General features: G+C 41.4%; 6 protein-coding genes across 6 annotated transcripts in view; 2 read left to right on the top strand and 4 right to left on the bottom strand.

Moving 5' to 3' along the window:
* Positions 1 to 1,931: 1,931 nt before the first annotated feature.
* LOC306968948 (uncharacterized protein) lies at positions 1,932 to 26,057 on the bottom strand. The gene is made up of 20 exons (XM_079564538.1): positions 25,945 to 26,057; positions 21,031 to 21,078; positions 20,925 to 20,957; positions 20,772 to 20,837; positions 20,520 to 20,642; positions 18,950 to 19,036; positions 18,768 to 18,872; positions 17,367 to 17,414; positions 14,232 to 14,294; positions 13,500 to 13,547; positions 12,063 to 12,119; positions 11,943 to 11,969; positions 11,831 to 11,866; positions 11,663 to 11,701; positions 10,056 to 10,103; positions 8,378 to 8,419; positions 6,632 to 6,688; positions 6,242 to 6,313; positions 2,160 to 2,216; positions 1,932 to 2,083 (listed from the first exon to the last, which is right to left on the bottom strand). The coding sequence occupies exons 1-20, from the start codon at positions 26,012 to 26,014 to the stop codon at positions 2,079 to 2,081; spliced, it is 1,131 nt and encodes a 376-aa protein (XP_079420664.1). The 5' UTR covers positions 26,015 to 26,057; the 3' UTR covers positions 1,932 to 2,078.
* Positions 26,058 to 38,352: 12,295 nt separating this feature from the next.
* Positions 38,353 to 49,135, bottom strand: rundc1 (RUN domain containing 1). The gene is made up of 5 exons (XM_079564460.1): positions 48,606 to 49,135; positions 41,953 to 42,111; positions 41,606 to 41,804; positions 41,397 to 41,492; positions 38,353 to 39,432 (listed from the first exon to the last, which is right to left on the bottom strand). Exons 1-5 carry the CDS (start codon positions 48,993 to 48,995, stop codon positions 38,570 to 38,572), a joined length of 1,707 nt encoding a protein of 568 aa, XP_079420586.1. The 5' UTR covers positions 48,996 to 49,135; the 3' UTR covers positions 38,353 to 38,569.
* A 1,885-nt stretch (positions 49,136 to 51,020) lies between these two features.
* On the bottom strand, positions 51,021 to 66,835 carry LOC306969118 (uncharacterized protein). The gene is made up of 21 exons (XM_079564719.1): positions 66,763 to 66,835; positions 66,142 to 66,288; positions 65,585 to 65,722; positions 64,272 to 64,400; positions 63,943 to 64,024; positions 62,455 to 62,561; positions 62,138 to 62,291; positions 61,979 to 62,059; positions 60,928 to 61,052; positions 59,948 to 60,137; positions 59,069 to 59,193; positions 58,619 to 58,766; positions 58,039 to 58,163; positions 56,706 to 57,041; positions 56,389 to 56,533; positions 56,108 to 56,304; positions 54,704 to 54,845; positions 54,334 to 54,575; positions 52,983 to 53,219; positions 52,633 to 52,857; positions 51,021 to 51,258 (listed from the first exon to the last, which is right to left on the bottom strand). Exons 2-21 carry the CDS (start codon positions 66,286 to 66,288, stop codon positions 51,115 to 51,117), a joined length of 3,219 nt encoding a protein of 1,072 aa, XP_079420845.1. The 5' UTR covers positions 66,763 to 66,835; the 3' UTR covers positions 51,021 to 51,114.
* Positions 66,836 to 69,453: 2,618 nt separating this feature from the next.
* Positions 69,454 to 80,367, top strand: slc25a39 (solute carrier family 25 member 39). Its single transcript, XM_079564555.1, has 12 exons — positions 69,454 to 69,671; positions 71,391 to 71,557; positions 71,771 to 71,830; positions 73,004 to 73,048; positions 74,339 to 74,448; positions 74,525 to 74,592; positions 75,627 to 75,751; positions 75,946 to 76,119; positions 77,915 to 78,024; positions 78,223 to 78,304; positions 78,396 to 78,476; positions 80,125 to 80,367. Exons 2-12 carry the CDS (start codon positions 71,455 to 71,457, stop codon positions 80,241 to 80,243), a joined length of 1,077 nt encoding a protein of 358 aa, XP_079420681.1. The 5' UTR covers positions 69,454 to 69,671; positions 71,391 to 71,454; the 3' UTR covers positions 80,244 to 80,367.
* Positions 80,368 to 82,084: 1,717 nt separating this feature from the next.
* rpl3 (ribosomal protein L3) lies at positions 82,085 to 86,061 on the top strand. The gene is made up of 10 exons (XM_079565128.1): positions 82,085 to 82,219; positions 82,674 to 82,866; positions 83,184 to 83,352; positions 83,662 to 83,797; positions 84,139 to 84,325; positions 84,556 to 84,716; positions 84,970 to 85,071; positions 85,149 to 85,244; positions 85,350 to 85,469; positions 85,935 to 86,061. Exons 1-10 carry the CDS (start codon positions 82,121 to 82,123, stop codon positions 85,977 to 85,979), a joined length of 1,308 nt encoding a protein of 435 aa, XP_079421254.1. The 5' UTR covers positions 82,085 to 82,120; the 3' UTR covers positions 85,980 to 86,061.
* A 20,293-nt stretch (positions 86,062 to 106,354) lies between these two features.
* cacng2a (calcium channel, voltage-dependent, gamma subunit 2a) overlaps positions 106,355 to 144,179 on the bottom strand; it is a 138,921-nt gene continuing 101,096 nt past the window's right edge. Inside the window, exons 3-5 of the mRNA XM_079564567.1 lie at positions 115,510 to 115,650; positions 110,571 to 110,835; positions 106,355 to 108,200 (exon numbers count right to left, since the gene is read on the bottom strand). Of these exons, the coding sequence (XP_079420693.1) occupies positions 107,927 to 108,200; positions 110,571 to 110,835; positions 115,510 to 115,650 (680 nt within the window). The 3' untranslated portion in view covers positions 106,355 to 107,926. The remainder of the gene's footprint in view (positions 108,201 to 110,570; positions 110,836 to 115,509; positions 115,651 to 144,179) is intronic.

Consider the following 144,179-nt stretch of genomic DNA (forward strand, 5'->3'; position numbering starts at 1 on the left):
TGTTGATTGGCGGCTAAGGCCGGGCCGAATCACGACCGTCACAGAGAAATGAGAAGGTTACGTCACTCGCTGCACCTCTATGTTTTTAGTTCAATTAACGTTAACATCAGCCAAAACTAATCATTGGATGAAGTAGTAAAGGATTTTGCCTCGCGTTCTCCGCGTGAGTTTATATTCACTTCATATTTGTTTAATTGGACACAGCTGTCGTCACGTCCGCTAATCGCTAATTGGTTTATTTCACTGACAATCTGTGCGCGTTAGGCCCGCCCGTTCAAACTGCTCCAATTGCTCCGTGACCAGACTAACTCCCTGCATGGAATGGACAGGGAGGAGTATGGCAGAGCCAGGCAATTCATTTCCAGCATCAGTGTGCACAGTAAGTCAGTGTTTCCCCACCAGGACTACGGAGACCCCTGGAGGTAGTTGAGGACCTAGCATGGGGTACTTGGGTCTATTTCAAATTGGGAAAAAAAGGGGGAAATGAACATTATTTTGATAGGAAAAGCTATATTTCTTGGAGTAAAATGTATAGTTTTAGGTTTATTTTAAATGCAACATTCTCTGTCTACTTACAAATAGTGCTTTTAAAGAAGAACTAAGTCACTTGTTAACCTTAATAAATCCTTTCCGTAGTTCCTCTGGGGGTTATACAAGTGTTCATCTCCGGGTCAGAGCCCCCAATACACACTCAAGAAATCACAAAGAAGCTAACAGGCTAATGAGCAAAGCTAACTGCGGGCTAGCGCCACTTAAGCTGTATTTACAGCCAAGTTTGAGAGGAAAAAAAATATCTCCATTGTGTAATTGGATGTACAATATCCCTCTCTCCCTTTGTCCTTTCTGTCAGCGTAGTAATTACTCTCAGGGACAATTAATGAGTAAAACACGGCAACATGCTACGACACCTGCAGAGGCGCTCATGGCCTCTAGGGGCATGAGTTACTTTGTTCTGTTTTAATTGATTGCTTTCTAAAGAAACTGCAACACCCTTGAGGAAAGGGGGTATACTGACCACTGACTACAGAGATAAAAACGGTTGGGAACCACTGGAGTAAGTGACTAATGTTGAGTTGCCCAGCAATTCTGAAAGTCAGGTGCATCGTCGCCACCTCATTGATCCAACATTCTCACAGGGCCCACCCAATAATGATAATAATACATTATTGTTTTGCAGATATAATGTAGCAAACACTGTAAGCTAAATACTGATCTAAAGCAGTACAATTTAGCAAAACCTTTCATATACTTGTTTTGTAGACAGGTTTCGGGGGCCACTCTGGACCCCACTTTGGGAACGACTGGTAAAGCCTTTCTTTTGTTTGTTATGTTCTTACTTACTACTCGCTCTAAATGAAATGAAACAAAATGAAGCAGAGCTGTTTTAAAGTCTATTCTCTGAGCCAGTGCAAAGACTTGAGCACTGAACTAATACGGACAAAATAATTAACCTTTGGAATACTGAGTCCTCCCTTAACAATTGCTGCACTCGCCCATTTTTAATGACAGTGACAACTCGTTGATACAGGACGTCCTGAATCGTCCCACACAGGCCATAAGGGCAAACATCATCTGATTTTCAACCATGTTATATTACATCACGAAAGCAGCATATCACCCTTTCTCCCCAAAACTTCCTCAAACCTTAATTAATAATAATGAACTTCAGCTCGATTGTTGTTTCATGTAGTGTTATTATATACATACTGGCACGCAAAACCAACCAGCAGTCTATACTTTCGCCACATCTTAAAGTCTTCCTCTTTTGTTCTGAATTGCACGAAAGGGAAGTGGTTCAAACATCCTGTGCACGGATGAGGTTTCGTGTGAAGTATGAAGCTAACTATAACAACAGGGCACTGCCAGCATTCAGTCCAGCGTCACATAATTTATTGAATCAAAACTTCAAATATCATTGACAGAATAGGTATATTGTAGACAGACGCGCAGACAAACACAGGCTTATAATATAAAACAATTACGTCTCAACCGTAGACCGAAGCGGACAACTTGCAAACATGTAGAAATCTTTAGACACACATTACATTGGAGATCCATCGCTTGAAGGGGTCGAGCGTTTAGCCTGGTGGAAGATAAAACGGGAAACAAGTTTGTGGATGTTTTATCAAAGGATCTGTGACTGCAGGATTAAACTTGACCTTTGTAGCCGTTGACCAGAGGAGCAGCCCCGCCGGCGAGCTTTGCAAGTTGGTCTCCTACAAATAAAAAAAGATAGAATAAGATTTTTGTAGCCTGATTTCAACCTGTATAAAACCCAAACAGAGACAAAAGCAGTGATTAGAAAGATTTGACATAGATATTTTTCGAAATCACACCGCGGCAGTAGACATTGATTATAGTATGGATGGATGGGTTGGTTAGTGGGATGTCTTCTTCACAGACCGGTGAAGGATGTAGCAGGGTGAAGCCATGGATAGAAAAGGTAGTAAAGGTGGAGGTGGGTCGCAGCACCGCTGGGAAGTGGACGTGCCATGAACGCCGGAGCTTAAAAGCAGGACCGAGGGCGGTGATTGGCTACAACGAAAATGTGGCTCTGCGCTGATAGGCTGAGGTGGATAGGTGTGACCATAGGCATAACATTAATTGTATATTTGTCTGTTTTAAATCATTTAAAAAAATAATAATTGTAATCCCTAAAACCGGAGCAAGAAACAACGTTCGTAAATAAGGACGTTTTTGGAAAGACTTCCTGCCACTTGTTGCTGCGACGTATCGAGCCTTGCTCTGATTGGTTGATGCCATCTGTCGATCATGCCCACCAGGAAATAGTTGAGATCATGCTTGCTCCCAGGCTATATGTCTTTGAAATATCTATGAAAAAGCATGTAGTTTAGCTGGCCAGGCAACCCATTTACCATAATAACCACATTCGAGGGGGAAATCATGGTGGATTTACAGACTCCTCCTACCCAGCTCGGATGTAGCATGTTCCTAATAAAGGCATATGGGCGGGATCTTCACTGTAGACTCGGCAATCGCATATCGTGTAGTTCGGTCATAGCCACGCCCAGGTCACTAGCTCTAATGCTAATGGCCTGTCAATCAAAGTCCGGCCCTCATTAGTATATGACGTTGTGCCTAACCCAGCGTTATCACAGGAGGAGTATCTAGCTGTAGAAAGTTTAGGAAAATTAAGCACCAGGCTTTACAGTTGTTTTTAACGTGTCTAAAGTGCAATGGTAGCTTATGGAAGACTAGCTTGTTCTGCCGCCCCTTTATGTAGGTACTACAGTAATGTTTGCCCCTAGTGTCGTGGTGTTTAATGTACAATGAGAAATTACATAAGTAGCTCGTAGGAGAAAACTGATGGCAACCAGGTTTAGAGACAGTGGCCATGAGGGAAGGACAGGAGCAGACAAGGATTTCAAGGATAGAATTAGGAATGAGTCCATCAAAGGGACGGCTCAAGTTTGGAGACGTTTTGGAGACAGGATTTCCACATTGAGACGGTTTGGACCTGTGCAGATGAGAGATTGTGAGTGAACAGTGGGCCAAAATAGAATTTTGCACAGACATAATGAAAGAGGACACTGATTTAGTTTGTAGGAACAGAGAATGCAGAGGAGATTAGTCAACCTTCACTGCGGTTACCCCCCGTTTGCAGAAACCTTGTTCTTTTTCAGTCTTGCACAGCCTTATACCACAAATGACACCACACGCGAACCCTGAAGATTGTATCTATAAAGTTAGTCATTGTGCACTTACTCAGCAGCTTGATGTAGAGTTCATATGATGAAATCGGGTGTGAGGAGTTTGTGGAAGTGTGTTTAAGATAAGGAACCGTAAAGCCTCGTGATAACAACATTGGCTAAATATAAACAGACCTATGGCATACACAGCATTATACTCGAAACACAAGTACAGCCACACCTCGAAGTAATAAGTTTCATTACAGCGCGAAAGGTTCATATTATCATTTTGCGCCACTTTTATTTAGTTATAACCAAAAGAAGAACTCAGCTTATTCTACTTCCTGATTGGTTGACTGTCTATCTCGTTGTGAAGCAGTTTATTATGTGCCTATAGTACCACACCCCAAAACAGGACGGGGCGTGTCACAAAGTCAAGCACCACTTTACACACACAGTACAAGCGTCATAACATTATAGAGACAGCGGGTTCGCCCTCCACACAGGAACTGACCAGTTTTCATCATTTCTGGAGGTTAGATCGCTATCGTGTGCATATTATTTGTGATTTGTGGCCCCCTGCCCTGCCCTAAGAGCTACATTATTGTAAACAAATCCATTATACTTCATGTGTGCCATTAAACTGGCCCAGTTGACCACTTTTTTATTATTAGTGGCTCACATTTCCCAACATTATATGCGATAACACTTTACCATTTCAATTTAATGTTAATGTTTATGATACATCTGCATGAAACTACTGCACTGCAACAAAATTATATCTTGATGAGTTTATATTACAGAAAGGCAGGACATTTTAACTTAGTAATTTGAGTTATTTTGTCTGAAATCTGCCTGTGGAATAAATGTTTGGCTCTTAAAAGAGTGAAATGAGAAGGATTTGTCTTAATTTAAGTGCAAAAAATACTTGCTCCACAGGCAGCAACCACTCGAGACCCCCTTCTTTAAAATGTAATAAGCATTTACAATAATTTATGGCGTAAAACATTTATAATTTGGTTTAATGATATTAGTTTGGATACTGTATTTTGATATTTGGCTTAACATCACTAAAATATACCTCAGGGGATCCCGACCAGAGGTGGGTGGAGTAGGCAAAATATTTACTCAAGTAAGAGTACGTTAATTTGAAATAATTTGACTCAAGTACAAGTAAAAAGTACCGAACTATTAATCTAGTAAAAGTTAAAAAATGTTACTTGAGTTCTGGGATGAAAATGGAGAAAAATGAAATGACTGTAAAGAACAAGGTGCACAAGACGATCTACATCTATTTTAAGCGTCGGAATTATCCATTTGCCGCTGAAATATTTACTCACAGTGGAAAAAGCAACAATTATTTTTACTCAAGTATTACTATTACTATTATTTGGTTTATTTGATGTGGACATAACCACTGCACTGGACGAACCAGATACATTGTTTTTTGTGTTATAGCAAAACTGCTAATTTGCAACATAGTAAGAGAGTAACAGATACTTAATTATAATTTTACTCAAGTAGAAGTAAAAAGTACTGTATGATAAAAGTACTCTACGAAGTACATTTTTTTCAAAAAGTTACTCAAGTTCCCTGTTAGAGGATAACATTAAATCGCTATTTATCATACTGCCTCGTACTATCTCTGTCATAGCCTTGACTGTGGTGCTCAGGCGCCCACTCTCAGCCACTCAGCCACTGAATGTTTGCCTGCGTATCAGTATAGTAGAGGGTATTTATCCCTTTTCTGTGGAAGCATAGACAGACTTGAATGGTAGGACTCGCGCAATGTCTCAAGTTCATGTAATAACAATAAACTTCTCCTGTATAAGACATCCAGACTGCTGCCTATTTTTCATCTATCCTCTCGAACACCATTGTTAATTCTCTAACATTCCCCACTTTCATCCCCCAATCACCTCAATACAACTACAGCTGGTAATGCAGTCACTTTTACACGACAGCTACTATCACTACCGCAAAACTATAGCTATTGCAAGTAATAATAATAATGCCTTACACTTTAAATGCGTTTCTCAAAGCGCTACACTGTCGTCATTATTCAGTCATACCATACTCAGTGGTGGCTAGACTGACGGAAGTGAGGCTACCACTCTGTGCCCTCGGGCCCTCCGACAACCTTCAACCTCACACACTAAATTCAATCCGGCCTATTGTACATGTTTTTAGTGGTAAGGGAAACCGGAGTACCCAGAGTAAACCTACGCAGACACGGGGAGAACAAACTCCACACAGAAAGGCCACCGCCGGCCGGGGATTAGACCCGGGGCCTTCAAGCTGTGAAGCATGAGCGCGAACTGCTGCGCGACTGTGCCTCCCATTATTAATCATATCATCACTATTAATCATCAAACACCTAAAAAATGCTACTGAAATGATTACTACCATAGACATTTCCAGAGAGTTAAATTATGCTTCTGCAGAAGAGCAAAAGTGTCATCGCCACTTGCATAAAGCACTAGCGCTATTGCTACTATTAATATTACAACTGCAAATCTATGAGCAGAAAGAGTAGAATTGGCAAAAGTGCATCATATTGCCCCGTTTCACACTTACAGAAAGATACTAACCATAACTTTTTGCAGATTTAGCGCCTTCTGCCTCCAGACCGAGAGGCTGCGAGTACGGGTAGCCCCCTTCACCTAAAACACCAGAGCAACAAGAGGAGGTGTGAAGGTGTTGCAAATATCGACACGTTTTTATTTATGTGTGAAGGGTTTGGAGCTATGTTAATAAATCGACTTAAATGAGAGAAAAGCTTAAAACAACATGTTGAAATTAAGAGAAAATATGTTGATTTGTGGATTTGAGTAGTAGATTTGATCTGAACAAGATGGAACAATTATCTTTCACATTTTTTGTTCAAACTTTTTAATCTTAATTTAAGAGCGGTCATGACTTATCGTTCTCTACATTTTACCACAGTTGAATTTATAAATGACATTATTATTCGGCTTTACCTTCCAGTCCTGCAGGGATCACAGGTGCTCCTCCATACGGAAGCTGAGCTGCTCCTCCTGAAACCAAAACACACAATATTTTTAATGCAGCTTGTCATGATGTTTATTGAGTGATAGCGGGTCCCGATGCTGTTCTCAATGGGGGTGGGTACCTAACGATACGATACATGATACATGGCTTACGACAACGATTATCTCACGATACGCCGATACAATCGATATAATGCACAAAAATAACCTACGATACATCACGATAAAAAAAAAAAATACTTTTAACCTTTTTTTTTAACATACTACATATTATTCATCATTTACATTTATGTTCATGTGCTTTGTGCCCCTTTTATAAATGATTCCTGACTTACACAATGAAAATGGATCTACAGATCTCTCAGTAACTTCATTTACATTTAATTAAACCATGGTCTGGGTGAATACTCGATTCTGATTGGCTGGAAGGTGTCCGTTAAAAAGTGATAATGTACAACAGTGCAACAGTTAAATAACAGTTAAATCACGTTCTGTATCACTCCACTGCACCTCGTCGTGCCATATCCCATTACATAAACAACAAACCATAGTCCTATTCAAATTTTCAAATATTAATAAATATAAAAACTATTATTAAAAGTAATTTATCTGTGTGACAGTGTTTGGTCCAGGTGCTGCCCCCTGCTGTCCTGACTGAATTCTTGATCATTGTTCCTCTATTGACTGAAAACAGTGGAGCACTGCTGCCTCATTATTATGCATGACGGTGCTGATTAGTGATGCGCGGGTCAGGGTTTTTTTCAACCCGCGGGTCCCGCATTTGGAGCAGGTTCTAACCCGACCCGGCCCGCCCCGCAACGTTGTTCTATTTTTACAGCCCGCCCCGCCCCGCCCCGCACCCGCAACCATTAAAAATTACGCGTTACAACTATGATCCGTATGAACAGCACCGGCGTGTCAGCCCCTCGCGCGCGCGCGCGCGCTCTCTCTCTCTCCCTCCGAGGAGCGCTGGGCCAGAGGGAGAGAGGAACAGAGCAGAGATCAGCCTAACGCGAAGTCACACAGTCGCACATACGGTGGAAAACAGGAAACATGAGCTCCACAAAAGCGTTCTCTGGATCACAAGCTGCAAAACGCTGCTTGTTTTATGAAAATCCGACGTATATTTACGCTAAAAACCTGCTGTAAAGACGACGGAATAAGTTGTGAATGAATTCAATGAATGCACGTACGGAGGCATAGAGTGCCCGCGACCGGCATTTTTTGACCCGCCCCAACCCGCCCCGCGATCGAAGGAGAATTTCACGACCCGACCCGACCCGAACCGCGGGCAGACCGCGGGGCCCGCGGTGGAACCCGCAACCCGCGCATCACTAGTGCTGATTAATATGCATGACGTCATCAAAAGTATCAATATTGGAATAAAAAGTATCGGTATCGTATCATCATAATCGGAAAATTTATATATTGTCACACTCCTAGTTCTCAAGCTGCGGTACTTCTGCGGTATTCCTTTTCAATACAGATAATTTAATGTATGGTGGAGCAATGCATTTAAGTTGTTTTCTGGGTTAGACATACAGTAGTTTACACACAATTTAGCCTGGTTTAGCTCTACATTAGAGTCTCTTCAGGTCCTGTTCAGCTCTGATCTGATCTTGAGCTACACCTGGAGGCGACTGAAGGTCAAATATTACATGAGGCGGTACTTGGTGCTGCTCCAGACTGATACGTGCGCATGGAGGATGTGCTCACCGTATTTTCCATTAACCGATTCCAGTCCTGCACCGAGTCCTCCTGGAAACACATTACAGAAATCACTTACAATGTCGTAAAGTTACAGTATTTTTTCATATATTGCAAAACGGTGCCATTATGATATTTGCTATTTTAATAATTAGTAGTAATATACAGTGAATAAGGATATGTTTCTGTAAGTAAAAGTTAGATGTTTAAATGGCCACCACAGTGCAGAGCTTGAGTACCTTGACCAGCAAAGTTTAAAGCTTAAAGTGTGACCCGCCAAGGGACTACAGACAGTTTGCTATAATCTGGCATATTTAAACTGTAACTACAGATTAGGGCTGTGCAATTAATCGAAATTCGATTACGATTTCGATTACAACAGTAAACGATTACAAAAATAGCATAATCGCAAAAAAAATCAATTCAATTTTTTTTTTCTTTTTCTTCAAATGCTTTTTTTTTTTTTTTTTTTTTTTTCACATTTTTTTTTCTAATTTTTAATTTTTGGATTTTTGTCACTATTTTTGCTGGATTTTTGTCTTTTTTCTGCTGGATTTTTGTAATTTTTTTGATGGATTTTTGTCACTTTTTTGATGGATTTTTGTCTTTTTTCTGCTGGATTTTTGTCTTTTTTTATGGATTTTTGTCACTATTTTTGCTGGATTTTTGTCTTTTTTTGCTGGATTTTTGTCATTTTTTTAATGGATTTTTGTCACTTTTTTGCTGGATTTTTGTCACTTTTTTGATGGATTTTTTTAAAGGCAACAAATAATCGTTTGAATAATCGTGATTTCAATTATGACAAAAATAATCGTGATTATTATTTTTTCAATAATCGAGCAGCCCTACTACAGATGTTCATTAATGTGCACTGTCCTTATTAAAATAAATAATAATAATGATAATAATATTTTTTTTAAAAAGTGTATGGCTGTCCAGGGACCCTTTTCCAGCCCCTGAAGTGGAATCCCTTGCCAAGCTGGAAGATTACCCTCCTGCTATTTCTATGTTGGCTGATGGGGCAAGAAGAGTACCAAGAGGAATCAAGGACCCCCACCCAAACAAAGGGAGAACATGCAGCTTTCCCCACACAATTTAGCAATCGACCTGAGCCATTCTTGTTGGGGGGTTGAATCTTTGCCATGCCATGATGATGCTTTCTTATAATCCAAAACTACTGAACTACATCCATTTAGTTTTGTATATAGTTGTTTAGATGGAGGTACAACCCACAATGCTTTCCACTGCCCTATGTCCACCTCAAGCAGAAGTGAAAGTGGGACAGGTGGTAGAACGTGGGGGGACAGAAACTCAGACTTACATGAAGATCAGCATAGAAACATTTCCTTTGCTATTTTGGCCCCAAATCACCCGCACCGAAAGAAACAGGTCACAAAATATTCAAATCTTACGCAAAAGTGTGCATTTATAATTTTTAAAATAATATGGAAATATTGGATTCAGCGGGAATGGATACAATTTTGGATATTCGACAAATTGGGCAACATAATTGTGTGAAACGGACAACCTTACTTTTGCCACACCTTTAAAGACAACTCGGAAACACTGGTGGCTCTAACTTTACTGAAAAGGTGGGACATTATCTAAATAGGTGCAACCAAAACAGGGACAGGTGGTCATCCCTAGCCCCAGTTCCTGAATGAAAACCGTTTGTTCTGTATTTTACCATATCCAGCCCCTGGTAGCTGCCCGGGGAAGGCTCCTGTACCTAGAGCTGGAAAAAAATAAAAATAAAATAATAATAATTAGTATCATTTTAAGCTTTTCAACTCACTTTTTTACATATTAGGGGCGTCTACTGTAGCAGCACCATGAAGCGAGTCAACTTCATGTACGAGGGACTGCACTGCCATCTAGTGGATCCATGCAGCATGTTCATTTCAGAACATGGCGTCTTCAATTTTTGGTTAGTTTCAGAATCTGAACGTTCGAGTTGATTAATGATGATGTTTTGCAAAGACGCAGTGTAACTTGAAGATAATTGTCTGAACGCTGCGAGTTGGAGAAGCAGACAGGAGCTACAACGCAAACTCTAGATAAACGGACTGGTTTTATATATATATTAAAAAAAAAATACGCGTGAGTGACATTCGGCAACGGTTAAATCACGTTCCTTCCATATCACTCCACCGCAGCTGTTTCCATAGTAACGACAAACAACTGAGCTGGGACTAGTTTACAGCTTAAAAAGTGAAATATAACTAATATAAATCGATGAACCTCTTAACCCCCACCTGAACAGAGCACATTTTCTCCAATTTGGCTTTACCCAAATCTGAAAGCTTGAAAAAAAGCATCATATAAGTATCATATAACGCAACAAAAGAGCGACATGGCGAAAACACGGCAAAAAAGCAATTACAAAATGACTAAAAAACAACAAAAAAATCTGCAAAACATGACATAAACAAAAACGCAACAAAAAAGTGACTAAACATGGCAAAAATATGACATAAAAGCAATGAAGCAGCAACGAAAACATGACAAAAACGCTTCAAAAATGTGACAAAAATGCGGCGACAATGTGATAAAAAAAAGGTTACTATCACTTTTGTCGGTCTTAGCTTTCAGATGAGGCATTACACTGTTGCTCTCTGGTTGAGAAGCTTTTAGATTTGGGTGAAACCGAAGTAGAGAAAATTCGCTCGGTTTAGACCTCTTAACTCCCGCCTGAACCGAGAGCATTTTCTCCAGTTCAGCTTTACCCAAATCCTGTAGGCCAGTGTAACACCTCATTTGAAAGCTAAGACCTACAAAACTAAATTGATCTTTTCCCTCACATCATCATCATCATTTTGTTTCACTTTTTCGTCAAATTATTCAATTTTTTTTTTGTCAAATTCTTATCACTTTGTTGTCCATTTTTTTGTCACTTTTTCGTCAATTTTTTCTCAATTTTTCGTCAATTTTTTATCACTTTTTTTGTCAAATTTTGTCATTTTTTGTAAATTTTTTGTCACTTTTTCATCAATTTTTTCTCGCTTTTTTCACATTTTCATCCTTGTTTTCGTCTCAGTTTTTTTGCATTTTCACACCTTTTTTCCAGAAGCTTTTGGATTGGGGGTAAAGCTGGAGAAAATGTGCTCAGTTCAGGTGGGAGTTAAAGGGGTTAATACTTAGCCGACTTATTGAAGTAGTTTCTGGAGTTGAAGTACAGTAAAGAATTGCTCTTTCATTGCACCTGTCTGCCTTTCCAAACCACAGAGTGTCCCAATTATCTGTGTGGAAAGTTAGCTTCCTCATAGACAAATCATCAAGTTTCTCAATTGTTACCTTTACTTTTGTCTGTTTTGTCTGGCACACCTGTTAACTCTGCAGGAAAGTCAACGCTTAGAACATACACCGCTGAACACTGCAACATTTGTGACTACAGCCTTTTCAGGACTATGAATTAAACCATTTTTCTACATTTATTTTAACATAACTCTGGACGACACTTACCAGCCCCGTAGCCATCGCCGTAACCATTTGCATAACCTGACAAACGAGAGAGCATAGTCAAATGAAATGATATGTTAAGCTCATAAACACATAAGTTGAATGGGGAAAATACCTGGAGTCAAACCTCTGACATCTCCACCTGTTCAGGGATTAAAGAAGGAAACCCAAGGACAAAGAGGCATTTAGTGACAGCACGTATAGGCTATTTATATATTCTTAAAGGATAAGTCACCGTAACCATTTGCTCCCATAGCCCCGAGGTATCCGGTCATCCCGTCTCCGTAACCAGCTGCAAAACAAAACACAAACTTAGGAACACACAACAAATACTGTATGCCAAACATGAGAAACCGCTTAAATTACTTTCTACTCTGGAGCCTTTATAGAAATGTACTGGAGTAGAAAGCATTGTATTTATCTTTCAAGTCTAAAGGGGTAAACGAAAAGGAAAGAACATAAGTACTTAATGGACTTTGTTTTTAAATGGACTTTGTTACTGACCACTTCAGGTTGCAACCAGTCAGTCACGATAACAAAATCTAAAGTTCGATGTATTTAGGCAGGAAGCTATCGCGATACACAATATTACTGAAGACCTTATAATATAATGCAACTGAAGCTATCTCTAAAGCTTAAAAATGACAGTTAAAGGGATATTTCAGGATTTTTCCTAGTTATCCAGAGTGTCCTTATATTTGATCAGTATTAGCTTCCAGGTTATAAGCTACACAGCGGCGGAGTGATCTGCCAGGTTGCCGGCTCTACTGTAGTTTGTTTACCTGCAGCCGGCAGTACAACATGTGGAATTCACAAAAGGCGCTTTCTACAAATCAGATATGGCAACGTTTGGAAGACTACCCCATGATTTTGAAGATGTTTTTAATGCAGGCTACTAGTTATCATAGACATGCACTAGCCTAGCACTAGCCTAGCACTGCTAAAGTCTTCAAATGTAAGGACTTTGTGAATTATATATATATATATATATATATATATATATATATATATATATATATATATATATATATATAATAAATAAACTCTTCCTCACCCTCCGCGGGCGGTCTCTCTTTTTCCTCCTGCTCGGGTCCTCTACCAGAGGCCTGGGAGCTTGAGGGTTCTGCGCAGTATCTTTGCTGTTCCTAGAACTGCACTTTTCTGGACCGAGATGTCTGATGTATTTCCTGGGATCTGCTGGAGCCACTCCTCCAGTTTGGGGGTCACTGCCCCGAGTGCCCCAACGACCACGGGCACCACAGATGCCTTCACCCTCCAGGTTTTCTCCAGCTCTTCTCTGAGCCCCTGGTATTTCTCTAGTTTCTCATGTTCCTTTTTCCTGATGTTGAAGTCGCTTGGTATTGCTATGTCGATCACAACGGCTTTCCTCTGCTCTTTGTCCACCACCACAATGTCCGGTTGGTTCGCCATTACCATTTTGTCCGTCTGTATCTGGAAGTCCCACAGGATCTTGGCTCGGTCATTCTCGACCACCTTTGGAGGTGTATATATATATATATATATATATATATATATATATATATATATATATATATATATCTCTCCAGAAATAAACAACACTATGGATAACTAGGAACACAGTTTTTTTTTTATGGTACTACAAGATATAAAGATTTTGTTTAGCTTATAATGTTACATTTTAGACACTTACCGGCATGTTTACCTGCAGCTCCTCCTAAGTATCCACCTTGGCCCACACCTAAAAGAACCAATAATATATTTACCCATCAAATGTGTTCAGACCTCTGTACCCCCACCTTAACTGAGCACATTTTCTCCATGTTCGGCATTACCCAAATTTAAAAGGTTCTTAGACAAAAAAGTGTCGAAAAGAGCAATAAATAAATGATGAAAAGGTGATGAAAATTTAGACGAAAACGCAAACAAAAAACAAGAAAAGAGCAAAAAAAAATTGCTTAAAATGTGATGGAAAAGTGACAAAATATAGATGGAAAAAGTGACAAAAATGTGATGAAAAAGTGACAAAAAAATTAATAAAAAAGTGACCAAAATTGACCAAATCGAAACAATTAAAAATGACAAAAAAGCTATGAAAAAAAAGTGATGAAAAAGTGACGACAACAAGGCAACAATGCAAGGAAATGCAAGATCAGTTTTGTAGGTCTTAGCTTTCAAATGAGGCATGACACTAGGCCTATAGGCTGTAAGCCCCAGTTGAGAAACTTTTTGATCTGGGTAATGCCGAATTGGAGAAAAGGTGGTTCCATTCTGTGCCCCAGGCCTCTCTTAGTTTGTAAAAAAAAGTCTGGCTCAAGGGCGCAGAGGCCACAAATTTTCTAATAGAGCGATCACCAACAAAGTCACTCACTGCCAAACAACACCATTCATTAAAAGTTTTCCAAAGTGGTTGCTTTTTGTTTACCTGGCCCGTAGCCACCAGCTCCCAAACTGGCTCCCAAATAGTTCCCCTGTCCTCCATGGTAACCTAAGGCATTAAAAAAGAGACCAAAATTAAACCAAATGCTTTACGTAAGACCCGACATGCGTGTTAGTGGAAAAGTTTAAACAGTTTGGTAATAGTCTATGGAGGGAAAGACTTATATTTAGACATAGGTTTCTATATTTAGTCTAACTGTGGGAGATTTTAGCACAAGTACAACAACTTTCCAGGTGCAAACCCGAGAAAACCACAGCAGATGTCGTCAAAGCTGAAAGAAAGACCTCACTCGGAGTGGGAGAATGCAAGACTAAACTGAGGATGATGCATTTAGGGAAAAGACCAAATAATATAACCTTTTTCTATCGATGTTTTGTTAATAAAGACAGATGTCAACACACCAAAGTGGACCTCAGCTATGAGCTAATTTCCACCGTTATCCTGCACTCACGCTCAGAAACACACTCTTCCCCTATTGTACATGTTTTTGTGGTGGGGGAAACTGGAGCACCCGCAGGCACTGGAACAACATGCAAACCGTGTCAGACCCCATCGCAACAGTGGCCTCAGATTGGCCAGATGTGAAGGGACCCATAGACTGTAGAGTAGTACGGAACAAAGTCAGAGTGGCTTCCCCATAGCGTTTAGTGCGGGCTAACTGAAGCTCATTCATGCTAGCAATTTGGCTGGGATTTTGGTGCCAACTTGTATAGTTACAATAGTACGATTTTGTTTGTGTTAAGACAAACATGGAGGCAAAAATGACAAGCCAGTGTTCAATAATGACTTAAAGGAGCAGAAAACTATTACAGTAAGGAACTTCCGGAGCCTGCCCCCATTTCCTGTCAGGCCTCCTGCAGCTAACAGCATTGCTTTGTCCATGTATTTTACAGTCTATGATTGGAGCCTTTTTGGTTGTGGAACAGTTCAGTTTAGGCTGTGGGAACACCCGCGAACGGCTCCGTCCCGCTACATACCACGACTATGGAAAGATGCCTGTAGATCATAGGTATCATAGGAAATGAATGGTATATACCACAGTCGTTTTACCAATAGAAAATGAGTATAGGTTTTTGTACTCATAACAAAAAAGAAATAATTTAAAGGGTTCTGAATCCTGTATGTTGTGGGATTGTCTATAACCACAACACTATGAAGTAGATAGTGTTAGTCTCTTACTTGGTCCCTGCGTATTGTCCACTGTGCTTCCGGGCAGTGCTTTGGGCTCTCTGACGTCTCTCCCTTCATGAAACAGGTGCTTCCCTTCTTTACTGATCGACTTCTGCTCTTCGCCCAGTCCCAGTTCTAGATGCGCGCTGGCGCCGCCCACAGTCCCTGCCCCGCCCACCACACCAGGCACCGCGCCCTGCCTATTCCCCTCCACTCCTTGTATGTGCAGATTAGCTGCTCCATGACTGCGCTCAATCCCTATCGAGATGCGGGTTTGAGGCGGCTGTAGCTTGTCCGTGCTTTTTCCGACCAATCCCAGTTCCCTGATGGATTCTCCTGGCAGATTTTGCCCCTGGGGCATTGAAAAAACACCGGCTCTGACCTCGTCTGGTAGTGGGAAAGGTTGTTGCTGAAAATGTGGTGAGTTTTCTCCTTGGGTTTGCAGCGCAGCATGTCCGTGATACTTCAAGCTCTTGTCGATGGGGAACTGCGACCCCAAAGTTTGTGATCCCAAACCTTGCGATCCCAAACCTTGTGATCCCAAACCTTGCGATCTGAGCATTTCACTTTGCTGGATAATTCCCAGTTGGTCATTCAAGCCTTTGTTGCAGTTTTTCCCTGGCCTCTGATTTGGGAAAATTGGAATATCTCTTGCATTTTGTTGCAGTGGCAGATGACTAATATCTTTTTCCAATCCAGGATTCGTTAGATGGTGTCCAGTTGTCAATCCTTGTTCCACAGACATTCCTCTTTGCGCTATAGGAAGGTAATCCTCTCTCCTCTGTCCCGCAAGACCCAAACCTTTGCCCGGTTTGTCGATGGCAGCACCGATGTTGGTACTCCGGGTAATTTCTAAACCGCGCATATCGCCCACTACGGGCCGCATGCCGGGATCGGTCTGTATTTCCAAAGTGGAAGGGTATTGGACGTTGCTCCGTACAGGATTGAGGGCAAAGGGATTTTGGTGTCTGCCCTTTGGCCCTTTGACGGCGCCGTGGACTCCATGAATGCCCAGATCTGGAGAACCAACGGGACCTGGCGGACACAAAGGAGCAGGCTTTACCTTGGGGTATTTTGAAGGTCCACAGAGAATCCATACTGAAAGGGAAGGTTCTTCGAGAGCAGACAGAGACGGGACGGCATCCATTATGGCGCGAATCAAGCAGCGCCATAATTCGGGACATAAACGGCAGATAGAGAAGACTTTTTAACGTGCTGAGGTGACGTTAAATGAGAGAACAAAGATGGCGACCACACGGATACAGGAGGAGGACGACACAAACGCAGCGTGCATTTAGGCCTACACAAACAACATTTTGTGTAACCGAAGACAAGCAGTGACGTGGAAACGAGGAATTGTTAATCGACAAGTTTGACTCTGACGCTCATGCTTCGTATCATGGCATTGTCAGTGCATTCCTGTCATTTTGAGTAACCCGTGTACTCAAAATAAAGTACGTTACAACAGAGGCAAAACAATTGACAATGACACACACAGTGCAAGTGAAGGTAGAGTTTATCTTCACCGGAAAAACACCAAACAGGAGATTCAGGCGACAGATGATTTTGATAAATGGGTTAATAAAGAAAAGACAAGGCAAAGTTTCAGTAAAAAAAAACATCAACAACCCCCTGCAACTTTATGGATTCAACACACATTTTGCACAACATGCAACATTCTCCACAAATGTCAAAACCTGCTCTCATTCTCAAGGCTCCATGGGTTTCGAATGACGTCACTGTCTGGCATCTTGTCGACCATTGTGTGATAACAAACCATTTCAACGATAGCACTAATATTTGAAAAGGTTTGTTGCACAAGCCCATGAAATGCGAATATGAAAAAGAAATCCATGAATCCATTAACTTTCATCCAAACTTGTTTAACTTAGCAAAAATGGTCACACTCTGGGAATGAGAGCAGGTTGTTTACCGTTGGGTTTGTCTTACCCTGTCTGGCTCCAGGGACCCCCATTCCTCCCAGAGCTCCATATCCTCCTGCCAACAAAAGACACTTGTGTGATCCTTCAATTTGGCACACTTCAATTTGGCACCCTTTCAAGACTCTAATGTAAAAAAAAAAAAAAAGTACTCTCCAAAAAAGAGCCTTAAAATCACCATAAAATAAGTTTCTTTTTACAAAAATCTTTGCAACACACAACACAAGGGTTATCAAGCAGTCTTTAAGATATACTTTATCATGTTTGTCAGAAAGTGTCCCCTGTATTTGTATACTTATAACGTGCTTTTCCACCTACATTAGGCACTCAAAGCGCTTTACAGCAAGGAACCCATTCACTCTCTCATTCATACGCCTATGTACGCAGAGGCAAGGAAGGTGAAGTGTCTTGCCCAAGGACACAATCACAGTGGGCATCTTCAGAAGGCTGGATTCGAACCCCCAACCTTCCGATTATTAGACAACCCGCTCTACCACTGGCACAGATGGTAGTGTGGGATGTCTCAATCACCATACCAGAGATTGTTGGTCGACCAAAGTGGAAATCTATTAACATATTGAACAGTGTTTTCTCGTTGTCTTGAGAGCTGATTTAAAGGAACTATACAGAGTTTGAAAATGTTGAAATTCTGTATTTTCCTCCCCCTACATGTTGCAACAATGTCCTAAGGTGTAGAATGAGCCCATACCTATTCACCACAACTGCCTCCAAAATCCTGCACTGTCACTCAAAAAGGCGTTAATTCGGGTCTGAATTGCCGTAATGCACGAGCTTAATATAGAGACTGCAGTTACACGAATGGCCTGAGGTGACAGTAGTGAGTAAAAAATGGCTAACTTGCATCTAGCCCCTTTAACACGTGAATTTCTCCATTGTGAGATCAAAAAAGGATTATCTTTTCTTTGTCTACTAGTCTGTCGCAACATTAAACGTACTGACTATAAAGTGGTTCTATAATGTTGATGAATTGTTAATGTGGTATTGTCTGATCGTGATGGACTGTGACTGTAAGTGAGATTAAACGCTGAGGGAAGTTTCATTTAGAGCATTGTTAGTGATCAGATTGAATGTGAGCTGTTAATTTCTTTTCTACGGACGGTTATAAACTAGTTCTTTAGGTATAATCAGCAGCAGTGCCTCTCTGTGTCTGTGAGTTTAATATCTGTACTTTATCCCTGAAACAAAAATGAAAGAAACCCTGAATGATCGTGATTCAATGAACAAATTAATCAAAGTTTAAGCTCCTTACAAATCAGGACACCATCTTGTCAGTGCCGCACATTGGTCACCACTCAACTATATTGAGACAGCAGGTTTTGGGGTTGGGAGCACGAAGCTGAAGTCTAGACTAATCAGGTCAAATTAAGAAGGGACCAGAGAGATCTTTTACCTGGAAGAGCGCCAAGACCTGCCCCTAGACCAGTCCCATGTCCGGCCCCGAGCGCAGCACCGAGTCCTCCTGCTCCCAAACCCGTCCCAAGACCAGCTCCATAAACTGCAAAATCACAGAAACATTACATCAACTCATGCGTTTAAGATCCTTTGATAAACACCTGAATGGTTACGTCTTACCACGTCTTCCTGCTTGGCCCAAACCGAGTCCGTGTCCGTGTCCATTACTGAGTCCGGGGCTCAGCATCCCGGCGCCCAGACTGGCTCCTGCAAACAACAACAGAGAAGGTGACTTATTCATATGATATCAGCTATTATATATATTAAAAAGAATATTCTAGTAGTAGTGGCTTCATCTTACGTTTGAAGTATGTTCTAATTAAAGTAGTTGTTGCAGCACAGTAATAGCATAGGATGGTACTAGCATGGTAATTAAAGGTGTAATAACATTGTAGTTACCCTAATCCACATGGCTAGTGCAGGACTCAGCTACATTTTTCCAAGTACATGTATTTGAGTACGTTTGTGCAATTCAGAGTACTTTTATCACACACATTATCGCACACTACTTGAGTAAAATAGTTTTGAAGCAACACCATGCTACACCATGAGTTAAAAGAACTATAGGGTTAAAATCAAATTATGTAGTTCTTTTTAACGGTGCATTTTTTACTGTAATTACTTTATTTTTATGTCAGTGTTTTATGGATTGTATGTCGATGTTTAATTAATTTGAAACCTAAATACATTTTCTTTTAACTTAAGAAGCATTAGTTTTGGTTCATTTTAAAGCAGTACTAAGCAACTTGTTTCCCTTGAGGCCATAAGCGCCAATGCAGGTGTCCCAGCATGTTGCGCTTTTTTACTTATTAATTGTCCGTGAGAGTAAATACTACGTTGACAGAAAAAACAAATGGACACAGAGGGATATTGTACATCCAATTACACAATGGAGATCATTTTCACTCAAACTTGGCTGTAAATACTGTTTTAGTGGCGCTAGCCCATAGTTAGCTTTGCCCGTTAGCCTGATAGCTTCTTCTTCGTGATTCTATTAGTGTGTATTGGTGACTCCAACCCGGTGGCAGAAAAGTTGCAAGCATGGTTTTCTGGCCAGAGACACCAGGGGGAGATGAAAGACCCCCCAATCATCCCATTAACACTTGTATTACCCCCAGAGGGACTACAGAAAGGATTTATTAAGGTAAACAAGTTACTTAGTACTGCTTTATTCTTTGTTTTACATTTTGTATGTCAAATAACAACAGTAAAACATTAATAAGAATTCAATGGCCAAAGAAAAGCACTGTATAAAACCAATGCAATATTGTTTTTAATGGTAAATGGTCGCTTTTCTACTGTCATTAGTCCCTCTTACTTTCATAAATATTTTGGCTACTCTACCCTCCTCTACTGCACACAGGAAAAAAAAGGTCACACGCTCTAATATTTCATTGCATTGCCTGTGTTGCATAAATCTTTCACCAAGATCTTGTATTGATGATGGGAGAGTGTGACCACTGCGCAAAGCCTTCTCCAGCACATCCCAAAGATTCTCAGTGGGGTCAAGATCTGGACTCTGTGGCGGCCGACCCTTGTGTGAAAATGAGGATCTTGGAATATGCCTGTGCCATTATGGTGTATTACGGAAACCCAGCACAATCCCTCCCACTTACCATGCTATCATTATTCTATTATCGTGTTATTACTGTTTTGTTAAGTTCAGTGTTACCAGGAAATGTTACAATACCGTATCCTCCCCCCTGTCCATATCCGGGTTTGAGTCCGGCTCTTCCTCCCAAACCGAGAGACCTGTATCCGGCTGCAGAAGCAACATGGGATGGATGAAGCTGTGCCCCTGGGTATCGGCCAACTGAGCGGAAGAAGAGAAAGAGTTTTGAGTTAAAAGATCATATATAAAGTTGTTAATGTCCTCCTTTGATGTAGATCGACATTAAATTAGCAATAAATATGAGTAAAGGTAAGTGGTGATGCAACTTACGTCCGTTTTTCATTGCTTTGGTGTTGTATCTGTTCGCGACTGCACCCAGGGCCCCAACCCCACCCACTGAGGGGAACAAAATCACAATGAAAAATTAGTTTTTTGTTTTGTATCGATATTTAACGTAAAATTTTAACATGTGCTTTCACGGACCTCCAGGTTTAACCCCGACTCCGAGACCAGCACCTGAAGAGAACACGAGACACAAAACATTGATTGAAATAAACCTTAAACCTTTTATCAAAATCTTGGCACTAACCTCTGTTGGGCAGCATCCTCCCATACGCCACAGTCTGAGGCCTCAAACCTACATAACAATAAACATTTTTTTAGTCCACACATCAACACTGTGTTGCTAAACATGTTGGTCGTAAAGTCGTTTTGCAAAAAAAGAGGGATGTTGATAGATGACAAGAATGTGATAACGCAACTTTTTTTTATTGTAACTTCAAATCAACCTTTATATTTGGGCCACAGCTTGATATTATAAGTGTAATGTGGCCTAAGATGGGTCAGGGGGAAAAGGGGCAGTGAGAAGTTGATTTGAGTGAACATTAATGCCACATGCAGAGCCTCAGTGTTGAATAATCAAATGAGATATGCAGCATTGTATTGTTTTTGCTCTTCAACTGACTTTTTCTATTGAATTCAAAGCCAAGTCTCTCTGAAATGGTGGCCTTTTGTTTAGAGCTGCTCATTGTTTCAAACTCAGCGTTACGGGTTCAAGTCCCGGTTCTGAACCTTGGCTAAATGTCTCTCCCCGCTCTTCATCCTTGTTCCCCCTGCGCTGTCTAATAAAGCTTGTGGGTCAAAAAACCTCAAAAATATAATGGAATAAAAAACAGTGCACTTATAAAACACATAATTAATTTAAAAGTGTACTTTAAGGGCTGGGTACATTTACATTTTATGAACCAGAAAACAGAACAATAATGTTAATATAGTCCATAACAGACTATTCTTTTAAATTAGCATCATTTATTTGAGCTGAAACAACCAAGTAACTACCTTTTAATGTTGTCCTTGGACCAACAGGCATCAAAACTTTACTGCTTTTGATATTTTTATTTCGATATCATTGTTTTTAGATACCATACTGGCATCGTTCAACGCAGAGGTGTCCACACTTTTTTCATCAAGGGCCGTATACTGAAGCGTTCATAGTGTGGAGGGCCACAGATCAGTGGTCCACGCTGTAAAAAGGTAAAGGTTTTCCAGTTCAGCAGCTCTTTCTCGCATTTTTCCGGTTATAATCATGTAGAATTGTGAAAAAAGTACCATCTTTGACAAAGTGTGCCAATTCACCAAGGGCCACCAAAACTTGGTCTGAGGGCAGCATTTGGCCCCGTGCCACACTTAGGGCCCAAACTTTAACCATATACAATTTCTTTTTCAAAAGTTACCAAAATATATACTGTATGCTCATTTCGCACAGAGGGTCTGGATCTTCACAATTGAGCTCCGTTTTTGGGAAGAGGGGTGAACTCCTTTTAAAGCAGTACTAAGTAACTCCCGCCCCTAGAGGCCATAAGCGCAACTGCAGGTGTCTTAGCAAGTTGCGATTTTTTTAACTTATTAATTGTCTTGGAGAGTAAATACTACGCTGACAGAAAAGGCGAAGGGAGAGAGGGATATTGTACATCCAATTATACAATGGAAATCTTTTTTTTCATCTCAAACTTGGCTGGATTCTATTAGTGTGTATTGGTGGCTCCGGCCCGGTGGCAGTCAAGTTGCAAACATGGTTTTCTGGCCAGAGACACCAGGAGGAGATGAAAGACCCTCCAATCATCCCATAAACACTTGCATTACCCCCAGAGGGACTACGAAAAGGATTTATTAAGGTAGACATGTTACTTAGTACTGCTTTAAAGTTTGAAACGACTGGATCTGATTTTACCCAATCACCAAACTACAACCAGCAAATGCTTGACATCACCTACAACACCCGCCTCCCCCGCTCACTGAATGGTCGGTTGAAATTCAACCGATGTAACGCGGCCACTGAGATGGCCACGGACGGCCAAGGCCAGGCCACATCTTTCTGTATCATGAACGATATGGGCCTACACTTTTGTGGATGTCCAAAAACAGCACAGCTATGACTGAAAGCGATAAAATTAAGTAAAATGTTTGTTTCTCTTTTACTCAGTTTTTTACATTGTTGTAGAATAGGAATAGAAAAATCAGATTGCTGCCTAGAAATCATTTAAAATTGTAATCCAAATGAAGACTTCGCACAATCTCCCACCAGTTGAGAACCACACAGTAGATCATGAGTAGACATGACCTCATGCACCGCCCCGAGCATCAGGCTGTTCTGGACACCGTGATGTGAATGCGGTTTAGCGACTTATCACAGTCGTCTTGATCTGAAACCCCACAGATACAGAAACCCATTGATTCAAATGGAGCGCCCCCGAGTCTGAGCTAGCGACTTCTTGACACATTTTTCCTCCCGCTGCCACTTTCCTCCTTTGATTTGAAGATTTGAAGAATTGGCCGGAGAAGAGTTGCCTGGTGGGCACATCCTGCCCACGCTGTCTCGCTCACGTGAGATTTAACGCCTGAGTGAGAATGGACAGGCGTAAATCAAGGCTTTTATTGTGAAAGAGCCAGGTATTGTCTGAATGTGATGAGCAGATAAACCACGACGTGACAACCACTAGTGTAATTTGGGAATTTTTTTCGCCTGCTAAAACAGTTTGTCCCAAACTGTTTTCTCTCATTCTCAGAGGCTTTGTGAAGTTTTAGAGACTCCATTTTGAGGATCCCAACCCAAGGTTGGGAATCACACCAACAAATTAACTAAACAATAACACAGTTGGAAAGTACGGTCTTTCAAAATACATTCTATCATAGTGTTTTCTATTTGATCAGTTTTTTGTACAGCTTTGTATTTTCTATAATAATGATAATATAAAAAAAAATCTAAAATACCATACAGATAAAAATGCAAGATTTAAACATAACTTTTTGGTGTATACCCAAGTAGGTATCACTTTGTTTTACACTATCTTGATACATTGTACCTAACGTACCTAATGTGCTCTGTAACAATCTGTAATAACTTGTACCTATGTAGTACGCACACAATGGAATAACTTGTATGTAGGTTGTAGGTACATAATGTAATAGGACACGAGGTCCTTATGGTCAGGGCTTAAGGTTAGGTTTAGGGCTAGTGTTATGTCTTATTACATTGTGTACCTACAAACTACAAATACATATTATTCCATTGAGCATCTAACCCATAGGCACAACTTATTACACATAGTTACAGAGCACATTACATTGTACTAAATTTAGCTAGGTACAATGTATCAAGGGTAGTGTAAAATAAAGTGCTACCTAATCAGGTAGGGCCTTTAACGGACAGAATATAAAAAAAATGTTAAAATTATGTTTTTCCCCTACATGCTCCAGCAATGTCCTAATGTGTAAAATGAGCTCAGACCTGCTCACCACAGCTGCCGCTAGAATTTCTCCAAAAGCTGACCAAAAGCTGACCAACTCTCTCCAATGTCATGCAAGAGCTTAACACAGTGACTGCAGTTACACATAAGACCTGAGGTGGCAGTAGCGAGTAAAAAAATTGACAACTTCCATCTGGTCACACTTCCTCCCACTCCTTTTCTAGTTTAAATTATGTACAGCATTATTAGAAGTAAACGTGAGAATGTACGTTAAAGGGACAATAAGGAGTTTAAAAATGTTAAAATTAAATATTTTCCTACCCCTACATGTTCCAGCCATGTCCTAATGTGTAGAATCAGCCCAGACATATTCACCACAACTGCCTCTAAAATCCTGCACTGTCACTCAAAAAGTTGTTACTTTTGGTAGTCAATGCCACCATGCACAAGCTCAATATAGAAGGTGCAGCTATACATATGACCTGAGGTGGCAGTAGTGAGCATAAAATGGCCAACTTGCATCTAGCCTGACCTATGCTTTTAGGGGAAACTGCACGTAATAATGCGAAGAAAAAGTTGAGCTCCGCCCATATCCCCATTGGGAAATTTGTTCTTTTTGATCCTTTCGGCAACTTATACACAATAAGGAAACCTTCTCCAGCTTGTACCACAGAGGGATGGTCAACTGCACATGTCTTAGGGGAAACCAGAGCACCTGGACCCCCACACAGACACGGGGAGAACAGGCAGATCCTCCAGAAACGCCCGACATACTGGGAACAGGTTTTGAGATGAGGCGAGGGCTTTATGTTTTCTTAGTTAATGTCATGACCTCAAGTCGCTAATGTAACAAATACAATAAAGCTACATCAGTTAGCAGTTATAGTTTGCTGCATTGATTCACTACGCATCAGAAGTATCAAAGGAAGTTTTAGATACAGGACGTGAAACAAACAAAACTGCACCTCAGAGCGTCAGTGCTGCCTGTGCCAAACATTACTTCACTGCTGCTGTCAGAGAGCCCAGTGTCACAGAGATTAAAGCCACAGTCAAATTCAAAATGACATCACACAAAGATAAAATAGTCTTCAATTCACCCAAGTGTAATGTACTGTGTGATTGTGAGTCATTTGCATTTCTGTGAATGAAAATGTTGAAATTGTAATTACGTTTTTCACCAAAGAAACCGATCTCTTTTAACTTTAACCAAGCACATTAACATCTCTAGTTTGGCTTTACCCAAATCTCTTGAGCCTATAGGCCAGAGTAATGCCTCATTTGAAAGCTTAGACCCACAAATTTGATCTAAGATTCTTCCTCACGTTTTTGTTGCTCTTTGATGCTTTTTTGTGCATTTTCATCCTCATTTACGTCTTGTCTTTGTTGCTATTTTGATGCATTTTTTCAAGAAGCTTCAAGATTTGGGTAGAGTCGAACTGGAGTTAATGTGCTCAGTAAAGGCAGGGGTTAAGAGATTAAAGATGTAGCGAAAAATCAGCTAAAATCTGGCATTTTTATATCATTTTATATCATTTGTTTATCTAAATCTACACTTCACATCCCAGAGTTTAATCTTTCTAATACGTTATCCTAATGTAAGAAGTCTGCAAATAGTTCTTCTCCTATGAAAATAATGCATGTGAAAAGGCATTGGTATTATAATGTTTAAAACGTTCTGAAACCAGCCTTAAACATCTTACAAAAAAATGTATCTGAAAACAGCCTCCTCCTCATCTGTTGTGCACTTGCGTCCTCACCTCCCTGCAGCGTCTGTTGAGCCATCCACAGCAGCAGCGACGTCTGCAGCAGAGCTCGAGCCAACATCATGATCCGGAGTCAAACCTTCAACTGTAAAAGACTGAAGACACGCAGGGCACCCAGAGGAGACGGACGGAGCAGCACCCAGAGGAGAGAGAGATACACCACAGCCCGGGCAGGACCTGGTCTGGACTCTTATATGGACCGGTCTGATCCACCCCCACAGACCTCCTCCATGGACCTGTTCCATCTCTGCAGAGGACAGCGTGAGCGTTCAGGCTGATTTAGGGCAAGATATTTGACAATAAACATAAAAGAAGCAGATATGAAATTAGGCCATATATGTGTAAAAAAAATATATGTGCGCATTATTATAATCATCCACGGATATATCTACATAATGACTGAGCTAATGTTGTTATTCTGTGAATCTTTTCTCTTCTTTTGTATCTTCTGTTTTTAGCAAATGATAATGAGACTGCCAGTTAAATAAAACAAAACTGAGGTTAAGGTTAAGGTTTTGCGTCGTGGAGGGCCGATTTTCATCATTGCCAAAACACCCAAGGGCCGAAACCTCAACATTGTAGCCTAAAGCAAAGAACTATTTTCTGCAAATTCCAAAGTTTTATATTAGTGGTTCCCAAGTGGCAGGACTTTAGGATCCACCATTACCCTCGGATGACCAGCCGAGGACCCAAATAAAACTATAATTTGTCATATATTGTATAAAATATTGTATTTTCCATGCAAGTTTTTGTTGAATAAGCAGTAGATCAATCAATCAATCAATCAAACTTTATTTATAAGGCGCTTTTCATACCGAAAGTGCTTTATTGATTACAACATTTAAAACAATGCGCCTGGGACAACCTCCCATATACAGTGGGGAAAAAAAGTATTTGGTCAGTTTCACATAGACATTCTATTGGATTTTGGCCAAATACTTTTTTTCCCCACTGTATATACATTTTGTATATTAGGATTAAATAAATAGATTAGTCAGTTAAAGGCTAAGCTAAAAAGGTGGGTCTTGAGCCTGCTCTTAAAAACATGAACGTTCTTTGCAGCGGATAGATATCCCAATAAGACTGAAATTATGATCAAAACAACCCAGTAACATTCATTTTAACAGACAGTTAGTGTTAGCAGTTTACGATGGAAAATACTGAATAAAAGTTCCCTATAGACTCGCAACCCACTGAAAATGGTTCCGTGACCCACTTTTGGGTCCCGACCCACCAGTAGACAATCACTGTTTAACAATATACATGACCAAGATGGATGTTCTGACAGGACATTTTGAAAATACTGACACTATTTCTCGCATTTTAAGAGTACTTTAACATGTATTTGATCTCTTATTTGCATATTAATATTTCTCAAAATCATCTTGGGGGCCAGAGGTTCTGTGCAGGAGGGCTGGATTTGGCCCCCGGGCCTGACGTTGCCTACCTCTGCCTATACCAATGAATGAAGAAGCTACTAAATAAATTTTTTAGCTGAGTTAAAAAAATCCCTAACTTTGTAGCATCCCAATTCTTCACAAGGACAAGTTTCACAATTTACACAAAAAATGCAAAACTAGCCGAGCAAGTTCAAAAAATGTATACAAATGCTTTATAATTAGATGCACAGTGTTTTCCACCGAAAATGTCTGAGTTTAAAATATACTAAAGCAGGACAGAACACATTTCGTTCCACTTCCCATGAATCAGGTAGTCTATAGTTTTCAGTGGCCCAATGGCGCCTTTAATCCACTTTCCATGATGCTTCAGGATCAATTTTATTTCAGTTTTTTAGGATTTCTGGTAGGTTTTTGAAATGTAATGTATACGTAACCATGGATACGGGAGTTCTAACAGCAGTGAAAATCTAAAAAACTATTGATCCTGGAGCATCCTACAGGGCATCAGGATGGTAAGTAAAAGTGCTATGTTAGCCACTCAAGCAGCCTATGTGTCACTGAAAGGTTAATACGCACTAATGTCAACTTTGTTTTTCCATAAAAAGTTGCATAGTGCAGCTTTAAGGTTAAGGTGTGGAGCCAGGCTAATGGTCAGAATACTTGGCTGAAAGATTCCCCTATTATGCATGTTTTTGGTTGATGGGGGAAACTCATCTAGACACGGGGGGAGAGAAACATGCAAACTCCAGATAGTGTACATCAGTCTACACACCTCCGCCATCTCTTACGGCTTTAAACTTTAAATGTCCAGTGTTTCTGCTGACTCGGCGTGCTCCTATGGCGTGGGAGGTCTCTGCAACATCTGCATTAATGCAAACATCTGACGCGCAGCCCGCAGATCTTCACCGCGACTCACTGATGTATAGAGTCCCATTGTCTTTCCTCACACGTGCGGACCACCGCGCTCCTGTCCTGCCGGTACCTTCAGACAATAACAAACTCTGACCCCACATCACCTCCAGCCCCGGCGAGTTTACCTACAAGAACATGTACTGTATCGACTCTTCCCAGCTGTGATGGTGTCCGCTTCATTTAGACTGGAGTTTGTGGAGAAACACATGGGCAGCAGTCGCTAGAATGAAGTTTATACAAAAAAAATGCACCAAATGCTGTATGCGCTATCCTTCTGTTTCATAGTAAGTAGGTAGTAGGCTCAATAAAGCTCATTTATCTACATTTACAGACTGGAGAAGTCACAAAGTGCTTCACAAAATAACAATAAAATACAAATGAATTATACAAAGTACAGTTACAGTCATGAAACGTGATGGTCATAATACAATCGTTAAAGGGTTAGCCATTTTATACTCACTGCTGCCACCTCAGGTCATACGTGTAACTGCAGCTTCTATATTAAGCTCGTGCATCACGGCACTTCGGACCCGAATTAACACCTTTTTTCGTGACAGTGCAGGATTTTAGAGGCAGTTGTGATGTCTGGGCTCACTCTACACCTTTGGACATTGTTGGAACATGTAGGGGGAGGAAAATACATAATTTTGACATTTTTTGACATTTCATTTGTATAGTCCCTTTGATCCACTCTAAAAAATAAATAAATCCTAAGCAAAAAGCCTTGGCGCGACAGCCCGGCAGGAACAATCTCCTCTGGTCCCGAAATGAGTACGAGGGACCATAAGAAGGTTCTGATCCAAAGACCTCCGCCTCCAAGAGGAGGTATAGGGACATAAAAAGTCTCTAATGTAGGAGGGAGCCCGAACATGTTTCCTGTAAGAATGAAGAACACAGAGCATAAAGCACGATATAAATATATGTAACTTTGAGTCTTTAGGCACAACCCTGGACATGGTGTTCGCTGAAGTGTCTTGGGCAGGACACTTCACCCGCCTGTGTAAATGTGGTCTGTGTGTGTGAGTGGTTGGTGGTGGTTTATGGCACAGACTGGTGGCCTCACTTCCATCAGTCTACCCCAAGGCAGCTGGAGCTACAATAGTGTCTTACCACCACCGAGTGTACAGTGAATGAATAATGACTGTTTTTTTCCTCATGTGAAAAAAAAAGAAATATATTAAGACCCTGCACCCAACTTGACTTATGTCTAATATGAAAACAGGTGACTAGTCAAGTTAAAATTGCAATAATTGTGGTTCAGACGTATTCCTAACTTTAGTAATGCAGTCCAAACATATACTTACATACAATACTCACAGTGCTCATAATACGCAGCAATATCCTTAAAAAACAAAACAAAAAAACAAGCCAGGTATAGCCCCTTTAATGGCTTTATTGCTGATATTTTTACAAACTGTCTTGACTCCTGAGTGTTTCACCGTATTAGCTCAAAACCACTGAGCAGTTATCCAATTATTTTCTATATGTATAATCCGCTCACGGTCGGAAAAACAGCAGGGCCGCGATATCACATTATCACATTGTTAGACGGCAGTTTTCAGGCCTCACAGCTGGAGATGCAGGTTTTGCGCTTCAGTGCAGCTGCTCGGGCCCCGTCCACACGACTCAATATTAGTGCAGCGCTCTGTGAACTGGATCTAAGCTGTGGAGACAAGAGCACACGCTGTACTAGAATACATCACCACGTAAATACAACTAAATGTCACTTCACTTAAACTCGAATGAATAGTCAAACGCAAGCACCGTCCAGACCTTATATTCAAACAAAAACAGTCTGGATAAACAACTTTTTTTTTTTTACCTGTCCCATGGATTGATGGTCCGTGTTGAAATGACAGCACACAAAAAAACAAAGCTGGCTCCCTGGAAATAAAAATGCACAAAGTCAGTCTAGGGTTGGTCAATGAAGTGATGTTCGACGGCCTGCACCTGTATATGAAGTGGCACAGCAGGACAGAGGTGAAACTGTTTGTGGCTGACTTATTTAAGGTTTATGGCAGTACATTATATACATCCCATTACTGTATATAGGTTTGATTGCATAATTGATGAAGGTCAGAGACACTCTTGGTAGGGAACTTCAGTCACACTTCCATCAGTCTGTACCAGCTAGACCTCAAATTCAACTTGAACTTCTACAGGAAAGTAGGTTGAGGTTAAGTAAACAGGTTGTGGACATGAGGAAGAACATTATTGAGTGACAGTTCTGTGTCACATCAAAAGTAGGAATAATTCAAATCACTTTCCTGGACTATGGATTTGCATACCAGAGCATGTGTTGGTAGAACTCAATGCTGAATCCCCCTCTATGACATCTTTTTGAGGCTTATAGGAATTGAGTAGAAGCTTGTTTGGACAGCGCTTTTCACACTGCAAACACTATTTGTTGTCTTCAACCTGTGAGACGTTTCTGTGACGTTCCTGCAATGTCTTCGAGACCTGTCGGAGACCAAGGAGATCTTAAAGACAACTACATTGTGTTGTCTTTAAGAGCCGCTGCGACAGAGCACGCCACCACTATGGGCCAACCTGACCCGCATGTTTTTGGAGAAGGAGAAACCATTGCACCTGGAGGAAACCCGTCTGGCGGCCTTCAGTCTCCTCTGATCCTCTGTGACGGTGCTGCGCCTCCTGGGTTTGTCCCTGTTTCAGAGCATGGTATCCTGCACTGGTCAGCTCCTCCACCTCATCCTTCCTCCTCTTCCTGCAGCTCCCTCCACAACAGTCTTTCACCATCTTCTGGGAAGATCTTAGCAGTTAATCGGTTTTATTCTCCAGTGAAGGCTTGTGTGGCTTGTGTGTCTTGCACGGATACCTCCTTGTTTGTCCCTTTTTTGTTTCCTGTGGCGCCTCTTGTAACGCCTCCTCTGTGCTGCAGGTGTGGGGGTCTCTTGGTGCCTCTTCACTGTTTCAGAATTTCTAGGTCTCAAATGTCTAAGAGTCGTCTGGAGTCTCTTTGAGATCTCCTTGGTATCCAACCGAGGTCTCGGAGACATTGCAGGGACGTCACAGAAACGTTTCACCGGTTGAAGACAACAAATAGTATTTGCAACACAATTGCTTGAGACCGTTTGGACCTTTCTTAGACCTCTTGGAGATCATGAGGAGACTTTTTTCAAGGCTCCATGCAGTCTCCACTGAAAGAGACCAATTTCAGCGGTACCAGCGGTAACTCAAGTCTCCAACTAGTCTCCAGGCCGGTGAGATAGGCCCTTTAGGATGAAGAGAGAAGAGGAGTCACAGCAGCACACGAAGAACACGCAGACTCTTAACACCTAATAGACATTTGTGAAGTGGATTTAATGAATGAGGCCCATTGCGTTAAACGTCTAACCAGGTCTAGTCTAGCTCTCACTCTGCCCTCAATCTTTGTATTGGCCTCGGAGCCAGCCCACAGTCTGCTCCAGTCCACACAGAGTCCAGACCTGAGCCTGACGCAGCAGCAGCTCACGCTCATTTCAGGATGAGTCACGAGAACGCACCTTTTCCCTCACATTTAGTAAAGTGGCGTTTACAGCGGCGGGACACAGGCAGGGCTTTGTACGGCTCTTTCCACTCCTGTGTTTGTACATCGCTCTGAAGCCCGGCATGTCCCGAACACGGAGATCTGTTGAGACTGTGGTTTTTGCATCTGCTTCACATGTGACAAAGGAGAGAACGGCCTGGAAATTATAGAACATGTTTGAAGCAATAAATTGTTTGTTTATATCAGGGAAGCAGCTTGCACTGGATTTTTAAAGAAATGTCTGAATAATTTATATTAGGGCTGCACAATCAAACTGAATTTTTGTCGAGTAAATTTTGCAATTAGATTTGCAATTTACATTTACAAATCAAGATGGAATTGTAGTTCAAAGGATATAGAACAACTAATCAAGTATGGAGGACTTAAAAAACCTTTTCAACTCAACTATTTATTTGGAACCAGTGAAAGTACTTGCACACAATAATATGATGCGTGGAAATTTGTTGTACGATATATTTATCATACATGAATTTGGGCTGAGTACCAATAAATGAAACCACAGTGCTTTCAAAAAGTTCCATTAATTTTTCATCAAGATCTTGTATTGATGATGGGAGAGTGTGACCACTGTGGATATAGAACATCCCAAAGATTCTCAAAGGTGCAAAGATCTGGACTCTCTGGTGGCCAAATCTTGTGTGAAAATAATGTCTCCTGCTCCCTGAACCATTCTTTCACAGCCCGATTAATCCTGGCATTGTCATCTTGGAATATGCCCGTGCCATCAGGGAAGAAGAAGTCCACTGATGGAGTGACCTGGTCCTTCAGGATGTTCAGCTGATCTCACTCTTTGGGCTCATAGTGTTGCTGAACCTAGACCGGACCAACTGCAGCGACCTCACATCAAAACAGTTATTAAATACAAGTGGCGACTGTACTTTCTTCAAGCAGTAGGGCTGGGTACTGCCAAAAACTTCACGATACGATGTTGTACATACCCCGATACAAAGTTCACGATACGATATGTATCACGATTGAAGTGTATCACGATGGATTGTCCATAATACAAGATATATTATGAATTTTAAAGGAACAGGCCACCGTTTTTACATACTGAGATATGTTCTTACCAGAGCTTAGACGAGTTGATGTGTACCTGTCTGGTCTTTGTGTGTGCGCTCAGTCACGCACAATGACCAAAGATGTTTTGACCTCTCCCAGTATATTCCTATAGCTCCAAACGGGGGGAAATTCAAAGCTACCACGCTCTTCCACGGGCACACACAAAGACCAGACAGGTACGTAATCAACTCGTCTAAGCTCAGGGAAGAACATATTTCAGTATGGAAAAACGGTGGCCTGTTCCTTTAAGAAAAAAGGATCTTATGGGGCACAAAATGAAGGTTTTCCTTATTATGCTTTTTATTGTGCTGAATAAGCTCAACGTGCAATTTAAGTCTTTTATTGGAGTAGTTTGAGTGCATGTCGGGATACGTTCTGAATAAAGACTATGATAACAGCCCTATCAAGTCCATGTGAACACAATACCAGTCAGTATATTGCGTGATTAATAGGGCTGGAACAAAATATCGGATCGGACTTGGATCGCAATACTTTGTGCTGCAATACCAAGTATCGACACCTTGTCAAGTATCGCAATATTTTCAATATTTCTATTTATCATACGCTCCTTTATTCTAGTAACAGTTACACAGCACATTGTTATATTTTGTGTTAATGCGCTTTTCAATCGAAACACTTCAGTAAATGTGAGTTCCATTTTGTTTATACACTTTTTCCACATTACTTTTTCCACATTTTAAAGGTAAACATGTCACTTACTTACCATATCGCAATACGGATCGGCCCCTGGGTATCGTGATATGTATCTGATTGTGACAAAAGCGGATCATCCCAGCCCTAGTGAATGACCCATCAACATATATGGGCTGTGTTTAATCTCAAAAGAGCTAAAGAAAACCCAAAATCACAGGACTGAACTTAAAACTTTATTCTCTTTGCTTGGCATAAAACTTTACTTAACTTAAAAATGTGCAATAATCAAGATAAATTGAGAAAAAAAAAGAATAATTGGCTACTTAAAAGTTAACGTGCTCTGGCAGAACCAGTGTCAAGCTACATTTGAGAGAACAAGTAAATATTTGACAGAAAATATATTGTTTAATTTCACTCAATCATTTACAAAACTTTGTTACAGGTCACAATCTATAGCACTTGAGTTTATACATTCTGACACGAAACAATGCGTGCAATTTTAAGCATTACCGTGAAATGACATTATAGCGGCGGGTCAGAGAGTGCAATGTTTTACACTGTGGGAATGGCCGCAATTTCGCACCAAATTAAAAAGCCAAGAGTGGGTAGTTGGTCGTATTCCCGAAGGATTTTCCCATAGATGATATACATGTTAGCGTTAGCATGTGAAACCCATGAGAGCTAAAAATAAACTTCAAGCATCTGGGTAACAGCAGCCGTGGTTTTTAGCACAAATGGTCCAATACATGGGTACAGGGATTGGCATAGAAGGGCTGGGTTATAGTTAAAGTGCATATATTAGATGAACTAAATAAGCCAGAACATTATGACCACGTAAATCTACACATATGGGGGTCTGGGAGCCTCTGGGAGCTACTTGTGCTTTGAGGACACTTGATTAAGTACGGGTTTTTGGTACACCACGCACAAGTCAAGGTGATACACTGCCGGGCCACACACCCACACAGAAAAGGGAAGGTCACACACACTTAAATGTTTCGTTGGACCACCTTTAGCTTTGATTACTGTGATGCATTCATTTTGCACCAAGCTCTTGCACTGTTAACGGGACAGTGTGACCGCTGTGCAAAGCCTGAACCACTCTTTCAAAATGCGAGGCCGATGAATCCTGGCATTGTCATCTGGGAATATGCCTGTGCCATCAGGGAAGAAATACATTAATGGAATAACCTCGTGATGTGAGTAGGAGTGGTAGGAGAAGTAGTAGTAGGAATAGTAGGAATAGTAGTAGTAGTAGTAGGAGTAGTAGTAGGAGTAGGAGTGGTAGTGGCAGTGGCAGAAGTAGTAGTAGGAATAGTAAGAATAGTAGTAGTAGGAATAGTAGGAGTAGTAGGAGTAGTAGTAGTAGGAAGAGTAGTAGTAGGAATAGTAGGAGTAGTAGGAATAGTAATAGTAGTAGTAGGAATAGTAGGAGTAGTAGGAATAGTAGTAGTAGTAATAGGTGGAATAGTAGTACCAAGGTTCGACCGATATGGGTTTTTCTAAGGCCAAGATCGATGCCAATTTTTGTGGATTTTGATTGGCTGATGCCCATATGCACTGCCAATATTCCTTGCAGGTTTTTAAAAATGTCTTTTCTATAATTCTGTGTATGATGCTGCTGGATTTTGATCAGAGGCGTAGGGCTGATATATTCCTACCTTTTGCTACAAGCTGGATTGTCGTGAGATCTGAATTTTCAGTCAACTCCAGTTCTACACACAACAATCTGGCTTCTGCCGGGTTGGATTTATTCAGGACATTCATGTTTAGTAGATGCTTCAGAGGGAGCTCATTTGACAGACAAAAATCAGCAGATTCCAAGACAAAAATGGTAAGTCTCTTTCTCTTATGGTTCCAAAATTATGAGCAAAAGTCTGCAACATAAAATATATAAAAAAAACCTGTGCAAACCTGTGACCTACTTTCACCGCACTGTTTCTCAGCTTCTCTGAGGCCTAGGAAGTTATCGGAGAGCTCATATAAGAGAGCTCATTTAAGGCCCTATCACTTTCGATTTAGCGGCATGATATCGTCCAATAGTCGATATTGTAAAATACCCAAATATCGGCTGACCGATATATATTAGCACAGTTATCAGTGGAACAGCAAGCCGTAGTCACAGTAGTGGTAGAAGCAGGGGTTGACTGTAATGTGAAAGTAGAAGATGTTTCTATTTCAAGTACAAAGTCTTCTAATTTGAGCTTTACAACTCTGTTACTAAATGCTGTGTTACATTAGGTCATTACTGTGTACACCAAACAATATACACATTGTGTACTTTAACTCAGACACTGACAAACAGGTCTTTGTGTAATTACAGTCAGGCATCAAAACAAATGAAGCCTCAAAACATGACCACTTTTTGAAAACCTTTGCTACCATTAGGAAGTGTTTTGAAAGCTATGCTGCCTATAATTAATAAAATATAGTGCATGACGGAAGATTTTCTTCTGAGCTTATAAGACACTTTAACTGTAGTGACTTTTATGACCTTACAGGATTTTGCTGTTGATATAGTGAGACGACTAAATCAAATAATACTTTGGATTGGTGCCTAGAAAACGTTGTCATGTAACTAGCTACTCACTCCAAGGCAACTTATCCAAGGCCCACTATTTAGACGGAATAATGAACTCTTTTAAAAATGAATACAAATGTTATGTTTATCAATATAGTGAATTCTGGATTGTAATTTGCAGCACAATGGAATAAATGGATCCATTATTAAGGCATATCCAGCGCAGACATGATCAACTTTCACATGTTAGAAAGAAATAGTAGAAATTCACCGGAACAGTCCATGCACTGTACACTCATGCAGCAATCGTCACCGGCCATAAACTCAGGGTCAAGCAGCAGAGGTTGGACTGTACTACAGCTGCAGTAACTCTCACAGAGGTAGAAAGTAATCCCATACTTTCACTCAAGAAATGTAAGTTTGTTTCCCGTCAATGTACATTCTGGATACATTTTGGAAACCACACTTCAGTGTTTTTAAAAAATGACTAACAACCAGAGATTCATAAGCCCAATCCTCCAATACTTTTAGCAAAAAAATACCTTGTTATTTCAATCAGAGTCAAGGCAAAGACAGTATTGTGCCAGTCCCAAGCTCATACAGGGGCGAGGAAGGGATAAAATAATATCCTCCTCCTCTGAATCTCTTTAAGATTAAAATTTCTCTGGCAATTGTTATCGTCATTCTCAGTATAAAAGTGCAACCCAATATTTCAACATGTTTAAAGCCACACTGCGGAACATTCCAGGTCACACGTCGCTACACCACCAGGCAAATAAACTGTGAAACTCAAAACATGGCAGCGATGTTTAGCTTGTGATAGAAAATGCTGTTTCTTTGCAGTGGATTATCAAAATGAAGCGGTTGGAAGAGGAAAATAGCAGCAACATCTTCACGGAGATGAATTGGCGAGGTCCCGCTCCCAGCAAAGCTACGAGTCAGGTCTGAGGAGAGGCCAGCCCACTTGCAGTAACGTTTTTTGAGGTATTTTTTTCCCCACACACACATTTGTAATGAAAGCAGTATTGTATCCATTTAAGGGTGAAATGCTACGCAGAATGGCTTTAAGCTTTACTGACCTTGCCCACACACTTGCTAATAGGCTGTGTGCACGGAACTTTGCTTAGAAACTTGAAGGGTAAAGACCATTTCCTGTCTCTGTTTAATCAAGAGATGCACGATCCAGCTATTTTGCTTCCGATACCGATACGAATAATGGTTGTTTGAGTGAATGGGCCTCTCTTCTCAATTTAAAGATCAATAAAGTCTTACCTTTTCTAGTCACAGTGTTACAGATCAATTATATTTATTTATAAACTCATGGAAAAACATTTAACAAGGATCACTGGTTTGTGAACACTATCCTTGGGACAGGCTATATTACATTAATATAAACAGCTCACATTAAGTCTCATTAAGATCTGATCATTACATCTTGTGCATTACACATATGTTAAATCAGTTAGTCTTTAAAGGGACTATACAAGTTTTAAAAATGTTAAAATTATGTATTTTCCTCCCCTACATGTTCCTCAATGAGGAGCTACAATGAGCCCAGACCTGTTCACCACAACTGCCTCTAAAGTCCTGCACTGTCACTCAAAAAGGTGTTAATTTGGGTCCGAAAAAAAGCGTGGTGCGCACTGAATGGGTGCTGCTGCCGGATGCTCTCTCATCGAATGCAATTTCTCCATCTGTGAGATCAATAAAGTACCATCTTATCTTATCTTAATTGCCGTCATGCACGAGCTTAATTTAGAAGGTGCAGTTACACGTATGACCTGAAGTGGCAGTAGTGAGTATAAAATGGTGAACTTGCATCTAGCCCCTTTAACAGCATTTCATAAACTAAAATACAAACACTTGGCCTCTCCCACTTTAGGTATTTCGATCTTGGTTTCTGTCCCAGACTTGATCAGTTGCCATTAGCATTAGCATGCTCTCGCTAGCTTTAGCATGCTGTTGCTAGCCGCTGCATTTTGCATGTCAATGATAAATACATTGCGGAGGTTAAAACTAACTTGGCGATGTTGGAGCTGGTGAAAGTTGTGTTTTTAAAGGTGCTGACAGCCAAAACTGGCATAGGTTCAGTATCGGATATTTGGATATTTTTCAGTATCGACAATGCATTCCTAGTTAGCCGTGTCTCGCTGAAATTAACAGCACATGGAAGAAAACGCGCAGCTGTGGGATAACTACTTACATGTTTATAATTTACTCAGGATGGAAATACCTCACTGGAGGAGACTTCTGTATTTAGAACTGTAGCTGTTTTAGCCTTGAAGCTAAAGGCTAAAGCTAATTTATTGTTTAAGCACCACCTTCAGTACTCATTTTTATGAAGCACACTTGGCTCGATATTTATTTAAGATGTCTTCTGTTTATTAAATGTTTATCTCTTTTTAATTCATGTTAAAATGTGGACAAGAAGTAGTCTTTACCCTTCACTGACCAACAGGAAGTGAGCCAAAAGCTTTCCGTGCCACATAAGGATACAGCAAAACCAAACTCCTTATATATATTTCAGAAAGCATCCTTGATATTCTTGAGTTGCCGCACTGCCAAGTCCACGGGAAGGTTGAATTTAAGATGGCTGATCCGTCCCAAGATGCGCAGCGCTCCTTCGAACCCCGTCTGGGCCATGTAGCTCCAGGGCTGGTAATGCGGGTGAATGAGCGTGCCCGATTTACACAGCAAGTTCAGCCAGGAAACTAGTCTCTGCTCATTCAACGCCATGCAAACCAACGCCTTGAACTCCGTCTCCGGGCCCCTTTTGAATCTATCGTGCTCGTTCAGGACGGTGTGGATCGCCCAGAGGAGAGACTGCTTCGGCGTTACCGTGACTGGCCCGCCCCCTACTGGCAGGCTAAAGGATTGCGATAGCTGTCGGGCGGGGGACTCCACGAACGCCTTCCCGTTTTTGGAGTGGTAGTATTTGACAAAAAGCTCCCAAGGGTGGATTTCCCTCGGGGCGGTTCGGTACGGAAGCAGGCACGAAATGGGCGCCAAAACCAGGCTCACGGTTTGGGACGGCGAACACAACCCGTGCGCGAGCAAGTCTTTCAAAGCGAAGGCGAGCTCCTTGCGTACGGCCGCGGTCAGCTCGTCTCTAGGTCCTAGCGCCGCGTTGCTGGTGTAGTTAACGACGTGTTCGATGGACGGCTGTCTTCTCGAGCCAAGGATTCTTACTTTGTCCACGGCGGATTCGAGGCGCTGCAGCAGGGGGCCGTAGTCCCGCCCCGCGGCGTCCGGAGACCACATGTTTTGGGGTAAGTGTCCCGCGCCGCAGCCGAACTGACTGGCGGCGAACATCTGGAGAACGGCCAGGGCGCGCTGTATGAGCTGGAGGCCGGACTCTCGAAGCCTTTGTGCCTGCTCTGGGTCCACTGCAGAGAGAAGAGAAGGAAACTATTTACAGTATATGTAAGGATATAATATACACCAACAAACATAAACAACATATCCTCCTCACTATACAGAATATAATAAGGCTGAAGACCCACTACCTGATTTATTTTGTTTACAAATATGAAAGCTTCAAGGAGGGGTATTATGCTACAATGATGACGAAACCTTCTGTTGGTCTGTAAATGCAGTAAATTAAAATAACTGCCTTGTGTAAAATTGCTCTCTCAAAATGGCTGTAGCAAATGTCTTGAAATAGGCCTCTGTCTCTTTAAGAACCTCTGACCCTTTCCGACACGCCCCCTCCACACGCTGTCTGTGGCATCAGTGGGGAGGGGGTTCTGCTGAGGAGCAGTGGTTGGTTACTCGGCTGGTGACGAAAGCTCGGAGGCGTCTCCAGGAGGTGGGGGCGTTCCTAGGAGGACTCAGGCAAACCTATCCCTAAAATGGCTGCCATCAGAGTTTTTACAGATTACTCAAAAATACGTGAATGTGCCAAGGCAACACTTCAGGCATGTTTTTAATGAGGGAATGACATAATAACATGATGTAAAACTTGAAAAAGTAGATTTTGCATAATATCCCCCCCTTAAAACGTTACGTGTCACGGACAAGGATTTATTTTGAAAGTACTTCCTGAACAAACTGTGTCACTTCCTCAAATTGAAATAGGAAGTATTTAAAGTCTGAAATTGGGCTGCTTCCAAATTCCTCTAACAACTATCCCCTTGTCGCGTGATAAGGTCAACTGTTAGATCCCCATGCAGTAAGGAACTAGAGCTTCGTTTGCCTAATCGGACCGTCCGCACCCAGCAGTCAGAAACAACAGGGGAAGTGACATCACCAACACCTGTTTCATAAAAGCAATATACCCCATATACTGCTGGACTACAAAAAACACTTCAACTGCAGACACTGACTTTAAAGACTCAAACATGAACCACGCTAATGATATGAAGCCACACAGGAAACAGACGATGATAAAAAGCTGTTTCAGATCTACCTTCCTTCTCTGGTCTAATATTCCACCAAATCCTGTCCTTTGGTTCATCCTCAGAGACAGATGCCGCATTAACACACAGTGAGGTCTGCTCCTCCGCTGCACAATGTCTGCAAATTAGCCATGTGGCCTAAGTTTCTACTAAATGAAAGCAAAAGCACAAACTGCCCTCATTTAGGCCATTTACTGAGTACAACTCTACTACTACTACTACTACTCTTTATAACAGTGAAATGTTACAGTGCTGCATATTCAAGTCAATCAATCAATCAATCAATCAATGTTTTTTTTATAGCCCAATACCACAAAGGGAGTTTCCTCACAGGGCTGAATGGAGGGCCACAGATCGGGGGTCAGTGCAGTCAGTCAAACATTCCACTGGGTGCATTTAAGAGCGGTTTAAAATGTTCCCCTCGCTTTATTTAGGCTTGGAACCAAAGGCAGCTTTGTCTCACACTAAAATGTTAGTTTGTTAGGTTTTAATGATATTGAACGACTAAACTTGCAGTAAAAAGTACCATCTCTGGTTAACAAGAAGCCTGAGGGCCACCAAAAATTGGTCTGAGGGTTGCATTTGGTCCCTGGGCCACACTTTGGCCATCACTGATCTAATCTACTGTACCTGTATGTTGGCTGTGTTTAAGATTACTTTGGAGCAGAAATGTTTCATGTTTGTCCAAATAGCGCTTACTTCTTTATGGAAAATGAAGAAGAAAATGGAAAAAAAAAACCTCCACCTGTACTCTTCATTTAGTCAGCTGGGACGCTATACTTAGTGTTGGTCCAAAATAATTCCCAACACATTTTTTTTAAGCATGTTTTACAACTTGCAGGGCTGCGGCTCACAATCGATAAAAGAACTTTATGGACAGACTTTGTCACAAACCACTGGACAAAACTAATTTGATTTAACTACTAGGAAAAAAATAGTAATATTAAACTAGCCTTTCTTCTTGACGCCTGCTGCTCTGGTCTTGCTTCCTTCAGTCTGAGGCTGTTGACAATGAGCTCCTCCGGAAAGCAGAGGGTTCCCAACCTCATCTGTAAGAAAAAAGCAAAAGGCCTTGTTCAGTTCTGACCCTGGTAGCAGTTCTGTTGTGGATTGAAACTAGAATCGAGTGCGATTTCAATTCCAAGACTGTTTTATAAAGTACCTTGAATGAAGTCGATGAACATCTCCAGGTCTCGTATCTGCGTTTTGAGCTGCTCCACCAGCTGCTCTTTGACTCTCGCCGGGTTGACGATTTGAGCGATGGCCGAGTCCACCCTCTGCCTCAGCTCCTCTGGGCTCAGGCTCCCGATGTCCTCGTTCAAATTCACATCCAGCTTCTTTATCAGCTCGTCTATGATCACCTGCTCAGACAAGACAAGGCCATACATGTGAGGAAATACTTTCATAAAAAAAACATACATTAGTGTCTGGAAAGGCAAATGTAAATCCTTTTGTCTTGGGCTGATGTTTCAGCTCTTGGTGGAGCTGTAGCGCCCTCTAGTGTCTCACCTTCTGCCGCTCCATGACCACAGACTGAGGCAGGGAGTCGTAGCTGCCCTCCTGATACGCAAACCGCTCCAGATCGTCCAGCTGCGTCTTCAGCTGAAATATCAGGTCCTTCTGTTTCTCCCGCTGAGCCTCCAGGCGCTCCCTCTTCTCCCGCTCCGTCTGTGGAAGAAAAACATACGATCTACTCAACGGGTTTAGAGAGGACATAATGACAGGGGTATAGTATATAAAACAATAATAATAGCAGTAGTCCAGGGGTGGCCAACCAGTCAGACACCAAGAGCCGAAATTTTCAACCTTGATCCTGTGAAGAGCCACAAAGGCACCGACCATTAGCGAGATTCCGGGGCGGTAGTTTATTGTGATTAAATAGAATGTGACCGTTTTATTTAATCACAATAAACTATAACTTTATGCCTTTTTCTTTCTTTTTTTTAATAATTGTGTTAGATTGAATGGTTTTACTCCTCAACAAGATTGAAATACATGTATATTAAATGACATGTTGTGCTTTCAGCTCTGACTGAAACAGAATTAGATTATTATTATTATTATTTTTTTAATGCTGGGGTGTGTTTGTATTTGGGGCCCTGCCCACTGAGCCCCCTTCTCTGATTCGCCCCTGGCCTGTGCGCTCAGTGCCTGCAGCTTCGTCCTGACTGGACTGTGCAGAGAACGCACTCTAGGCTGCATAAAGTTCATGAACTTTAACCAGGAGCCTCTGGAGGACGTCCGAGAGTCTGTTTTATGTTGCATCTGTTACAGTTTCAGTCACATGTGAAAGAAAAGTCATGACTTTGCGTATTTCCGCGTTACGATGTCGCGCTTCGCATCATATGCTTCAAAAGAGCTCCGCTTTTTTCCATTTCCTAATTTTGATCTTTTTCTGTGAATATGTGGCCAAATTACATCAAATAAAGAGTAGCTGATCAAAAATCTGAAAAGCACAGAAGCTAATCCTAGTGCCACGATCTGCCTGCCTGTTGTTTAACCTACATCCCGCTTTGAGTGAGGCTGCACGGGCACCTTTTACACGCCGCCTCGAAAAGTAGAGAGATACGGACTCTCATTCATGTGTAGAGATGGAAACAGGGTCTGTAGGACTATGGTTGGATTTTTGGTCAAAGACTGTTACAGTTTATGGGAAATATTTACCAATTATTTTGCAAAGAGCCGCATTGTATTAAACATCTCCAATCATGCAAAGAGCCGCACTCTGATTGGCCAAGAGCCGCATGCGGCTCGAGAGCCGCGGGTTGGCCACCCCTGCAGTAGTCAGTAGTATGTATGGTGTGAATAACGACCTGACCTCATACTGAAAGCTAAACAAACTTGCGGTAACACTTGAGTATTTAGCAGGAGGTACTTGGAATATAATATAATGTCTAAAAAGAAGACTTTGAGTAGAAATGAAGGATTTAAGGGGTATGTGACAGACGTTTTCAACTAACCAGCCCGCAATTTATACCGCAAAAAAAAAAGAAGGAAAATATTGTACCCGACCTACTTCCTGACCTGCAGTTTTTAAAAGTAGTAAATGCTCATCGTAGTATCATTGGACCATAGACGTTTTTCAGCCAATATAATGTAGGCCGATGTATTTCATAGAAAATGTGTCTAGAACTATATAAAGTACAAAGGTTTATTTGGCATCTTTATTTCAAACGACCCGACCGACCGCGACCAATATATCATAAAAAATATTTTTGGATGACTCGTAACCGCGGGTAACGAGGCTCATTTCGGATCAACCGACCAGTGGTACGCTAGAGAAGTTACCACTGTTTTAGTCTGGGAAACACCTCTTCACCCCCACCACACACTGTGGCATAAGAATGATTGTTTCTGGGCATTAAAGGGGCTAGTTGCAAGTTGGCCATTTTATGCTCACTACTGCCATCTCAGGACTTACGCGTAACTGCAATTTCTATATTAGGCTCGTGCATGACGGCACTTCGGACCCGAATTAACACCTATTGGGCCAGATCTTGTGGCGGCGCACGGGGCGGCGCAGGCTCTTGGCGAATTATTTTCCGAGTGGCGGCGCTATATGTGCCATTCGCCTCCGCCACCTGTGAGGGGGCGTCACAAGAGGAGGTGACTGCACTGATGGAAACACGGCTGACATTCACTTCCTCGTTTACATTGCGCTGTCTTGCGTTCTTTCTTAAGCCTTAGGCTCTCACAGGTCAAACAAAAAACTTTATTTACCCCATCGTGAGCTAAACCATGTTCACGTCTCGAGAGAAAAAGAGCTACAGCGTCCGCTGTGGCGCGGATCGGCCCGCGCTTGGCGTGAACGCGAAGCAAAACAAAAGCACATGTTCACCCCCCACTCCCACACAACCACTCTCCTGGACGCGGAGTCGATCTGGTTGGAGGAAAATGTGTGTGTCTCAACCCACTTAAATGCGCCAAGTCTGGAGTGGCAAGATCACAAAGTGCGCTCCTACTGAGCGCAAAATGTCACACTATCGTCTCCGTTTTAAATGCACAAGATCGGGCCCTTTGAGTGACAGTGCAGTTAAAGGCAGTTGTGGTGAACAGGTCTGAGCTCATTCTACACATTAGGACAATTTTTTAAACTCTGTATAGTCCCTTTAACCAAGTCCATGTTCTCCAGATCGACCGGCCTTACCCAAATCTATATGTTTTTTTAATATCACGTTTATGTGGCTTTTTTGCTGCAGATTTGCCACTTTTTTCATTATTTTTGTCATCTTTTTTAAGGTTTTATTTGTTACGCGTTTTTGTCCTCATTTTTGTCTTTTGTCCAGAAGCTGTTAGATTTGGGTAATGACAAACTGGAGAAAATGTGTTCGGTTTAGTTGGGGGTTAAGAGGTTAATTGATGACTAGGTCTTGGGCCGAGTTTTGTCATGAAGGAAAAGACCCACATGATGCATGGATTGGACTGTGGATATTATATTAACGCACAAACACCTTACGTCTTAAAGGGACGGCAACAAGAAACACTGAACATTCTGAATCAAACACAACCCAATGACTTGTACTCACCAGATCCTCCTACAAGAGAAGCGTGAAAGCAAAGAGACATTTGATTATTACACTGAGAAAGATGAGTGGAGTTTGTGTATTAGCAGCAGATCATTATACCAGATCTATTTGTAGAATAAACTGCAGCCGGTTTCTGCCTTTGTTGACACAGTGTCCCTAGTACAAAGCCTGGCGCTGGAGGCATGTTCTAACAATATAATGTCAGAGTCTACGACAGCGAGCGAGTCATCGGCGGCTGATTTTCCACCCGAGATAAGAGCCAAACCTAAAGGGACAAAACGAGGAGTGTGGGCCGCCGACGTGACGCAACAAATCTGACACTTTGAATCAGAAACAAAGCGAGACACGGAGCTGAAGAGGGAGGGGGAGATGTCGAGAGGGCGTGAGACAGAGTCGGCGGCATAATGTCGACGTTTACGTTAGTCAGCAATTAGCAATCAATCTCTTAGCTCCCACCTGAACCGAGCACGTATTCTCAAGATTGGCTTTATCTCAAATCTAAAACAAAGCTTCTGGGAAAAAAGCGACAAAAACAAAACGAAAACGATGACAAAAGGGCAACAAAAAAGCAACCAAAGAACAAAGGGCTGGGCAGTTAATTGAATTCTAATCGAGATTTTAAAAAAGGTCGCCTGTCAGGGAAACACTCGGCTCAAACAAACAGGAAGCACAGGATGGCACATGCGGCACAAAGAGGAGAGGACCTGGTGATTTTACTAGGGCTGGGTACCGTTACATTTTTTTCGATACCGGTACTTTAACGATACTTAGTTTTCGGTACCGATACCTGAACGATACTTTTTTACACACTTAATTATTTAGAACCATAAAACAGATGAATAATGTTAATTTATTACCACAATTTTTTTCCTTCCATTTTTTCCCATGTTGATTCCCTTTTTGATATTTTTGATTGCCCAAATTTTTCCCAAATTTAGCCCAATTTTTCCCACTAATTGCATTTTTTTTTTTTTTTTACTTGTCTTTCAATTTTTTTTTCTTTTTAAATTTGTATAACCAACAGCATAAAAACATGAATATAAAGATTTTATATTTCTTTTCGGTACCTGCTTTCGATACTTTTATTTTTCCGATACCGGTCGTACCTAAACCTTCATTTTCGATACCGTACTGGTATCGTTTAACGGTACCCAGCCCTAGATTTTACTTGTAAAATCAGCTACTAACTCGTCTAAAGGGCAAAACAGAAACACGTGGGGAGCCTCAGAGGAACAGGACACGCACAGGGATGAAGAGTTTATAGGAAAACTATCGATTGCTATTTGGACCATGTGGATTTGTTTTGAAGCTGCAGCGGTGGATTAGCTGGAATTATAACGTCTAATCGTCTTTTTTACTGATAAATGCGCGGTTTACCCATTTCTTTATGTGCATAAAAAGTTGTTATCGTGGCCTTTTGAGGCTCTGCACACGAACATACGCTTGTGTTCTGCTTCTGACATTCTTCAAACATTCCACTTTTTGCGTCTCCTTTGCAGATGTTTTGTGTGTTGCTTGGCCAGATGAAGGGGTGACATGGGGATGTTGTACCGTGACGCTAGAAGTGTGGAGTTTGTTTTTGCTGCTGAGTTAGGTGGCGTTTTCAGTTTGGCCGCAGCATCTGTTTTGCTCGTCCAGGAAAGACCACATTTATTGTTTTTTTTTCCTTCAAAAAAAAAAAAAATCGAATCGAAAATCGAGGTCGATCAATATGGGGAAAATAATCGTGATTATTTTTTTGCCATAATCGGCCAGCCCTAAAAGAACATCAGAAAAGTAGCACAAAAAAAAGAGATGAAAATGTGACAATGTGTGACAAAAAGCAACAAAAAAAGCCACAAAAGAGCAACGAAAGAGTAACAGAAAAGTGGCAGAAAGTGATGAAAAAGCAGTGAAAAGAAATGTCAAAAAAGTGAATACAACATGGCAACAACGCAACGAAACAGATCAGCTTAAATGAGTTTTGTGGGTCTTTCTGTGAGCATTTAGATTTGGGTAAAGCTGGACAGGAGAAAAAGTGCTTGGCTCAGGCGGAGGTTAAGAGGAAGCAAATCTGCGCCACACTGTTAGAATTGAAACGATGTACGAGGAAGATAAAGGCGCCTGTAACTACAATCAGAAATAATTATTGGCCCCCATGAAACAATCAGACAATCTTCCATAACTGGCTATTGTTTACAATTTTCATTCAAGTTAAAAAGAGAATTGGATCTTCTTTTGAATGAACGTTAAGAGAGAAAAAGGAGAAGCCTATAATACAATTTAGGTCAATATCTGCAATCATTCATGCGTGCATTCAAAGTACACACAGTAATTATCTACAATTACTGTTTGCTTGCAACTACACAAAACAAAGCAAACAAAACAACCATAAACTCCTTGGCAGATTTGCGGCGCTACCATTAAAGACCGAGCTGAAACACCCTCAGGCCGATGGGAACGTGGTCTCTTGTGTGTTGCCATGACAATTGTCAGCATCATCGTCTCGCCAATGGTCTGTGTCGTGATTGATTATTCACTAGCCTTAAAAGGAAGAGGGACCGCACCTGCTGCATCATTTTATCCGTAGAATTACTTTATCAAAAGCTGATTAGAGAAAAATAATAGGGAGAACATCCACAAGTTGTTCAAAACGGTACATACAAAGACATCAGATAAATGTGAAGCAGCAAAAGTGCGTTAAATTATGCTTACAGACTTACAAATCATAATCAAGACTGGAGTAAAGTTTGTCGCTACACTGCAAAATGTTGTTGACTTTAATAAACCCAACAAAAAATACACATCTATTAAATTATAGATTATAGCCTCTCAAAAACATGGAACACATCTTATATTCTTCAGCATCACAGACGTAGGCTCCAATCACTGAAGGAGATTGAGGGTCTCTAAAGTTTACAATAAAGTTCGGGAATGTGATGTCATATCGCTAAGCATTATGGGATTAGCAGCAATTGTAAACTAATGGAGATTTTAAAAGTTAAAATACCGGAGTTATTGTTCACATTAAAACACTTGGACACCACAGTGATTTAGATATATTTTAGGGCTGAAACGACTAATCGATTAATCGACGACTAATCGATTATTTAAATAGTCGACAACTATTTTAGTAATCGATTCATTGTTTTCTGGTTCACACAGACTCAAATGAAGCAAAAATTACATAAAAATGTAATATTTTTTATGAAAACCTACTTTGTTTATATAGTTAGGGTCTGTGTACATTTTTTCCATTGTAAATTTCATGAATAGAGCCTCCAACAAATATGTCTCTTTAGTTTACTCCATCAACACATCTTCAAGCAGCCCCACTTAAGCTATATGTGAGATTTTTTTGGGATTAATCGTAAAAATAATCGATAGATTAATCGATAAAAAATAATCGATAGTTGCAGCCCTAATATATTTACCAGCAGTAACTCAACAGCTAATGGAGTTGTTCCACGGCTTTTTTCTCCACTTTTTATACTGTTTTTTTTTTTTACAGCTAATGTTAGTCAATGGAAATGTATGCTAGCAGCTGCAAAGATGGCGGATCTCCATGGTAACTGTGGAATTTCAGGAAAGTTTACTGTGGGGAAAAGAAAGTTATGAAAAACCTTAGATGGCCACACATAAACACGCATCCCTCACCGAGTTCTCCAGGAGGGAGGTGTCCTGGGCCCTGCAGCCGACCACATGGGGACATCCTCGGAAGGCGAACTCCTCCAGGTCGGCCAGCATCCTCTCCTTCTCCTCGCTCTGGGCGTGAACGACCTGCTTCAGCCGGAACTGCACCTGGGCGAAGTGGGACGTCAGGGCCAGGAGAGAAGAGTTCAGCTGCTCCTGCTCCTCCTCCAGTTTCCGCAGCCTCCCGGTCATCCCCTCCTCTGTGGCCGAGGAAGAGCGCCTGATGGTCGGCTGGACTCTGCTCTCCTCCTCGGGACTCGCCACGGCGCCCACAGGAGCCCACCGCTCCCCCGCCACAGCCATCATCGCCGCCGCCTCGCTGTCCGATGACGCTGACAGCTCCTCCGTGGACATTTCCTATCGAGTAAACGTCAGTATAAGTTACACTGAGACGTCAGTGTAAATTTTAGTGAATTTAAAGAGTTAAACGCCAGTGTTTTTACGAGGATTAAGGTCGGATTATCGCAGCTGTTGCAGGTGCATCGCCATCTTGAGAAGGATGATTCATACGTCAAACAGAGAACGTCATATGCACCGGAAGTGTGGCCTTCAAATTAAAATAGATCAAATAAATGAATAATAAATATTTCCTTCCTTCCTTGTAACCTTTCCCCCTCTGTATTCTTTAGTTTATGCAGTCTATGGTTTATATATACAGTATTTGGTTTTGAGTTTGTTTCTTCGCAATAATTTTTTCAAGGATCTTTGTTTAGCATGTTGACCTCCCACCCCCCGCCATAACCAAGTGCAGTTTCTCCAGCAACAGAAAAGTGACAGAAAAAGCGATGAAAATGTGACAAAAATGTGTTGAAAAAGTGACAGAAATGACAAGAAATGTCAAAAAAGTCACAACAACGTGGCAACAAGGCAAGGAAAAAGATCTGTTTAGATGCGTTTTGTAGTTCTTAGCTTTCAAATGTGGTGTTACACCAGCCTATGCTCTATGAACTTTTAGATTTGGGTAAAGCTGAAGTGGAGAAAATGCACTTGGTTAAGCTGGGGGGTTAGAGGTTAAGTCACACTAAATCCAGCCTATAATAAAATAAATTGTTTGAAAATAACAATTTATAATCGGGGTTAGATTTATGTACCTACGCATGAGTGTGCAATTAGGGTGACCATCTGTTCCCATTTTATGGTTGTACTGCCCAAATTTTTCAACCTTTGTCCCTTGCCCCGTCAATTCAAAAAACATCACATTTTTATTATATTATTAATTACAATGTGAATAAAGTTATAAAATATAATGTTACACACACTCATTGCATAAGATGTATAATATTTGGTGCCCTAACCTTCTGGATTAGATTATTTTGTGACCTGTCCCAGTGTCCGCTTTTGTTAGTGGCTAAATTAGCAAATAAAACACTTGAATGCTGGTCTTTATCTAGTCTAAATCTGTCCCTAGCCCTCAAAGTTCCACCACATCACAGAACTTGTCCCACTTTCACTGAGTGGTTTGGTCATCCTAAGTGCAATGTAAAACGGCTCTGCTCAGAAAGTGTTCAAAAAGATGCTCTTTGAATATAAAGTACGAGCATTATTATACACAGAAAAGGGTGCTATTGTGAGTATTGTTTACTTTTTCATATCTATGTTTACAGAGGCCAATGCGAATAGACTCATGAAATACAACAAAAAGCGAGGTCCCTATTTCCTGCCCATTGCCCCTCAGCCAGGTTTTATGCAACAAAACTAATAGTTTTATTCTGAAAGTCAAACCGGTAGTTGCCTGCCTTTGTTTACTCTGTTTCCCTGCAGCTTTCTTTTCTCCTCTCATAAAAGTGATGCTCAGCAAGCGACTACCATGGACACATGACGTCAAGAATCAATGTTTGTTCATCCTGAAGTGATACTAAAGTTCAGCTTTACCCAAATCTAAAAGCTTCTTGGAGCTTGCAGCCTATAGGCCAGTCTAACACCTCATTTGGAAGCTAAGACCTCGCTTTTTTGTTGCATTCATAAAATAATAAACAGTCAACAGAACAAATTTATCCATTTATTGATTGACATGGTAATATTTGATTTCTTGAATACATTGAGCAGAGTGGTAGTTTTATTTTTTTTAAAACAGTGATTCTCAAACTGATTTACAAGAGAGACTGGTTGTCCTATAAGGTTTTTTCAATGGCATCGAGAAATCTTTTGTAGCCATTCCTCACTTGTATCCTCGTCAGGGTTTACTGTGGCGAATACCCCTACATTCACTTCAATAACAAAATACTGTTTGATTAAAACACAGTACATACCGGTAAGTAAAGTGAAAGAGTGTCTCTGTGTGTGACAGTATTACAGAACAACTTCCAAGATGGCCTGAACAGTTGGAGAATCACAGGTTTAAAACAGTTTTACCATAATTTTTGCATCCTAGAGACTAAAATTAACCGGAAAATAATCAGGCATTTGCAGAAAATTAACTATAACATGATTTTTTCAAACTTGTAAAATGTTAAATTCAGGATTTTTTATTTTTTCAGAGGATCAGTGGGTTATCCTCGTCTCTCTTTAAGAAGAAGGGCCAGTTTTCCCAAAAGCTCACGCTGTTGGAGGTGCACTTTCCATCCTGGGAACAGCTTTGACCAGGTGGACAGCAGTATCTATTGTTGCAGCACACGCCCTGGAAAAGAGACAGAATAATCTATAATATTTGCACAACTGGGCTTTTCACAATGCTTGGCCCCCCCCAAAAAATTGGGCGGCATAGATTTAAAGCAGTACTGGCCCCTAGAGGTCATAAGCGCCACTGCAGGTGTCGTAGCATGTTGTACTCAATTGTCTGTGACAGTAAATACTACGCTGACAGAAAAGACAAAGGGACAGAGGGATATTGTACATCCTTTTACACAATGGAGATCATTTTTTTCACTCAAACTTGACTGTAAATATTGTTTAAATGGTGCTAGCCCGCAGTTAGCTTTGCCCGATCGCCTGTTAGTTTCTTCTTCGTGATTCTATGAGTGTGTTCTGGTGACTCAGACCCGGTTAAGGGAAGTTACAAGGGTGGTTTTCTGGCCAGAGACACCAGGGGGAGATGAAAGATCCCCCAATAATCCCATCAACACTTGTATTACCCCCAGAGGAACTACGAAAAGGATTTATTAAGTTAAACAAGTTACTTAGTACTGCTATAATTAACTGTTATGATCTGGGGTCGCTGCAGTTGGTCAGGTCTAGGTTAAGCAACACTATGTGCCCAAAGAATGAGATCAGCTGACGACCTGAACGTCCTTAATGACCAGGTTATTTGATAAAAGAACGTTATTTTTTATATTTTAACATTTATAGTGTCTCTGTATGTTTTTACTAACTCGTGTGTAACATCAACCTGCCAGGGGGGTCTGCAGATGGAAATTAGCCTAAGGCTATAATCTGGCATATTTACATTTGTAAAAATGTTCATTAATATGTATTGTCCCTCCTTTTCAAATAAATAAATAAATACCATTTAATTTATGAGTGGGAAAGAGATAAAAACTTAAGAGAGCAGTTTAAATAAGGCTGCAATGAAACCAGATAATACAATTTGATTATAGTGCGTCAACACGGTTACTTTTCATAAATTTGGAAACAATCAAAAAACAAAATTATTATTCACATATTTTCTATAATAAATGAAGCTAACGCCTAGGTTAAGTGCTGAATGAGAGGCTAAAAGGCCAACACTTAAAGGAACAGGTAAAAATGTTTACATACTGAGATATGTTCTCGCCTGAGCTTAGACGAGCAAAGATGTTGTTAGCATTTGGTCTCTCCCAATGTATTCCTATAGCTCCAAACGGGGGTGAAGTTGTAAGGTACCACGCTCTTCCACCGGCACAAAGACCAGACAGGTATGTATCAACTCGTCTAAGCTCAGGTAAGAACATATCTCAGTATGGAAAAACGGTGGCCTGTTCCTTTAAACTACCATGAACAGATGACGGCTTAAGAAACTTTGTCGACAATGGAAAACCCAAGAGCTCACACAAACTCATCGAATAAAGGTTCTTACATTTTTGTAGGGGCAGCAGTAGAACATGCCGCGGTTCATGCAGCACTTGTTGTCGTCGGGACAGGATTTCTGCCCACACCTCACGCCGCTCTCTTCCAGTGGCTCAGATATTGCGGGTGAGAGCGTGACAAACTCCAGCTCCAGAACCACAGCCCTCACACAATCCCCATCGTCACAGCTGAAGCCTGCGGGACAGCAGTGCTTCCCATCAGAGCAGCACTCGGCCTGCAAAACAATTATCACGTTTTTTCTGGTTAAGACAAGGCTTACGCCCAATGTAGAACTTTGAACGTTAAATATTTTTTGTTTGAGAGCCACTGAGAGTCACTTATACACATTTTAATGCTTACGTTCTCCATGGGGCAGCAGCCGTACTCGCCAGAGGACAGCTTGCAGCAGGTGTTGTATTCGTTACAGCGGTTTCCATCTGGGCATTCCACATCTTTCTCAGAGTCTGGATCAGACAGGGCGGGGAGCTTGGTGTACCAGGGGATCACAACGTTATCGTCCCGCACACAGGCCCCTCGAGGCTCACTGCACTTGTAATTGTGAGGGCAGCAGTGTTTGCCATCAGAGCAGCACACGGCCTGAAGCAAAGCAAGAGATTACAATTCAAAGCACAGATCCTTAATGTATAAATATGAATATACACAGGGCCAAAAAGGGAAGAATCGCACATTTTTTTTAAAACACAGAGTAAAACTTGTTAACTTCCCCGCTTTTTTCATTACTTACACCCCACCGGTAAACATGGAATCCCAATGGATGTTTCTTGGTTAAAGATTATAGGTGCATTATGCATCTTTTTATGCAAGAAAAAAAAAAGTAAGTGATATTTTTGTGTGTTTGACCTTGTAGTGACCACGAGGCTGTATCAGCGGTCAACATGGCGCCTTTACTTTCATCACATCAGTCTCTACAACGCTCCAGGATCAATTGTTTTGTAGGTTTTCTGATGAGAGGGTCCATCAGCAGTAAAAGACCACTGTGATTTTAAAGTAAAGGTGCCATGCTGACCACTCATACAGCCGCTAGGTCACTACAAGGTCAAATACACACAACGTGATCTTTCGAAATCGTTTATTGTTGTTGATATTAGTCTGTTGGGTAAAAAGGGAATCCCCAGAAGCGTAAAGCTTATGGAGAGGGACCAATGGGTGAGGAACGTGCTTCTCTATGGTCCTTCTAGTGGGGAGCTGACATTGCTGTAATACCACCCCCTTGTGGCCAGGGGCGACTCCAAGAGACACTTGGGTGAATTGATTCTAATGGGACTTCAGACCTCCCTAGGATGGCTTAAAAGGATGGCTCCAAAGAGTTTTTCTTTTTCTAAAAATCGCTATGACCCATGTGACGATGCTGGGGTAGTTGAAATATTTTTAACCATGCTGTTTTTTGTTTTTCCGGCCGAAATAGAGGAAGCCTTTTCAGTGCATTGACTGACTCTGGAGCTCTGTGGAGGCTTCGCCCGCCCCATGAGTGCAGGGCTTCCCGCCTTTTTGCCCTTTTAAGGAACAGGCTGCGTAGGAGGAGTCTGAGCGGCCATCAAGGTTCACAGAGGACTCAGGACCTTTTCTATGAATGGGGCTGAATAGGTATTAATCTATCTCTAATTATTATATCTATGAGAGGGACTCAGTGTGGAGGGTCCAGATAAACAGCGTGCTTGTTTCTTTGCTCATTTGCATTTGCAGCACTTACATGTGGCAGTGGACAACAGCCCCAACTGTTGCCTGATTTACAGCAGGTGGTGCCTTTGGGGCAACAGTGTCCGTCATCACATTGAACCAAGTCATCTACAGCCTGGTCTTCGTCGCCTTCATACACAATCTCATCTTCATCGTCTTCATCGTCTTCATACAAAAAAGCATCATTGGCTTCTCTCTCCTCGTCCTCACTTTGACTTGGTTCGGTTGGGCTTGGTTCATTTTCCAGGGTCTCCTCTGTTGCAGCAAGTGGATAAAGTTATCAAAGTATTACAAAAATGAACTAAACAACACACATGAACTGAATAAAACACAACTCCAGGTATGTTTTTGATGACGGAGCACTAATAAAAGCCAGTACAAACCCATCGGTTGTGGTTCTGGGATGGACGGGACGGGGACTGAGGTGTACCAGGGGATCTCCACTTCATCTTTGACACAGCGCTGTTTTTGATGGCAGCACTTGTACCCGTGAGGACAGCAGTGGTTACCATGGCAACACGTGGCCTACAGCGGAGGAATGAGGCAGAGTCGTTTTTTTTGTAGTTGGAATTTTTTCCCATAAATGTATTGGCCCGATACCGGATTTTTGGTTTACATTTGCTTAAATTTAAATTGTTTGTTTTGGCCAAATTCCTTCTTAACCTTACTAATGTATTTCTGACATCCCACTTCTTCATATGGAGGAGGTTGTACAGTATTCAATGACATCATGCATAGTTCCGGCCACCATTTTGGATACCGAATTAGCATTATGCAGTACTACAACATGTAACAATATCTCTACTGGGATGAAAATGAAAGACAGTGGCATTTTTATGTAATCGTAATCATTGCTCAAAGATAACAGTTAAAACTTAGTTAAAAAAGAGACGCACCTTTATGTGATATAACCAGCAAATGTGGCACAGGCGAAGCAGCTCTGTCTGTCGAGCTACAGCAGGATTTAAAGATCTGCTTCACCCCTCAGACTAAACACATCAAAGAGGAAACAGAAAACCTTTCCCTGGGATTTTTGCAGGTAGTTTGACATGTCGACAGAGTCTCACTTTAAGCTGCTCAAGACATTAGCATGCTACCGGTTAGCAACTGTCATCCGTTAACAGTTGATTCAATCAACACTGAGGAAATACTACAGTAACAGCTCAGCTCTGACCTCTGTCACACGTTGTATCCAAGGCTAGATGTTTGGAGTGTGGTTCAGGGCTTTCTCTTGGAGAGGTCAGAGCTTAAATGCTAACCGGTAGCATGCTAACGTTTTGAGCAGCTTTAACACTGATTTACTGATTTCTTCACATAAAAGTGCGTCTCAGGGGGCATGTTTTTACTGTTATCTTCTTAAGCAATGATTACAAGTGCATAAAAATGCCACTGTCAATCAGTTGTCTTTCATTTTCATCTTGAGAAGAGATGTTGTTACATGTTGTAGTACTGCAAGGTCACATGACTGAAAGGCATGCATTGGCACGTTTTAAAACATTCAGGGTCACTTTTCAGGGTCACAGTAATGCAAACAACAACTTGGTACAACTGCTAGTTTTGAGTGAAATTAAAGCTTTAGAATTAGATTTAGACTTTTTTTTTTACTACCAGGAAAAATATCAGGTAAAGGGCCTATGATATTTTAATTTTCCAAACGTTTATGGTTAAAATAAAGCAAAATATAAAAGATTATTCAAGAACCAGACGTCCTCACCCGCTCTTGCACCAAACTGTTTTATAATAAGGCCATCTGAATCTCAGCAACATTGAATATACTTAGGACTCACATTGGGATGTTTACAGCAGAACTTATGGGGCTTTTTCCCGCAGCAGGTGGGACAGGTGGAGTTTTTGCGACAGTGAACGTGCTCTATGTCGTCATCAACATCATCGTCGTCTTCATTGTCATCATCATCATCGTCACCATCCTCCTCCTCGTCTTCTTTGCTCTCCGTCTGCTGTAGTTCACTGACCTGGGTCTCCACTGTTGTAGCGAGCAACACACGTGAACTAACACCACTCCAGGTATGTTTTTGATTAAGGAGCAATAACAAAAGTCAGCACAAACCTGACAGTTGCTGCTTTGGGATGGACAGGGCCGGCGTCTTGGTGTACCAGGGGATCTCCACTTCATCTTTGACACAGGACTGGTTTCGATGGCAGCACTTGAACCCGTGAGGACAGCAGTGTTTACCATCACGGCAGCACGTGCTCTACAGCAAGAGAGAAAATCATGGATTATGTGTTGCTCCTCCTTGACCTGCTTCAGCCCCGTTGCCTTTCAGCCTCTGGTGTGCACTTAAACTCTTAATATTTTTTGATATTTCCAAAGGTCTATGGGAACAATTAATAGGAATTTTAGCAAAACTGTAGCATGGGACTTACGTGGGGCATTGGACAGCAGCGGAATTTGCGGCATCCCGAACGGCAGCAGGTGGAGTTTCTGTGACAGGCGGACTTTTTGTGCTTCTTACATTGAACTCTATCCTCTACGTCTTCCTCATCTTCAACATCTTCATCCCCCTCGTCTTCCTCGCTTTTTGCCTTCTCACTTTGGGCTAATCCGGTGACTCGTTGCATCGCCGCGGTGGTGATGATAGCAGGAATTTTCCGGCTCATGGGTGTCGTCAGAGAGGTTGAGGATTCCACACACATTTCATGAACAACATCACACGTCGTTCCCTGAGGACAGCAGTGTTCGTGATCACTGCAGCACACCGCCTTTAAGAAGAGCCACAAAACACAGTTAGCATGAACAGTTGGCAGCATTTACGTAACAAAAATGGCTGAGAGCAACATATGCTTCAATGACACTTGTGAAACAATGAAACTGAGGTGGACTTAGAAGAGCTACAAGATTATATGACCGTCAATCACAAAGTGGATGGTTTGATTTCTGTCTATAGGACAGGATGTGGATTTTGTAAGATTGTAAAACCAGGAAGTGCCCGACGTCTGTAATGTAATGTCTTATGACCATGACAGCTTTTTCATTATAACTGTTGTATGGGGAAAAAAAGAAAAAAGGAAGTGCCCGACGTGTCTGCGCTTCCGTATATACTTCAGTGGCGCTGCCCCTACAGAGTAAATAAACACACTCCCGAAAGTTGAACAAGGGGCTATTCTTGCAGGTCCAGGACTTTATTCAACCTTCCTAAAGATGAGTCCACTTGCCAGAAGTTGATATTTCTCTTCGGGATCCTGCGACTAACCAGCCTGAATATGTCTGTCACTTGCTTGTGAACATTGGCCAGAACCAAAGTGAATTAACTTATAAGCAGCGCGATTCCCACAATAAAAACACCCGATGGAGGCCAGAGCAGTAAGTAAATCAAAACACGTGTTAGCTTGTATGTGTTTATGATGCTGTGTTGCAAATGTCAACTCCTTATTAGCTCGGCAAGAGGGGGCGGAGTTAACTGAATTGTTGCATGTCTTGTCTTCCAGGTTGGAAAAAAAAAAACTAGAAAATACTCACATTTCTCACAAAAATGAGTCCTCCATAGTGGTAGAGGTACAATATTTCATATAAATGCCTCTAGTTTACTTTTGAATGGCTAAAATAGCATGATATCGATCCTTTCTTTTGGTTATTGTTGGGTTGTCCTTGGGAAAGAGACTTGGCAAACCAATGCATACATTGGTTTTAACTGGGGACAAATGATTGCATCACGTTGTGCCTTCAGTAATATGTACAAAAAAGTGATTCATAATTTACATTGGGTTCAGGACAGCAGCCCCACTCTCCCTCTGCATTTTGGCAGCAGGTAGTTCCATCTGGGCAAGCGACGGTGTCGTTACACTGGACATAAGAGGCTCCTTCACCTGGATTGACCACACTGTCTGTGAACACATTCATTAGCAGATAGTTTATATTGGTGCATATTTGATCTTTAAGTGACAGTTTTTATGGCGCTTATACTTTCTATCATCAGATAAAATAGATACCGACATTGACCTTTATTTCCGCATAAAAAGTTACATAATGCACCTTTAAGAGCATGCATTTTTTCCTCTTTAATTAAGCAAAACACTAGCTACTGCAACCTCTGACTGTCTTCATCCAAAGGTCTTAGTTTTCTTCCACTAGTTTTGCTACCAGAGCCCCCGTTTGCTGCAGACATTTTATGCCTTGCTAAAATAAAATAGAAAACCCACCCAGACACATGGATCATTTGCTAACTTTACATGGAAAGGCCTTTCAGCACATTTCAATTAAAATGTTTATAGCAGTGGATCAGTCATAGATAAAGGCAATAACAAATACAAGACAAAGCCCTCACTCTCAGTCTACTCACTTGGAGATGGGGTAGCGGTGATGATAGCAGGCATTTTCCGGCTCATGGGTGTCGTCAGAGAGGTTGAGGACTCCACACACATATCATGAACAACATCACACGTCGTTCCCTGAGGACAGCAGTGTTCGTGATCACTGCAGCACACCGCCTTTAAGAAGAGCCACAAAACACATTTAGCATCAACAGTTGGCAAAATTTACGTAACAAAAATGGCTGTGAGCAACATATGCTTCAATGACACTTGTATAACGATGGGACTGAGGTGGAGTTGGAAGAGTTAGAGCCAAGATGATGTGGCATTCAATCACAAAGTGGATTGTTGATGGATGTCTATTGTCAGTGCATTCTTTTGGTTATTGTTGGGGTATCCTTAGACATTCTACACAAATAGTTACATTGTGCTTTCAGTGATACAGTATATATATATTAAAAAGGTTATTCATAATTTACATTGGGTTCAGGACAGCAGCCCCACTCTCCCTGTGTATTTTTGCAGCAGGTAGTTCCATCAGGGCAGGCGGCGGTGGAGTTACATGGGACATTAGAGGCCCGTTCACCTGGACTGGCCACACTGTCTGTGGAAACATTAATTAGCAGAGCAGTCATTAAAGGGGCATTATGCAACTTTTCATGCCAGAGAAAAAAGTAATGCGTATTTGATCTTTCAGTGACCCCGTGGTTTGCAAGGCGCTTTTACTTTCTATCATTAGATCAAATAGGCACTGATGTCAACTTTTTACCAGCATAGAAAGTTGCATAACGTTTGGGTAGGAGCACATATATATATTCCTTTTCAGTTAAGGAAGACATTAGCTAAGCTCTGACTGTCTCACAGGCTTGGAGACTAATTGGAGACTCAAGTAGAGAAGACCCCATACGACTTTTGATGACAACAAATAGTGTTCGCAACTGCTTGAGACCGTGGAGACCTCTCAAAGACCATCCAGACAGAGACGCTTCTGAAACCTAGCCGGTTTGTTTTCACCGGGACTACCTGGAGACTCACCTTTTTGCCAGGGGACGGCTCTGACACATCTCCGTGACCAGTTGCGACTCAAGCCTCCAACTAGTCTCTAACTAAGTCCCCAGGCCCGGTGAGACTGGCCCTTTGTATGTGTGCAGTCAATCCGAGTTGTGGACTGGCAGTCTCCGCAAGGTCTCTGCAACTCTCCCACTTCTTCCACTAGTTTTTCTACCAGAGCCCCCGTTTGCTTCAATTTTTTTTGTAGCACATTTTTACTTCAGTGGACCAAAGTACTTCACAATGACAGTACAACAGTGGCTCAGTCTTAGATAAAGGCAATAACAAATACAAGACAAAGCTCTCACTCTCAGTCTGCTCACCTAGGGCTGGTTCAGTGACTTGCATCTCCGCTGGAGCAGATGGGGCGGCGATGGTGAAAGCAGGAATATTACGGCTCATCGGTATCGACGTGTTTCCACTCACACACTGAAAGTGGACCAAATTACAGGTCGTATGGAATGGACAGCAGTGGGCAAAGTCATTACAGCACACCGCCTTAAGGAAGAAACACACAAACAATTAATTACACATTCCAGGGCAATGCTACAGTTCACTTCCTTTAGGTGGGTTATGACTCTTGTCCTGAACTAATCATTTTGACAAATATTAATCTATGGTTACTGTAGCAGCCAGGGTTTGCCCTATGCACAGGTCTGGTCTGATCGCAGTGTTTAGAGGTTTTGGACACTGTGTTTCCAAGGTTTATTTGCGTACCTCAACGCCATCAATAAATACACAGGTTTCGGACTCCACAGACACAGTCAAAAGATGTATGCCTCCACACTGCAACACCTGAGTGCCCCCTCCTACCCCTCCTATAGAGCAGGTAATTACAAACGCACACAGAGCGGATCAAACATGAACAGAGTGCTAAAAGGTTGTTGTTGGATTATTTATTTTGTCTGGGCATCTCTGCTGAGACTGCTGCCTCCGCGACCCGCCCCCGGATAAAGCGGAAGAAAACTGATGGATGGATGGAAATGTAACTATATGAGGCTAACATAATGCTGTCTGGACATTATAGGACATATTTAAAAAACACAAAACCTATTTTCTTTTACACTTTTGAGTTCATCACTGCTCTATAAAACCTAATCTTTCGGCAGATTAATTAGAATCTGCAGTTTGATGATTCCAGCTAAATGAGTTCAGTGTTTAAGTGCTGTAATCGAAGCTTAAAGTTGCTCCAACAAAGTATTAGAGAGAGTGACCTTTCTGTTTGTGGTGACTTTTTTTGGTCATGCAGTGTATTTATTATATAATATTATTTAAATATTTTATTTACATTCTGTCCAGGACAGCAGAACCATTGCTTTTGTCGAGTTGTGCAGCAGGTGTACCCATCAGCACAGTAGGTCTGTTTATCACATGGGACATAACCAGCTTGTTCACCTGGAAGGACTGCATTGACTGAAAGAAACAGAGACAAACTATTATTATGATGTTATTATTATCAGTAAGACAATTCACCGTGACCTGGGAATTTCCACACAATGATTGAATGAGTGAATGTTGTAGGACTGGTTTTGCAAAACAGACCTCATGACCAAGCGACTTATTAAAAAGATACAATAGATTAAAGCTTGATCTCTGTCTTTGCTTGTCAAAGTAGTTTAAAGTTGTTTTGAAAAGGAATTCATAAAATACTAAATACTTGAAATGTGGCAACATGCTTTTATAAATTTATGGTTTGGACGATTTGGGATAAATCTTCAAATTGAAATTGCGTGTTTTATGGCCTGTTTTATGCTAAGAAAACGGAAGGAAAGGAAAAGGCCACTGTTTTTAAATACTGAGATATGTTCTTACCTGAGCTTAGACGAGTTGATGCGTACCTGTCTGGTCTTAATGTGTGCGCTCAGTCACACAAATAGACCGCAGATGTTGTTAACATGCAGCCTCTCCTCCTCTCCTCTATGCAGCCAAAACGGGGTGAAGTTAGAAGCGACCAGGCTCTTCCACGTTTTCCCTATTTTTTTTTCTAATATAGTACCCCTTTTTATCCACTTAGAAAATAAACATGTTTAATTTTGTGTAACTATACTTGGATCATGTAATTACTCATGTAACCGTATTTAAACAGGGAAAACGTGGAAAAGCTAACTTCACCCCCGTTTGGAGCTATAGGAACATCCTGGGAGAGGCTGAATGCTAACAACATCTTTGGTCTTTTTGCGTGACTGAGAGCACGCACAAAGACCAGACAGGTCAAACTTAAGAACATACTCAGGATGTAAAAACGGTGGCCAATTCCTTTAATAATTTTTTTTTTATTGCCTGACATCATCTCCTCTTTTCTAACTATCCCGTGGTTCAACATCCCATGACTTTTGCACCTGTTTCTGTAGCCAGCGTCTCAGCCGTTCCCTCTTCGTTCTCAGTGCCAGCTGCTGCCTCTGAAGTCACATGTTGTTCCTCTACAATGCCACACAAAGAGAAAGAGCAATTAGGAGGACGCTTGGCGTGGTTCAGCTGCACTATGTGTTGAATGCCACCTTTCTGGTCTTCCCACTCTGCCCTCCTCCTCGCAGGGAACTTGGCCCACATCGGCAGCTGCTTTTTGGACGAAACCGAGACGCATTTTGAAGTTTCCAGATCGCACAGGCTTCCTTTGGGACAGCAGTGGATCTTATCGTCACAGCATACAGCCTGTGGGGACAATTGTAATGAAAGGATTTTTCTCTTAACACTTTTGGTTGAGTTTTCTTGACATGAAGGACAAAAAGAAAATGTAACAAAAAGTGAAGAAAGCCTTTGGGAAGCTACTTGGAAAGGGCTGCAGAGTTAGAAGAGCATCTTTGAATTGTTTTACCTGTGGCATTGGGCAACAGCCGAACTGTCCGTCTGCGCCTTCACAGCAGCTGGACTCCTCTGGACACTCAGAGACTCCATCACTGCACAGGACAGTAGACGTCACATCTGAAATTTAAAAAAAAGAAATCAAATTAAAGATAATAATAACAATACGCTGCCTGACCCCAAAAAAGATTGATGACAGCGCACATTTGCAGTGCCATTGTTTGAACTTCTGCAATAGATAGATAGGACTTTATTAATCCCACAGTGGAGAAATTCAAAGTCGAATGATGGAGAGTTGCAATCATTTTTCACCAAGATCTTGCATTGATGATGGGAGAATGTAACCACTGTGCAAAGCCTTCCCCCAGCACATCCCAAAGATTCTCAATGGGGTTAAGATCTGGACTCTGTGGCGGCCAAACCATGAGTGAAAATGATGTCTAATGCTCCTGAACCACTCCTGGCATTGTCATCTTGGAATACGCCCGCGCCATCAGGGAAGAAGAAATCTATTGATTGAATAACCTGGTCGTTTAGGACTTTGGGCACATAGGGGGTCATAACAAGACCCTCTGTATCAGACTCATGAATGTAATCATCTGTTCAAGCCATTTGCACGGCTCTATTGCACTATGTGGTACGTCCACATTCTGCTGCTAACACTAAATGCACCTGCACATCTGTAAATACACTCACACTGTTGTTCTATGCCAAATATTGTTGTCTTTACCATATTTGTATTTTAATCCTCTTTTGAAAGTCTTTTAGTCTATTATTCTGATTCTGATTGCCAAGCGTTTGCTCATGTGCAAAACAAGTAGCACATGCAAAAGTGGATAACAGTTTATTTACATGTGGGGGCCCTAAAACTGTGATACAGCCAATTTCAAATGGTACATTTGGTGCGACAAATAACTATATGCTATTTTCCAGCTTGCACTCTCTATTGAGCACTTGTCTTGATGAATGACACTGGCCTTGACCGACTGCAGCAACCCCAGATCATAATACTGTAGTCCAGGGGGGTCAAACTCATTTTGGGTCACGGCCCAAAATTCAGCTCCCACGGCGGGTCACGGGCCGCATATGAGAGAGAAAATGTTTCTTTTTTAATAACAACGGCTTACACTTGTACTGCACTTTACAAGCCTGTGTCACAAGCTCCTCAAAGTACTACATAGTCATTATTCATTCACTCCACACTCGGTGGTGGTAAGCTGTTATTGAAGCCACAGCCGCCCTGGGGCAGACTTTGCATTTACCACGTGGATATATAATGTGTTGTTCACATCCTAAGCTCTTATTATTTCAGTGCCCTCTGCTGGACACGTGTGAAACTCTTTACTTTTTTATTTAATTTAATGCCCCCTAGTGGCTAGAATGAGCACTCTGGTTATTCTTTATAAAATCATAACTCCGCACAGGAATGAGCTAGAGATTTACTATTTTTTTTAACTTACTCTGGAATTTATGCTCTACAGGGCCCATGATGTAGTCGTACCTTTCTTGACGCAGGAGCGGCTGTCCTCGCTGCAGCTGTGGCCTTGGGGGCAGCAGTGTTTCCCGTCAGAGCAGGGAATTCCCTGAAACAGATGCAAAAAGTACAGTCAATTGTTATCTTAATCTTAACCGATTATTGACTTAAAGACTAGGTTAGGCTTAATAATAAAAGATTAGGTTTGATATGCAACGGTGAACAACAACAACAGAACCTGAAAGTCTAGATTTGCAGAAGATAAAAGCCAGGTATGTGGAAGTAAGTGAAACTAAAGATCATGGGGATTTTACGTGCTGCACTTCTCACCAAGCATGTTTTTGCTTGTGCTTTACCTGTGCCAGTGGACAGCACCCATATTTGGTCAAAGCCCTCAGACAGGAAAACTCAGCCGGGCAGCGTGATTGGTCTGGGCAGATGTTGTCATCGTCTTCTCCAATGTATGACTTGATCATCCTGAAAGACTGGTGAGAATGACACAATAACAGATTCATTCACATACAGTATAGTGTTCATGGAATATTCTTAAACCATACTTTCATTTTGCAGTCAGCATAAGTAGTAGAAGTAGCTGTATACTCGTTAGCTGTAGTGGAAATTATAGTCATGTTAGTAAAGGTGAGGTGTTATTGTGAGTATTTCATCTACTTGAGAATGTCGAAATACTGAGTTGAGTTGGGACAGTTTCCCAATCTAGTAAGTATTGTCCTAACTTAGTATTAGCCGTAGAATTAAAGTCTGAGCCCGAGTCTGAGCCACTATCAACAAAAACAGTGGTTCTCAACAGGATGCACCATAATGCTACAGGATGACAGTTTGCGACCCAGATAAGGATTGGCATTTCAATAAACAATGTAAAATACTGTATCTTCCCCTAAACTTAGTGTTCAACAAGAATTGGATGAGTTTATTAAGCTGAAATTCAGATCAAAACAACGAAAAAACAGTTATTTGTGAGTGAAACAGCAAATAACTGCGCCCCCAATTTGACGCTGGTGGCCAAACCATGTACTGCATCCATATTTACCATTGAGAATGAATGGGAGAGAGTTGGTATTAATCATATGCGGCACAAAAGTAGGTCACTCTCTGGCGGGGCCAACAGAATTGTTCCGGCGGGCTAAATTCGGGCCCCACTTTGAGCACCCCTGATTTAAAGGAACAGGCCACCCTTTTTCCATACTGAAATATGTTCTTACCCGAGTTTAGACGAGTTGATACGCACCTGACTCAAGCTGAACTTAAAAGTACCATTTAGGCAAGGCAAGTTTTATACCATTTTTTGTTATAATCTGTTAACTTTATTATTTACTGTTTACACTTTTTGTCCCCACAAAGTCCTTGGTAGTCATTGTATATAAGATAACACTATTTACTATTTAATTGTTTTTTTTTTCACATTTCCTGCCTATTTGCACGCCCTGAGTATTTCTATGAGCTGAATGTAACAAGTAAATTTCTCCATTGTGAGATCAACTAAGGCTATTTCATCTTATCTTAAAAGCTTGTTCATCGGCGTGCATTTGCAGAAGGAAGTATAAAGGGCAACAGCATCAGGAGAAGTGCATAATTAGTAGCAATAGCAGCAAAACTCAGCATATATATATACTTTTTTCATGTAAGTCTAGATATATATTATTCCTCTTACTCTGGAGAGACTGGTCTGCTCTGTGGGAGTTCTTTCGGCCCACGGCACAGCCAGGGTGGCGTTCACACATCGGGATTTCTCCACGTCACACGACATCCAGGCCGGACAGCAGTGCACGTGATCTCCACAGCATTCGGCCTGAAGAGGAGCGAGACAAAGAAGGAAGTTTGACTAACAAAACGCTTATCTGGAAAATAGAATACTAAAACGCACCAGTGATGTGAGTTTATGAGAGTTATCTTGGCTTTGCTTAGTGAAATGACTCCAGACAGATTGGCCGTGGAGCGAGGCAGAGTAGTGCAGTTTATCTCAACTCGCTGGACAATTAAGGAGAGGATGACTTTCCTCTAAAGGGAATATTGGCCCCCTGCTTTTGCTACATCTTTCAAAAGAACTAGGGCAATTACTGGTAAACAAGGCAAGTCTATTTTCTTTCTTTCTTGGTATTACTATGTAACCACGGCTACAGAAACCATTATCCCCTTACTACGCTATCTCCATCCCATTACCATGTTATTGCTGTGCGAAGATATGAATTTGTTTGCGCTGTTTCGTACCTTGTCAAACGGGCAGCACTCGTATCCCTCTGCGGGATGCTGGCAGCAGGTTTGTCCGTCTTTACAGTGACCTCCATTGGGACACTCGTCAGCGAAGACGGCGCAGAGCAGAACGGGCAAGAAACAGGCCACAACCCACCTCTGCATCTGCAACACAAATACAGACATGAGAGAGTTTGGGAGAATGTTAATAGTTAAAAAGCCAAGATCCTTTGTGAGATTTTGGCCGCTCTGTGTATTAAAATGTCCATAACTCTTAAGTTGTAGAAACCATGCTGTACAAAAGGGCCATGAGCAAGTCAGAGTGCTGTATAAAAACTACAAACCAAATGCCACTTAATATTTTTTGATGTGTTAAGACTGTAAAGTGCATTATCACAGCAAAATGTAGGTTTAAGTGCAGTGTAGCTGTTCCTGAAGAAATATTACAGTTAAAAAGTATTGAAAGTATTGATACTTTGATAAAGTGTTGATACTTTATATTCGAACAAAAAAGGGGAAAATAAAGTTCAAGCACATTGTAAATGTTGCGAAATCTTATCATAGTTTCCCAAGCTTCTCCCAGGTAAAGTTCTTGTTGAAATTAGAAATTGTAATATGTAGATGGAGATGCATTCTTACCTTGAAAAAGAGTAGAGTGCTGCTGTGACCAGATCTAAAGCCTCAGACGTCAATGTGAAAACGGTGAAAACAGTCCGGTAAAAGCAGTCCGTGACCACGCCCTCTTCTGCAGAACAAGGAAGATATACAAAGTTATGCATAATTATCTTGTACATGACTGAAGGAATGAAGGAATTGTCAGGCAGCTGTGCAAATGTGCCGTCAGTGTTCTTCATGTTTGTGTATGTAATTTGGGTTGCAGAGATACATATTTATATTTATACACATTTGAATGAAATATGTCTGAAGTTGTGGAGCACAGACTGGTGTTTGGTTACTATAAGGAAGTGAAAGTTGGAAGTTCATTTGTTCGGCAGTTTGATTTTTAGGAAATGGCATCAGAGAAGAAAGCATTCATTGTTTAACATGGGATTCATTTCACAACAAAACAATGAACAAAAATGTAACTGAACCAAACATTTTAGTCATTTGCCCTAATCATTTAAATTGGTGCATCTAAGAGAGCGTTCACTGTTATCAATTCTTCCAGTGCCGCCACACATTAATTCAGGTTATGACCATGGTATGATCTTTTTAAGTGGCAGTATTTCTATGAAACTTTGGGGGCGAATTCAGCAGGAGTCAACATAAATCAGTCTGAGAGAAATGTGGACACCCCTTATGAAAACAATTTATTAATATCAGACTGCATTAAAAATCCCACTGGCCGCCCATCCATCAGTTTGAAGCACCAAGCATGGTTTAAGTCTCACCCTAAAACAGGAGTGTCAAAACGTTTTGTGTCAGTGGGCCAAAATGAAAAAGTGCCTGAGTCGCGAGCCAAACATGTCAAGCGTGAAACACATATAACTGCAAATAATAATTGTTACTTTATTTCATTTTCCGGTGTACATTTGCTACATTAAAACAAATGTTTACTATGGCAAAAGCCTGTGTCTACAGTGACTTTATCTCATTCATTTAACTCAAACTCATATAAGATCATTTTGAAAGTGTCACTTCAGCATCAATTCTTTTATACGTCCACTTTTAACACGTACCTTAGCTGATGTCAACAACCTTTGCAATAAAAGTTGGAAAACTGGGAGTTGATGCTACAAGGCTCTAAGACCAAGTGTATGCTTAACTTTGCCATAAGGGTGAAACAGCGCCCCCAATTTGACGCTGGTGGCCAAACAGTGTACTGCATCCATATACGGGTTATATTTGAGAATGAATGGTAGAGAGTTGGTATTAATCATATGCAGTGTTTGGAATAACGCCGTTTAAAAGAACGGCGTTAGGTAACGGCGTTATTTTTTCAGTAACGGAGTAATCTAATTCATTACTCTCCTCGTCGTTACAACGCCGTTATCGTTACTGGGTAAACAAAGTGGCACGTTACAATTGGGCTGAATGAAGCGCCGCGGTGTCAGCATGGGGAGAGCAGTGGAGAGGGTGGGCGGAGTCTGACGGAGCAGAACACGCACATCTGACTGTCCGTGCAGAGTACTGCATCGCGCTCTCTGCTCCATAAACTACTTGTGTCCCCGACCCGCGGCTTGTCATCCCCACAGCGCGGTGCAGCCGCAGGGGAGAATCAAGTTGGTGATCATTGATCAGTAGTGTTGGAACTTATTTTTAACCCAAAGACGCAGTGGACGCGGTGGAGACACGTCTTTCTCCCTCTCTCTCTCAGCGCCTTTCTTCTTCCTCTCTCCCCGCTCTCCGCTCCATAGAACAGTGCAAGGCCACTAACCTTCTGGGGCATGTAAACTTATATTTGCTGTCGATTGTTTCACGGAGAGACATCATGCGTGTGCGTAAAGTCTGCCCTGATCGTTGGCACATGTTACTCTTGTTCCTCCCCATTCTCTTTGAATACGGCCATATTCCTACATTAATAAAACAGCGGCGCAAATACAATACCACTCAGTCACAGGGGCCTCCCCCACTCACCCCCCATTCAGTTCATTCAGTTACTATGAACATCTTTGAACATCTTTGAACACCTGTCTGTTCTAACCATTTCAATTGACTTGTGAAAACAGCAACAACAAAAAAACAAAATTCTTTGACATATAGCAACACAAATAGTTACTTTCCCTGGTAACGAGTTACTTTTATTATAGAGTAATTCAGTTACTAACTCAGTTACTTTTTGGAACAAGTTGTGAGTAACTATAACTAATTACTTTTTAAAAGTAACGTTCCCAACACTGATCATATGCGGCACAAAAGTAGGTCACTCTCTGCCCTAAAATCACATAATCAACGACAGCATCAAACAGGAGTTGATTTTTTTCACCCATGAAAAATACAACTATTTGTTGAAGACAGACAGTATGGGGAAAAGGCAAGATTCATCCGCGGAACTTGGTATTCCCCACGTAGGCGCATCGACAATAATGATGTAATAATTAAAGCTATGTGATGGTTAGCTATGCAAAGATATAATCAGCTCACGTATTCTTGTACAAATCATTGACAGTATATTTAGAATTTAATTTATATTTAGCAATCCACTGTCAATGGTACAAATTTGGATAGCTGTTGGGAAATGTACAGCAAAAAACTAGGAGGACCTATGAACTTTTGTGTGAAGGCTGATTGCGGTACATTACCAGCTGATGGCGCCCAAGAATCAGCATTGCTTTCCGGTCACTTTAGCGCAGATATATAAATCACCTGTTAGCCTTATGGGACTAGCTTTAGTCGCTCGTTTTGACTTACACATCTGCGTTCACTCTGCGCACCCTTGAGACTGATCCAAAAACATGTTTACGGGTTATCAACACAATGAACAACCCGAGGAACTTGTGCCATCGGAGAGGGAGTTGACTATATCGACTAAACGTAACTGCGTTGCCTCATTTCAGACTTGAAATGGGCGCTCGTTGCGAAAATTTGCAGCTAAAGCTTACATAGCGGTGAGTACTGTACTGATAGATGACTGTTTGATTCATATCGAAATGCTAGCTAGCCCCTTAGTGCTAATCTGCTGCAGTGCGACCAGGTGACAGAATTTTCAGCGATGTTGTTATTCAACCAAAAATATTCAAGGATATTTGTAATATGATGTACTGTTGATTTACACATCCCATATGTAGTTATTTGGAAAACGACAAAGGTACAAAGTGTCCCCCCACACTGTTCTGGGGAACGGTTACTAGGTCAACTAACGTTAATCCCGTTGCATTTGCACATTGGAGTTTCGGGGTATATTTCCGTATGTTCGGGTGCTGTCTTTTCCATATTTTTGTAAAGGATGACAAACCTGTTTGTTACATTTACACATCATTGCTGCAACACCAACACAGTTTGAACGGCAGCGTGTTGACCCTGCTGCTCCATTCTGTAACGTTATGCACAATTGTGCAACTCTCTTGGCTCGGTATTACAGGATATTGGGTAAGATAATGTTAGTAATAAGAGAAAGCCACGTTTTGTATCTTCAAAATTATGGGCTCGCTTGTTTTTCGTTTAGTGGAATTTTCTTGACCTGAGTTTAATGTGTTGTACTGTACAGACATCATTTGGTAACCAAAGAAATCTAACCAAGGAAGATTGAATCAACCGTAAAACTTAATAAGTTGTGCATATTGTTCGTTCCAAAATTTCTGAACACTGTGTATCAGTTCCCTGAATTTTGTCACAAATGCGCATTGTGTTTTATTTCTTAATCTTTAGTCATTTGGTCCAGACAATTGGGTGAAGCTTTTAAAGTTTAAGAACTAAAGTCTGTTATAGATCATAATATTTAAATGTTTATCAAACGCAAACATCATACTATTTGCAAACTATTTTGTGACATTATTGTAATAGGCTTGTGTACATTTTATTTCTGCCCCAATTATCTGTCTGTCCATAACCCATTTCAGGAGCATGTGCCTCTGGCATGTGCGATTGGACTCATGCTCTCTACAGATAAGCTAATGTAACCCAGTTTATGCAGCTCCGCCTTCGCTCTGACCCTGCCCTTATGTACGGTCAACATAACTAACAGCAAAAGGCCTTGTCACTTCCAGGTTTCTCTTAATTACGTTTGTTAGGTAATGCTCTCAACATGTCACTGGCGCCACTCGCTTTGGTGGTGACAAAGTCTAGACACTGATCCAGGTGTAAGGTTGCCAGGCCGCCACCTTTAAATTGTTTTACGTAAGAAGTGACACAGTGCTACTCTAAACCTCTGGTTTACTGGCAATGCAGGAGTGGACGGTTCCCATGAGCACCACAATGTTTTGTTGTTGTATTTTCATCTAATTGTGTGGAAAAAAAATACAAAATCGGGAGAAAAATTAGGCTAAACTGCAGCTACAGTATCATGAAGAATGATGGGGAAAAAAATGAACTTTGGCACATTCTTCATTAAAGTTTTCAGCTGTGTAAGCCAAAGTCAGATGGAAGACCTCAGTGATGTTACGGTATATTGTAGCCATAATATTGTGTCCATTTGGTGATGTGTTGTGCAGTGGCCCGAAGTGACACAGTGCTTCTCTAAATCTCTACTTTACCGGCAACAAAAAAAGAAGGTCCAATTTCCCATGAGCCACTTGATGCTTTGTTTACTGTTTTCCTATGTCGGCTTTGTTGCTTGTGTTGAAAAGGAGGCGTTTGTTGTGATGCTGTTTATCTGTTGTTGTTGCCAGGTCGGAGGGGGCTGGAGAGAAGGCAGGAGGAGAGCGTTGACCAAAAGTCCATCAGGTTCTGAAGATGGCAAAGATGACTGACCGCGCGGCTCAACATGTGGCTGCCATCTCCCCAGTGCAGCAGATGCTGGCCTCTGGCACTGGAGCTCTCCTCACCTCCATCATGGGTAAGAGCCGGGCGCTAACATTAGCAGTTTCGGTCTTTCTTTGAAGTGGTAATATACCTTTGAAAATGTGAGTGAGATGAGAATGAGTGTGAGATAAAAAGGGGCAAAATACTACATGTCATGTTAATGTACATTTTCGTGCGATATTTCTCCTTTAATTACATGTTTGTGTCCCATGGGCTGTTTCTAAAGAGTTGATTATTGTGTTTCCAGTCACACCGCTGGACGTTGTGAAGATCCGCCTTCAGGCCCAGCAAACCCCCTTCCACAAAGGTGAGTGGTTCATTTACATTTGACCCAACTATAATAGATACAGACGGCATCCCTGGAATCGCCCATATATGGTCATGTTTAAAAACAGTTAAGGGGGAAAACAATTTTGTGAAAAATCTAAATTATTCAAAAACTACTTTAACAAACGCTGAATTATGAATATAGTTTTCTACTAAATAAAAATACAAAGACATGGAGAGGAGCAAAGTGGTTCAACAGCCCATAAATACATAAAAAATAACGGAGAATGCTAACATGATGCTACATGTCAACATCATGCTAATGCTAACACTAGCTAGTGTTAGCATTAGCATATCCATATGGACCTGATTTACACTGGACTTTATTTGTATGTGATAAATAAATTCATATTCCAGCAGAAAAAGGCTAAAAAGAGTGAAAAATGTTGTTTCCCATAAGATTCTATTTTCCTCCTCGGTGAAGCCCCGCCCCCTTCTATAACGAGATGCCGTCTGTATATATCGAAGCTTTACATTTGCCCATGTTCAGAGCTTGCCTTTTAGCGTGAAATGCTGCATCCCTTGTTCATAGCAAAATTAGAAATAAATCAAGTTTAAAAAAGAAATACAAAATACTTCTTTTCTCAATAATACAAAGAAAAGGAAAATGTAAATAAAAAGCAGGTTTATCACACAAAAAGCAATATTTGTGTAAATGTAAGTAATGTCACACTGGCGCACTGTCGATTTATATTTCACTCAGCTCCTTCCAGCCTCGCACCAAAACCATCTGGAGCCTCGATGTGCGTCTTTACATTTTTTCTGCAGAGTCATGCAGCTGTGTGGGCCACAGGTCAAAGGAAGTGGACGTGTTTGGAAAGAGAGAGGCCCAATTGATCTATCCTCTGTTTGCACCATGTTGTATAGGATTTACCCCAAAAATTCAATAATGTAAACAGACAATGTGGGGGAAAAGAAAATGAGATGATTGCAATAGGAAATAAAAGGTTAAATGAAATGTATTGAGAAGGAGCAATGCAAGAAACCGTAATAAATTCATCGAGTTTGCGGTGGTGAAGCAGCCACTCTCTCTTTGCCAGCTCTGAACATGTACTCCTATTGATTCTTCGCTTAAACATTTGCTTCTAACCCTAGTCGTTCAGTCAAATGGCTTTCCTTAAACATTGCTTTCTGCTTTGTGTCTCCGCTTTAGCCTCTGAATCCACTGCATGGGGTCGAGTCCTTCGCCCGTCCAAGTGTGAGTATCAGAAGAGAACAAAACAGCTGCTTATCTTTGTCTGCACGTGTGTGACACTAACACAAACGCTAAAGCTCAAGACCAGAACATTTATTTGGTTGTATGGTTTTAATAGAGTTTAGTCATGACAAATCCTAGTTTTTGGTCATTTTTGCATTCATTTCTACAGGCAAAATGGATCTTTATTTATTCAGAAAAGGTACTAGTAGGTAGATTGAGCTATTTTTAGAGTTTTTTTTTTTTTTTTTTTAATGTTGTGTCAATATTTTTCTCTGAACAGAACAGAGAGGGAACAAAATAAACATTTACAAGAACAGCCTCACCCCGGCGTTATCTGAAAGCCTGGACTCTGCCGTTGATCTCGTTTTAATCACGTTTTTTGGATCTAAATCAAAAGCGCTTCACCACTCCACTGTTGTAAATGATTATACTGTTGTCAGTGGAAAATATTTACCTTTCCCAGTACCATGTTAACAAGACGATGTGGATCGAGGCTGGACACAGATTAATCTTGGACTAGAAGGGTCAAGGGTCACACACCAAAAATTCTTTCTCACATCAAAATGTTTGTTGCTGAGGGTTCTAGTTCTCCATGATTTTGTGATCAATCGAGCTGATTCACCAGGAAGGGCCAAGGTCTTAAATGTCATTAAAGGGTATTCTATCTGGTTCAGAAGGTGCAAATATCGATATGACCCACCCTTTGTCAAAAATACAATAAATATGGTCTTAAAAACAGTCAACTGCAGTTTTGGCAGAAGTTGTCCACATTTCTTTGCCCCAAAGTTTCTCGTTGTGTCCTATTTGCTTTTTATTATTAAAATTTCCCAACATTCTTCTGTTCGATGGAATGTGTGCGACTCTTAAGAGTTGAAACATGCACACACTGTAGCATTAGAATGATTGTTTCTGGGCAATAAAGGGGCTAGATGCAAGTTGGTCATTTATACTCACTACTGCCACCTCAGGTCATACGTGTAACTGCACCTTCTATATTAAGCTTGTGAATGACGGCACTTCAGACCCGAAGTAACACGTTTTTGAGTGACAGTGCAGGATTTTAGAGGCAGTTGTGGTGAACAGGTCTGGGCTCATTCTACACATTAGGACATTGTTGAAACATGTAGGGGGAGGAAAATACATAACCTTTTACTGGTGTGACTCTAATAATGCCCATGTCCCTCCATTGTCAAGTGTGTACTCCACCTATGGCCCAAAGTAGCTACAATAAATTGACCTTGTTGCTTTTCACTGCTATATTTAACCCCCCTTTCCCCTTGTCTGTCACAGGGAAGTGTTTCTTGTATTGTAACGGACTGATGGACCACGTCTACGTTTGTCAGAACGGGACGCACTGCAGCAGCTGGTACAAGGCGCCCACACATTTCAGCGGCACTCTGGTAAGTCTATTTCAAGGGAAAGCTTCGGCGCAGTCGCAGTCGAAGCCTTTCATCTGTGTTTATTTTTTCCCCGTAGGACGCATTCGTCAAAATCACGCGTTACGAAGGACTCCGGTCTCTGTGGAGCGGGCTGCCCCCAACTCTGTGAGTGTCAAAGGGATTGGTTTAAAGCACTTGGAGGCTAGATATTTGGAAGTAAGGGGGGACAGCGCTTAAAGGAATAGGCCACCGTTTTTACATACTGAAATATGCTCTTACCTCACTTTAGTCGTGTTAATATATCCCCGTCTGGTCTTTGTCCGTGCGCTCTGTCACGCAAACGGAGCACATACGCAGCCTCTCCCACATGTCACATAGCTCCAAAAAAGCTCATGATAGAAGCTACCAAGGTCTTCCACGTGTTCCCTATTTAAATAAAGTTACGTGAAGTGTTTTCATGCGAAGTATATTTACACAGAAATATAGCATGTCGATTTTATAAGCAAATAAAAAGGGGGACTATATTGTGAGGCGTAATGATACGAGGAGCAAAACGTCCGCGCAGTAACTCCTAAAGACTTCCCCCGCTCACTTCCGTCAATAACCTTTAGGAGTTACTGCGCGGACGTTTTACTCCTCGTATCATTACGCCTCACAATATAGTCCCCCTTTTTATTTGCTTATAAAATCGACACGTTACATTTCTGTGTAAATATACTTCGCATGAAAACACTTCACGTAACTTTATTTAAATAGGGAACACGTGGAAGAGCTTGGTAGCTTCTATCGTGAGCTTTTTTGGAGCTATATGACATGTGGGAGAGGCTGCGTATGTGCTCCGTTTGCCTGGCAGAGCGCACGGACAAAGACCAGACGGGGATATATTAACACGACTAAAGTGAGGTAAGAGCATATTTCAGTATGTAAAAACGGTGGCCTATTCCTTTAAGTTTGCCCCAAAATTGATAAGTTTGAGGGGAAATACGGGAAATGTAAGGATTGGAGTGAGTGTGGCTGTGCGAAAAGGGACAGCTAGTTCAATTACTATCTCCACAATTGCAGCTCTTGTGGGATGTTCCCCATCTGCTGTTGTCAGTATCTACCAAAGCAGTACAAAAGAACAAAGATTGGTAGAATTAGGCTCGAGCATTCATGTATCATTCTATTTTAATCCTCCTTTTGTGTCTCTGTGTCTCCAGGGTCATGGCTGTCCCTGCGACCATCATCTACTTCACCTGCTACGATCAGCTGCGCGACTTCCTCCGCTTCGGACTGGGCTTTCAGGGCAGCCACATCCCCCTGGTGGCCGGAGCCCTCGCCAGACGTAAGTGTGAACAGACGGCTACTCATCAGTCGATTATAAAGGCCAAATGAATAAAGGATTTGAGAGAATATCTGATTAATTGCTGGAAGTAGGTTGACTTTATTATAAAACCAGGATGTTTTACTGTTTGCAGCCTTTGTGACATAATCGTGCCGCTCTTATTTTAATGACATCTCATAACATTGTCTTTCCAGTGGGCGCGGTGTCGGTGATCAGCCCGCTGGAGCTGGTCCGCACTAAGATGCAGTCCCGGCGGCTGAGCTACAGTCAGCTGAGGGTGTGTATCCGCTCGGCAGTGGCCCAGGACGGTGTGCTGTCCCTGTGGAGAGGCTGGGGCCCCACGGTGCTGCGGGACGTCCCATTCTCAGGTAACACAACACCATAAACGCCCATAAACTGGGGAAAAGGAGAGGGATTAATACATGAAGTGGTTGGACCGCTTCTGCAAGATTCTCCACTGCTTTGCTTGTTTGTTTTTTTTCCTTAAATCCATTGCGTGAAGACAAAACTGATAATAAATGTGACTTAATGGTGTCTTTTGAAGCTTTTCAAACTCCTGACCTAAAATGTCCTGCATACACTTGTTAAACACTATAGATAAGCCATGAACTGACCTGTTTCTCACCTAACCTGAGCGTCTACCTGTCAGTACACAGCACCTGTCTCAAAACAGGAAAAACAGCCCAGTGAGTTGTCAGGCCCACAAGCAACTCGGGCTGCATGATTTTGACAAAAAACCTAATTGTAATTTTTCTGACAAATATTGTACCTCGATTTGCAATTGTTTAATTTAATACATTTAACGTCTTAACTCCCACCTGAACTGAGCACATTTTCTCCAGTTTGGCTTTACCCAAATCTAAAAGCTTCTTGAAAAAATGGCGACAAAAATGAGATAACTCTAGGATGAAAATGACGAGAGCAACAAAACATGACGAAAAAGTGATGAAAATGCAACAAAAAAACTTCAAAAGTGCAGAAATGAAAAGATATGTTGATTTGGGTAAAGCTGAACTGGAGAAAATGCACTTGGTTAAGGTGGGGGTTAAGAGGTTGAATGCATAAACCGCACAAATGATGAGCGAAGGAAGTCATGTTAAAGTCTGTCAAACATATTCTTCCTCAAATGTTGCCCATATTAGAATAATCCCATAATCTTCTTTCAAAAATATTTTGTGTTATGTGGACAGCGCCCTCTTCTGGAAGAGTTTCCCGACATTCAGAATACCTCTGGGGGACAGCCATGTGACTTATATAAGTCCAGGCATCACAAAGCGTCCATCTAGGGACTTTAGAAGCTGCTTGATTGAAACTCTGGCAAACATTTATCTGTTCTAGCTGAACCTGAGATCAGAGAGATTGCAGTTGTCAAAACTTCGATTGTGATTCGATATTGATAAACCTTGCAACCCTACAAACAACTTCTTTGCATGATCTGTGTCAGTACATTGAACACTGTAAAAAAAATGCATAAAGTTTAAACCATGCTTATTCTCAACTAATTTAAAGCAATACTAAGTAACTTGTTTACCTTTAATAAATCCTTTTCGTAGTCCCTGTGGGGGAAATACAAGTGTTAGTGGGTCTGGTGTCTCTGGCCAGAAAACCACAATTGCAACTTGACTGCCACCGGACCGGAGCCACCAATACACACTAATGGAATCATGAAGAAGAAGCTAACGGGCAAAGCTAACTGTGGGCTAGCGCCTCTTTAAACCGTATTTACAGCCATGTTTGAGTGAAAAAAAAAAAGATTTCCATTGTGGAATTGGATGTACAATATCTCTCTCTCCCTTTGTCTTTTCTGTCAGCGTCGTATTTACTCTCACGGACAATTAATGAGTTAAAAAATTGCAACTTGCTACAACACTTGCAGTTGCGCTTATGGCCTCTAGGGGCAAGAGTTACTTAGTACTGCTTTAAAATGGATGTCTGGATATTTTGGACAAGAGCAGATCAACTAAATTATGAATGTGTCCATCAGAGTTTAGCAATACAAGAATTTATTTTATGGACTCTACTCGTCTTCGTCTTGTTTGTGTCTTTTTGGGTCACCACAGCAAAAACAATTTGGCAGCACTTTTCATAATGCATTTGACAACGCAACTGGCACATGTACTGTTATTATGCCCAAAGTAATGACATGTTTTCTCTGTGCTGCAGCTCTGTACTGGTTCAACTACGAGTTGATCAAGGCCGAGCTGTGCGAGCGATACGGGACGCCTCAGGCCAACTTCTCCATCAGCTTCACCTCGGGAGCCGTCTCTGGAGCGGTCAGTGTCACACCAGGCGACTAAGCAAGCGCAGTGTTTATGCATCACCTTTTCCTGTTCTGGAGAAAAAATACTGTTTCTATCTTTGTCAGCATATATGAGCTAAAGTGAAGTTATGTGTTCACGATACAGTCCTGTTTTAAACGCGGTTGCTTTAAAATACTTGCTCTACAAATCCGTTATTGATTCCTTCTTCAGATCGCCGCCATTTTGACGCTGCCGTTCGACGTGGTGAAAACTCGCAGACAGATCCAGCTCGGGGAGATGGACTCTTTGGGAGGTTCGTTTGATCGTATCTTGTTGTAAATGGAAAGTTATTAATTATTCCTGATTCATAATGTTTCGGTTTTGTTGTTTTTATTTCCTTACAGTCTCTTTGAAGAAAACCTCATCCACATGGCAGATCATGAAAGAAATTCAGACCAATTTGGGATACAGAGGCCTTTTCGCAGGTATGCTGCCGAATACAATACAGTCACAGCCTTTTGAAATCATGGAGTGTGTTTACAAGGGCTCGAAATTCCCGGTTATTAGCTATATTCTGGTTATCAGTTTTCGAGATGTGGTGTTTATATGTCACTGAGAAATCTGCAAACTCAAATCCCGATCTTTATTTGACCAAACCCGGATTTTCGTATTTAAGCTCTGTCCACGCAGGCGCATACGTAACAATTTTGAGCCCAATACGGTGAAAATATTATAAGCATAAATGTGTGGCATATTGCGGGCCTTGTTCATCCTCTACATCCTGAGCTACAGCAAGTGAGCAATGGAAAATTGTGGATAATTCGTTACTTTTACCCGTCCTGGGTCTGTCTTTATCACCGATGCGGATCAGGGAGCCCTGGAAGAAGGTTCGAAGCCGGGGCTGGTGTGAGAGAGTGGAGCTGATGGAGTTCACTGATAGTTAGTGGAGGGAAAACTTAATCCGGCTCTGTGTTGTGGTCGACTCCTCTTTGCAACGGAGGAAAACCAGCTGCCTTGAAACGTTTGTTGTCAATTTCATATAAATCCACATTACAATGCTTCTTTCCATGGTAAATATTAACTTCTTTTAGTTCTTCCATGGTTAAAATATAAAACTGTGTCTCCGCTTCACTCAAGAAACAGAAGCTCTTTGGACATGCCGCCGCCATGTTTGTTTACGATCAATTGCACATGCACAAGAAAGGGGAAGTTTCCTAAAGGAATAGGCCACCGTTTTTACGTACTGAGATATGTTCTTACCTTTGCTTAGACGAGTTCTTTTGTACCTGTCTGATCTTCACGTGTGCTCTCAGTCACGTAAACACAGCACAGATAGCGTTAGCATTTAGCCTCTCCCCCTCTCCTCTATAGCTCCAAACGAGGTCAAGATAGAAGCTACCAAGCTCTTCCACGGTTTCCCTATTTAAATATGGTTACGTGAAGTGTTCCACTACAAAGTATAATTACACAAAATTAAACAATGTGGATTTTCTAAGCGGATAAAAGGGGGAACTATATTGTAAGGCGTAATAATACCAGGAGTAGTTTGGCATCCGCACAGTAAAGTGAAGATATTACTACGTGGATTTCGACCTTGTTTGGAGCTGAGGTGGAGAGGAGGAGAGGCTAAATGCTAATGCTGTCTGTGCTGTGTTTACGTGATTGAAGGCACGAGGGAAGACCAGACAGGTACAAATGAACTCGTCTAAGTTAAGTAAGAACATATCTCAGTATGTAAAAACGGGGGCCTATTCCTTTAAAACCGGAAAACATACATACATACGTACATGAAGTTATAGCCCGGTTACTGACGGATAATCCCAGCCAGAAAATCCGGGTTTCTCAAAACTGGGAAATTGCTATTTTCGGGTTTTTAGAATTGGGAAGCTGTGTTTTATATGATCAAAGACAAAACCAGAATATTAAATTCAAGCCCTTGTAAACGCACTCATGGAGATTTTCTATATTTGCGCTATAAAATGTTGCTTGTCATGCTGCAAAAATTCCCCTCTTTTATCCTTTTTACACATTCTTGGTTCAAAAAATGTAATAAAAATGCAGCTCTTTTCCTCACACTTGTGTCTGAAGTTGCTAGTATTTTTCAGACTTTGCATTCTGTATCGTCTTGTCCAGGTTTCATGCCGAGAGTGATCAAAGTTGCCCCGGCGTGCGCTCTGATGATCAGCACTTACGAGTTTGGAAAAGCCTTCTTCCAGAATGGGAACCTGGACCAAACTCGACTGGCCTCATGAAGTTTCCCTACAATATCTCCACAAGTGAAACACGACGGCTGTTTCAGGAACACTAAGAGACAAAAGGAGAGAATGTGTGAGATTAGAAAATGGACTCCGGATACAGACATTTACTGGTCAACTCTTGGAACTGCAGAGGCAAAAAAAAAAAACTGACCAGACTTGAGCGCAAATGGAAGACCGTTCGATGAAAAAACAACTTAAAACAATTCCTGAAGTTATTGTTTGCATGGTAATGTAATGTTACCCTCTATACTTGGATTCTGAAGTGTTTGGATTTTCACAATGAGTCCAAAAGTAGGACATATTAGGAGAAAGTGTCATTTTGTAATACTTTTTAGAGGTCATTTATGCTGGATTGAAATGATAAAAGAAAAGAAAAAAAAAAGCATTGAAAACTTCAGTAATTTCAAGGCATGAGTAGGTCAGTGGCTCTCAAACAGTGAATTGTAGCTAATGCCTCACAAAATGTTTGAATGTCTGACTTTATAAATATGAGTTTAGTGGAAACTTTGTATTCCACATGCAGTCATGCATCTTGGCTAAACTTCTCTTTAGATTTGGGCTAAATCCAGTCCAAACTAGATGTACTCAAAGACTTGATTCATTGCTAAACAAATGTGTATGAACTGAACCAAGTGACTAGTACATAATGTGGGCTAATCCAGGACCAATATTAGCCCGTCCTCCACAGTTTGAGAACCACTGGGTTAGACAAATTTCCTTCATATTGTAATGCCTTTTCATGCATGATTCGTTATTGCAAGGGCCACAGTGGGAAGCTGAAGTTCAACACAAGTTTGAGGACTACAATGAAGACAAAGAGACTTTAATACAAATAATACATTTCATAGCACTTCGAGGAAATGTACACACAGCTGAGGAAAGAAAAAGCCATAAACGCACAATGAAAGACTTGGGGAATTATTTTTGTGATTGCTGTGTCGACTTCATGTAAAATATTCACAAAGCTAAGCTAGTTATTGTGACACTGGATCATAAAACATTGCTGCCTTATTACACAATGATCTGTTCATATATGTGTCAATAAAAATGGCTCGAACGTCCTCGTTGATTCTTGGGAGTGGTATGGGGAAAGTGTGACATCTGGTGGTGAAAATACGAATGGCAGGTCCACAAAGAATAAACGCCAAAACAACCAAACCAAGAAGAGGCAGAAAATACAACTTTGAACTTAGTTTGAAATATCAGAGCATCTTAATTATTTTGTGTTTATATAGAAGGTCCATGGTTCGATTCTAGGCTTGGTGGGACCTTTCTGTGTACTAGTTTGTATGTTCTCCCTGTGTCTGCATAATTGACCTTTCACATGCATAAGTTTCCGCTGCAACTAACGATTATTTTGTAATCGATTAATCTATAGATTATTTTTATGATTAATCGATTAATCGCTTGGCTGTGAAAGGTGTAGGAAAATTGTATTTTTATATATATTTTTTATCACATATAGCTTAAGTGACACTGCTTGAGGATATGTTGATGGAGTAAACTAAAGGGGAAATGTACAAAACACTACAGACCCTAACTAGAAAAGCACAGTAGGTTTTCATCCAAAATACTACATTTACTACATTTATATTTTTATGTCATTTTTGCTCCATTTAAGTTTGTGTGAACCAGAAAACAATTAATCGATTACTAAAATAGTTGTCGACTATATCAATAATCGATTAGTCGTTTCAGCCATAGAGGACATAGGTGAATTTTGTCATCTTAAATATTTCATATATACTAAACTAAATCAAAAGTAGTTAACGAGACTAAAACCATATAACGCTAAATTTTTAGCTTATTAATATTGGGGAAACAGAGACCTCCAGGGGCCTCATCAGGTATTGCAGTTTGGGGGCGGTCCTATGGATCTCACCTCTTTAAATCTCGCGTGGTTTCAGTTAGTATATAAACTAACATCGCCTTCTCCACGGCCTCTTTCATTCCTGAGTGGAGACAAAATGGTGAGTCATTCACGCTTATTCCACATCGACAAACCCAATCCGCTTCTCATCCAAACCATCCGACACTAGTACTGTATATGTTATACACAATGGTTATCATTATGAACGTTGATTGCGGTTGAGCTTGTATTTAATGGTAACTATGGGGTTAACATGCATTTTTGGACACGCCGGCTACTTGCGGGCCAAAATGGCTGCTGAGCTACATAATTATGCTTTAAAATATACTAGTGTGGATTTCTACTGCTTACTTGATCAAATCTTGACACTGCGTTTGATTATTTTGCTGTAGCATTGCTAAATATCCTATGACGTGAGTGCGGCAGTTGTAACCGCATTGACATTAGCCGCTAGTGCTAGCAAGTAGCATTTAGCCAACATGTGACTCAACTTTACTCACTTAACATTACGCCGTATGGGCAAACATCAGGGTAATGTTGTGTTCCCTCTCTAGTCCCACCGTAAGTTTTCGGCACCCCGTCACGGGTCGCTGGGTTTCCTGCCCCGCAAGAGGAGTCGTCGCCACCGCGGAAAGGCCAAGAGCTTCCCCAGAGATGACCCAAGCAAACCCGTGCACCTGACCGCATTCCTGGGCTACAAGGCCGGTATGACCCACATCGTGCGTGAGGTCGACAGGCCTGGCTCAAGTGAGTAAATGTTTTTTTTGTGTGTGTTTTGTTATAATTTCGAAGCGCGTGTCTGCCGGTGATGAGGCTCTCGACGGGCGGACAGAATGGCCTCAAGCCCCTGTTGAATGTCGAGTACTGAGCGCAGTCCCAAAGAAGTCAATTCAGTCTGCAGTGATACATTTTAGATTTGGCTCATTGGCATTTTGCATTATAGCCTTGTCTATTATGATATATTTTTCTGGTAGACTTTTCTAGAAAATCCAAATAGTGTATGGATTCTAAATAAGCAATATCAAAGTTGGAATTGGCACTAAGTCTGATATTTGCTTTTGTAGAGGTGAACAAGAAGGAGGTTGTGGAGGCTGTGACGATCGTGGAGACCCCTCCCATGATCGTGGTGGGAGTTGTGGGATACGTGAACACCCCCAGAGGCCTGCGTACCTTCAAGACCATCTTCTCCGAGCACATCAGTGACGAGTGCAAGCGCCGCTTCTACCAAAACTGGTGAGGCTTCATTATAAACATGTGGTGGTTGTTGGAGCAGTTAGTTGCCTGGTGTGACCTGAGCGAGTCTAACGTCGGTGGCCTCTTTATGGCAGCTCCTCTCAGGCGTCTGCCCTGATGAGCTCCGCGCTCCTCTGGCCGGTGGAAAGTGCTTCTTAGAAACCGAGCCATGAGCGGAAACCCTGCGCGCATGTAGCCCCCTTGTCCTGTTGGAGGGGGGCGAGCAGCGCTGCACTGAGCCCTTCCTCTGGTCCCAAAGGCCACGAAGGACCGGTGCCAAACTTGTGCTTCTGTCCCGCTGTGGAATAGGTACAAGTCCAAGAAGAAGGCCTTCACCAAATACTGCAAGAAATGGCAGGACGATGATGGCAAGAAGCAGCTGGAGAAGGACTTTGCTGCCATGAAGAAGTACTGCCAGGTGGTCCGCATCATCGCACACACCCAGGTGAGGGTTTGTTTGTTAGTTCACTGTAGCCTATAGCTGGTATTCTGTCTGTCGGTGATGAGAACATGGAAATCTGCGTCAGGCATGGCGCCCTAGAATCATGAGGATAATTTCCATGCTGCCTTCCTTCTGAGACTACAGAGCCACAATACAACAATTTGACTCTTGCACATTACTCATGTCAAGTTAAAGTAGACATGAGCCAAAGGGCAGCAACTCAAAGTACTGTGAAATGTATATTGGGTGACCTTTGGGGTTATCTGCACATTTTAATGCTTTGCATGTATAAAGTCTGCTCCGTGTATTGGAAGTCCTTTTTTAACCCAGCTCTCTGTGTTCAGATGCGCCTGCTGCCGATCAAGCAGAAGAAGGCTCACCTGATGGAAGTGCAGCTGAACGGAGGCTCCATCGCTGACAAAGTTGACTGGGCCAGAGAGAAACTGGAGCAGGCCGTACCCATCACCAATGTCTTTGTGCAGGATGAGATGATCGACGTGATTGGAATCACTAAGGGACATGGATACAAGGGTAAGGGCACTAGGAGTGATGAAAGTCAACTTGATGGGATTGGGGAATGAAATTAAACTGGCTTTTTGCAGTAGTTATAGCTATTCAACTTTAGGGGGTTAATTTGACCACTTCAACTGTCCAATTTGATATAGAATTAACTTTTGAAATGGATAACTCTTCAAATAGTTGTCGTACTATAAGGGCTTTCTCTTTTTCCACTGTGACCTGACAAAGTTCTCTGCTCGCAGGTGTGACGAGCCGTTGGCACACAAAGAAGCTGCCCCGTAAGACTCATCGTGGTCTGCGTAAGGTCGCCTGTATAGGTGCCTGGCATCCGGCTCGTGTAGCCTTCTCTGTGGCTCGTGCCGGTCAGAAGGGCTACCACCACCGCACGGAGATCAACAAGAAGGTAAAGATCTATGTGACCATTAGGGGGTAACAATGTTTATAGTAAGAGCCAGGCTTTTGTCTAGTGTCTGCCGGTGATGAGCCTCTCGACGGGCGGACAGAATGGGTTTCGGCCCTTTGTTGAATGTCGAATACTGAGCGCAGTCATGAGTTTAGATGGAACATGCTAATATTGTACCATTTGAATCAAAGTGGTTATTTAATGAGCAGTGTTGCTTCAGTTGGGTAATGTTTGTTTACGCTGTTTTCTTTAGATCTACAAGATTGGTCAGGGCTACCACCAGAAGGACGGCAAAGTGGTGAAAAACAACGCCTCCACTGAATACGACATTTCCAACAAGAGCATCAACCCCCTGGTCAGTCCTGGATTTGTTTTTAAACGAGTTAGTGGTGTCTCTGAAACGGCTGTCGCTCACTGCGTTTATGTGTTTAGGGTGGATTTGTTCACTACGGAGAAGTGAGGAACGACTTTGTCATGATCAAGGGCTGCACAGTGGGAACAAAGAAGAGGGTGCTGACTCTGCGCAAGGTACGAGACTTGTTTTTATTTGCAAATGCACCATTGCAGAAGAAATAAAGAAGATGAGTGTGTGTGGATACTCTGCTAAATTAACTCTATATTTTCTGTCTCCAGTCTCTGCTTGTCCAGACCAGCCGTCGTGCTCTGGAGAAGATCGACCTCAAGTTCATTGACACAACGTCCAAATTCGGTCACGGACGTTTCCAGACCGTGGAGGAGAAAAAGGCGTTCATGGTGAGATTATAATACTCAACTCCACAATAGTATATTATGGAAGTCTGTCCCAAATTTGTTTCAATGATAAAACCTTTGTTGAAATCACAAACCCAGGAGTAAAGATGTTGGCAGTCTTACAAAGGGTTTAAATATTGGTGAATCATGGCCCTAAGAAACTGACTATATTCTATCATATACACAGATGGTATCACCATATTTTAAAGGTGCCATTTTATTCACCAGTCTCTGCACTGTTCGTAACCTGGTTCAGATTCAGTGTGAACTCTGGTTCCATTCCAGTGCCATAGTGAGCTCCAGTGAGGCAGGGGAGCAGTGTATTGATGTGCTCGCTCCCTGTTCACTCTCTGGGAACAAGCACTTGTTCTGAGATTATTATAATACTGAAATTGGCTGTGATCGAGCATCATGTGTGGGATTAGACTAATCTACAAATGCCTAAACTCTTGCTTTTTCTGTCTGCAGGGACCACTCAAGAAGGACCGCATTTCCAAGGAAGAGACGGCATAAAGTCCTTCTGTATCTCTGCTCGATTCACTGTCACCATCTGGAGCATGTGCAGAGTTTGTTTAATAAAAAGATCGGAAAACCACTTATGACTGAGCGTTATTCATTTTAGTGATTTTTATTATTTTTTTCACAGTGAATTTTAGTATTGAGTAAATCTACATTTGATCTCAAATTATTATGCCCCATTTATAACTTGGACTTAAATTTGCGATGTGTAAATATGCAATGTTTTGTAGAAATGTTAAGTTATTAAAGGAGTAGGCCACCGCTGTTGCATATTGAGACGTTCTTACCTTAGACAAGCTAATTTGTAACCTAGTTCGTCATCCGCACAGTGAAGTGAATATATTACTGCTCGGATGTCGAACTACTGGTATTACGCCTTACAATATAGTTCCCCCTTTTATCTGCTTAGAAAATCCCATAGTTTCATTTTGTGTAATTATACTTTATAGTGTAACAATTCACGTAATGTTTAAATGGGGAAAATGTGGAAGAGCTTGGTAGCTTCTGTCTTCACCTCGTTTGGTGCTATAGAGAGGCTAAATGCTAATGCTGTCAGTGCGGTGTTTGTGACTGAGGGCACGGGTGCATATGAACTCTAAGAACATTGCAGTATGTAAAAACGGTGGCCTATTCCTTTAAATTGAGTCTAAATCGAGGCCTTAAATCTGCATTTGCTTTGGATTTCAGCTGGTATTGTATAGAAATTTCATTTAAGTACAGTATACCAAAATTATGGTAACATTTTCAGTTGCCGTTTTGGCGCTATTTTGACACTTTTCGAGAAGCTAGATTTGGGTGAAGCCAAACTGGGGAGGAGTTAGACTACATTTTACTTGCATCTGCCTGTAGAAACCCTGTTTAAGTTGAACCAAAATCAAGGTCTAAAACATAAGTTGCCGTTTTGGCTAAAATTGACCGTCTGCTCTCAAGTTGCCTGCCTTGTCTGTTTCCTCAGTTTGAAACCGTTGTATCATCTTGCTTGTGGCCAACCTAAGGTAAATTTTTTGAATACATTACTGAAATCTTTGAAAACTGCTTGCACTATACGATGCAGTCCATGAAGGTCCTTGATTCTTTTACATTCAGCATAAACTTCACTTAGTTTTAACAGCTCTTCACTCCCCACAATTACCTCTGGCCTCTTTATGAATGGATTTTTAGCCTTTTAAGTCGTTCACAATGCTTCATCTGGGACCTTCTCAACATTCAGCTTTTCCTGCAGAAATGTGCGTTTTCCAAGGTCCCTGCCCTCATACCTTATTACCATACACTGTCTGGGGAGAGCTTGAAGGACGGCTGCTCTCAGCAAAGCAGCGTTTCAGGAAATGTGCCGTGCCAAAGCATTTTTGATTATAGTCCAGGTGGATATTATGTACGGAGATACAGTGGATTATTTAACATGGTTTTCAATTATTCGGGTGCCTATTAGATTTTTTCATTTTGTATTAAAGCCAACGTAGGCGACACTGACACTGGAGGCCCTCAGTTAAACATGCTACAGTTTGTAAGTGCTTTATTTGTCATTGTACAGTTGCGTAGATCAGATGTTGGGTCAGTCTTTTTTTTTGCCGTAAAAAACTGCATTTGAAAAAAGGTGCAAGCAGCTCAAAGTGTCAAACATTGAAATTCATAAAACATAAAAGACAGTCTTAAAAACAAACAAGCCACATAGTTAAAGTGACTAGATGCAAGTTGGTCATTTGTATACTCACTACTGCCACCTAAGGTCTCACACATAGCTGCAGGTTCTATATTAAAGGGACTATACAGAGTTTAATGTTGAAACTAAGTATTTTCCTCCCCATTCATGTTCTACACATGTCCAAATGTGTAGAATGAGCCCATATTCAACACAGCTTCTAATAAAATCCTGCTCTGTCACTTTAAAAGGTGTTAATCCGGGTCATGTACGAGCTTAAAGGAATAGGCCACCGTTTTTACATACTAAGATATGTTCTTACCTCACTTTAGACGTGTTAATATATCCCCGTCTGGTCTTTGTCCGTGCGCTCTGCCAGGCAAACAGAGCACATACGCAGCAGTGTTTTCATGCGAAGTATATTTACACAGAAATGTAACATGTCAATTTTATAAGCAAATAAAAAGGGGGACTATATTGTGAGGCGTAATGATACGAGGAGCACAGCGCCCGCGTAGTAACTCCTAAAGACTTCCCCCGCTCACTTCCGTCAATAACCTTTAGGAGTTACTGCGCGGACGTTTTACTCCTCGTATCATTACGCCTCACAATATAGTCCCCCTTTTTATTTGCTTATAAAATCGACATGTTACATTTCTGTGTAAATATACTTCGCATGAAAACACTTCACGTAACTTTATTTAAATAGGGAACACGTGGAAGAGCTTGGTAGCTTCTATCGTGAGCTTTTTCGGAGCTATGTGACATGTGGGAGAGGCTGCGTATGTGCTCCGTTTGCGTGACAGAGCGCGCGGACAAAGACCAGACGGGGATATATTAACTCGACTAAAGTGAGGTAAGAACATATTTTGGTATGTAAAAACGGTGGCCTATTCCTTTAAAGAGGGGGTATTATGCTTTTTTCAATCAAATGGCACCAGTCTATATCACACTACAATGATGACCAAACCTTCTGTTGGTCTGTAAATGCAGTAAATTAGAATAACTGCCTTGTATAAAATTGCTCTTTCAAAATGGCTGTAGTGAATGTCTTGAAATAGGCCTCTGTCTCTTTAAGAACCTCTGACCCTTTCAGACACGCCCCCTCCACACGCTGTCTGTGGCATCAGCGGGGAGGGGGTTCTGCTGAGGAGCAGTGGTTGGTTACTCGGCTGGTGACGAAAGCTCGGAGGCGTCTCCAGGAGGTGGGGGCGTTCCTAGGAGGACTCAGGCAAACCTGTCCCTAAAATGGCTGCCATCAGAGTTTTTACAGATTACTCCAAAATACGTGGATGTGCCAAGGCAACACTTCAGGCATGTTTTTAATGAGGGAATGACATAATAACATGATATAAAGCTTGAAAAAGTCGATTTTGCATAATACCCCCCCCTTTAATATAGAAGGTGCAGTTACACGTTAGTCCTGAGGTGGCAGTAGTGAGTATAAAATGGCCAACTTGCATCTAGTCTCTTTCAATAAGTAAAAAAAGAAATTAACAAATTACAATAGAGTTTAAAAAACAAATTTGAAACGCAAATTTATTTAAAGCAGCCTGGGATATTTCCAAAATTAAGAGCTAGGTTTAGTCAGGGGTATCCAAACATGGCCTAGGGTCCAAGAACACTGCTAGATCAGGGTTTCCACGAGGCATTAAAGTCGTTAAATTAATCATGCCAAAATTTAGGCCTTAAAATTCATTAACCTCTTAATACCCACCTGAACCGAGCACATTTTCTCCAGTTTGGCTTTACCTAAATGTAAAAGCTTAAAATAAAAGCATCATAATAGTGACGAAAAAGCAATGCTAAAAGAGTGATAAAAAAGAAACAAAAACTCAACAAAAAAGTGACAAAAACGTGGTTGTGTTGACTAAGGAGCAAGTAAAAAGCAACAACAAAGCAACAAAAACATAACAAAAAAACAATGACCACAAAGTTATGATCTCTTTTGTAAGTCTTCGTTTTCAAATGAGGCGTTACACTGTTGCTCTCCAGTCACGAAGCTTTTAGATTTGGGTAAAGCCGAACTGGAGAAAATGCCCCCGGTTAAAGGGATATTTCAGGATTTCAGGAGTGTTGTTGATTTCTGGAGATTTTTTTTTCTTCATTAATGCAGTCTTATATTTGAAGAGTTTAGTGGTGCTAGGCTAGTGCTAGGCTAGCGCTTGTCTATGGTAACTATTAGCCTGCATTAAAAACAGTCTGACCCAGGCACAGTGCACCTGAGGCAAATCACTTATAACACCAGCCCAGATTGAGATATAAGTGTCGATTGAATAATTATGACACTTTTGCATTTAAAGGAACATATATTTGAGCAACATCAGCTTCGTGGTTGTAAGCTACGCAGCGGCGGAGTGATCTGCTAGAAAATAGTCCCTCAAAATGCTGTAATTCATGTGATGCAAGGTCTGTTATATTCCAAAAAATATTCTATCAACACAGACATTTATATCTATATCAATAGTGTGGTGTTATAAGTGATTTGCCTCAGGTGCACTGTGCCTGGGTCAGACTGTTAATGCAGGCTACTAGTCACCATAGACATGCACTAGCCTAGCAACACTAAACTCTTCAAATATAAGGACTGGATGAATAAAAAAAAAAACGAATTCTCCAGAAATCAACAACACTCTGGATAACTAGGAAAAGAGGCCCTATGTAAAAAATCCTGAAATATCCCTTTAAGGTGGGGGGGTAAGAGGTTAAAACACATTAAATCAGATTCAAACTTGCATTAAATCTACATTGCTACATGCTTTATTTACCGATCGTCTAATCTTGCCAGGCATTGACAGGGGGCGCTGTTCTGCCATTAGTAAAAAGGCCATGGTTCAACGCCCCAGAATTACCCCAGTAACTTCCCCAGTGTCCTCTCTCTGGCTCTGTCCTGGGCCGCAGCGAAGGGGAAGGGCTTTGGAGGTGATGCCTTCATAGTCCTGTTACATCTGCCGCCCGGACTGCCCCTGAACGCACCGCTGCACCTCATTACTTTGGTCCTATATCAGCCTGCTCATAGCTTCTATAGGGAACGACGAGAGGACGAGATACTTTGACTCTGGTCTGACGTGTTCAATTTAATGTTATGCTGTAGTAATTTGTAATAATTTCTAAGTGACCCGTCAATTATTAGTGAGTTAGTTACTAAAGCTCACATTTTGAAAGAGTGGTTCAGGGAGCATGAGACAGCATTTTCACACGCGGATTTGCCTCCTCAGAGTCCAGATCTAAACCCCATTGAGAATCTTTGGGATGTGCTGGAGAAGGCTTTGCACAAAGTCTGTCCTCTTCAGGGAAGCCTTTGAACCGTCCCACTGCCAGAGGTGCGGTGCCAGATCTTAATTGGGCACAGAGAGACCTTTGTTCTCTGGACAAGTTTAAATAAATATATGGTTCTGTTTGATATTCAGTGAATAATCATAATTATAATACTCGAAAACGCTTTACATTACATTATTCATTCACTCCATACTTTGTGGTGGTAATCTACTATTGTAGCCACAGCTGCCCTGGGATTGAATGACGGAAGCGAGGCAACCAGTCTGTACCATCTGCCCCTCCGACCACCAGCAACCACTCACTCACTCACCACATTCTCCAGGCTCTCCCATCTCCCGTCCATGTACTCAGGGGCGGACTGGCCGTGTGTCCATTCTGGAAGAGCACAGAAGGGCCACTGGCTCTAGGGCCACCGGTCTGGCCTCTCAGTTTTCTCCTTAACCGAGCTTTACCCAAATCTAAAAACTTAAAAGAAAAGCATTGAAATAGCGCCGAAAATGAGGATGAAAACAGAACAAAAGTGTGACCCAAACAAAACGTGACAAAAGAGATGAAAACTCAACAAGCAATCTAAAAAAGCAACAAAAAAGCCAAAGTGCCATTTTTTTGTCACATTTTGTCACATTATTTTGTCACATTTTTGTCATTTTTTTTCAATTTTTTTTGTCATTTTTTCGTCAATTTTTTGACAATTTCTTGTGACTTTTTTTGTCACTTTTTCGTCAAATGCTTATCACTTTTTTGTCAAATTTTTGTCCATTTTTTGTCACTTTTTCATCAGTTTTTTCTCACTTTTTTCACATTTCCATCATTGTTTTCGTCTCAGTTTTGTTGCTCTTTTCACAGCTTTTTCAAAAACAAGATTTTGATGAAAAATGTATATAACACTGGATCTTTTGTCATTGTAGAAGTCTTGCTGAAAACCAATTGAGTTGCATTTTGTGTTTAAATCGAATGTTCAAACGGTTTAGTAAAATATCACATAAATGACGTTGTTGCTATTCTGGCTCTACTTTGCTGCCTTATTGTTTAGTCTATTTTCCATCTATATTCATGCACTGTGCTTTAACATAGAATAGATTCAACTCTCCCAGACCACAAAGTCTCTTTCTCTATGAGCTGGTGGAGGTGCAGGGGCACAGTCAGGTTGTCGTGTGAAGTGCTGTTTGTGAAGACGGTGCTGGACGGCTTTGAGGACGGCAGAGAGACTGAGTAGGTTTGGCTTCCGTCAGTGGAGAGCAGCTGTTTACCTTGTCATAAGTTTGAATTGATGACAGTGCATCCCTTTAGCAGAAGTCTGGCCCACACAATAGAAAAAAGAAAAAAATAGCTGCAGAAATTGTATGAAAACTATACGTTACTCATCAAACTGAGGTATTTAAAGCATGGAAAGAGGTTGTAGGAAACATTATAACCTAATAATTGTATTGACATATTGCAACCAAACAGTAGCCAATTAAAATTAGGATTACCAGTGCAAAGGTTTGTCAAATAAATCTGTCTCTTAGAGGTCATGTTTTGAAACTATTCCCTCGGTTCATCACGGTCAATAACTCAAAGTCAATATCGAGCTGATATTTATAAACATTGCATCTTCCCCCTTCTCTAGACTTTATAATATCAGGCCTGTCCCACCTGAGGACAAATGGCCCTGTTTCTACGCCCCATCCCTCTGCGGGACGTCCTGTCTGTGACGCTCTGCCAGCGCTCACCTCTGTCGCTCATAAATCACAGAGTTGGCACGGACTCCGTGTCCCAGCATGCACCCTGTTCCTCCTGGCTCCTCCGCAGCTGCTGCTCCGGCTGCGGCTCGGTCTCTGCACAGGTGACTCTGTGCTCTGTTCAGGCTCGAGGTGTTTCCCTAGTTAGCGGATTAAAAGTGTTTCTTTTTTTTAGGTGTAAATACATTTCTGAAAATGCCTTTGAATGTGGGATTGTCATTAAATGCACGATAACAGTGATTCTACTCATGCAATGCTGTTATCGTGATATTGGTCCAATCCCAATGTGTTTTGAGTGAAAGTAAATGAAAACTGGGGAAATGTCTAATGTCATGATGATCTAATGCTGCACAGAAAAGTACTTTCTGTAGAGGGAATGAATTAACAATGGCGTTCGAGAGCATAGTTGAAGAATAGGCAGCAGTCTGGATGTCTTATACAGGAGAGGTTTATTTACCATCGCTGCAGGACCTGGAGACATGAACTCGAGACATAGCGCAAGTCCTACCCAGGGCCGGATTTAAGTAAAATGGGCCCCAGGGGCTAAAGTTTTTTCAAGGCCCCCATATACTGTATGTCTGTCTGTCGAATTTCTCTCTCACTCTACAATGAAAAGAGAAATTAATGATTTTTTATTTTTATTTGAACATGCAGAAGTTACTTCTTAACCATAGTACTAGTAAAAAAACAAACAAAAAAACAGTTAAACATAATGACCCCAATTTGAGCGGAAGAACCGTTGCCACTGACATACTTGTGGTGGGACATATTCAAAAGGGGGGTCTGGGGGTCCTCCGACAGAGATTTTTTTTATGTTAATGGTGCAATTTGGTGCATTCTCATGCATTTTAACAGACCAATAGGTTCATATTTTTCCCAGTGTCAACTCAATGAAAATGGCTCAGACCTTGTTTAGACCTTGTTTAGACCTGGTTTAGTCCTGGTTTAGTCTTGGGCACAAAGTCATCTGATTAAGCCTTACATGTGAGGGAGTCTGCAAAGAGAGAGGGAACTCTCTCCTTATGCCCAGGAGCCCTTCAACCTGCTGGGCCCCTGGGCTTAGCCCCTGTAAGCCCCTGCATAAATCCGGCCCTGGTCCTATCATTCAAGTCTGTGTATGCTACCACAGAAACAGGATAAATACCTTTGGGCAGTGCAGCGGTTAGTGCTCTCGCTTCACAGCTAGAAGGTCTGAGTTTGATTCCCACCAGGACGGGCCGTTCTGTGTGGAGTTTGCATGTTCTCCCTGTGTCTGCGCAGGCCTCCTCCGTTTCCCCTATCACTAACACTGAATGTACAATTGTCTCAAAGGCGCTATATAAATAAAGATCTTCTTCTACCCTCTCAGAGCGTCATACTGATACGCAGGCAAACATTCAGTGGCTGAGAGTCTGAGCACCACAGTCAAGGCTACGACAGAGATAACACGACTTTACAGCTGACCCAGTATGATAAATAGCGATTCCAGCACCAATACATCTGACCGGTACTAAAAGCTCTCCAACGTAAAAAGTAAATTTGACCTTGTGTTTTGTTAAAAACCCCTTAACACCTACCTGAAGCGAGCACATTTTATTCAGGTTGATTTTACCCAAATCTAAAGGCTTCTCGAAAATAGCAACAAAAACGAGGATGAAAACGGAACAAAAATGTGATAAAGAAGCAACATAAACGCTTCAAAAAATGTGACAAAACCGCACCAACAATGTGACAAAAAACTTACAATCGGTTTTATTTCAAATGAGTTGCTCTCCAACCGAGAAGCTTTTTAGATCTGGGTGAAGCCGAACTGGAGAAAATCTGTGTGTGTGTGGGCCAGGGGTGATTGCGTGTGGGCCAGGGGGTGATTGCAGGAGGATCCAGGTTCGATTCCCAGGCCAGGTGTGGCGGCCTTTCTGTGATGAGTTTCCCCTGGGTCTGGTTTCCTTTACCACTAAAAACACGTACAATAGGATTCATGAGAGCTTGTTTGAGAATGTGGGACAATGCACTGGAAATAAGCAACAATGGCTACAATCCTATGCATGCGGTGTGTTTACATGTGTCTCATCCCAACCAAATAGGCAAACAAAAACCCCTTGCATTCCCAAACAGGGTTAACCAGTTTACAATGCGTCTCCATGAAGACGGGATGATTATTTTCAGAGCACAAATACACCCAAATAATTGCGGCCTTATGTGACTTGCAAATGCAATCATAAAAATTGCAATATCCATTTGATTGTGATTGATCCTGCATCCCAAAATAGACCCTTTTTTAATTTCGTTCTTCTGGAGTGGCTTACTGCAATGGTGACCCTATGCTGTTCTGATGCATTAAACAAAAAAAACAAAAGAAATCCCCTCATATTTGCGTGTATAACAGGTGGACTGCACGAAAGCCCCGCGTGGATCCGTGTTTTAAGCCTCGCGTCTCCCGCTCCCGCCGCTCGCCCCTCCGTCCTGTTTGCCTTGAGCGCGTGAAGGGCAGCGTTATTGAGCTCGCCGTTCCTCCGGGGGCCTCGCACACTGCAGCACTGTCCCATCAGTATGCGCGGCCCGTCTGTGGACACCGCGTTCCCATAGAGCGCCGTGCTGTGCGGCTTTTTGCGGACGCACTTCCTTCAGCCGACCCGCGGCCGACACCAGAGGGCGCTGCGCCGCTCCGCAACTACTTCACCTTCACGCATCCCGGAGCAGCGCTCTGTAACTATGCCACAGCCTACTTTACCCAAGCCTTTATGCCTCAGCCTTTTACTGTAGCGCGGTTCAACGAGGGCATAGGCGATTTATTTTACATCTTCTTTTCTTTTTAGATCAATATAGCGAATTATGTCGATCCATGTGCACGTGCTACTTGATAGTCACATGATTTGAGACTGAACTTAAGAACCCTGAAGAAAATTCCTATAGTTTATGACCCTGTTCACCGACAATGGCGATAAATCTAGACTCTGATGTTTGATGTATTCATAAGAGTGGACAGCTTTATCCATACAGCCACGGTATGTGTGCGTTGCCCAAGGGCACAATGTCGTTGCAATAACGGAGAGGGTGACTATAAAAAAGCTTTGAGTTCCCGGTTTGTTGAGCGATGTCTGAGTTTGTTCTGCAAGTGCAAGTCGTATGTCAGTGTCTCACAAGTCTCAGTTGCAGGGAGAGACTTCACTTTCGACTACAAACAATGATAGAGGAAGCCACGAAATGTAAATGTTAGTTAACTCATTCCTATCTTTCTTAAAGGTGCATTATGCAACTTTTAGGTGAAAAAATAGTTGATATTTGTGTGTATTTGACCTTGTAGTGACCCAGCGGCTGTATGAGCGGTTACCATGGCGCCTTTACTTTGGATCACAGTGGTCTCTACAACGCTCCGGGATCAGTTGTTTTGTAGGTTTGTAGGTGAAAGGCCCATCAGCAGTGAAAACCGTCCAAACAATTGATCCTGGTGAGTCCTGGAGACCACCGTGATGGAAAGTAAAGGCGCCATGTTGACCACGCATACAGCCGCTGAGTCACTACAAGGTCAAATACACAATTATTATTTATTTTTTTCACATAAAAAGTTGCATAATGCACTTTTAACATATTTGTAGCATCACAGTTTGTCACATGGACGAGTTTGGAGGCACATTTCATAGCTGGCAGGGGTCACTTTTCAGGGTCACTGTCACAGAAATGCAAGAAAACTCGCCTGCAAGTTCAGAAAATTGTTTTATAATTAGAAGCACAGTGTTTACCCCACACATGAGTCTGAGTCTACAATATTACACTAAAGGAGGACAAAGCTAATTTCGTTCCATCACTAGAAAAACGGGTTTAGTGCCTTTAATTAACCTGTTACCTGCCATCCCCCCGATCAAGGGGTTAAGGTCAGGGTTAGTTAATCCTAATCAGGATATAATTAGGGTTAAAAACGGCAAATGAAACGTATGTTGTGTTTCACTTGAACAGATCTCACACATATTTTTAGAAACTAGAAGGTCTTGGCTTTCAAATTAGGTATCTAGCATATAGGCTGTAAATTCTCCAGTCAATACGCTTTGAGATGTGGAGGTAAATAATTGTCCACCCTAACCCTAAAGTGGCAGTTAAGTGGTTAACAGATCAGCCCCCAAATAAATGAGTTAAATAGTGAAGCATCCCTATAAAGTGCATATGACACATTAGACATACGTTTTGCTAGAATAGTTGACGCAATTATATTTAAGATTTTGTGATGTTTATAGTTTCACTTCCTTATTGGACACTGACAGGAAGTGACATAGATGGAGGCAAACAATTTTAAACTGTTGCCGTGCCAACCATGTTATGTCAATGGCAAATGAGTCAAGCTGCTGTGGAGCTTTGCCTTTATCTCTGTCACTTCCTGTCAGTAGCTTAAACATTCCCAACATTTCTTCTTGAATTAACTCTGTGCATAATTTCAAATCATAACAACGCCGCTCTAAAAAGTGACTTCCTGTTTCGATCCACCACACCAAAATAAAAGCACCGTCTTATTCATTAGCTCAACTTTCTTTCTGCCTAACTATTAACAGGCAAAACACTTAAGATGCGTATATTTAATTATATTCTTGTATTGTTGCAAGTACCTGCTGAACTAATCAATAGGACGAGCTGTTTTTTATTTATTTTGGCGCGCTGGATCGAAACAGGAAGTCACTTCTTGGGCGACGTTGTTATGATTTGAAGTTATGCACAGAGTCTCTGCTTCACTGAAATAAAGGTGATTATAACTGCTTACAACAGATGTTATCCATCTAACTAAGTCATATGTGGTCATACCGCCTTTGCGATGCCCAATCCCGTCAGACCTTGGAAGCTAAGCAGGGAAGGGCCTGGTCGGTACTTGGATGGGAGACCGTTTAGTAACACCAGGAAGCCTAGCGAATGTAGTGAGTGATTGAGTGGTTGGTGGTGGTCGGAGGGGCCGATGGCGCAGACTGGTTGCCTCGCTTCCGTCAGTCTACCCCAGGGCAGCTGTGGCTACAATAGTAGCTTACCACCACTGAGTATGGAGTGAATGAATACTGCAATGTAAAGCGTCTTTGAGTGTCCAGAAAAGCGCTATATAAAACCGATGCATTATTATTATTATTATATTTTCAAAAGTATTGAAACCTGCCACATGTACTTTAACTTCAGTTTGCACCTTTCTTCACCCTGCTCTTTAAAGCAACTCAACAGTTCTGCACATGTGGTCCTGGAGCCATAAATCTCATTCATTTTGCTTGGTTTTGAGGTGGGCAGGACGAACTCCACTGTCATGTTTTCCCTCTAATTCTCCCTCTGCTGTTTTATGGACTGACCACGGGACGAAAACACAAACTGCTCGACCGTCTTTGAGGGCAGTGGTGACATTGCGTTCCCTGCGGTCCGTGGATATGTGATTGTTCAGTAAAGCCGGACTTGCTTGGATCAGCACTGGGAGACGGGACGTGTCATTCTGCTCTGTGTCTGCTCCACTGGGTTTTTTTAGTCTCCTCTTTTCAAATGCGCTTCAACGCCGCGTGACCCAAGCAGAGTCCGGGGGTCAGCGCCGTCAGCAACACGGGCCGTCACAGCCGAGCAGAAGACACGTTTCCACAATGTCGTTTTCAGGGGATCGGCTCAAATAGTTTCTGTTGGATCAAACGAATCTGTTTAAATTTCTAAGTTTTATTCATGTTTCTTGCTCTATTTTCTTTTAGAGACCTGCACTTTCAAATCCCTGGCAGCTGTTTTGTCATAACTTATAAGAAACTGGGTGGTCTGAGTGGCCAATGGCACAAATTGGCTGCCATGATGCTTTTAGTCTTCCCAAGACAACTGTGGCACCAATTCCGGCGAGTGTCGAAGGGTTTGTTGTATGGCAGTGTTGTCACTTAACCTCTTAACCCCTCCACATTTTCTCCTGTTCGGCTTTACTCAAATCTATCCAGAGTCCTGTGTGCACTGCTGCTGCTCCCAGTGACTGAGAGCAGAAACATAATCGTTTATAGCCCGTTTGGTCCTGGTTTAGACCTGGTTCTGTCCAGGACATGGTTAGACCTGAAGTCCAAGCTCTTCAGGACTGATTTACCAGGGTTTAGTTCTGAGACTGAAATATTGTGCACTCTTGATAAATTACTTGATCCAACCAATTTGGTCTAAAAATGCTGGAAATAGATTTGTCAAACTGTCGACTATATCCTTCTGCGTGAACTAACTTTATCATTTTGATTGGCAGCTTATGTCATCCCTATTTATTAGACTAGATTAGATCATTTATATATTTTTTGTATTTTATTTAACGTGTAATTTACAATAAGAACAAATTGTATTTTTTGACCCCGTGATGGCATTAAAAAGGTATTAAAAAAGTCTTTAATTTCACTATTCCAAAGCTGGAGCTACCTGGCACAAAAATGTGATGGAAAAAATGTCAAAACATTGGCCAAAAAGTGACAAAAATGAGATGAAAAAGAGACAAAACTGTGACAAAAAAGAAACAGGACTGTGACGAAAAAGAGACAAAAATGTGATGAAAAAGTGATGAAAAAGTGACAAAAATGTGTTGAAAAAGAGACAAAACTGTGACTAAAAAGAGACAAAAATGTGATGAAAATGTGACGAAAAAGTGACAAAAATGTGTTGAAAAAGAGACAAAATGTGACAAAAAAGTGACAAAAATGTGACGAAAAAGTGATAAAAATGTGTTGAAAAAGAGACAAAAATGTCACAAAAAAGTGACGAAAAAGTGACAAAAATGTAACAAAAAAGTGACGAAAACTGGACGAAAAAGAAACAAAAAGTGACAAAAAAGTAACGAAAATGTGACGAAAAAGAGACAAAAATGTGATGAAAAAGTGACAAAAATTTGGACAGCACAAGGAAAAAGTTCAATTTACATCAGTTTTGTAGGTCTTAGCTTTCAACTGAGGCATTACACTGGCCTACAGGCTGTAAGAAGCTTTTACATTTGGTTAAAGTTGAATTGGAGAAAATAAAAGCATTTCAATGATCTCTTTCACAATAAGAAGCAACAGACGTCACCAAAGTGAAAATAAACAGGTCTTCAAAACTTTACTAAAGCGAGTGTTCGATGCGACCGATTTCCATAAACAAGTCTCTGAACCAGTCGGTGCTAATCCAATAGGAGCGTCTGCAGAGGTCAGGAGGAGGTCGTTGCTGGTTTGATAGGGATTATGTAACTCTCACACAGACTGATGTGAGCTGGTGTTTGAACTCACTCGGCCACACGGGGGCGCTGTGTTCCCTGGGTCCCCCGACACCCCTACCCCCCTCTTGTATCCCACCTCAGACAGGCACCAGCAGGACGGCCTCTGATCATCGCAGCGAGAGGTGGAAGGTAGAGAGAGAGGTGGAGACAGATACATGGGTTTCTATTGAAAAAACATTATAACAACTACTACTATTTATTCAATTATTTAGAAAAAATGTGGCTCCCTGTGCAGTACAGATCGATCCATTGTAGTCCCCATTCTATCCTTGGAATAGAGCTCCCCCTCGTCTTAAAGTGCTTAATATGACACATTAGACACAATTATATTTAAGGTTTTGCTAAAGATTGTACCCAGCTTTCCTTAGTTTGGCCATTTTTTGTGATATTTATAGTTTAACTTCCTTATTGGACACTGACAAGAAGTGACATAGATGAAGGCAAACAATTTTTAAACTGTCGCCGTGCCGACCATGTTAAGTCAATGGGAAATGATTCGAAATGTTTGTTAAGTGGTGACGTCACAGCTCTACTTCCGGGTTCGCATAGAAAGTTACTGAACATACTTATTTATGGCCCATTAGCCAAAAATGCCGCACCTACTGCTATAAAAGTAATATTTACCAAAATCGCTACATCCGGGTTTAGCGGAGAAAAATGCTAAAATCCGAGTTGGCGCAACAGCTACGCTAAACCAGGAAGTAGCGCCTTTAGTTAATGAGTCTGAGAAGTAAGTGGGTTCAGTAACTCTCTTTCAGAAATATTGATTGGAGTTTTTTCTCATATATTTGCCGGTCTCCTAGGACTCGGAACAATGGCCGCTGGCTGCTCTGCTTTGCGCCGAGAACACTAGGGGAGCGACATTGCTGCAGTACCTCCATATAGCCGCTAGTCCCCCATTGGAATGCATTGGACTTTAGACACATGAAAAACAACTTCAGAGCCTCGTCCCTGATTTTCTTAAACTTTCTACAGCTAGATATTCCTCCTGTGATAACGCTGAGTTAGTTACAATTAAAGAAACCAGCACTGCAACAATTAATTAACTAGATCAGTACAAACTTCTCAATTTGAGCATAATAATCCAAATTTTAGTTGTTTTGACTAGTTAAGAAGTTCTTGGGCATTTGTCCTAGATTATTTCACTTGTTCTGAGATGTTTCTGACTCGTTTCGATACATTTCGTCCTTATTTCAGGTAATTTTCTTTGCCAATGGGGCAGAAAATTGGTCTTGTCTCATTGTCAATTTTACTTTCTTATTTCTAGCGATATTTACCTTAGAACTGGTCTGAAATGTCCTCAAACAAGCTAAGTAAACTTGATCCAATCAGGAAAAGTGTCTAAATGAGTGAACAACGCTCAAAACAAGATACATTTCCTCAATTCAAGTCATTTAAGCCAATGCTTGATATTCACTTTTTGCAGTGAGGCTGGTGTTCGTAAGACATTTTTTTGAAATCTCGCACTAATGAGGGCCGGACTGTTAGCATTGGAGCAGCGCGAACTCCACGTCACACAAGGGCGGAGTCTACTTTGAAGATCCCGCCCTTATGCCATTTTCAGGAACACTTCGTCAGAGCTGGGGAGGAGGAGTCTGTAAATCAGCCATGATTTCCCCCTCCAACGTGGTCATTGTGGTAAACGGGGAGGAGAGAGCAGGAGCGGTCTATTTATATACACAGTCTATGAAGCGAAAGTCGTGACGTCACACTTAACAAACGTATAGAACTTTACCTTTATGTATGTCACTTCAAACTTCAAACAAGAATAACTTTTCTGCCCAACATTTCTTCATTAAAATTGCTGCTTCGCTGAAATAAAATTATAATTGTGCAACTGATGAACTTGTCTTCCTTCTGAACAAGTCGGATTTTCAAAAGCATTAAAACCTGTCCACTTTAAGTCAGTAATACTTTAGAAAAGTTTGTCACCAAGGTCATAGGGTATGTTTAGCCTGCCCTACTTGTGGTTCTCCCCATGGTTTCTTTTTTTTTCCCACTGGGGTTTTTGAGTTTTTCCTCCCGCGTAGGAGGGTCTGCGTAGGATGCATGTGCTGCTGACTGCTTATGTAGACCAGTGGTCCTCAACCTGGGGGTCGGGGGGTCGCGAGACAAATTTGGGGGGGGGTCGCCAGATCATTTAGATAAAACATACATATTTTCATTGGCATATAATGTAATGTTTTAGTGTAGCATGTGTTTGCTCTTTTACCAGAGTGCCATTATTTGTTCGTAGTTTAATGAATTTTATTTCAGCCGCTTTTTTTTTTTCTTTGTATTTTAAGAATTATGTCAGCCAATGTTCCTATTTCTCGCAGTGTGACCCGGGCGGGGGGTCCCTTTACCTATTATATACCTATTATAATGGGGGCCGCGACTCCAAAAGGTTGAGAAGCACTGATTTAGACATTACATTTGACCTTTAAGTACCATCACCAACGGTATTAAATAGAGCTACATTTCATTAAAACTTATGTCAAAACTGAGTGTAAACCATGTCTAAAAACAACAAAGTCATTTGAAAACATGAACCTGTCATAAACACCCATCAGTCGGACAATATAAAATCACTTTGATCATTTTTACATACAGGACCTGAGCAAACACATGCAAAATTCAGTCCCCTGTCGTTCAAACTGTCCCTAAAATGGACAGGAGCCAGATTCCTCCTTTTGTCTCCGCTCAGACAGACGTCACCGTGGCCTGTGTCGCTTCAGTTCATTAGTATTGCTCTGATCCTTTCTGCTTTGCGGAGGCCTGTCCAAAAGAGACACCAGCCAAAAAAAAAAAAAAACGAAATAGAGACTTCTCAAGGGCACTGTCACGAGCGCTCGGCTCTTTAAAAAGATTTCACTCACGGGCGGTGGCAGGAAAGTTCATTGAGTTTATTGTATGGGTAAACTTTGGTTCTTTGATCCCATGGTCATATGTAGGCCAGTGAAGGGAAAGTATGGCTCGCTAAAGGAATAAACACCGGTGGTTGTTGTGAAGGCGAGCAGGTGGAGAGGTTGAGGAGGCAGATAGTTCTCCTGCTGCGGGAAATGGGGGGAAAAAGGGAAGGTTGAAATGATCGGATGATGAAGTGAAGAGAAGCTCGAGTTATATTAACCTCTTGCCCCCACCTGAACGACATTTTCTCCAGTTTGGCTTTACCCGAATCTAAAAAAAAAAGCCTCAAAATAGCGATGAAAATGCAACAAAAATGACAAAAACGTGGCAAAATCAAGACATAAATGCGACAAAAATACAACAGAAATGTGGCAAAAACTTGACAAAAAAGCAATGAAAAGGCAACAGAAAAGCAACAAAAATGTGACGATATTTTTTTTTTTTAGTGACAAAGACATGGTGAAAATATGACAAAAGCAACAAAACACAACAAAAAGCGACAAAAGAGCCACAAAAAACGTGCCGTAAAAGTAACAAAAATGTGACAAAAATGCGGGAACAGTCAATAAAGAAAACAAGGGGAAAACAATTTTGAGAAAAATCAAAACTTTCTCTACTTATTCAAAAACGACTTTAACAAATGCTGAAATATGAATATAGTTTCTACTAAATAAAGATACAAAGACATGGAGAGAAGCATAGAGGTTCAACAGCCCATAAATACTTAAAAAAACAAAGAATGCTAACATGATGCTATATGTTAGTGTTGTGCTAAAGCTAGGTAGCGCTAGCTACGACTGCCATTTTTTTGCTTCTACTGAACAATCTGCTGTGAATAAACATCCATATGGACCCGATTTACACTTGACTTTATTTGTATGTGATAAATAAGTTTATATTTCACCTGAAAATGGCTAAAAACTGTGTTTCCCAGAAGATTCTATTTCCCCCCTCGGCGAAGCCACGCCCCCTTCTATGACGAGATGCCGTCTGTATCTATATATAACGTTATATAGAACATTGTTATCCTGAGGTGCCTGGATTTTTTTCTTCAAAAGACAACAAAAGAGGGGTAGAATTCAGGTAACTGTAGCTCTATCTCAGTCTTAAGTCATTTCTAACATCCCGATTCTTCACAGGAAATAATTTAGAAGCACATTTCATAACTCTCAGGGAGCAAAGTGGAGTTTTTTATGCTGCTGGTGATTAAAAGAAATAGAATATCTTTCTAATAAGACGCACAGTATAGTCTTCCTTTTCGACAAATTTGTAGAAGAAATTGTAGACAGAAGAGAAAAAGCAGTGAAATCCTAGAACATAAACTCATATTCATAGAGCCCATATTACTCATTTTAATTAAGCAACATACAGTATAAATATGTCAAGTTTTAGTCAGTTTAAGCACGACTTCAAAATACGCCTGTGCACGTTAACCTCATCAAAGCCCTCTTTACAACATCTAGCCTTAATGGTACTTCAGGACTGTGGCTCCCAGTGGTTGATTATGGTGCATTTTACTACAGCAGGTTTTCACACGCCATGGAGACTTTAATGTCTGATAACTCAGCGCTTTATTTTAATGAATGTGCTAAAACCAAAGTATTTCATTTTCCCGAAAGTTGTCACACCGCTAAGTATGCAGGCGGCGTGATCAGATGTGCAGAAATGTTCTTTTACTCAAAATCATGTTGTTCACAGGGTTGTTAAGCATTTCCACATCCAACGACAAGACAGTAAAGACCAGGTCGACAACGCTCATACTGGCAAGTGCGCTTTATGGGCACAAGGCGGCTAGAAGAGATGCTAAGTTAACTTCACCCCCAGTTGGCCCCATAGAGGAGAGGAGAGGCTAAATGCTATCTTTGGTACGCATCAACTCGTCTAAGCTCAGGTAAGAACATATCTCAGTATGGAAAAAAAGGTGGCATGTTCCTTTTTCCTTTAAAAGTTCATATGACACATTGAACACAACATTTTTGATAAAACATAGTTAACACAATTATATTTAGTTTGGACATTTTTGTGATGTTTATAGTTTCACTTCCTTATTGGACACCGACAGGAAGTGACATAGATGAAGGCAAACAATTTTAAACTGTTGCTGTGCAACCATGTTAAGTGAATATGTTTATTAAGTGGTGACTTCCGGATTGGCAGATGTGCGAGAAACTACAAAAAACTCTTCCATACCACAATCAATATTTCTGAAACTCAACAGAGAGTTACTGAACAGACTTATTTATCAGGCCCATTAGCCAGAAATGCTGAACCTACTGCTATAAAAGTAATATTTACCAAAATTTGTACATCCGGGTTAGCGGAGATAAATGCTAACGGCGCAGCAGCTACGCTACCCCGGAAGTAGCGACTTTAGTAAATATGACTTTTTTAGCAGTAGATGAAGCATTTTTGGCTAATGAGTCTGAGAAATAAGTAAGTTCAGTCACTCCCCGTTGAGTTTATGAAATATTGACGGTTGTTTTAAAGAGTTTTTTATGTTTTTGTCTCACATATGCCGGTCTGCTATAGGACCCGGAAGCGGAAGTCATGACATCACACTTAACAAACGTATTGGACACCGACAGGAAGTGACATAGATGAAGGCAAACAATTTTAAACTGTTGCTGTGCAACCATGTTAAGTCAATGGGTAATGAGTGAGTCTATCTGCTATGGAACGGCACCTTCTTCTATGTCAGCAGCTTAAAAAATCTAACAAAAATAACTTTTCTGCCCAACATTTCTTCATTCATTAAAATTGACTCTTTGCATAACTTCAAATCATAACAACGCCGCCCAAGAAGTGACTTCCTGTTTCGATCCAGCAAAATAAAAGCACCATCTTATTCATTAGTTCAGCAGTTCTACAGTTGAACTTTCTTTTTTCCTAACTATTAACAGACAAAACACGTAAAATGTGTGTATTTTATTATATTCTTCAGCTAAACTAATCAATGAGACGAGCTGTATCGAAAGAGGAAGTCACTTCTTGGGCGCCGTTTTTATGATTTGAAGTTATGCACAGAGTCAATTATACAACTGATGAACTTGCAAGTAATGTTATCGTTCTAAATAAGTCATATTTTGAAAAGCTTTAAAACCTGTCATATGCACTTTAAGGTGTCAGCACTGTCCATATTTGTATATATTTGTAAACAAACATTTGGGGTATTATGGTTTTAGCAGGTGTTTGGTAATAATCTCAAACACATCTTTATCACAGTCATACACTTTGTTGGTTAGAAAATACCATATTGATCTAAAACAGCTGAAACTGAATATCCAATAGCTTTACTTCCTGGTTTTCTCACGTGATCTCGCTTTTGCTCTCCTTTGCTGTGCTGCTGTTTCAATAAAGAGAAAGAATAATCAGTGTGGCCCGTGTCGCTGTAGTGAAGCTGTGATGAGTGTTTTTACTTCACAATGAATGGATTAAGCAAAGCAAGAGACGGAGCGTTGAGGAAAGCATTTCCTGCATTCATAGGACCTCAGAAGGGTGATTTTTGGGAAGAGAAGCCACTGGAGAAGATCCAAAGTGGGTTGCAACACGGCTCCTGGAAAGTTTTTGATGAGAGAACAACACTGTAACACTTTTCAATGCTCAAACTTGGATCGCAATGAAGCACGACTTGATAAGAGAGACACAGAGAGAAACATGGTGATTTGTTCCCCCTAGGGTTGGTATTTTATTCATCAGGACTTGATGCATCCAAGTATAGGATCATTCGGTTTTGGCACCTTTAAAGATTTCGTTTTTCAAATTTGAACAACACATTGAAAAATCAAATAAACAAAGAAATGACTAAGGCTGTGTGAGTTCTTTCCCTTTCAAAATAAAAGCACATACATATATATTTATAAAGAAATCCAACCAAACCATTAAAAAAAAAAAGCAGTTTTGTTCAATGTAGATTGTTTGGTTTTTTGTTCTCTCACAAAAGCAATAAAGTTCAAAAATTAATCAAATAAATAATCGTAATAAAAAAAAAAAACTGTAATTAAGTTACACATGGAAACATTAATACGTTTGCGTCTTTGCTTTTTTTCTCCCTTAATAATTATTAACTTAAGTTTCTCAAGAGCAGAGCTGCGGTAAATTTTCTAGCATGCATTAAATTTCTGAAATCGTTGAGTCACTTAGCTTCGTCTTGTAACTATTTCATGTTTGTATTTTTTGAATTTTTGGAGATTGGCGTCCTCTTCTTTTCCTTCGCACCTCTGCTCCTTCCTTCCTTCCTTCCTTCCTCTTGGCTGATTTTTTTTTTTGTTGCAAAAAGTCGCTGCACGGAAGTCCCTTCGGTTGGTCGGAAAAAATACGCGCGACTTCTCAGCTTCGCCGATGCCGAACGCTCCGGAAAAAGAAAGTGAACGAGGATCGAAGAAAAAGTCGAGAAGGTTTTTTTTTTTTTTTTTCTTTTTTGCGATTTAAAAGAATACCATTTCTACTGCCGCTCCTGTTTCCACTCCCCGCGTCACAACCTTCGAATACTAAAAGTTTGTTCGCGTTTACCAACTTTTGTAGTTAACTTGTAGTGTTGTTTTTTTTTGTAGATTTTTTTGTCCTTTTTTTTGCTTCTGTATCTCTTGATTATTAATAATTTATTTATAAAAGTAATACATATATATAGTACCTTTGTTCGAGATTACAGTGTGGGCTAATTCTTATTGAATACCCAGCTGTAACAATTCACAGTTTCAATGCAAAAAATCAATAATAATAATTAATAATCATAATAATAATAACAATAAATAATTTGTGGCTATAAGTGGAGCTTGAATTACCGCCCCCAGCCCTGAAATATTGGGCCCGAAAAATAAAAAATAAATGAAACGCCAAATCAAAAAAGAGCTAGATGAAACTCATGACACTCTTCAAAATGGCCGCTTTTGCGTTCCCCTATGTAACCCGTAGCCTCTTTGTCATAATGGGAAAAAACGCCATTATTGTTTAGAAGACCTCATCACCGCGTACGTCACTTAAGTCCCACTTTCGAAGCGCTCGTTCGACAATGGAAAATGGAATAGGTCATGCAGCAGAAACAAAAAAAAACAACAAATGTCTATATAAACATGGGAATCCATCTTCTCCTATGGCCAGCCCACAGGGGTATATCCTTGCATGGTTGTCTCCTTGTTTCTTTGAAGATTATATATATCGCTTTCTCTTTCCCCCCCAACCCCTCCCCCCCCCCCATCCCCTCTCGCCCCTGGGATCTCCCGGACTTTTGCCCTCATACTGGCGTGGTGCGGCGGTTGGCTGTGTTGCTATGGCTGGAGTCTTTGAGATCTTTCTGAATGCAGTTGTGGACTTGGAGGAAGTTGGCGTGGTCCCGCTCCGAGTTGTAGGTGGCGGTGGGGGTGCCCGACGACTTGAGGGTGTCCCGGGGCAGCGTGTACATGGAGATCTCGGTGGAGGGGAGCGCGCTGAAGCCTTTGAGACCCACCGGAGAGGCGTCCCGCGAGTGGGAGGGGTCCGTGGAGCGCGACGAGGACCGGGACCGGCGTCTGCGAGGGGAGGGGGTGGGGGGTGGGAATGGACGGAAAACAGGTGAGCTTTCAAATGTAAGAGGAAAGAGTATCTACTGTATGTTGTAATGGTACAAAATCTATCACTTATCTAGGTCAAAATGTAGGCATTCACATTCAACGGCATGAGCAAATACCAGGTGTCATTCTCTCATTATTTATGTTGGGAAAAAATCTGAGATTGCAGGATAAATAGAGCTGAACCAAGAAGAATGTGTAAAAACTTGTGCATGAAAGTCTCCCGCAGGTTAGACTACTGTAACGACTGCTCACTGTCAGACAACTGCAGTACATCCAGAACGCTGCTGCTCAAGTCCTGACAAGAAATACGACCATATTAGTCCAGTGCTCCGGTCTCTGCACTGGCTTCCGGTCACTCAGAGAATAGAATTTAAAACCGCTCTTTCATAGTTTAGCAACGAAGTACATCTCTGACATGCTAGACCCGTGTGAACCATCTCGGGCCCAGAGAACTTTAGGGAGGGGTCTCCTGGTGGTTCCCAGAGTCAGGACTAAACACGGTGAGACTGCGTTTCAGTTTCATGCTAAAATCTGGAACAGTCTTCATGAGGATGTGAGACAGGCCTCAACTCTAGTATTTTTTCTGCACTCTTGCCTTTTACTGTAATTGATTATTTTTTATGTTAATGTTTTATGGATTTTATCTGCTTTCTTGTAATTTTATGCAACTGATCAAATAAATTGAATCAAATAAACTGGCCTTGCCTAAGCTTATTTCCCCCAGCTCAGCTTTACCCGAATCTAAAAGCTTATTGACTGCAGAGCAACAGTATAATGTCTCATTTGAAATCTAAGACTTACAAAAGTGATCGCCACGTTTTTGTCATCCTTTTTTAGTGTTTTTGTTTCTTTTTTGTCATGTTTCTGTCGATTTTTGTTGATTTTCCAGCACATTTTTTTTTACGCTCTTTCCTCGATTTTTTTGTCACTTTTTTGTTACGTTATTGTCATGTTTTAATCGCCTTTTGTTGCTTTTTGTTGCGTTTTCATAGTAAATTAAATATATCTAGAAACTGAGATATTGTGTGTTTTATGAAACACTCTCCTTTCTGATTAACTCCTCTCTCCTCCTCTCTGGACAGACACTAACGTTATGTGAAGAGGCAAATGCCTAAATATCTTTGTTTCAACTATATTTTCAAGGACAACATTGTTGACACGTTTTGAAACACGTGTTTCCGCAGATCTGTTGCTTTCACTAATCACGTGTGCAATCAAACAGCCTGGTTCTCGGACTGAAGACTTTAACAGGATGTTTCTCAGTCGTCCTTGCACCGATTTTAACCATTTAAAAACTCAGAGAAATGTCAAAATCTCAACTGTTTTGATAATTTCATGGGAAGCTGCTCAAACGAGCTCCAGAGAGCGAGAGAGAAGAGTCGGCTCCACATCTGTTCAACACCACGCCCCCTCGGACTAAAAAAAGAAAAGAAACGCAATAATATATATGAAATGTCCAGATCCTGACTTCTCACATGTTTTTGATGGTCATTTATTTAATTTCTGTTCATCACAGAGCTCCCAAAATCACACATAAGGTGTATTAGAGTGTCTAGGTTTGTAAGTTAACCCCTCCCCCACTCAATGTGTTAATATCTCTAGTTGCACCCGTACAGCACAGCACCCTCAGTCAGTTTGTTCTGGAGCCGGCGCTGGAGATAAAGCAGCGCTGCGTCTTTATTTTAATTACAGCTTAATTTTAAATCCATCAAATGACGGACGACCTTCAGACTTTTCCGGTCAAAGCTAAAAATATTCTGTCAATGACTGATAACTCATCGGTTAATGTAACCTGTGGTATATACCCTATGCCCGGTGTACATTGACAGATTTTTTTAGTCCTAACAAGATTTTTAGATGTCGCATTGCAAGAAAGTCGTGAGCCTGCTCTCGTCTCCTTTGTGCATTAATGAGAGAATAGAGTTTATCCTAGTGACTTTCAGGCTCAGGCTGTTACTTGTGACTAGCGGAGCACCGATGTTATTTTTTGAAGAGACACTTGACAGAGATCCCACTTGCAGCAACTCATTCCAAAATATCAGATACTGCCTGGTGTCGGTCGCAGCTCGTACAACAGCTCTATTTGTCTCCGTCTCACTGGACAACCGACTACCTGCGATTTTGAGCTATGACCTAAGATTTTCCCCATGAAGAGTGATCTTTTGTCACAGACAGCCAAAATGGTGCAGTGTACACCCGGCTTTAGAACTGTAGCACTGTTTGCAGAAAAGAAATCACAAAAAAAAATCCTCTTCAGACTGTAGTACTGGCCTAAATGCTGCCTATGGACCTGTAGAAGTGTGTTTTATCTGTTGCAGTGTTTCGTACCTGTAGCGGTAGCGGTAGCTGGGGATGCGAGTGATGGCTGAGCCCTGGAGGTAGTCAGCGGCGCGGGCCCCTATCCGGAGCTGCCGGTGCCGGTCGATGAACATGTGCACGGCCAGGACCCCCACCATCTCCGCCATGATGAAGGACAGCGCCCCGAAGTAGAAGGACCAGCCGTAACTGTAGCTGTTCTTCTTGGAGTCGCTCTTGGAGGGGTCCCCCGCGTTGGCTGATATGTACACGATGATCCCTATGATGTTACTGAGGCCTGGGGGAAACACAACACAAGAGGAGGAAGAAAATATAGGTTTTAGGATTGGGAGTTCTGGCAGCAAACCTACGGACAGGCTTCGGAAAAGAGAAAGAGTGTTCACGCAGGAAATGAAAAGTTGCCATTGTTTTCATCCGTTTTTGCCAATCAAGTCTTACATTTTTAGGTCTCTTTGTTCATTCTTAGCGAACCAGTTTCTCAATTGTCTTTTATGTCACCAGCAGTGATTGGTGTGGGTAATGTGGGCGCATTGATTTGCTAAGAGAAACAACAACAGTGCGCACTTTGAAACCCACTTTGATTCAGAATAATGCTTGAGTAATGCATTTAAGTTAGATGTTTTTAGTTTTGACCTAATTTACTCCAGTTAAGGTGTGTTTTTAGTCCCGGTTTCGTCATGGTTTGATCAAGGTCTAGATCTAGTGGTACTAAAAGGCTCTATGCCTGATTTGTTTGATGAAAGAGGAAGCCACGAAATGAATATGTCAGGTCCAAACTAATTTGTAACTTTTCTGACACATTTGCAATATCTTCTTCACAGGGACGAGTTTATAGGCACATTTCACAGGGTCACTTTTCAGGGTCATTGTCACAGAGATGTTAGAAAACTTGCCTGAGAGTTCATGAAACTGATGCTTCGTAATTAGGCATAATAGACTGTGTTTTTCTCACGGATGTCTCAGTTTACGATATACAAAAGGAGGACAAAACAAAATGTGATCCACTACAGGAAAAAAAAATCTGATAGAATGCCTTAAAGGTCATATATACTGCCTGAACCTCCAAAAAAGTTGCAGAAAATAGAAATATTGGGACCGCCTTTAGCTTTATTACTAGTGATGAGATTTACGGCTCTTTACTGGGAGCCAAGCTCACAATATCAAAGACGCGATCAATATAAGGCACACTTTTTTGTTTAAATAATCTGAAATCACAATGGAACTGATATTTACGATTTGAAAAACGTGCTTGTGAATCAAATCTTGCGCCACAACTAATAAAAAGAGGCAGCAACTGTCTGACAAATCATTTTTAGTGTATTTAGCTTTCACTTTAGTGTGAAAAGCTTTCGTTTGCTTGGCCTGCTCTTTTGTTGGGCTGATTCTTGTGTTCTGACTGAAAAAGATCCTTTTCACAGTTTGAAACATTCACCTTAAAGAGCCGTTCAAAAGAGCCGGCGGGTCATGAACGTCACATCACTATTTATTACGCCACACATTTGCTGTTTCAATAAGCTTCTGCAAAGTCAGAAGATCCAGTGTGTAAGATCTGGACTCTATTGGGACCAATCCATGTGTGAAAATGAAAGGTGCATCTGAATCGAGCAAATTGGTAAGAGGTCAAAGCCAAAACCATATGTGTGTCATGTCCGCCATGATAAGAAGCATCCGAATAGGGCTGTGGCAGCGAAAGGAGCCTGAATGCTTCCTCTCATATCTCCTTTAGCATAGGGACCTCTGGAGGTTCCTCACCAGCGATTAGGAGCTACAGTTGTGCTCAAAAGTTCCCAGACCCGGGGCAGAATTTCTCAAAGAATATGAAAGATAACACAAAAAGTTTTTTTCCCCTCATAGTTAGTGGTTGTGTGAAGCCATTTATTCTTTTAAAATTATAATGAAAAAAAGAAAGTACCAAAATGACCCTGAAAGTTTACATACCCCAGTTCTTAATACTGTGTATTGCCCGCTCTAACATCATTGACAGCTTGGAATCTTTTGTGGTTGTTGTGGATGAGGTTCTTTATTTTTTCTGATGGTAAAGTGGCCGACTCTTCTTGGCAAAAAGCCTCCAGTTCCTATATGTTCCTGGGCTTTTTTGCATGTTGTTTTGAGCTCTCTCCACAGTGCTTCAATGATATTGCGGTCAACGTAGCCTGGCCTTAGCCAGTAGCCCTAGCCGTAAACTCTGGTCAATTATAATTTCCCTACATGTACGTCTGGGCCTGATCTCAGTGGCCGCGTTACATCGGTTGAATTTTAACCTACCATTCAGCGAGCAGGGGAGGCGGGTGTTGTAGTTGACGTCAAGCAATTGCGCCGTATTTGCTGGTTGTAGTTTGGCGATGGCGGCGGATACGAAAATAATGGATGCTCTTCAAGCCTTGAAATGTGCAAGGAATGCTCCCAAGAGTTATGATAGCTGCTCGGGGCGCATTACATACATCACGACCAAACGCTAGCGAAAATCAGATCCAATCATTTCAAAGGAGTTCACCCCTCCCACCTGTTAACGGAGCTCAATTGTGACGATCCAGACCCTTGTACAAAAAAAGAGTTCGAGGGTATGGTAAAACCAGGCTAGCACTAACTGGACCATCACTTTATTCTGCTGGAGCCACTGGCATCAGCGAAACACCTCCATATTTCACAGTCGTTATGGAGCACTTTTTTGTTGATGGCCTATATGACAAAATTCTGCCAGGGTACGTAAACCTTTGAGCACAACTGTATGTTCCATCCCACAAGCCTGATCTCATTCTTTAGTGTTGCTGCACCTAGTGTATCTGAAAAGTCCGTGGCGGTTTCTTGGTAGATGGGACAGTTGCTTACCCCTCTCTGCCTCTGTCGTCCTATAAAACCCCGCAGCACAGTCTCAGAAAGAAGACTTGACCTATACCGAAGAAACCAGGTCAACCTACAGAGTTTCTCAAAGTCTTGCCTGCCCCGCTTTACGAGTCACGACAACAACCAGGTCCTCCGCGTCGACCCAAATCATCTGCATTTCACTCCCAAAGTTACGCCGACTTCTTCCATATAATGGCGTGTGTACATATTTGATAATAACTTGTTGGTTTATGCTGCACTTCTGAGAGACGGTGACAGAGAGAAAGTGGGTAGATGGATCAGAGCGAATCTGTGTCAGGGACAGCGTATTTTTAGACGGGATCCCAGTGGGTCCGGTACAGCCTCGTAACGGGATCAAGATATGAGCCAGAGACAAAGAAAGTCTTAAAAAAAAAGAAGTAGGGAGGGAAGAAAAGTAAGAAATGAAGCTACAGTGCTATTCTTCACCCGAGACAGGTCACTGGATTTATGATGCAGAGGGAAATTTACTTAAGCAGAGTTTATTTTGTCTGAAGTGAAAGTGCTGAAGTATTTGTTGAAGAAGATACTTAAGTATAATATAAATCAGTCATTTTTTCATTTTATAATTAATTTCATCTGTTGATTGTCCTGGTTGAGCACTTGTCTGCACAGTTGTCACGTCTGATGCATCCTCTATATCAGCTATTCCCAAAGTCCGGGACTTCGCGGTCCCCTTATCGATACGAAAATCTCTCGCGGGCCCCCCAGTAATAATATATTTACTCTGTTCTGAGGAATTTGCTGACATTTTACTACAGCATTTAGCAATGACTGTGGGCAAAATACTGGTTTAAAATAGCACCCTATTTTCCGGACTACAAGTCACACTTTTTTTTCATAGTTGGGGGTGTGACTTATTCTCAGGTGCGACTTATAGATCAAAATATATAATTTCACATGTTTGCTATTTTCACACTGACAGCTGCTAGAGGGCGCTCTAGGCTTATGTACCAGTATCTGCAACTCCTGTAACACTGTTACTCTTACTGCAATGAAGAAAACAAAAAAAGCAATCGCAGGCTAAAAGCCAGATGGCCACAGCGAGAGGAACGAGTTCACAAATGAGAGTTTGAACAACGTGCTGCTGGGAGAGGCTGGTAAACGGTGCAGTTACACCTCCGGGTACCAGGTAGTTGCCAATGGTGCGACTTATACTCCAGAGCGACTCATATGTGTTGGCCACTTGCGGCCCGCGAGATGATTTAATCCAGCCCCTCACTTCTAGTGCACAAATTCCTGAGTATGTAAAAAAAAAGTCTCTAGCCCATTCCTTTGCGGAGTTATATAATAACCAGAATGCTCATTCCAGCCACTGGGGGCAGCTTAAAGAAAGAAAGGAAAGAATTCCACAGAGATCATGACACAAACAACACATTATAGCCACGCGGTAAATGGACAGTCTGCCCTAGGGCGGCTGTGGCTACTATAGTAGCTTACCACCACAGAGTGGGGAGTGACTAAATAATGACGACAATGTAGCAGAAACTTGTAACAGAGACTTGTAAGGTGCAATACAAGTGTACGCTGTTTTTATGAGGCTACAGTTCGGCTCATTATTATTCATTTATCAAAAAAAGTTTCCTCAAGACTCCTGCTCCAGAGCGACTTATAGTCCGGAAAATATGGTATAATGTAGCAAAGAAATGTACATGCCCTTTAACATCTTTTTTTTTCAATGTACACTAATTTTCGGGCTATAAGCTGCTGCTTTTTTTTTTACACGTACCGAACCATACGGCCTACACAACAATCTGGCTAATTAAAGATTTTTACGCTCTAACTGCGTAGTTTAGATCTTATGCATGAGCCCGACCAGAATATCATATAAATAGTTCAGCCCTTTTTCCTACCTCGACCGCTACCAGACTGCGGCACGGGGAGTGGGGTGCACGTTTCTAAAGCATGGCGAGGCCGGCGCTTTGATATCGCAGCTACACCGAGATCATCGCTCACAGTGGGCTAAATAAGTCGTTTGGTGTCCATTCAGTGCGTAAAACTGCACGCTATATTATAAATCAGTTTAAATAAGTGTTAGGAAAAGTAACTTTGCTGCTTCTGAAATAAAAACGTGTACTTGTGGACTGACCTGCGGAGACGAAGAAGATTCCCGCGCTGAGGATGATGTTGTGGCGTGACTTGTAGAACTCACTGGCAGCTATACACAGCCCCCCCATGAAGAGCAGGATCACGGAGAGGATGGGGAAGATACTGGACGCTCGGACGGCACCTGAACGCACCACAGAGAGAGAGAGAGAGAGAGAGAGCTGATGTTATTCCTTTGTTCTTTGATCAAAATCAAGTTGTAGACATTAAAACATAGGATAGATCTTCATTGTAAAGGAAAATGGGGATGAATACCGGTCCACCACATAAGAAACAACGGAAATGCACTTATTGATTCATATATTTCTTCATTGGGCTTAGCTAAATACAAACATTACAATGTTGCATCTGTCCGAAAAACAAATCTTGCTCCTCAAATTGATGATGTATTTGTTCACCTTACAAAGATGATTTAGTTGATCTATTACAGAACCTTTTAAGAAGCTGAATTTCATTTTCTTTCCCTCCAAATTGGAACGATAAGTCCATTGAATGTCGTACTGGATGACAATGACGACTTTTTGATGACCATTTTCTACGATGGGACACTTGATAACAACTGTGAGCTCACACAAACATAATGAGAAGTTAAAGCTCATTCATACTTCATAAGACGTAAAAACCGAGAGCTGCAAGAACAAAGTTAAGTAATTTTTGCTTCGTAACCATAGAAATGTCTTTAGTTACAAGAGTTTTCCAAGGTTACAAGACAAAAAAGACTTAACTATCAAACTCAAGTTTGCATTAATAAAAAAAACAATATGTGTGAACTTTAAAATATAGATCTGAAATTTGCAGTGCTAGATTTTTTTCATCTAATCTTGGTCAAAGTAAAAGACTTTAGTTAAGTAGACTTAACCAGTTCAGCTTTACCCAAATCTAAAAGGTTACAGCCAGTGTAACAGCTCATTTGAAAGCTAAGACCTACAAAACTCATCTACAGGGATCTTTTTACTTACGTTGTCGTCACTTTTTTATTTTCATAGCTTTTTGTGGTGCATGTTTTGCCACATTTTTATCACTTTTTTTTGTCACTTTTCCGTTGCTCTTTTGTGGCTTTTTTTGGGTCACTTTTTTATCAAATTTTTGTTGCATTTTCATCCTCCTTTTTGTCTCATTCTATTCCTAACCCTTTTTTGACACTTTTTTCACAAAGCTTTTAGATTTAGGTAAAGCCAAACTGGAGAAAAAAGTGCTCAATTCAGCTGGGGGTTAAAGTGCATATGACACATTATTTTTGCAAAAACATAGTTAACACAATTATATTTAAGATTTTGCTAAATATTGCACCCTTTGCACCCCTGCAGCTTTCTATAGTTTGGACCTTTTTGTGATGTTTATAGTTCCACTTCCTTATTGGAAACTGACAGGAAGTGACATAGAAGAAGGTAAACTGTTGCCGTGCCAACCATGTTAAGTCAATGGGAAATGAATCAGGCTGCTCAATCAATCTACTTCCCTGAAATAAAATGATAATTATGCAACTGATTATTTTCCAAAGCATTAAAACCTGTCATATGCACTCTGAGGCTACAATATTTCCACTGACTAATACAACCTAAATAAAAATTGAAAGAAGGGACTAATGTACTGCCGGTACTCTGAACATATTTTGTATCATTGTTCGGGCCTTGCTTTAAACCCCACGTTAAAATCCCATATCAGCGGTGCCTTCAGTTCCCAATCAACACCTCGGAGCGTTGTGTGAAAGACTCCATCAACACTAGCTCCGGAGAGAGGCCGCGCTGTGGACCAGTGTTACCCAGACTTATGTAACCGCGGCTGGGCCTCGCTCCGGCGCCGCTTCCCCCTCCCCCCCTCCCCTCCGCCAAACTCTCCATCACTGCGCTCACATGTTCCCTCCCCGCGCACGCAGAGACGACCGGTTTTCTGCACAGTCATGTAAAAAAAGAAAAGAAGAAGAACACCAGAGATGCACGTGGAGAGGGGAAGGGAGATAGAAAGGGGAGAAAAAGCTAAGTGTGACTTTTGTTGCGAGAAGCAGCTGGGAACTTGATATATATCGTAGACAAGTCATTTCATGCACCTTCTTGGGAAAAACGAAGCAATACGATTATTGTTATTGAAATAGCAGAACGCCAGGATGCTTGAGGAAACTTTAGTGACCATTTGGAGCATGAGACGTCATTTTCATACATGGATTGGCCGCCACAGAGTCCAGATCTTAACCCATTGAGAATCTTTGGGACGTGCTGGAGAAGGCTTTGCGCAGTGGTCACACTCTCTCATCATCAATACAAGATCTGGGTGAAAAGCTAATCTGGCCAAATCTGGCACTCCAGTGAGGCCCCTAAGATGATTTTGAGAAATATCATAGCACAAATCAGAGAGTACTTTAACCTCTTAAAGGAACAGGTCACCGTTTTTCCATACTGAGATATGTTCTTACCTGAGATTTGACGAGCTGATGCGTACCTGTCAGGTCTTTGTGCGTGCGCTCAGTCACGCAAAATGACCAAAGATGTTGTTAGCATTTGGGGCCTCTCCCAATGTATTCCTATGGCTCCAAACGTGGGTGAAGTTAGAAGCGACCAAGCTCTTCCACGGGCACAACGAGCAGACAGGTCCGCATCAACTCGTCTAAGCTCCGGTAAGAACATATCTCAACATGGAAAAACTGTGACCTGTTCCTTTAACCCCCACCTGAACCCATCTTATCCAGTTTGGCTTTACCCAAATCTAAAAGCTTTGTGAACAAAGCGTCAAAACAGTGACGATCGAGGATGAAAATACAACAAAAGAGTGACAAAAAAGCAACGAAAGAGACACAAAAAGGTGCCAAAAGGACAAAAAACAAGATGAACCCTCCCCTGCAAAAACAAGACATAAACCTCAAAAAATGGTGAACGGTCTGAACTTATAAAGCGCTTTTCCACCTACATTAGGCACTCAAAGCGCTTTACAGCAAAGAACCAGTCACCCACTCTCTTTCATACACCAGTGTATGCAGACACTGGAGGCACAACAACAGTGTGCACCTTCAGGAGGCAGGATTCGAACCCCCAAGCTTCTGATCATGAGACGACCTGCTCTACCCGTGTCGTGTCAAAAACATGGCAAAAAAGTCACAATCAGTTTGTCTTGGCTTTCAAATGAGGCGTCACACCCGCCTATACGCTGTAAGCTCCAGTTGAGAAGCTTTTAGATTGGAGATTAAGGCGGGGGGATAAGGGGTTAGCAATCTTAGAGGTAAAGTACTGTGTGAGCAATACTCTCAATTACTTCAACATTTCCAAACAGAACACCCAATTAGAAGAAGGAAGAACTGTATTTGTAAAGCGCCTTCCACAGCCACAAAGCGCTTTACATGAGACAATTGTACATTCACTCCACTCTCGGTGGTGTTCAGCTTCCCCTGGGGGAAAAGAAAACAATGAAGAAAAAAAAGTCCCTCCACCGAGCGAACCTGTATTCGACCTTTTTTTCGTAGCGACATTTCTGGGGGGTCAGGCAGTGTATTACAGTCAATCATAAAGAGAGACGATTAATTCAGTTTCCTTGTAGCACTTCCCTCATGAACTAGTGTTGGAATGTGTTCATAAACTCAATCATTCGCCGCACAAAGACAAAATGCATCCGTAAGCTGAACCTGTGAAGAAATAATCAAAAATCCTTCTCGTGAAACAACTACGCATTCAAACATCCTCTGTAACGTACAGCTGAATAAATTGTTACACATCTCCTCCTGGCTTTCTACTGCACCACAATATGCTCCCATAATTTGACCAAAAGTAGGTCAGCGTTTAGTGACTGAATAAAATAATAGGATCCCGTTTAGAGCAAGCTTGAATGTGATTTTTTTTTATGGGGGGGGGGGTATTAAACACATTTACTGCACACTCTTCTGTGTGAGTACAAGCACAGCTGCCCTGAGGCTCAGTGTCAGAAACATGGCTGTTATTCTGAGCCTAAACCAGACACCGCAATCACATAGGAAAGGTCGGAGTGGAATTGAACCGACGACCATTAGAGGTAAGTAAATATCGCCTTATCGTCCGCCTCAAAAGTTCTAAGCTGTGCCCCTCCTCCGTCCTCCATCCTTGTTCCCGCAGCCTCCTCTGCCGGGACGCTGGGGCTTGTGTGGGGTAGTGTTTCACATGATTAAATATTAAACCTTTTCGGAGAGTTGACCCTGCTGGCCCTCTGTCCCGCTCCCAGGCCTCCCTCTACCCCAATTAAACCACTTGAAGACGGGACGTTTGCAGTCTCTGTGGCAAAATTATAATAAGGCTTTCGAAGTGAAGCCATGCAGATAAACCGGTGGAGAAATGAGAACGGTCGCTTCTCATGCACGTCCTGCTGCTGCACCGTTCAAGAGCCCCCCCCCCCCATCTCATACATGAAGCTTCTTTAATTTGTGACTCTACCAAAGCTTTATTACTTAATTCAGGACTTTTACTTAATTCTTCACTTTAAAATGGTATGGTGCTTATACTTTGTTCACGTATCATGAACTGGCACGGCCACAGTCGCGCAAGAGCCATAAGCCTTCAGAAATGTCTGTGTGAAGAGTTTGCATGTTCTGTGCCTGCGTAGGTTTCCTCTGGTTGGACGATACGTTAATCCGTCAGTCAGGTGATTCCCTGAGCGCCGTGCAGCTTCCCACTGCTCCTTACCTCCTTATTGCTCCAGCAGGATTGAAGGTCAGATGCAGAGGACAAACTTTCCACCAAGGATCACTAAAGTACATCTCGACCTCGCGGAAAGACACACATACACTGTGCAGCGGTCGAAGCTGGGATTGGAACACTAACCTTCAGGTTTATGGGCGTATTCTCTGAGGCACAGTCGATTTTAAGTGTTTATCCGGAAAACTGGACAGAATGTTTGTGACAACCTTTTTATCTGGACTTAATGCTTCCTTTTGTGGCAAGATTTCAGTTTGCCTCAAATCCACTCTGTATCGTACCAAATGCAGATTTGCTTTAAAAGGACTAGATGCAAGTTGGCCATTTTATACTCACTACTGCCACCTCAGGTCATACGTGCAACTGCACCTTCTATATTAAGCTCGTGCATGACGGCACTTCGGACCTGAGGTAACACCTTTTTGAGTGACAGTGCAGGATTTTAGAGGCAGTTGTGGTGAACAGGTCTGGGCTCATTCTACACATTAGGACATGACTGGAACATGTAGGGGGAGGAAAATAGATAATTTTAACATTTTAAAACTCCGTATAGTCCCTTTAAAGGGCATATGACACATTCGACACATTTTTTGCAAAAACATAATTAACACGATTATATCTAAGATTTTGCTAAAGATTGTACCCAGCTTTCTTTAGTTTGGCCATTTTTTTTAATGTTAGTAATTTCACTTCCTTATTGGACACAGACAGGAAGTGACATGGAAGAAGGTAACAATTTTAAACTGTGGCCGTGCCAACCATGTTAAGTCAATGGGAAATGAGTCAAACTGCTGTGGAGCTTTACCTTTATCTATGTCACTTCCTGTCAGCAGTTCAAAAATAAAAATAACTTTTCTGCTCAACATTTCTTCATTTGAATTGCTACTTCGCTGAAATAAAATGATAATTATGCAACTGATATTTTCAAAGGCATTAAAACCTGTCACATGCACTTTAAGGGCAACAGTGGAGCAGGTGGTAGAGCGGGTCGTGTCATGATTGGAAGGCCGGGGGTTCGATTCCTCGCTCCCGCAGGTGCACACTGTCATCGTGTCCTTGAACCCACCACTTCACCCACCTGGTCTCCAGTGTCTGCGTGCATTGGTGTATAAGTGGTTCCTTGCTGTAAAGCGTTTTGAGTTCCTAATATACAGTAGGTGGAAAAGCGTTATATAAGTTGAGAACATTTACCATAGTGGCACTAAAGGTAAAGGTCCCGAAATTCACAAAAAAGAATTGAGCTTTTGTCGTTCACTGGGCTGTGATTGGATAATATAATCAGCAGCAAATACACCGCTGAAAGTCTGTCATTTTCACAAACGTTTTCAACAAGGGTCATTCCACAACGATGCTCCTGCGCTAATGTTTCTCACCGTGAACTTGACTTTGCTCTTATCAGCTTAATTAAAAAGTGTTTTCTGTGTGAGCTGCAGGAACCAACAGATCCGTCCGGAGATTTTTGTTTAGATGCAATATGGTCAAGTCCTGGTTTAGTCTCGTATCTCTCAAACGAATATCCTCTTTAATTGTAGATTTGGGTCCGTGCGGCGTGAAGGTGACGGAGGCCGTGTGGTTCAGGAGAGGGGAGCCCTAAAACTGCTGAAGGGTTTTGCACCGTTCCTCGTCATAAAGCCACCTCTGCGCAGTTAACCCCATCGCAAAGTCAGCGCGGACCAACTGCAAAACGCGGCATTTTCCGCCCAAATAAAACACTGGTAATGAACATGCTAATCACGTCTTTTCACAGAGGGGTAAATACGTGAAGTACGCGCGATGTGGTTTACTGCAGAGTCAGCGCTTTCTCGACTTGATTAAAGGCAAAGGCGCAGCTACAGATGAGGCAAAGTAAACAGACTTTTTACACATGTTCTGATCTCTTGAAAAGAAGACGAATGTGCTGCATGAATGAAACAAACTCAATGTATTTTGATAATATGAACAAAAACGACTCTCGGCTAGGACACTATCAATAAAGATAATGATAAAAAGGCTTCATAATGAGATGAACAGCGCTCAAAGGTAGAAAATGTCTACAATAGGGCTGCAACTAACGATTATTTTGGTAATCGATTAATCGACCGATCATTTTTACGATGAAACGATTAATCGCTTGGCTGTGAAAGGTGTATGGAAATTGTATTTTTTCAATTTTTTTATCACATAGAGCTAAAGTGGCGCCGCTTGAGGACATGCTGATGGAGTAAACTTTAAGTAAACGTTTGTAGGAGGCCCTGTGCTAATTCTGCCTCTGATTGGACGAGACAAAGACAGATATTTAGGAAATTTACAATGTACAAAACACTGCAGACCCTAACTTTAAAAACAAAGTAGGTTTTCATCCAAAATACATAATTGTCATGTCTTTCTTGCTCTATTTTAGTCTGTGTTTACTAGAAAACGATTAATCGATTACTGAAATAGTTGACAACTATTTTAGTAATCGATTAGTTGTCGATTAATCGATTAGTTGTTTCAGCCCTAGTCTACAATACAATATACTGAAGGATATACCAGATGATGCACAATGTAACCAGGGTTCTCCCCACAACAAAGGAATCCTGAATCCCAAAATGCCTAAATTTGGAGAGAATGATGTAACAACATTTCCGCTGACTCTCGGGGAGACGCTAAAAGTCAAACAAAGCTAATTAGTATCAGCGACTGTAATGTGCACATCTCCCCAATTACCTCAAGCTGCAGACCCGGGACCAGATGTTGTGTCAAAACTTTACCTCAAATGGGGCAGCCCTAATGGAAACGGCTCTAAATTTAGCACCGCCAGTTTTTCCTATAAACGCAAATACTTCGAGGCGAAAGGGATTTGGGGAAAAAAATATATCAATGTGCTTTTTTTTACCCTGGTAAATATTGGTTTTGCAGCACAGTATTTAAAAATCAAGAATCAGTTCCTTTCCTTTTGAACAACTGAGACTGAAATATTGACTTAAATAATACATTTCCTCTTTAAGTCTATTCCTGTCTTACTATAAAGTTATTCTTCCAGTAACAAAACTTAAAATAAAAGGATGATATTTGACTTCACTGACTGATCTTTGGCCCTTGTTAAGGCTCACTTTGCATTTATGTAAATTAGATACATTCATAATTAATGCGTACGTCCCTGAGATCGCCGTGACCCTTGGCCTTTCCTCGCTCTAATGCGAAGACCGGATTCATAACAAGGTGGAGTAAGAAATATCCTGTACGTTGAAAAGTCATGCATTTTGTAGTATAGCCTAATCTTTAACCTCTTAAGCCGACCCCCTTTTCTTTGGGCAAGTATAAGCAAGATTACAGTATATCTCGATTAATTGAACCAAGTTACAGACTACAAACGTTTACTATAGCCCTCACAAACACACTGACAAGACGCTAAATGTCATTAATCGCACCAAGCCACAAACAGACTTCATCCTTAAAAAAATGGCACTTAAGTCAAAACTTCAAACACAATTCATGGTTTGTACGCAGTTCCCAAAACCTTGCACGGCTTTGTGACCGAGCACTGACCGCATTTGAGCTGTTTTGAACCCATTTGCCTGTCACAGCAGACATGATGCAAAAAGAGAACACAAAATAGCATTTAGGGAAAATTTGAGGGGAGTAAAAAAAAAAAAAGGAAGAAAATCAAAAAGAAGGTTTATTTCAAGTTTGTTACAGTTCTACACATTGCCTGTATAAATGTGTCTGAAAACGGCCAGTGAGGCGGAGGAACTTGAAGAATTAGGTAACAAAATTGCTGTTGGACATGGATCAGCAACACAATGTGCCCAAGAATGAGATCACCGGACAACAAGAACGTCTTGAATGACCAGATTCTTCTTCTTCCCTGATGGTATGGGTGTATTCAGAGATGACAGAATTCATGTGAAAGAGTGGTTCAGGGAGCATGAGACATAGGTTTCTCTATAGACATAATATGAATAGAGTTCGGGAAAGTCTACAGTTACCATGGAGATCGGCCATCTTTGCAGCTGTTAGTATACATTTCCATTGACTAACATTAGCTAAAAACAGTTTATAAAGTGGAGAAAAAAGCCGTGGAACAGCTCCGTTAGCTGCTGAGTTACTGCTGGTAAATACATCTAACTCACTGTGGTGTCCAAGTGTTTTAATGTGAACAATAACTCCAGTATTTTAACTTCTAGATTTTTATTTTATTTTAGTTTAACATTAGTTTACAATTGCTGCTAATCCCATAAGGCTTAGCGATATGACGTCACATTCCCGAACTCTATAGACTCCATCTCCTCACTCCTTCACGTTTGCCATAATAACTACGTTCAAGGGGGAATTCCTTAAAAGGGCATAAGGGTGGGATCTTCACTGTAGACTCGGCCCTCGCAGGTGTTTTTTGTTTTTTTTTCGGTCGTAGCTGTGGCCACGACATTAGCTCTAATGCTAACGGCCTGTCAAAGTTCAGCCCTCATTAGTATACGAGATTTCAAAAATGTACCTTACAAAAACCAGCCTGGCTTCTTTAATTATAACTCAGTGTTATCACAGGAGCAATATCTAGCAGTAGCAAGTTCCAAAAAATTAGAAACCAGGCTTTACAGTTGCTTAAAACCAGTGGAATGTGCAATGCTTTCTAATGGAAAACTACTGCAGCAATGGTGGACAATGTCGGCCCCTAGTGTCGCGGTCTTAAAGCGGTGCATTGGTTTTCACATATGGATTGATCTCTACAGAATCCAGATCTTAACCCCATTGAGAATCTTTGGGATGTGCTGGAGACGGCTTTACGCAATGGTTACACTCTCCCATCGTCAATACAAGATCTTGGTGAAAAATGAAAGCAACACTGGATGTAAATGCAACTCTCACATGCATTTCAGAGCCCGTTAGCAGAGGTCTAAGCTACAAGGTTATCAGGTTTTTACTTTCTAAGACCCAGTGGAGTTATTGATTTCAGATGACATAACCAAATTGCAAATCATGACCTCATAAATTGTTAATATAATGTGGGAGCTCTAAAAAAGGGGCACAGAAAAGCACCCACTTCTTTTTCAATCTGCCGCAGAGAAGCCATGACAGGAAGTGATTTACCAATGACAATACAATACAATATGCAAAGTGTGTGAAATGTCTTGCTCATAGACACAACACTGAATTCCAGCCATGTATCACAGCGTTTTCTATTGAACCACTGCAGCCCGAATTTTTTGATTTGTCAGACACCGCCACTTCGGGTCCCGCGACTCCCCGCGGATTTGCAGATTTGATACTCCATTGTTTTCCTGAGCCTGTGTTAGCCGGGCTCTCCACTCCGAGCGGTTTATTGCCCCCAGTTAGGCCTAAAGACAGGTTTAACTATGCCCCGCGGCGCTGCTATCCCACAGACGCCATTTAAAAACGAGCCTGTCTCTCCATTCTCTCTCTCTCTCTTGCTGATTTCACATCTTCTCTTCATGTCTGAGGATCTGTGAGCTCTCGGTTTAGGCCTAAGGGAGCTCCTGACACGGCGGCACCTCAGGGGGGGCACAGACTGACAGACTGACACATGCAGTTGATACATGAGCGTCTGTGTGGCAACGTTTTGAATGTTTTAGGGCCGCAGAACGTGGCCAAAAAGAGGCCCAGACATTGTTTTTGTTCCGGCAAACTGGGCACTCATTTTTTCTTTTGCTCAATACAAGGTTTAAAGTAAAATGTTAAGTTCTTTATGAGAAATATGTCTCATAAGACCATGGCCGTCCTTCCGTGGACCCACCACTTGCAGGAGGAGCCATAGAGGGCTACAGGCAGGTGGAAGAAAATGGATGGATGGATAAAAACAGAGCTTCCTCCTGTGGCAACTATAAGAAGAGTGTCATATTTTCAACCACGCTGGGTTTTGTTGTCTGCATTTTTAAAGTTTTAGCTTTGGGCTTTGATTGACGGGCCTGGGAGAACTGTGGAGGCTTGTTCCTGCCTCTTTGTCCTTTTTTCGAACATGCTCTGAAGTAGGAGACTGAGCTGTGATCATGGAATCTCTCTCTTGAATGGTGTTATTTATGTAAATGGAGCAGAGTGAGGAATGACAGTCTACTGATATAATGTCTATGGCTATATCCACACAAAGACAAAACGCTTATGTTTTCAGAAACTTTCTTTGTAAGCACGAAGCCAGCTTAGTAAAAGTGTGCGTCCACACATGGGTCGACTCAGGTCTGTGAAAACGGCGCAGTTCATCTTCCAGGCCTGCGTGAGGCGCTGTGACGCTAACACAGATAATAGAACAAGATGTAGAGGGCGTATGTGCAGCAAACTTTTGTGGAATGTAAACAGTGAAAATGAAACTGATTCAAGGATTTACGATCTATAGAAGAGACGACGAGGATAGTTTATTCTTCAGACGTAATGGGACTAAAGCAGAAAAAACCTGTCAGTGACTTTTACTGTCAGTCCAAAAACACAGACTGACTCGGTCGTGTTTTTCTACTTGTCACCTGTGGTTTGTGGACTGCAGTGGAGCAAAGAGGAGCTGAGTAAAACCATCATAGATCCATGAGTAAAACTTCAGTAGATTATGGATCACAGACACCACTCTGGTGCTGTGATGTCATCGTTTTAGTAAAAGTTGTGGAGACGTTGAAACAACGGCGCCACGTAAATGGCGTTTTGAAATCTTTCCACTCTGGGACCTAGTTAGGAAAATGTTTTACAGACCCCCAAAACGCCAGGCTTGTATGGACGATACACTGGATTGATAAAATATCTTTGGGTTTGGTCCTCAGCTTGACTTCGTATGGACAGGGCCATACGGGCCAAGACTATGGTAAAAACCTCCCTTTAAGATGTACTTTTTACCATTAAATGATACCAGCATTATAATGAAAAGAAAGTTTAGGTACTATTGGTATAAACAAATGTAAAAAAAAGTATCGGAAGCAGGTACCAAAACATATCTTTAGAGAAAGTGTTGATGCAGTTGGTCCAGGGACCGCGTTAAAGGAAGTGCCTTGGTTATTTCATCTCAAATAAATGTTCGCGCTTAGTCATCCACCTCCGTATGACAGTTGACCATATACCCCCATTCATTTTCCTGCAATAATAAGTATGAGGAGTCACTGTTTGAGACGGTGAGTGTACGGTAGACTGGGGGCACCGAGGTACAGAATACAATAGGCCCTTGTGACGGCATGCGGCTCGGGCCTAAAAATTGCCAGGCAGTGGAACAAGATTACTTATTTTACTGGTAGATTTTTTTTTACTTAGCGTGTAGAAATTAAACTACTACTACTACTTGCATCTTTTTTACAGTGTGATCCTCTCATGTCGTCATCACTCATTGATCTCATCATTGTTTCCCTATAATGTTTCGTTGCCCATATTCTGATGAACCGCTTCAACACGGGACCACTGCCATTCCCTTTACGATTACATGACCCCTGCTTTGCATTAAGGACAGATGCTAAACTGTTATTAGCATCGACTTCTCCGCGAGCTCTTTGACTTTAGCGCGTGTCTCCGTCCATCAGCGGGACGTCCTAATAAAGATCTGACCCCGGCGCTAACGTCTAACGGCGCGGTCGACCCCTTTAGCGTCTTTAGCGACATGAAAGGATGCTCCGCTCGTGATTAGCCGAAGGTCGTGGGCTTGATTTGGGTCTAGGTCGGGTTTAGCCCTCCCCTTTTGCCTCTCTGTATTTATGGGCGGCACAGAGAGGGTCTAATGTGTGCGTCGTATAATTCGCTCCGATTGAAAATGCAGTGGGTTTAGAGGATCGGTGTCTTTGGAAGGTGACTGCACTGAGGAAATACTGCCTGTAAATACGACACAAACACTAATGGAATAGGGAATGCCACCTTTATAGACTAAAATGAGCATCACAAATATTAACAGTGAAGTGATTGAAGCAGGTCTAAGACAAAATCACCCCAAAACCGTGAGTCTAGCAGGGGCGGAGCTAGAGGGGGGGCTTCATTCATGCTCTCTAACAGGAGATTCACCCCTGCGAGTTAGTGTAAGTTGGTACGTCTTGCAGAAAGAGTTTTAGTTTTTTGGTTTCTTTTTGAAAGACACTAGGTAAAAACAAACAAAGCTGTTCAAATACCTTACGCGCTTCGACGGGCAAGGAACTACTGTCTTTGTCAGAGAGCCAAAAAAACTAAAATTTGTTACTCAAGAAGACATAATGAATGTAATAAAAGAATTGCAGAAAGAGTGTCGTAGCATGTTGCTTTTTTTCACTCATTAATTGTCCGTGAGAGTAAATACTACGCTGACAGAAAAGACAAAGGGAGAGAGGGATATTGTACATCCAATTACACAATGGAGACTTGGCTGTAAATACTGTTTAAGTAGCGCTAGCCCTCAGTTAGCTTTGCCCATTAGCCTGTTAGCTTCTTCTTTGTGATTCTATTAGTGTGTATTGGTGGCTCCGAACCGGAGGCAGGAAAGTTGCTATTGTGGTTTTCTGGCCAGTGACACCAGGGTGAGATGAAAGACCCCACAATCATCCCATTAACACATGTATTAACCCCAGAGGGACTACTTAGTTTTATTGATTGTATCTGTTTTCTTGTATTTTAAGCAACTATATCTTTGCAGTGGACAGTCACAGAATGGATTTTCATGAAGAATTAACCTTTTAAAACTCCTATTTGGCATATTTTAGTCAACATCTCCATGGAGACGAACCAGAGACGTCCCTGTTCCCAGGAAAGTTACAAGTCAGAGTTTAAGAGGCGCTCACAGCAAAGACAAAAACATTTTTCTTTTTTCAACTATAAAATTACATGTATTATATCGTATTTATTGGGTGAAATGTCACATGGTGTGGCTTTAAGTAACGCTAAGGTTGTTACTTTCCACCACTGCTTCTTACTACTGCAACTACTTTAGCCAAAATTTTGCACAATATCAAGATAATGTCAAGAGATTTGCCAAAAAAATCCAGGAGCTACACTACCACATTACGAAAAACTACTGAAGAGGCCAGTCAGGAAGGGCATCCAGTTATCAAAATTGCACACAAGAGGCAACTTATGAAACAGCCTCCCTTTCAAATACAATTACTCCACTGTTAACCCTGAACGTTTGAGCATTTTAGTGACAGAAATAAACCTTATCGCGTGGAAAATAATGAACCTCCTCGTATTCATCATTCATGCGCGTGTGTTGTCTGTTTAGCGCGCGATGATTGGCACTTCCCTCGTCGCCACAGCGGGCTCTGAATCTGGCGTGCGAGTCCCGGGCCCAGATGGAGGAAACTCGACGACTTTGAGCTGAAAACTGCAGAATGTGAAACCGGCTGGAGACAGGCCAAAGAGGGATCTCCCAATCTGCAGCGGCGTAAACCACCACAGCCGTTTATGATGGAATAGTATAGTGGCGTAGTGATTCAATAGACGGTGATTCAGTGTTTTCCGATGTCAAAAAAGAGACAGGAAAGGCGGGATTGGCCGGATGCCGCTGCTCGCTCTTCACCACCTTTTCACTCCCAACAATGAAGCTCAAGGGCCAATACGGTTAAGCTTTTTGCTGGTGTTTGTTAATAATGTCAACACATCTTTGAAAATGCAGTATTGATCTAAAAATGCTGAACACAATATTCAGTAGTTTCCTGACATTCACACAAAATCCCCTTCCACATCTCCTCCTCTTGCTCCCCTTTGCTGCGCAGCTGTTTCATTAAAAACTGGTGTTGCTCTGCCTCCCACCTTACCCGAGTGCATTTTCTCTGGTTCAGTCTTACCCAAATCTAAAAGCTTCTCGACTTCTCATTTGAAAGATAAGGCTTACAAAACTGATCCTAACTTTTTGTTGTCATTTTGTAGTTTTTGCCATGTTTCCGTATCTTTTTTGTTGCTCTTTAGTAAGGATTGGTTAGCAGATTGGTTAGCAATTAGTAAATGTACCCATTTACATTTCCTTGAGTAAAGTAGGCCACTTTTAAGAGCAGTTATATCAGAATTTAACTTTTTTTTTTCAGTATTATTTAAATTTTTATTGCGCTGTCCATCATAAACAGAACAGCCCATGTCAAAAAACTCCTCAATGCTTGTGCTTTATTAATTCATGTATTTTTATTTAACAATAGTATTGCGCTGGTTACTTATTTTTGCAGCTAAAGGGTCTCTTTTCGCCTTTACTTCAGCTCTGTGTAGATTAGTAGCATCTTAGCTGGTAGCTACAGCATGATTGATTGTTTTGCTGCAGCTCAATTTCGCTCAATATGGACATGCAGTATCTCTTTATTTTGGATTTTCTGAGGACTTTTTAGTCGCTGAGTTAATGTTTACAGATGAATGAGCCCCTGGGCATAAAACGGCGCAAGAATCGCCAGAACTGATAGCTGCTAGTTAGCAGGTAGTTAGCCACATTAGCCAGTATCATGTAAACACTGCAGACTCCACGCTGCAGCACTAACAACATTTGGCTCTGGTTAAATCCAGCACAGACTCTGATTTTGAGAGTGTCGTCTGTCATAAAGTCAGCTCTATGAGGAATATTGTATTTACACAAAATAATTCTCCAGTTTGTTGCAATCTTCTCTCCTCAGCTGAGAGCTACGTCCTGTAGGAGCGCTGGCCACATGTCAAATGGTATCGGTTTAGGGTATCGGGGCCTGATGAATGAGTACGAGTATGAGTACAAGCATGTGGTATCGGCCCAATACCCGATACTGGTATAAAAGTGACTAAAGAGTAGGGATGCACCGATACCGATACCAGTATCCCTACTCTTTAGTCACTTTTTTGTTGTAGTATTGATTGTTGCTTTTCCCGGCATGTTTTTTTGTTTTCATCCTCGTTTTTGTTACTGTTTTGACACTTTTTAGATATGGGTAAAGCCAAACTTGAGAAAATGTGCTCAGTTCAGATGGGGGTTAAGAGGTTAAGAAAGCTCTAAAAAGCTGATTTTTCCATAAAACCTCCTCTTTAAAAAGTATAGTTTCCTTCATCTAAGCAGCTTAATCGAGTTCTGCATATTTCCCCCCAGCTGGTTCAACCCCAAAGTTCTCGTGTTCCCCTAAAAGGCCCTCGTAACTCTGGTTGAGAAGCCCTGCTGTAGCGTTCACAGTGACAGTGGATCCTCTCTGTGCTGATGTTTAAATGTATTGATTGACACGGCAGCAGTTTGGGCTGGTGTCCACTGCAACACTTCGACACTGGCAACTGACCCACAGCACTGACCTAAACAGCATGACGGAGTATGTTTCACACAGATCATGAGCGGCGGGGTAAAAGTATGTGCTCTCACTGGTTTAAAAAGGCAAAACACTCACAACTCCAAACAGTTTTACCTTGCGCTCAGTATAAGTGGATATACCCGAATACTCAAAATCAGTTTGTTTGTTTGTAATCACAGCATTGTGAGTAGATGAAGTCCCTTTATTTTCCCGATACTTGGTTTTAGCCATAGAAAACTAAAGGTGTGTGAGGGATGCCACACATACGTTGCTCCGTAACTAGGACTAAACCAAGTCAAGGAAAGGACTTTATATATTCACCACAAACCACCACCAACCCCTCACTCTCACACACTCTAATGTACATGTTTTAGTGGTCAGGGGAACCAGAGCCCCAGTCTCCAAGCTGGCCTGGTGTCGCCTCGGGGTCCCCCCAGAACAGCTGGAGGAGGTGTGCGTGGATCGGGAAGTCTGGGCATCTCTGCTGAGACTCCCCCCGTGACCCGGCCCCGGATAAAGTGGAAGAAAATGATGGATGGATGGGAACCAGAGCATTCAGAGCAAACCTATGCCGACACAGGGAGATCATGCAAACTCCACACATAAAGGCTAGGGATCACTGTGCTCTAAGGCAGTGGTTCCGAACCTTTTTTGTCTTGGACCCTTCAGTGGTAATCTGTCCACCTTCCACCTCAAGAGATGTTGCAATTTATTCAGAAAGCAATCACTTAACCTCTTAACTCCCACCTTAACCAAGCACATTTTCTCCAGGTCAGCTTTACCCAAAATCTATGGAGCTTACAGCCTGTAGGCCAGTGCAACACCTGATCTAAGATTTGACCTTGTGTTTTTGCCACTTTTTCGTCATATTTTTGTCGCTCTTTTGATGTGTTTCTTTGGTGCGTGTTCTTCCTCATTTAGGTCTTGTTTTTGTTGCTGTTTTGAGGCTATTTTCCAAGCGTATTTATATAATGTAGTTGCTCAGTCTCAGTCCGTATCTATTTGTAAGTGAAAGGACAATGTTGTGTTCAAAATAAACTAAAACACTCCCAAACCTTTACATTCTATTGCAATAACAATGTTCAGGTTCAATCTGAAATAGTTCCAAGTACCTCCCACTAAGTCCTCGAGTACCGCTTGGTTGGGAAACACTGCTCTGAAGCGCCTCTGAATCACAACTATGGCATTCCTCCTTCATCAACTTTGAGGGGAAAAAAATATGACTTTCATCCTAACAGGGGCTACGCAATAAATCACAATCCCATCTGACCTACAGTTTTATAGGAATTAATAAAGACTGTCATTATTTGGGCATTTTTGTGGTTGATTTATTTTGTGTAAAAGCTGCTAACCCTGTAGTTTAGACCTCTACTAACACATCCATGATTCTTGGATCAGTTTAGCAGTTCATACTTTTATTAAGTTATATATGTATAGAACTTAAGTAAGGGATAATGTATAGAACGCTGGTCATTATCGGGAAAATAAGCACCGACAGGGCGAACCGGTCTTGTTTCGCCCTGAAGACACACAACATAAACTTCGTACAATTTTATGAAGGTCGAAAGGTTTATTTAATGACTTACGCGACAAATAGTTCCCAAATGTTTGCGCGTTGCTCGGCAACGTTTTGCTAGGCTAGAAGCAGCAAGGCTAGTAGCTAGCCTAGCTACTTAGTTGAAGGCGCTGTTGGAGAGGAGGAATGGTGGTGAATCTCTGGGTAAGTTGAAAGTCAGACTCACGCTAACTTCACGAGCAATTCCCCCAACTTCTCTCGCAGTGACGGGGACAGATAGTGGGAGTGATATGAAAGCACGAACTCCGTTGCCATTGGCAGCGGTCATTTTTTTCAGAGGTCCTTTATCAGAAAACAATGACCGGTAGAACGTTGGGAAATCCCATTCAAATCAATGGAGCGTTCTACTTACGTTGTGAAAAGCCGTATAACAAATATGAATAATATTAATATTAATATAGAACTTAAATATTAAGTTCTATACATTATCCCGCTTATTATACGGCCATTTGCCAACTGAACACACACAACATAAACTTCATACACTTTTATGTAGGCCGAAATGTTAATTTAAAGGGGCTAGATGCAAGTTGGCCATTTTATGCTCACTACTGCCACCTCAGGTCATACGTATAACTGCACCTTCTATATTAAGCTCATGCATGACGGCAATTCGGACCCGAATTAACACCATTTATTTTTCTTTGCATTTGTTCTTTGTATGGTTTACTATGTATGCTTCTTATTATTGTGATGGACCCCAGGAAGACTAGTTGCTACCCTGGTGGCGACTAATGGGGATCCTAATAACAAATAAACAAATATGAAAGACCTGTATTACAAGGACGAACTCCGTTGCCATTGGCAGCGGTCATTATTTTTCTCAGAGGTCCTCTATCAAAAAATAATGACCGGTAGAACGCTGGAAACTCCCATTCAAATTAATGGAGCGTTCTACTTGCATTGTGAAGAGCCGTATAATAATGCTCTGTAAAACTTTAATCTGAATTTTAATGCATAGTCGCAACACCGGCCAGAAACTTTACAATTAGCCGCCTTCTCGCCTAAAAAAACCACGCATCGCTACAACCTATTTTCTGATACTTCCGCAGCCGCCACATTGCAACAAAATAATACCTTCATCACCTGAACCATCTTCCTGCTTCACAAGTTCACACGCACTTCTTCGCACCCTCTAACTTTGTGCGCCTCTCTCCTTCATCGACAGCTCCGAGGGGGGAAATTTGCATTGACTCTTAATCAGCTGCAAAAGTGCTGACGCAGAGGACAGGGTCATGCTCGTCAGCCTGTGCATTGATTTAATAGTACAAACGCCTATTAATCCCCTTACTTCCCCCCACCGCACGCACACACACACACACACACACACACACACACACACACACGCATACACACACACACACACACACACACACACACACACACACACACACACACACACACGTACAGTCTTGGCATTGTCCTAGCCCGTAGCCTCGTTAGCGGCAACTTTCTCATCAAATATGGCATCAAAGGTCCGGCGAAAACGCGCTGAAACGAAGCGGGATTGGCACCTGACTGCACCGAGATAAGCTATGTGCATAAACAAAAGGAGGGTGGAAATTAGCCCGGGCCGGTGGCGGAGCGGAGGATTTGAAAGAAAATTTGCACAATCGCTGACGGGGCGGGTTTTAAAAAGCTCCCGGCGACGCGCGCAGCATTTAATTTGACTTTGAATTGATTAGAAATAAACACGGGTCTGTTTCCTTTATAAACTATGCGATGGTAATGGTTGGAGATGTTCACGGCGGGGGGGGAGGTGGTTTGCAAGTGGTACACGTTTCTTATGATCGTTTGTTTTTGCGGGTCGAGTCAAGCCAGTTTTATGCAGCACTTCCTGGTCCAGGTTTAGTCCAGTTTCTGAGCTTGTTTAGTCTCGATTTTGTTGTTACTACATCAGGTTTTTGTCTCAGTTTAGCCGTTGTGACTCTATAAATCCTGGCTAATCCTCCCTCAAGGTAGTTTTAACCAAGATACCTTCATAATCAATTGAGTCGTCTTTTATTTCAAGCAATTCACAATATGTTTCCTTATTTCAATTCAGTTCAAAAGAGAGTGGAGCGAAGTAAACTATCAGATCAGGAGCAGGTTCCCCGGGCAGTGTGCTGGAGTTGCCCTCGGCTCCAGACTGGATACCCTGAAGCATCATGGATCAGATGAACCATAAAGTCTGCAAATACAAAGGTATACAGTTTTATATAGACGACTTTGTGGTCTTAATTTAGTCTACACTTTCCGCCGAGGTTTTAAAGTGATAGTCTGTAAGTTGAAATGTTGAATTGACCTCCAGGGCCTTTTAACATTGTTCTAGGTGGCAAAGGGCCCGATCTTGTGTTTCAAAACACATTTAAGTGAGAAGTACATGAGCTGGAGAAGCACTCGTGGCCGATGGTGGTGTATGTACAACAGCCGATTTCCTCCAATCAGACTCCGCGGCCTGGAAGGGGAGAGGGGGAGGGGTTGTCGGGGAGTGGATTTGTTTTGTTCGCATTAACAACCAAGCGAGTGCCGATTAGGGCTGGGTACCGTTTTTTTTTATTTTTCAATACCTCTCAATACACCTCTGAATTTGAAAATAGAAGAGGGCGAGTGCATCAATGGTCTGGGAAAAAGTGAGAAGGTAGACCGGTGCTCTTCAAAGACTGGGCTGAGCTTACGTAAGAGTAAATTAGCTGACTGGCTAGTAGAACAGCTTGTGCTAAAGTAGCAAAAGCAGTCAAAAAAGCAAAAAAAGTCGGAGGCACTCAAGTCATATAGCAAAAATAAAAGTCCTTTATTAGTAATAGACCAGCCTACGCGTTTCGATCGCACAGGTCTTGGTCAGGGCATGTAAAATTGATCACAGGTGTGGAGATTTTAAAAGAGATCATGTGACCAATCATGTCAAAAGCTGATCGAATAAACAACAATACAATAAGATAAAGACCCAGAGGAAACATGAAGCTTAACATGGAGACAGAATACACCCACAAATGGACACTGGAGGCAAAATAACTCAGTGAACAAGGGTAAGTACATGTATCATCCTAAAAACACGCCTTAGTCATGACCAACATGAGACAGGATAGAACAGAGTAAGGGGAGGGGAGAAATCAATTTCTTCGTTCAACCCAGGAAAACGAGTGGCTCCCAGAGTGTCAATCCAGTAAGTTTCACGTTGTAAACGTTTTTTTTTTAGTTTATTGCCACCACGGGGGTCCATTTCAACAGTTTCAATGACCATCACTTTCAGGTTGTGTAAGCTTGAGTGGCCAGAGTTTTTGAAATGCTTTGCGATGGGGTCGTCCATATTTTGAGTTCTAGCTGCATATTTGTGTTCAGCAAATCTTTCTTTGAGTTTTCTCTTTGTGCGTCCAATGTAAAAACATCCACAATCGCAGTCAATCCTGTATACTACGTAGGCGGAGTTGCAGTTGGCAAAAGAATTTGTTGGAAATTAATTTACTCCATTCTTTGTTCTTCCCGTAGAATGTTCCCTGTGCCACTGGCTGCAATACAACCCCAAAGGATGATGGATCTCAAGGACCAGGTCTGTGAATTACCTGTTAGTTATGTGGCCTATGAACATGGCATCAAATAAACATATAAGTAAATCCACCCTCAGGTTTAACAGCTGGACAGATGATGTTTGCATGAAAGTCTGTGCTCTCTCTTTTCCAAACGGACCTTTGCTCATTTCTGCCAAAAAAATTCAATTCAAACCTCTGTTTTTCATCTCCAAAATGCATGAGGCTTGTCTTAATGTTATGTCTAAACCTTCACTCCCCACTGTCCTCCAGAATCCAGATCCCATCCCCTATTTAGTCCTCCATATTTAAGGCTGCTTTGGCAAACTGTTAATTACTCGCACACACAACTGTATTATGTTAAACCATTACTGTAAAAACCTATTGCTTTCCATTACAAGTCCCTCACTAAACGTCCTCATTGGTGAGACAGGCTGCCGATAGGAAATAATAGCCTCATTTACTTAAACTGACTGTAATTTAATCTCTGTTTAAGTAATGATAGCTAATTTAGTTACGTATTTATGAGAATGTCCAAGTGTATGAACGTGTCCTTTTAAATGGCGGCGATATCTTTAGAGGTGCTTTAACTTTGTTGAAGGAGCATCTGCATATAATGAATATACAATGGGTCTGCAGCTGCGAAATTAAAAGCATTACTAACTGGAGAGTGTTGCCAATGTGTTAAAGCCTATTATGTAATGTGTTTAACTTGTTTAAATTAATATGTATATACTGTATATAAATCACAGAAGGCCACCAGCCGTGGTAAAAAAAATGAATGACAGATATTTATAGAACCATAATCAGGTTTATGTAGAAAGTCTATGTAAGTTATGGGCTGAACAATCGCACATCTGATTATTGAGGAGGCCTGATACATAAGTGAAAGTCAGATTTTCGAGAGATACTTTCCTTCCATCATTTTGGCTAACATGTTTGTGAAAAAAAAGTCAGGTCTAGGTTCAGCAACACTATGTGCCCAAAGAATGAGATCAGCCGACGACCTGAACATCCTGAATGACCATCAATGAGTTTCTTCTTCCCTGATAGCACAGGCATTTTCCAAGATGACAATGCCGGGATTTATCGGGCTCACATTGTGAAGGAGTGGATCAGGGAGCATGAGACGTCACTTTCACACACGGATTGGCCACCACAGAGTCCAGATCTTTACCACATTGAGAATCTTTGGGATGTGCTGGAAAAGGTTTTAGACAGTGGTCACACTCTCCCATCAACAATACAAGATCTGGGTGAAAAATTAATGCTAGATCTGAAACAATGGCAGAGCAATGGCAAATAGTCACTCATATATATGGAGAGAGATGGCAAAGCCTTTCTTTTTGTTTTTTGTTTTTTAATTGAAGGCTAATATAGTGTTTCCCAACCACAAGCATTTGGCAGGGAAACTGGATTGCATTTCTTTCTTTATTTGAAAAGGGACAGTGCACATTAATTAACATTTTACAATGTAAATATGCCCGAGTTAGCAGAGAAAGCTAACTAACTAACATCGGTAATCCCTTTGGCAGATGTAAAAGTCAGCCTAAGAAAGTCTTAAAATCACACAGCAAAAGAAAAGTTAAAGGGACTACATACAAGTTGGCCATTTTTATACTCACTACTGCCACCTCAGGTCATACATGTAACTGCAGCTTCTATATTAAGCTCGTGCATGACGGCACTTCAGACCCGAATCAACACCTTTTTGAGTGACAGTGCAGGATTTTAGAGGCAATTGTGGTGAACAGGTCTGGGTTCATTCTGCACATTAGGACATGGCTGAACGTGAGGGGGGAGAAAAATACAGAATTTTTTAATACCTTTAATACTTTCCTATAAAAAGTTTGCATTCAAAAGTGTATCAGCCTTATTTTGAAACCAACACACGACTAAATACTAATAAACCTGAGTTTAGTTGATCATTTTCTCAATAATTGGTGACACCCTGGAGATAAAGGGCACTTTGAGTAGAAATAAAAGACTTAAGTGGTACACAAGACAAACAAGGTTGTGAAGGCCTATTTAGCGATTTTAAATTTGTATCAGGAAAGATGGATAAAAAAAAATACATAAAACCAGTACTTTCATTGTAACTTCATGTTAAAGCTCTTACCGTTAACCAAGCGCATTTTCTCCAGTTCACCTTTACCCAAATCTAAAAGCTGCTCGACTGGAGCTCAGAGCCTCCCGGCCAATGTGACGCCCCATTTGAAAGCTAAGGCCTACAAAACTGATCTAAACGTTTTTGTCGTGATGTCGCCACTTTCTTGTCGCAATTTTTAAACGTTTTTGTCTGGGTTTTTTTGTCTCATTTTCTTGTTGATTTTTTGTTGCTTTTTCATGTCTCTTTAGTCGTGTTTTTAATCGCTTTTTTTTGTTGTGTTACTGTTGTTTTGTTCTCTTTTGAAAGTCACTTTTTATGTTGCTTTTTCCTCGCCATTTTGGTCGGGTTTCCGTCTAATTTACATCCCGTTTTTGTCACTTTTTTGTCTCCTTCACATCGTCTTAAAGGGGCTAGATGCAAGTTGGCCATTTTATACTCACTGCTGCCACCTCAGGCCATATGTGTAACTGCACCTTCTATATTAAGCTCGTGCGTGACGGCAATTCAGGCCCGAAGGAACACCTTTTTGAGTGACAGTGCAGGATTTTAGAGGCAGTTGTGGTGAACAGGTCTGAGCTCATTATACATATTAGGACATGGCTGGAACATGCAGGGGTAGGAAAATACTTAATTTTAACATATTTAAACTCGCTATAGTCCCTTTAAGTCGTGCATTTATGTCACTTTTTTATCGTGTTATTGTTGTCTTTCTTAAGAATTCCCGTGGTCAAACCCGAGCTCTTCCACAGCCCGCACTCGTCCTCCTCTTACCTCGCGCTCCACATCAGAAGTAACAGTACCTCCGTGCGGCCGCCTGTGTGTGTGGCCTGTAACCTGCTGTGTCATGTTAACGTGACGCGCTCTCTCTCTCCTCTCGCAGACGCTAAACACGCTCTGACGCAGTACCCTTCCCGTCCACACGTCACAGCGGCGAGTGTGCGTGACAGCGTCAACACCGCCTGCCAGGGCGCCGCTGTGACCCACACATCAGCTGCAAGCGAACGCCACACGCAGGGCGAGGCAACAGGCAGCGGTCTGTAGCATGTCGCACTAAACGGCCATTTGACCCATTTAAACAAACTAACGAGAGAAAGCGGGGACAGGAGGCAAATGATTATCAATTTCTTGTCATTGTTTTTGTAAAAGCAAACTAGGTCAGCACGATGAGAGAGAAATAATCAAAACCAATTAAAAATGTATCAAAACAAGACTTAATAAAAACAGAGCTATACATAAGTTCTCAAACAAGAAAATGAAAAATAATACAATAAGGAAACTCATGCATCATCTTGCATTAAAAAGCCTTTAAATTAATTAAAATGTCATTAAATTAATAAATTAAAATCAAAGCATTAAAGTGCACATGACTCATTAGACACAACATTTTCTAAAACATAGTTAACACAATTACATTTAAGATTTTGCTAAAGATTGTACCCAGCTTTTTTCTTTGCTACTTCACTGAAATAAAATTATTATTTACCACACCATATTTTCAAAAGCACTGAAACTTGTCATATGCACTTAAAAGGGACTACACAGAGTTTAAAAATGTTAAAATTAAGTATTTTCCTCCCCCTACATGTTCCAGCCATGCCCTAATGTGTAGAATGAGCCCAGACCTGTTCACCACAACTGCCTCTAAAATCATTAAAGCATTAAATTTAATTCAAACTGGCATTAACTCTAGATTTTTTTGAAAACGGTGACATTGCTCTACAAGGTTTACTGTATAGGTTTGTTGAAAATACCAAAATGATGGTCTAAACATATTTAGTTGCAGTTTTGGCTGAAGTTCACCACATTGTTTTGCTAAAAAGTTGCCTGTTTTGTCCAAGTGTCTTTCCTCCATTTGATGAAATGTTTACACATCTTAAGAAATGATATCTGCTGATTTCTTTTCTGCGTTTGTTGCATTAAAATGTAGTATTTGGGCACTAAAAATGTCATCAAAAAGCATTAAATTTGACTTCGGCCTATATATGTAAACCCGGCTTTGTGTCGTCTAACATTGTAATAACTATAATATACTGTATGTTGTGCCGCCCTGAAGCAAAATAGCAAAATCAAGTTCCATCAAAAATGATACAGGCAATGTTCAACATAAAGAGGCAGAAAAACAAATCCACAGAAAAGCTGCATATTCAGCTTTTGGCTGGAAATGTGCATAATGTTTCCAGTTGTGTTCGATCCTTTGACTATTGACCCTGATTGATTGAATGTTTGTGCATCTTAAATGAAATGTGCACAGATTTTTATTTTTTTTGCATTGGTGGATTTAAAGATTTTCAGAAAATACTGTCATTCTCTGAAAGCATAATAGCATAAATCTTATTTTAAAGTTGCATTATGACACTTTTTATGTGAAAAAAAAAGTTGACATTTGTGCTTATTTGACCTTGTAGTGACCCAGCGGCTGCATAGGTGGTCAGCATGGCGTCTTTACTTTTGATCACGGTGATCTCTACAAAGCTCCAGGATCAATTGTTTGGAAGGTTTTCACTGCTGACCCTCTCACCAGAAAACCTACAAAACAATTGATCCTGGAGCTTTGTAGAGATCACCGTGATCAAAAGTAAAGTGGCCATGCTGACCACCCATGCAGCCGCTGGGTCACTGCAAGGTCAAATAAGCACAAATGTCCACTTTTTTTTCCAGATAAAAAGTTGCATAATGCAACTTTAAGGTTTTGGGAACATAGAAATGATGAAATTATAACAAAAAGCTTCATAAAAAAACAGGACTGAACCAATCCATAAGAAGCCAAAAAAGCACCATGACCTTGTATTTTTATGAAATATTCACAAAAAAATCGTACATACCGTACCTTCAAATCCAAATTCAACAAAACTAATAAACAGCGAAATAGGAAATGGTAAAATGTACCCTCTGCATCACCTTTGGGACCTGCCTGAACGCCCCCGTCTAATCCCGTATCTGTCCCGGCAGGACACACTCGTCTCACCTCTGTGTTTTACAAGCTGCTGCTCCTCTGTTTTCCCATTAATAAGATATAAAGTTGGAGAGCTCGTCTCGCCGCGGTCGCCCCGGACAGAAATGATTGAGTTTTAATTTATCGGCGCGTGTCCGTGTGTTTTATGAGTCGCTCGATGGGATGGATGTCTCGTTTGTTGCCGTGGAGACCGAAGGATAAAACAATGTCGCTGTGACCGAAAGAGGCAGGAGCGTATGACATCTATGTCGGGTGACAGTGCAATTGTTTTTGATTGATCTGCGTGCATTCACATCTTGTATTGAAACGATTGGGGCCTAAATCATATAGACCGTAACAAAAACACGACACAATCCTTTGCAAACAACAGAGTATCTCTTCCCCATGGATCTTTATGCTGCTACAGGGTTTATACAGGTACATTATACAGCCGGACATCAAATCAAACGCTTTCCAATGCCATTTTTATGCCCAAACACGAAATCTTTAAAGCCACAAATGCAACAAAATCAGTGCATATTTCATTAGAGGGACCATACGGAGTTTAAAAATGTTAAAATTAATTATTTTCCTCTCCCTACATGTTTCAAAAATGTCCTAAAGTGTAGAATGAGCTCAGACCTGTTCACCACAACTGCCTCTAAAATCCTGCACTGTCACTCAAAAAGGTGTTAATTCGGGTCTGAAGTGCCGTCATTCACAAGCTTAATATAGAAGGTGCAGTTACACATATGGCCTGAGGTGGCAGTAGTGAGTATAAAATGGCTAACTTGCATCTAGCCCCTTTAAGGATGCGCAAACATTCAATAAATGGAAAACATTGTGTACATTTTCAGCCGAAACTGCACCTGAATTTGTTTTGGACCACATTTTTTTTGTATTTTCGAATAAAGGGCCTATATCATGCAAACCATGTTGTTTTGCTATTTCCTTATCAAAAACACCGCCGAGTGTTTTTTCAATTCATTCACGCAGTTATCAGCAATCATTCTGAGTAGGGCTGAAACAACTAATCGATTAATCGACAACTAATCGATTACTAAAATAGTTGTCAACTATTTCAGTAATCGATTAATCGTTTTCTAGTAAACACAGACTAAAATAGAGCAAAAAGAGACATGACAATTATGTATTTTGGATGAAAACCTACTTTGTTTTTAAAGTTAGGGTCTGCAGTGTTTTGTACATTGTAAATTTCATAAATATCTGTCTTTGTCTCGTCCAATCAGAAAGCAGAATTAGCACAAAGAGCCCCCTACAAACGTTTACTTAAAGTTTACTCCATCAACATGTGTCTATGTGATAAAAAAAAATTGAAAAAATACAATTTCCATGCACCTTTCACAGCCAAGCGATTAATCGATTAATCGTAAAAATGATCGGTAGATTAATCGATTACCAAAATAATCGTTAGTTGCAGCCCTAATCCTGAGTCCTGCTGCTCCGCCCTCTCCTGGAAAATGCTGACTTGCTCAGTTGTGTCGTCAGAGCGGAACGGAAGTGCTCGACGTCTGTAATGTAATGCCTTAATTCTTTGCTTACGGCCTGATTTTAATTTGTAAAACAGCTTTTTCATTATTTCTGTTGTGTCGTTCTGTCTGACGAGTCCGCGCTGCCCCTGCAGGAAAAACAAATGCTCCCTCTGAGCGTCTGAACAGATGTAATGTTTGCTCCGAAAGCTTTGAAGAAGGAGCTCTTTCTAACCTACTCTGGACACGTCTGTTCTTTTTTCTTACCTAACGATAATGTCACAGAGAAAAGCGTTTTTGGCGGTGAGAGGTGCAGGACTTTATTCAACCTGCCAAAGAATAGGCCACTCGCCAGAAGTTGGAATTTGTCTCCGGGATTCGGCGTCTATCAGCCAGAAAAGTGTTTTTCTGTGACTGTCACTGAGGCCATAGTTCACTAAACATCCATCAACCAAAGTGGATTAAGTTTTATAACCAACACGAGTCCCATAATGTAAACCCCCGATGGACCAGAGCGGTGAGTAAATCAAAACGCGTGTTAGCGTGTGTGTTAGCTTGTGTGTGTTAGCCATTTATGAAGCTGTGTTGCTGATGTCAACTCCTTATAACTGCATCGTGAAGCAACTTAACTTTTTGCTGTGGTATTTATATTTCTACTACAGTAAAGTTGGATGAGCAGAGTGAGGGGGCGGAGTTAACTGAATCGAAGCGTTTTGTCTTCCGGGTTGGAAAAATACCTCCAGAAAACACTTATATTTATCACAAAAATGTGTGCTCCGTAATGGTAGCGGTACAACATATCATATAAATGCCTCTACTTTACGTTGGAATGGCTAAAATAGCATGATACAGATCCTTTAACTTACACAGTAAAATAGTCGAGCAATGTCATTATCTTCCAATAAATCTGGATGCCTGGAATCCAATTTTTAGACGCGATTCCTTTAATGACTGTGAGCGCTTTTTACTGCCCTGCGAGGACCCTCTTATAACCTGCCATCCCTGTAGTTTACACCTCTACAAACATGCTCCGACACGAGTGTGATTTTTCTATTAGTTCAGCAGTTCATATTTCAGGCTCTCTCTTAATCCTCACAAAGGCAAACGCCGGTGTCCTTCGGTGTCCAAGAAAGCTTTTAAACGACGTGAGCCGTCCGTGCGCAAACTGACAAGCGAAACAGGAGCAACCAAGAATAAATATTTCTTTTTTTTATTATTGTTATTTTGGTCATCATTACAACCAAATTACATGCGCTTTTGAGCCGTGCTG

This window comes from Gobius niger (genome assembly GCF_951799975.1).
Source record: "Gobius niger genome assembly, chromosome: 10".
Taxonomy (NCBI): domain Eukaryota; kingdom Metazoa; phylum Chordata; class Actinopteri; order Gobiiformes; family Gobiidae; genus Gobius; species Gobius niger.

What these genes read in the sequence shown, in the direction of transcription:
- LOC306968948 (XM_079564538.1), bottom strand. Translation starts at nt 26,014, where the DNA reads ATGATGTTGGCTCGAGCTCTGCTGCAGACGTCGCTGCTGCTGTGGATG. An exon ending in GGTCCCTGGAGCCAGACAGG is followed by an intron (nt 14,295 to 17,366) that starts GTAAGACAAACC and finishes TTAATGCCTTAG; the next exon opens with GTTACCATGGAGGACAGGGG. An exon ending in CGGCGATGGCTACGGGGCTG is followed by an intron (nt 11,702 to 11,830) that starts GTAAGTGTCGTC and finishes ACTTTCCTGCAG; the next exon opens with AGTTAACAGGTGTGCCAGAC.
- rundc1 (XM_079564460.1), bottom strand. Translation starts at nt 48,995, where the DNA reads ATGTCCACGGAGGAGCTGTCAGCGTCATCGGACAGCGAGGCGGCGGCG. An exon ending in CCTCCCTCCTGGAGAACTCG is followed by an intron (nt 42,112 to 48,605) that starts GTGAGGGATGCG and finishes TTTCTTCCACAG; the next exon opens with ACGGAGCGGGAGAAGAGGGA. An exon ending in AGCAGGCGTCAAGAAGAAAG is followed by an intron (nt 39,433 to 41,396) that starts GCTAGTTTAATA and finishes TTCTCTCTGCAG; the next exon opens with TGGACCCAGAGCAGGCACAA.
- LOC306969118 (XM_079564719.1), bottom strand. Translation starts at nt 66,288, where the DNA reads ATGCAGAGGTGGGTTGTGGCCTGTTTCTTGCCCGTTCTGCTCTGCGCC. An exon ending in CCGCTCCTGCGTCAAGAAAG is followed by an intron (nt 62,562 to 63,942) that starts GTACGACTACAT and finishes TTTAAATTTCAG; the next exon opens with ATGTGACGTCTACTGTCCTG. An exon ending in GCTGCTGTCCAATGCCCCAC is followed by an intron (nt 56,534 to 56,705) that starts GTAAGTCCCATG and finishes CTCTTGCTGTAG; the next exon opens with AGCACGTGCTGCCGTGATGG.
- slc25a39 (XM_079564555.1), top strand. Translation starts at nt 71,455, where the DNA reads ATGGCAAAGATGACTGACCGCGCGGCTCAACATGTGGCTGCCATCTCC. An exon ending in AGCGGGCTGCCCCCAACTCT is followed by an intron (nt 74,593 to 75,626) that starts GTGAGTGTCAAA and finishes CTGTGTCTCCAG; the next exon opens with GGTCATGGCTGTCCCTGCGA. An exon ending in GGCCGGAGCCCTCGCCAGAC is followed by an intron (nt 75,752 to 75,945) that starts GTAAGTGTGAAC and finishes TTGTCTTTCCAG; the next exon opens with TGGGCGCGGTGTCGGTGATC.
- rpl3 (XM_079565128.1), top strand. Translation starts at nt 82,121, where the DNA reads ATGGATCTCACCTCTTTAAATCTCGCGTGGTTTCAGTTAGTATATAAA. An exon ending in GGTCGACAGGCCTGGCTCAA is followed by an intron (nt 82,867 to 83,183) that starts GTGAGTAAATGT and finishes TTGCTTTTGTAG; the next exon opens with AGGTGAACAAGAAGGAGGTT. An exon ending in GCATCATCGCACACACCCAG is followed by an intron (nt 83,798 to 84,138) that starts GTGAGGGTTTGT and finishes CTCTGTGTTCAG; the next exon opens with ATGCGCCTGCTGCCGATCAA.